Genomic DNA, 107,458 nt, shown 5'->3' with positions numbered 1-107,458 from the left:
ACCAAGCCTGGACCCAGTGCTGGAGTAGGGAGGATGGGACCGTGGACCAATGCCGGGTTCCTGCATAAGGACCTTCCAGAGAGATAATATAGGGAAAACAGTGAGCTGCAGAGTGGACTGGTGGAGGGAACATGGAGCAGGAAGGATCCTGACCCAGCCTGGCAAGGGGCAACAGGAAAGTGCTTCCAGACTTTCTAGGAGGAGGGGACGCTCTGCAAAGGACCGGAAGTGAATCAGGAGCAAGATGTGGCGGGATATTGATGCTGAGTGCAAGGGAAGCGAAGGGCCAGGGCTGCTCTAAAGAGCCTGAACTTACGTTGGAGGCAACGAGAAGCCAATGAAAATTTTTTGTCAGGATGGAAAACACATAGAGCTCTGCTTAAAGCAGGTTGTTTCGAGGGAGGCACACCGCTATAAAAAGAATGAAGCTCTGACCCATGCTACAACATGGATGAACTATAAAAGCATGACACTGACCCAGCAGAAGGAGCCAGTCACAAAAGGCACTTATTATATGAGTCCATTCATATAAAATATCCAGAATAGGCAAATCCACAGAGACAGAAGGGGGTCAGTGGGTACCGGGGCCAGGGAGGTGGGAAATGGAGAATGACAGCTAATGGGTACAAGATTTCCCTCGGGGGTGATGAAAATGTTCTGGAACGATAGAAGTCATGGTTGCACAATGTTGTGAATGTACTAAATGCCACTGAATTGTGTACTTTAACATGGTTAATTTTGTGTTATGTGAATTTCACCTCAAAAAATAGATGATGATAAATTGTTTGCCTGAAAATAAAGGATAGATTGATAGTTAATAGAGGAAAGAGAGAGAGGCGTAGATAAGTGAACACACCGCCTAAAGCAGCCCAAACAAGACTTGCTGAGAGGTAGGAAATCCCGGAAAAATTAGAGAGATTAGAAAAAAAGTCAACAGGCATGGAGGGTGGTCAGACACTGGGGAGAGGGAGGAGACAAAGTCAAGATGACCCCTGGGTTTTGGCTTGGATGGCCTGGTGGGTGATGGCACCCTTCACTGAAGGACGGTCAGGTTGCAGAGAAACTGTCGCCCAGTTAGCATTTGCTGGGCCTGGGCCTGCAGGCCCCTGGGAAATGATGAGTAGGCAGTGACCAGAGGAGTTTGCCGCTCAGATGAGCTCTTGCCTGGAGATCCTCCAAGGAGTCATCAGTTGCTAGCCGAAGGGCAGGTGGTAGTTGAAGATCTGCATAGACAGCCTGGGAAAAAGGACTCAGTCTCAGAGAGGAGGGGGGCAGACTGTATTTTATCCAGATTTTTAGGTTAGGATTAGTTCCTGACTCCAGGAAAGGTGGTGAATCGAAAGGTGCGGAGTTGTTGAGTTCTTCCATCTCTTCCCAATGTTGTATGAGTCATCCCTACCTGATCATAATTCCTTTAAAAAAAAAACAAATACAGTACGTAGAATGGTTTCTGTGGTCTGCCACCAAATCCTAATTGATATGGATGGAAAGAGACAAAATGGCAAATACCATCTAAAAGGAAGTTAGTGAAGCCTGACCAGGAGGTGGCACAGTGGATAGAGCATTGAACTGGGATGCGGAGGACCCAGGTTTGATACCCCAAGGTTGACGGCTTGAGCATGGGCTCACCAGCTTAAGCCCAAAGTTCGCTCGCTTGAAGCCCAAGGTTGCTGGCTTGAGCCCAAGATCGCTGGCTTGAGCCCAAGATCGCTGGCTTGAACCCAAGGTTGCTGGCTTGTGCAAGTAGTCACTCACTCTGCTGTAGCCCTCAGGTCAAGGCACATACAAAAAAGCAGTCAACGAACAACTAAGGTGCCACAACGAAGAATTGATGCTTCTCCTCTCTCTCCCTGTCTGTCTGTCCTTGTCTGTCCCTCTCTCTGACTCTCTCTCTCTGTCTCTGTCAAAAAATAAAAATAAATAAAAGGAAGTAAGTTAAGAGAAACTAATATTAGGCAAATTAGACCTCAGGGTACAAATCCTCTTTAGGAATTAAAGAGGTTGCTACATAATGATAAAAGAAATAATTCATTTGCAGCATTAACCATTCTGAACGTGTGTGCAACTGTCTAATGACAAAGCCTCAGATGGATATCAAACAAAACAAGCAATAAAAGGAAAAATTTTAAAATCAGTAAGTTCACCACAATAAATTATACCACCTTTCACTACAATTGGCAGCTCAAGCAAACAAAACTAGTAAGAGTATAGGGAAAAAATAAACAAGCTTGATTAATGGGCATTCCAAAACTAGCAACTACACATTCTTATCGAGTTCATCTCGAACATATTCTATAACTTATATCCTAAGCCAGAAAACAAATCTCAACAAATACTAAAAGAATTGCTATTGTACAGATCATTTTTCCAAGCTGTGATAGAATAAAATCATAAATTGATAATAGAACTAACATTAATTTCTCCCAAAGTTTGAAAATTTAAATTTACAAATTTAAATTTTTATGGTAATTTTTTTTTTTTGGAAATTAAATTTAATAGGGTGACACTGATCTATAAGAGTACATAGGTTTCAGGTAAACATCTCTATAGCATTTGAACTGTTGATTGTGTTGTCTGCCCATCACCCAAAGTCAAATCATTTTCTGTCACCATATATTTGTCACAAATTCAACTTTTAAAATACACTTCCAAATGATTGTTCCAAGAAGATTTATAATAGAAATCTAGAGAGAGAACTGAACAACAATGAAAGAAACTGCATATGAAAACATGGGATGTAGCTCAAGCAGTACTTAGAAGGAAATGTATAGCCTTATAACGAATAAGATGAGTGCCAACTCAGGAAGTTAGAAAAATCACAATAGAAAAAACCTAAAGAAAGTAGAGGGAAGAATATCAGAAATAGAGCAGAGCCTGACTAGGCAGTGGCACAGTGGATAGAACATCAGCCTGGGACACTGAGGACCCAGGTTTGAAACAGGTCGCTGATTTGAGCACGGGCTCATTTGCCTTGAGTGTGGAATCACCACCTTAAGCATGGAATCATAGACATGACCCCATGGTCGCTGACTTGAGCCCAAAGGTCACTGACTTGAGCAAGGGGTCACTGGCTCAGCTGGAGCCCCCCAGACAAGGTACGTAAAAGAAGTACTGTACCTAATCAGTGAACAACTGAGGTGCTGTATCTCTGAGTTGATGCTTCTCATCTCTCCCCCTTTCTGTTTAGCTGTCCCTGTCTGTCCCACCATCTCTCTCTCTCTCTCTCTCTCTCTCTCAAAGAAAGTAGAAGAGTAGGTGCCAGAGAATGGCATGAAGGAGAAAGAAGAGTTGTTTAATGGGTATAGTTTCAGTTTTGTAAGATTTATTTTTAGGCTTAATTTACTTTATTTTTCTTAAATATAATTATGTGGTGGCCACAGCTGGAGCCTGGGTCATCTGCACAGAAACTATGGTGTGGGTCTTTACAAGATGAGCAGTGAATTCTTGATGAGGGGACTTACTGAATACAGTCTATTTTCAGAAGTCAGGGGTGAGAGAACTGTTGGTCTTAGAGATGGCATCAAAGGTAGCCTTGGCGAAGTTGCCAACATGGCAGTGCAGCCCTTGGCTGAGGTGCAGAAGTTGTTGATCCCAGCCATCCCAGCCAGCAGCAGCAGCTTCTGGGCACAGGGACTGGGAGGACGCCAGTGGCCCTGGGGCAGGGGTGAGGCGCACCAGCACAGAGCTACGAAGGCTGGTCACCTTGCAGAGGGTGGTGTGGAGCTACTGGGGGACCAGTAGCCTCACCGCAGAGGGACAACAGAGAGCTTGGCCAGGATGATGGCCCCATGGATGGCAGTGGCTACTTCCTTTGAGCACTTAACACCAAGACCAATACGTCAGTGGGGTGACAAATGTCATGAACCTGGTCCTCTGGCCAGTGTGCATCTGCTTTTACATGAGTATAATCTTCAAACCCTCATCCTTGAGGGATGCCCCCAGGAAAAAGTCAATGATCTCAAAGTCCTTGATGGGCAGGGAAAAGAGATAGATCTCCTTGGGGACTTGATTTCCATGTCCTCGACCAGGCGGCCCAGCTTGGTGGTGAGGATCGACTCCTTGTCCTTGGCTTTGCCTCCACGAGCTCCTTGGCCTTAGCCCTGACCCTGACTCCAGCCATGACCTTGGCCCCAGATGTCACTGCCAAATCCTCCACCGAAGCTGCCGTGGCCTCCCACTCCAGGACCCCGGGGCCTCTGGGCCCTCCTGCAGCACTAGCATCATTCTCCATTTGGTGTTTCCTCAGAAAAGAAGATCAGCTTTGCAAGATGTTGAAAAACTTTTGGAGACCAATAATGGAAGTGTACTTAACACAATTGAACTGTAGACTTAAAATGGTTAAGGTCATAAACTTTATGTTATGTATATTATACCACAATAAAAAATTGACTCGAGAAGAAAAATAAAACCAGAACAGTCCCATGATTTATTAAATAAATTGGATCAGTAGTTTAAAATGTATGAATAGATGCCTGACCTGTGGTGGCACAGTGGATAAAGTGTCAACCTGGAAACGCTGATGTTGCCGGTTCAAAACTCTGGGCTTGTCTGGTCAAGGCACATATGGGAGTTGATGCTTCCTGCTCCTCCCCTCTTCTCTCTCTCTCTCTCTCTCTCCCTCTCTATAATGAATAAACAAAATCTTTAAAGTAAAATGTATGAATAGAAGGGTAGGAAGCTGCATAATAAAGGAAGGCCTAGATAGTTCTCCAGATGAAGTCTATTAAACCTTCAAGGAACTGATAACTCCTCTCTTAAATTGTTCTGGGGAGCCTGACCAGGTGGTGGCGCAATGGGTAGAGCGTTGGACCGGGTTGCGGAGGACCCAGGTTCGAGACCCCAAGGTCACCAGCTTGAGCGCAGGCTCATCTGGTTTGAGCAAGGTTCACCAGCTTGGACCCAAGGTCGCTGGCTCAAGCAAGGGTTTACTCGGTCTGCTGAAGACCCGCGGTCAAGGCACATATGAGAGGGCAATCAATGAACAACTAAGGTGTCGCAACAAAAAACTAATGATTGATGCTTCTCATCTCTCTCCATTCCTGTCTGTCTGTCCCTATCTATCCCTCTCTCTGACTCTCTCTCTGTCTCTGAAAAAAAAAAAAAATTGTTCCGTGGAATGGAAAAATGAAATGCTTCCCCAGTGCATTTTATGATGTCTTTTTTTTTTTTTTTTTTTTTTTTTTTTTTACAGAGGCAGAGATAGACAGGGACAGACAGACAGGAACGGAGAGAGATGAGAAGCATCAATCATCAGTTTTTCGTTGCGCGTTGCGACTTCTTAGTTGTTCATTGATTGCTTTCTCACATGTGCCTTGACCGTGGGCCTTCAGCAGACCGAGTAACCCCCTGCTGGAGCCAGCGACCTTGTGTCTAAGCTGGTGAGCTCTTTGCTCAAACCAGATGAGCCCGCGCTCAAGCTGGTGACCTCGGGGTCTCGAACCTGGGTCCTTCCACATTCCAATCCGACGCTCTATCCACTGCGCCACCACCTGGTCAGGCTATGATGTCTTGATACCAAAACCCAACAAGGTTCATACAAGGCTAAAAAATCCCCCCCAAACTGTATATAAATAAAATACACCATGACAAAGTTGAGTTTAGCCCAGAAAATGCCAGGGTGGTTTCACATTAGAAAATCAATTAATGTATTTTATCACATTAACAGATGAGAGAAGGAAAATCTTGTCATCATCTCAATAATGCATTCAGGAAAAGCATTTGATAAAATTCAGTATATAGCAAACTAGGACTAGAAGGGAATTTCCTTAATGTCATAAAAGGTACCTACCGAACACCCCCTACAAACATTGTATTTAATAATGAAACATTGAAAACATTGTCTTTGCTTCCATTCAGTGGTGTACCGTCCAGGGAAGTAAATCGAGAAAAAGAAACTGTATTCAAAAGGGCTGGAAAAAAAACCAAAATAGTCATTACTGGCAGGTGGCATGATGATATAAGTAGAAAACCAAAAAAAAATCCACAAAGGAAATCCAGGAAGCCTGACCAGGTGGTGGCAAAGTGGATAGAGCATCAGACTAGGATGCAGAGGACTCAGGTTTGAAACCCCAAGGTTGCTGGGTTGAACACAGGCTCACCAGCTTGAGCACAGGATCACTGGCTTGAGCATGGGATCATAGACATGACCCCATGGTTACTGGCTTGAGCCCAAAGGTCACTGGCTTGAGCAAGGGGTCACTCTCTCTGCTGGAGCCCCCCGGTCAAGGCACATATGAGAAAGCAATCAATGAACATCTAACGTGCCACAATGAAGAATTGATGCTTCTCATCTCTCTCCCTTCCTGTCTGTCTGTCCCTATCTGTCCCTCTCTCTCTCTCTCTCTCTCTCTCTGTCTCTGTCACAAAAAAAGGAACTTCAAAAAGACTTATTAGACTTAATACAAGAGTTTACAAGGTTGTTTGATACAAAATCCATACACAAGTCAATTGTGTTTCTGTATACCAGCAACACAACCAGAATATGAATTTATAATGGCAGAAAAAAGCAAGCCTCTAGTAATAAATCTAACAAATGATGTGCAAGCTAATCACTCTGAGTCTAAATATTAAAGACATATCTATAAAAAAAAAGAAAGGATTTTCTTTCTTCTTTTTTTTGTGGCAGAGGTAGAGAGCATCAGAGAGAGGGACAGACAGACAGGAAGGGAGAGAGATGAGAAACATCAATTCTTCATTGCGGTTCCTTAGTTGTTCATTGATTGATTTCTCATATGTGCCTTGACCGTGCGGCTACAGCAGACCGAGTGACCCCTTGCTCGAGCCAGCGACTTTGGGCTCAAGCTGGTGAGCCTTGCTCAAACCAGATGAACCTGCGCTCAAACCAGATAAGCCTGCGCTCAAGCTGGCGACCTTGGGGTCTCAAACCTGGGTCCTCTGCATCCCAGTCCGACACTCTATCCACTGCGCCACCGCCTGGTCAGGCCCTTCCCTTCCCTTCCCTTCCCTTCCCTTCCCTTCCCTTCCCTTCCCTTCCCTTCCCTTCCCTTCCCTTCCCTTCCCTTTCCTTTCCTCTTTCCTTTCCTTTCCTCTCTTTTTTAAGTGAGAAGAGGGTAGATAGACTCCCTCCTGCATGTGCCCCCGATCGGTATCCACCGGCAACTCTTGTCTGCTCAAACCAGTTGAGCCATTGGCTGCGAGAAGGGAAGAGAGAAAGAAAAGGGAGAGGGGGAAGGGTGGAGAAGCAGATGGTCATTCCTCATGTGTGTCCTGACCGGGGATCAAACCCAGGACGTCCACACGCCGGCCCAACACTCTTTCCACTGAGCAAACCAACCAGAGCAGAAAACATCTTAATAAATAGAGAAATATGCTGTGCTCATACATGGAGAAACTCAATATTTTAGAGATGGCTGGTCTCCAAAATGAGTCAAAATAAAAAAAAAAAAAATTCCACCAGACTTTTTCCTGAAACTTGATAATCTGTTTCCTAAACTTCTAAAGAAAACTAAAGGTCCTAGAACAAGTGGGATAACTGAAAGATGAGGAGGATAAAAAGTAGCAACAAATGAAGGGGGAGTGCAAGGAGGAGGAAAAGGAGAAAGAGAAGAAAAAAGAAGAAACTCCCAAATATGAAGACTTGCTTTAAAGCTCTAGTAAGTGCAACATGGTAGGTAAATAAACCCAACAGACAGAAGAGACAGCCATGTCACATAGCCATGCAACGTGGCATATGACCAAGGCTTCACCAGACATCTGTGAGGGGCTGACTAATAGGATGGGGACAATAGACACCCACGTGGAAAAATATCAAACATTATCCGTACCACACACCATACATAAACAAACCCATTCTAGATGGATTAAGGACCTGAATATGAAAACTTATAAACATATTTAGAAAAAAGTCACATGAGGCGATCTCTATGCTCTTGGATAAGGGAGGATTTCTTAAACAAGTAAAAAAATGACAAACCATAAAAGAGAAGATCAATAAATGTAATTATATTCAGATTAAGATGTGTTCATCTAATGATGCTATAAACAAACTGAGAAGACAAGTAATGAACAGGGAGAAGGCATAACAGACCAAGGACTGGTGTCTAGAGTATATAAAGAATCCCTCCAACCCTGACTGGATAGATAGCTCAGTTCGTTAGAGCATCGTCCCAATACACAAAGGTTGCGGGTTCAATCCCTGGTCAGGGCATATACAGGAGCAGATGGATGTGTCTGTCTGTCTCTCTCTCCCTTCCTCTCTCTCTAAAATTAATAAGTAAATTAAAAGCCCTGGCCAAACAGCTCAGTTTGTTGAAACATCGTCCCACAGCACACAGGCTGCCAGTTCAATCCTCAGTCAGTGCACACACAGGAGCAGCTGGATGTTCCTGTCTCTCTGTCTCTCTCCCTCCATTCCTCTCTCGCTAAATCAATAAATACAAAAATTTTAATTAATTAATTTTTTTTAAAAGAATGCCAGACCTGTGGTGGCGCAGTGGATAAAGCGTTGACCTGGAATGCTGAGGTTCTAGGTCGCCAGTTTGAAACCCCAGGCTTGCCAGGTCAAGGCACACATAAGAAGCAACTACTATGAGTTGCTGCTTCCCTCTTCTCTCTCTCTAAAGTCAATTTTTTAAAAAATCCTTTACCCTGGCTGGGATGCTCACTTGGTTAGAGCATTGTCTTGATATGGCAAGGTTTCAGGTTCGATCCTCATTCAGGGCACATACAAGAATCAATGCATAAATAAGTGGAACAACGAACTGATGTTTCTCTCTCTCTCTCTCTCTCTCTCAACTCAATTTTTTAAAATTTATTCATTATAGAGAGGGGAGGGAGAGAGGGGGGGGGGAAGGAGCAGGAAGCATCAACTCCCATATGTGCCTTGACCACGCAAGCCCAGGGTTTTGAACCAGCAACCTCAGTATTTCCAGGTTGACGCTTTATCCACTGTGCCACCACAGGTCAGGCCTCTAAACTCAATTTTAAAAAAATATAAAGAATCTCTTGGCCCTGGCCGGTTGGCTCAGTGGTAGAGCATCGACCTGGCGTGCAGGAATCCTGGGTTTGATTCCCATCCAGGGCACACAGGAGAAGCACCTATCTGCTTCTCCACCCCTCCCCCTCTCCTTCCTCTCTGTCTCTCTCTTCCCCTCCCACAGCCAAGGCTCCATTGGAGCAAAGTTGGCCCGGGCGCTGAGGATGGCTCCATGGCCTCTGCCTCAGGCGCTAGAATGGCTCTGGTTGCAACAGAGCGTCGCCCCAGATGATGGGCAGAGCATCGCCCCCTGGTGGGCATGCTGGGTGGATCCCAGTCGGGTGCATGCGGGAGTCTGTCTGACTGCCTCCCCATTTCCAACTTCAGAAAAATCAAAAAAAAAAAAAAAAAAAGAATCCTTCAAATAGTAAGGAAAAGACAACTTACATAACAAAATTGGCAAAGCCCTGATCAGACATTCACAGGAGAGGAAACACAAAGAAGCTCAATATTATCAGTACTTGGAGAATGCCACTTAAAAGCCCAGCAAAGCATAACAACTTCACACCCCTCATATTGACAGAAAATACTAAGTGCTAGGAAAAAGTACTAAATACAAGTGTTGGCAAAGATGTGGAGAAACAGAAATGAATGTCTATAGCAGGGGTCCCCAAACTTTTTACACAGGGGACCAGTTCACCGTCCCTCAGACCATTGGAGGGCCGGACTATAAAAAAAACTATGAACAAATCCCTATGCACACTGCACATATCTTATTTTAAAGTAAAAAAACAAAACAGGAACAAATATAACATTTAAAATAAAGAACAAGTAAATTTAAATCAACAAACTGACCAGTATTTCAATGGGAACTATGCTCCTCTCACTGACCACCAATGAAAGAGGTGCCCCTTCCGGAAGTGCGGTGGGGGCCGGATAAATGGCCTCAGGGGGCCGCATGTGGCCCACGGGCCGTAGGTTGGGGACCCCTGGTCTATAGAGTGGCAGTAGGAGTATCATATGGGACAGCAGCTTGGAAAGTGATTCCCCCATGCCCGGAACCTGGGGTGCACATGTGCTCCCACCTGGTGAGTCCCCTTCTAGCATCTAGAGAACTGGCACTCTGCAAGAAGGCAAGTTGCTCAGAACGAAGGGGGCTGCCTTCCTGCCCCTCAGGGACACTGATGACCGGCCTCCCGTGCGGCTGGCAGCCTGGCCAATGCGTGTGGCTCAGCACCGAATACATCTCCAAGGACAGTGCGGAAGGGAAAGAGCCATGTGCAGAAGGAAACATAGAGCCTTTCTCAAGAAGCTCCCTTTCCTAAGATGTGAAAGCTCGCAAAACCAGCAAAGGTCCTTCATGGGTGCTACCAACCTCAGACCAAGGGCTACCTGTCATCTGCTTAGGGGGAATGGAAGAGGAGGGGCCGTTGCAGGCCATATAACATAGACTTAATCAAAAATTATGTTGTCTGGGGACAGATTTATTTTCTTCTGTAGAAAGGTAGGGAAAAGTTCCCAATGCAGGACTGAAAATATCTGTCTTTCCTGAGGCCACATAGGACATATGTGTGTGTGTTAGGAGTGGGGCAGGAAAGCACGGGGTTGGAGAGAGGCCCAGGTGACGATAGGGGCGCTGAGGGACAGTCATTCCAGTTCTATTGCTCAAAGCCAGTGGTGGGATTCAGCCTGTTTATACCAGTTTGGCAGAAATGCTACCTAATTTTTTTGTTGAGTTCAGGGAACCGGTTGTTAAAATGGCACTTGTAATCAAGGGTTCTTTCTAAGGTGGGCACCTGGGCAGCTGCCCAATGTGGAAATCACAAATTTACATTCCTTACTCTTTATTAACGTCCATCTGCGCAACAGCGTATTCTAAGCGCCCGTAGTCATGTTCACTCTGTCCATAGGTGGAAAACCTTGCAAGTGAGGACACCAATCAAGAAGCAATATGGAAATATCTTAAATAACAGTTTTATTGGGTTTTTTGTTTGTTTGTTTGTTTTATTCTTTTTTGGGTTATTTTTATTTTTATTTTATTTATTCATTTAGAAAGGAGAGAGAGAGAGAGAGAGAGAGAGAGAGAGAGAGAGAAGGGGGGAGAAGCTGGAAGCATCAACTCCTTATGTGCCTTGACCAGGCAAGCCCAGGTTTTCGAACCGGCGACCTCAGCATTACCAGGTCAACGCTTTATCCACTGCGCCACCACAGGTCAGGCTCTTTTTGGGGGTTTTTTTTTTGTTTTCTTTTCTTTTTTTTTTTCTTTTTGTTTGTGGTTTTTTTTATTTAGTTTTATTGTTTTTTGGTCAGGTATTATTTAGTATGTTTTATTAATAATTTAAAACTCTTTCTTATAACATAATCTAGTTTTGTGTACCTCTTTTATTGTTTTTATTTAAGTATTAAATACATGAAATAATAAACTATCTTTTGGTATATCTTTTGGTCATTAGGGCAGAGAACCGGTTGTTAAATTATTTGAATCCCACCACTGCTCAAAGCCCCCCACCACATCACCTCCCCTCCATACACACATCTCCTGGAGCTTCTAGATCTCTCCCTGGCTCCATCTTGGCCACCTGGCCTCCCCCCATGTCCCTGTTCTTTTTTCCAAGTTCCCACACCCAGCCGCCAGTGCTCCAGTCACCCCGAGCTGAATTTCTCACACCAAGACTCCAACAGCTTCATCGACCATCTCCTCCAGCCTGTGGGCTTCTCAGTCCTCCCGTCCTTCCTTCCACTGGTTCCCCTGCCCCACAGAGAGCAGCATCCCAGCAGAAAGGCCTCAGAGGCCTCCTGGATTCCGCTGCCTTCACTGCCTGCACCTCATCCAATACCGACGCTCCAGGATTCTGCTCGCCCAGAGCATATCTGGAACGCAACCACCTTTCTCTTTGCCCACCTGTCCCAGGCTCCCCCACCTTCTGCACCCCAAGGTCACCAGTTTCCACTTGTTCAAAAGTGCAAAGCTGTTTTCAAGGCCATGGCCAGGTAAGTCCAACTTCTTCCTGCGCCCTCAAAGCCTACCTTGACCAACCTTGTGCTCTAGATAAGGGGAACCCTCATGGGCGTGTCACCTGCAGTCTCAGCCTCAGCGGTCTCCACCTCCCCTCCTGCCTGATGCCTGCCGTGTTCATGGTGCAGGGCCACGTGGCCTGATGGTTAAGTGTGGAGGCCCTGTAGTTGACTCTTAGCCGTGCCATTTACTAGCTGTGTAAACTTGTGTAAGTTTCCTAACCTCTCGTGCCTCAATTTCCTCTCCTGTGAACTGGAAGAAATAGTTATACAGTACTTCCTTCAGGGGCCATTGGAAGGACTGAATAACTTAATATACCCAGAACACTTAGCCCAACCCCGTACCTCAGGAGGAAGGCCATAGAAGTAGCACTGGTTTAGGGTTAGCTTAAACCTCACTTTCTCTCCCTAATTCCCTGAGTGCCCCGAGACTTGGGGCCTCCTCCTTGTGCCTCGTGGTGCTCTCCACAGATGGGCTTTTCTGGCAGTGGGGCCTTATCTGTTGGCAAATAGTTCTGCCCAAGACCCAGAAGACTCTTGAGGCAGGCAGAAGTGGGCTTTGTCCCTGAATGGTGCCAGTGCCAGGCTCAAGCCAGCAAGCACTTCGTGAAAAGCTATGGAATGCTTCCCTGAACAGCCTATGGGAGGGCGCTGCTCTGTTCTCACCTGCTCCAACTGGGTACCTTCAGCCTGCCCTCCGCCATGCCCACCAAGGCCAGCAGAGGGCAGCAGCGCCCTGCCCTGTGCTGTTGGGCAAAGGCGTGGGCGGGGAGGGGTTGGGCTGCCCAGCTCGCCAGGATGAGTCGGGTTGGGCACGATTGCATTGTGGGGAGGGAGGCCAGGGCTCCACAGGGACATACTTCTGGCACTGCCAGCTGCTCCTCAGTCACTGCCGGTGGCCCACCCAGGTAAGCCAGAACCAGGACTGGTGAAGGCCAGAGGGGTGCAGGGGCCTACGGATTGGAAGGCACGACCTCAGGGTGTGCTGAGACCTGGGAGAAGCCAGAGATCCCCAGGACCAACTAGCTCTGATCCGGCAAAATGTTTCAGGGGCCAGCCCCAGCCCTGTGAAGATACCTCCTGATGGCTAAGGGCACAATGACCCCCCCCCCAGGGGTGGCCCTGGAGCTGGGAGGTAAGGCCCAGAACTTTTGCCCCCAAATGGGAGAGCTGGTGCTGCCAAGGGCAGGGCACAGGGTAAAGAGGTGGCCCTCCTGGCTCCCTGCCCCCACAGCCACCCAACTGGCCCAGCCAGGTGGCAGCAAGCCCTGCTGCTGCTATGCACCGTGGAGAAGGCAGGAACTCCGACTTGAGCGCACCTGCCCCAGCGCCATGGACCAGGACCCTAGCTCTGCTGGCTTAAAGTGCAGGCGGTGCCCTGTGACCGTGGCAAGGGAGCCAGCCTTCTGCCATCGGACACTCCTTTCCCCAACCTATGAGTGGCAGGGTGTTTTGGCCCTTCCTGGGATGGTGTTTCCCTGGGGTGTGGAGCACAGCCAGTGACCAGCTGCCATGCCTGAAGCTCAGGGTTGCGTTCCTGCAGGCCATGCCCCCCACCCCTCCTGTGCATCCTCTGCTGACTCTGCCCACTACCATCATGATGTGCCTGGCATGGCTTTACCAGTCCCCGGAACGGGGGCTGGATGGGGATAGCCCAATCGCTTATTCTTTGGCCAGTCTTATTCTGGGCCAAAGGGGTGGGAGGTGTTGGGGGAGAAAGTCTCCTGGACGGGGTGCCTTTGTCAGCGTCTCCCCTGCCCCCAGTCTGGACAAAGGCAGGCATTGAGGGCCAGCACTGGAACTTCAGCCAAGCACCGAGACTACTAAGGCTGAGTCTGGCATTGCAGGGACTCAGCCTTCTGACCCTCCCGTGGGGGCTTCATGGCCCTCCTTGTGCAGTTCACAAGGAGGAGCTCACTGGCTGACACCAGAGGGGTGGGGCTGGCTATGTGGGTCTCATTTTTTTCTGCCTGGAGGAAACCCTGTCCCTTTGTCCCCAGATCCCAGGGGGTATCTCTGAGGGTGGGGAGTGGCAGGGAGCCCCCTGGCCAGAACAGACTGAGTGGGGGAGAGAGTACCAGATAGTGGGTCCCTGGCCTCTGGACAGAGGGGACATTGTTAAGGTGGAGGCAGGGCTGCCTTGGCCTGGCCACTATTGACAAAGCTGCCAGCTGTGGTGGAGCTCGGCCACTAAGCCCTAGCCCTCCCCTGCCCCCTCCCTCCCTCCTCCCCCAGGGCGAGTGTGAATGGGGCCAAGCCTCAACTGTCTCCTTCCCACTCTGGGCAATGCCCCCCACAGCAGTCTTTTGCCTGTCGCCACTGCCCTGGGGCAGCTGAAGTGAGGAGATGTACTTCCTTCTGCTCCCTTTCTCAACGGTGAGTGCCTGGGTCCCAAGTCGCCAGAGATGTCCTTGGGGAGGGGGACAGGGCAGGTAAAATGGTATAAAGGAGCCTGGCTGTGGGGCTCCAATGTGCCACAGTCTCTCCACCTCACCACCCACATGCCACAGACACTGCCACTGATATCTCAGATCTAGAGGAAATGGCCCTATCTCCGAGCCAGGCCTGACCTTCCTGTCTGTGTTGCCAAGATAAGGGGGTCTGCCCCACCAGCGAGCCTGGGAGCCCAGGCGTGCATCTCTGTTGGCAGGCTGGCCATAGGGCACTGAGTGACCATGGGCTGCTCCTTCCATGCCCACACGCCCAGTTATGCAAGATCCTACCTCAACTTAGGACCCAGCTCCTGTCCCCTTCTCTGTGGCTCAGGGCTTAGGGGCAGGAGGAGTGAGATGCAAGAGTCCTCCAAGGCGCAGGGGCTCTGCCCTTTTGGCATCTCTCTCTCTCTCTCTGTCTCTCTTGCCTGGTCACCAAGACACCCATCTAGGGCTGTTGGGCAGAGGCTGCAGCTAATGACTCCCTGCTAGAAGGCAGGGTTCAGACTCAGGCCCCCACCAGGCCGATGGGAGCTACCTCCAGTCTGGGCTCCAAATGGGTGGGGAGCCGTGCCTCTGCCTTTACTGGATACAGCTCCCTTCAACCTCTCTGCCCTTCCTCTCTGACTGCCTGCTCCTCACTTAAGCTCTCTTCCTGGCTGTCTTCTCCTTACTCCCCTCTTTTTTCTCTCCCTGAATGGACCTTGGCCACTGGGACCCATGGAACACGGGTCTGTCTCTGGGTTGTCCCTTGGTGCCCTCCCCTCACCTCCCACAGACCCCACTCAGGCTGGCTCTCAGGTCTCCCCTAACCCCTGCTCTGACCACCCCCAGCTCAATCTGCGGTGCTCCCAGTCCTCTGTGGCATGACTGTTCTCCTCGGCCTTGGCTTCCCCATCGCCCTGCCACCTTTGGGACAAGTTGGGGCAGTGTCTGGATATATCTCAACCTGTATTCCTCTAACTGCTCAGTTTCTCCGTGGCTCTTTCTCTACTCTCCAGTACTTCCTCTTCCCACTGGTGAGAGTCTCTCTTTGCTGCTAGCCCTTACGGAGAGTAAGCTGGCCCTGGGCATTCTCCCTGATGGGGTCTCCCTGCTCTTGCTGACCCTCGTGCCTCTTGCCCCCATGCCATCTCTCTTGTCTGGATGACGGGCACAGGATCCACCACAATGTGGCTTCCACCAGACTTCCTTCTCCCATGTCCTTCGGTCTCGGGGCTGCTGCTCCCTTTCCCCCTCATCTGGGTACTCCCCACCCCTCTGCTTTCCTTCCTCTCTCCCCATCACCACATCCTCTGCCCTGACTTCCTCTCCTCCTCTCCATGGTCTCTTCTCACTCTGTCACTGCCCCTCTGGCACTGTGTCCTTCTGTTTGTGTTCTTGTGGGTTTTCAGGGTCTGCCTTCCTTCAACAACCTTCCATACAAAGTAAAAGGTGACGGAGATTCTTTCCTTGTGCACACACGTGCACACCCCCTGTACCTTGGATATTCTTTGTCCCTCTTTCTGTCCTCCTCTCTTTCTGCCCACCTTCTTACTCCCTCTCTCTCTGTCTCCCTGTCTCATTCTCTCTGTTCTCTCTGTTCCTCTCTTTACTTCTCTCTGCCTGCTATCTTTCACTGTCCCTGCTTTCTGCCTCCCTGTCTCTGCCTCTCTATCCTTCTCTCCCTCCCTTTTTATCTCTGTGTTCTCAATTCTCTTCCTCTGGTGTTCTCTCTCTCTGCCTCCTCTTCCTCTGTTTCCCTTGCTATGCGGACTCATGCTGGTCAGGGATGGGGAGGCAGTGCTCCCTCCCACTGGGCCTCAGGTGCCTGGCTCCCCCCTCCCCAGGCCCCTGCGATGGCTCCTTGGTCTTCCCTCGGCCCCCACTTCCTGCTCTTGCTGTTGCTGCTGTGCCCACTGCTGCCACTGACTCAAGCCCATCACTTCTCCGCACTCAACACTACCTTCAACCACTTGGCACTGGCACCGGGCCGGGGAACACTCTACGTGGGTGCAGTGAACCACCTCTTCCAACTCAGCCCTGAACTGCAGCTCGAGGCCATGGCTGTCACTGGCCCTGTCTTCGACAGTCCTGACTGTGTGCCTTTTCACGACCCGGCTGAGTGCCCGCAGGCCCGGCTCACCGACAATGCCAACCAGCTGCTGCTTGTGAGCAGCCGGGCCCAGGAACTGGTGGCCTGCGGGCAGGTGCGGCAGGGTGTATGCGAGAAACGGCTCCTTGATGATGTGTCCAAGCTGCTGTACCAGGCTGAGGACCCCGGCGATGGGCAGTTTGTGGCCGCCAACACCCCAGGAGTGGCCACAGTGGGCCTGGTGGTGCCTGCGCCAGGCCGGGACCTCCTGTTGGTGGCCAGAGGCCTGGCGGGCAAGCTGTCAGGAGGAGTGCCGCCTCTGACTGTGCGCCAACTGGCTGGGCCGCAGCCCTTCTCCAGCGAGGGCCTGGGCCGCCTCGTGGTGGGAGACTTCTCTGACTACAACAACAGCTATGTGGCAGCCTTTGCCAACGCCCACTCGGCCTACTTTGTCTTCCGCCGCCGTGGCGCCCGGGCACAGGCCGAGTACCGCTCCTACGTTGCCCGAGTCTGTCTGGGGGATGCCAATCTCTACTCTTACGTGGAGGTGCCCCTCAACTGCCATGGCCAAGGCCTCATCCAGGCTGCCTTCCTTGCCCCGGGCACCTTGCTGGGAGCGTTTGCTGCGGGCTCAAGGGGGGCACAGGCAGCCCTCTGTGCCTTTCCGTTGGCAGAGCTGGATGGGAGTATAGAGCAGGCCCGGCGCCTCTGCTACACAACAGGCGGCCGGGGCCCCAGCGGCACAGAGGAAGCCACCGTGGAATATGGCGTCACTTCACACTGCGTCACCCTGCCTGCTGTGAGTGGCCGGGCTTAGGCCCACACTGCCCTCTCACCTCAGGCTTTGCCCACCGTCTTTTGGTGGCAACTCTGGCCTTCTCTCGCTGTCTCTTCTGGCCTTGCCTGCCTCTCTGTCCCTGTCCTTTGTGGTCCTATGGCATCTTTCAGCCCAGGGCTGGGGCTGCCACAAGTAGTCTCATGTGACACTCTCCTGTGACAATTACCCATGACCTCTTTGTTAGAGGATGTCAAAAAGGGGCCGGGTTGGGCTCCAAGTGTCCGAGCTGCTTTTTTTTTTTTTTTTTTTTTTTTGTATTTTTCTGAAGCTGGAAACGGGGAGAGACAGTCAGACAGACTCCCGCATGCGCCCAACCGGGATCCACCCAGCACGCCCTCCAGGGGGCGACGCTCTGCCCACCAGGAGGCGATGCTCTGCCCCTCCGGGGCGTCGCTCTGTTGCGACCAGAGCCACTCTAGCGCCTGGGGCAGAGGCCAAGGAGCCATCCCCAGCGCCCGGGCCATCTTTGCTCCAATGGAGCCTTGGCTGCGGGAGGGGAAGAGAGAGACAGAGAGAAAGGAGGGGGGAGGGGTGGAGAAGCAGATGGGCGCTTCTCCTATGTGCCCTGGCTGGGAATCGAACCTGGGACTTCTGCACGCCAGGCGGACGCTCTACCACTGAGCCAACCGGCCAGGGCTCGAGCTGCTTTGTCTTTCTCCCTCTCCACAGCGTGAGCTTGTGTTGCCACAAGGCTTCCTGAAGCTGACCTTCAGCTTGCTTTGCTCTCTTCTCATTTGCTACCTGGCTGTCCTCCTCTGACTAGCACTAGGCCTGGGGAAGGTACCTCCTGCTTTCTCTGAGAATGGATTCTCCCTTCCCTGCCTGTCCAGGACTCCCCTGAGTCGTACCCCTGTGGTGATGAGCACACCCCCAGCCCCATTGCTGGCCGCCAGCCCCTGGAGACCAGACCTCTGCTGCAGCTCGGGCAGCCCATCAGCGCCATCGCAGCCCTCCACACAGATGGGCACATGATAGCCTTCCTGGGGGATACCCAGGGCCGGCTGCATAAGGTGAGGGCCTGACAGAGCGAAGGGCTGCCATGGTGCCAGCCTCCCAGCAGCCCCGCGGTCTCAACACTGCCTGCCTAGGCCCTGCCGCAGCTCAGGGGAGCCCCGGGTACCTTCTGCCTCTCAGGTGTGTCCTGGCTAGCTGGGCGCCTCCTGCTTGCTGTCTGGCTATGAGAGGCATGGCTTAGAATGACACCCCAGGAGCCTCCCAGGCAGACCCAACTTCTCCAGACAATAGTGGGAGCTGAAAGCCAAGGTGGATTAGGCCATCAGCAAGGTGGGATGGGCAGTGCCTGGTCTTCAGAGAGAACCTGGCTCCAGAAGACTCTCGGAAGCAAAATCTTGCCTTCTCGTGATCTGCTTGTCTTCCCACAACTGCCTTTCCACCCCTGGTGCCCGAGGACCTCACCCAGGGTGACCTTGCCACCCCAGCTGCGTGATGCTGAATGGAGGAGGCAGCATGGGCAGGCTGGACGCCCACGGGCCTTCCCCACTCTCCATGGCCTGGGGTCCCCAGCCAGGCAGCATGGGCAGGCTGGACGCCCACGGGCCTTCCCCACTCTCCATGGCCTGGGGTCCCCAGCCAGGCAGCATGGGCAGGCTGGACGCCCATGGGCCTTCCCCACTCTCCATGGCCTGGGGTCCCCAGCCAGGCAGCATGGGCAGGCTGGACGCCCATGGGCCTTCCCCACTCTCCATGGCCTGGGGTCCCCAGCCAGGAAGAGAACACATGCCCTGAGCAGTAGACCTGTGGCCATCTGGAAAGCAGAGCAAACCTTAGCTCAGAGGGCTGGCCCAGCCCTGTCTTTGTCATTTTCCCAGGTCTTTCTCAATGGCTCCCAAAGCCAGGTGTACCACTCCCAGCAAATGGGGCTTCCAGGATCAGCCATCAGCCCGGACCTGCTGGTGGATAGCAGTGGTAGCTACCTCTACGTCCTGACTGCCCAGCAGGTGAGGGCTGTCCCAGGGGGCTGGGTACACGAGGCCTGAATCTCCAGGGGGCTGGGTACGCGAGGCCTGAACCTCGGTACCCACTTCCTCTGCCCCTACTGTCCATCCAGGTGGACCGAGTACCCGTGGCAGCCTGCCCCCAGTTCCCTGACTGTGCCAGCTGCCTTCAGGCTCAGGACCCACTGTGTGGCTGGTGCGTCCTCCAGGGCAGGTGGGTGCAGGGCCTATGCCCAGGTTTTGACTGACAGGTGGTATATGCCAGGAGGCCCCATCTGGAAGCAGCTCTAAGCATGCCGGGAGGCCAGTTCGGCTCCCTGTGGTAAAGACTCAGGGCCAATGTCCTGGCCAGATAGCTCAGTTGGTTAGAGGTTGCCGGTTCCATCCCCAGTCAGAACACATACAAGAGCAGATCAATGTTTCTGTCTCATTCTCTCTCTCTCTTTCTCTCCCTCCTCCTTCCTCTGTCTCTAAAATAAATAAATAAATTTTTTTTCACAGTTTTTGTTTTGTTTTTTTTTAATTTTTCACTTCATTTTTTTATATATTTTTTTTATTTTATTTTATTCATTTTAGAGAGGAGAGAGAGACAGAGAGAGAAGGTGGGGAGGAGCTAGAAGCATCAACTCCCATATGTGCCTTGACCAGGCAAGCCCAGGGTTTCGAACCGGCGACCTCAGCATTTCCAGGTCGCCGCTTTATCCACTGAGCCACCACAGGTCAGGCTAAATAAATAAATTTTTTAAAAAGGACTTAAAGTCTGACTAGGTGGTGGCACAGTGGATAGAGCATTGACTTGGGATGCCGAGGACCCAGGTTCAAAACCCCATGGTTGTTAGCTTGAAGCTCAAGGTTGCTGGTTTGAGCCCAAGGTCACCGGCTTGAGCAAGGGGTCACTGGCTCAGCTGGAGCCCCCTGATCAAGGCACCTATGAGAAGCAATCAATGAACAACTAAAGTGCCACCACTATGAGTTGATGCTTCTCATCTCTCTCCCTTCCTGTCTGTCTCTCTAAAAAAATAAAATAAAATAAACTCGGGACCACTGCTGAGCCCCCCCAACCCTGTCTCATCTCATCAAACCAGGAATCTGCTCGGCAGCCCCTTCCCACCGATGCCAAACCTGTTTATTTCTCATTCTCCCAACTCAACCCTGGGCCAGGTCTCTCACCTTTCCCAGGTATCCCCTCCAACCCACGCTCCACATGTCAGCCTCAGGAGTCCCTGTGGCACCTCTGAGTCACATGTGTGTGACTTCCTTCTGCAGCACAGCCCGCGCTAACTCACTGCCAAGGCCAGGCCCCATGCATTGGCCACCAAGCCCTTTGTATTTGGCCCCTTCCTCTATGAGCACAGTCCTTTTCATTTCCCCTGCTATTGCACTCCAGCTGGGCCATCTTTCCAACCCCTTTGCCACGAGTTATCCAAGAGGTTTGAGATCCACACAGTGACCCAGTGGGCCTCTGCCCACAGGTGTACCCGCAAGGGCCAATGTGGGAGGGCAGGCCAGTCCGACCAGTGGCTGTGGAGCTATGAGGAGGACAGCCGCTGCCTGCATGTCCAGAGCTTGCTGCCAGCTCACTATCCCCGTCAGGAGCAGGGCCAGGTGAGACTGAGACTCCTGCCACCACCTGCCTGTCGGGGACGACCTCATAGGCATCCTCTCCTCTCCTGCTGCCTCTGCTCTCATTCTGTTTACTCTGGCTTCATCTCCCTTAGCAACTTGGTCCCTTGAGAAGCCATTGTCTGCTCTGTTTTCCTTGCACATGCCCCAGGTCACCTTGTCTGTCCCCCGGTTGCCCAACCTGGCTATGGATGAATACTTCCATTGCGCCTTTGGAGACTACGACAGCTTGGCCCATGTGGAAGGGCCCCACGTGGCCTGTTTCACCCCTCCTCAAGACCAGCTGCCACTTAACCCTCCAGGCACAGGTGAGGGGTCCCTGAGGAGGGTGGCCAGGGCAGGAGATGGAGGGGCAGAAGTCACATGACCTATTGTGTCATCACTATCCCCTCTTAGACCACATCACCTTGTCCTTGACCTTGATGTTTGAGGACGTGGCCATAGCTGCCACCAACTTCTCCTTCTACGACTGCAGTGCTGTCCAGGCCTTGGAGGTGGCTGCCCCGTGAGTGCTGAGTCTGGCTGCTGCGTAAGGGGGGGAAGCTCGGATAGTGCTTAGCCTGAGCGGCTGCTGCCCTTCCAGGTGCCGAGCCTGTGTGAGCAGTCTCTGGAGATGCCACTGGTGCCCCCAGAGCAGCCGCTGTGTGTATGGAGAGCACTGCCCGGAAGGCGAGCGGACCATCTATAGCACCCAGGAGGTGGGTGGGCCTTGCCTGCTGGGCTTCCTTCACCGCTCAACCTCCCTCAGCTGTAGGACTGTGTCTGTGGCCCTCTGTTCGCCCAGCAGCCAGCCTGGCGACTGCAGACCTATCCCACCCTACACCCTACCCAGGCCACTTGACTTCTTTTTTTTTTTTTTTCTTTTTTTTTCTTTTTTTTGTATTTTTCTGAAACTGGAAACGGGGAGAGACAGTCAGACAGACTCCCGCATGTGCCCGACCGGGATCCACCCGGCACGCCCACCAGGGGCGACGCTCTGCCCACCAGGGGGCTATGCTCTGCCCCTCCGGGGCGTCGCTCTGCCGTGACCAGAGCCACTCTAGCGCCTGGGGCAGAGGCCAAGGAGCCATCCCCAGCGCCCGGGCCATCTTTGCTCCAATGGAGCCTTGGCTGCGGGAGGGGAAGAGAGAGACAGAGAGGAAGGAGGGGGGGTGTGGAGAAGCAAATGGGCGCTTCTCCTATGTGCCCTGGCTGGGAATCAAACCTGGGTCCCCTGCACGAGAGGCCGACGCTCTACCGCTGAGCCAACCGGCCAGGGCCCAGGCCGCTTGACTTCTGAGAGGCTAATGGATCTTCTTTCCCCAGGTGGATGTCCAAGTGCGTGGGCCAGAGGTTTGCCCTCAGGTTGAGGGGCTGGCAGGTCCCCATTTGGTGCCTGTGGGCTGGGAGAACCGTTTGGCCATGCGAGTTCGGAACCTTCAGCATTTCCGAGTGAGCAATCCGGTGGGCAGGAATGGGGTGAAGGGTGGCTGATAATGTCCAGGGTCCTGACAATGTCTTGCCCCAGGGCCTACCTGCCTCCTACCACTGCTGGCTGGAGCTGCCCGGAGAGCTACGGAGGCTGTCAGCCTCCCTGGAAGAGATGGCCGGGGACACGGGCCTCATCTACTGCCAGGCCCAACAGGTGAGCAGCTGTCCCCCAGCCTCACCAGCCACTGGATGCCTTCTACAGCCTTCAGATGCCCCCAGATCCTTTGCCTCTAACTTGTCTCAGGCCTTCAGAGACTCACCCTCTACATACCGTTGTCACGAGGCCTGCTCTGTGTAGCAGGAACACAGTGGGCTTGCAGTATGGTGGGAGATGTGGGCACTGAACAATGGCAGCCATTCTGGGAGGAATGTCCTGGAGAAGTCAGGGGTCAGGGTGTCCTGACTTGGGCTAGGCCTGACCCATCCTCCACCCACAGTTTCACCCCTCCATGGCTCAGTGGGAGCTCCCGGTGCCCATCTACGTCACCCGGGGCGAGGGCCAGCGGCTGGACAATGCCCATACTCTTCATGGTGAGCTTGGGGGCGGCGGGGCAGGCAGGGAAGGGTGTGCAGCAAGAAGGAAGTGCCTCAGAGTGCTGCGTGACCTCCCCTAGTGACCCTGTATGACTGTGCCGTGGGCCACCCCGACTGCAGTCACTGCCAGGCAGCCAACGGGAGCCTGGGCTGCCTGTGGTGCAGCCACGGCCAGCCTGCCTGTCTCTATGGGCCGCTGTGCCCACCTGGGGCCGTGGAGCTGCTATGTCCAACACCCAGAATTGACATGGTGAGCTCCTCAGCCCCCCACTCTGGCTTCCACCCCCCACACTCCTCCCCAATGGCCTGGTCTCTCACCTCCTCCCCCGCCCCCAGCCCCATCTGCCTCGCCCTGACCCTCACTGAGCTAGCCTCTCTCAGATCAGGGGATCCCCGCCTCAGGCTGGTCAGCTGGCCAGGCATTCCCCACTGCAGAGCAGGTTTGGCTTTGGGGATCCCATAGCCATCTTTTCCTGCTGCAGATTGAGCCCCTGACTGGCCCCCCTGAGGGTGGCTTGGCCCTCACCATCTTGGGCTCTAACCTGGGCCGGGACTTTACCGACGTGCAGGATGCCGTGAGCGTGGCTGGCCAGCCCTGCAGCCCTGACCCCTCTCTCTACCGCACTTCTGCCCGGTGAGGCCCTCACGGATTGGTCACCCAGAGTAAGGGAGGCTTGCAACCAAGAAATGTTGGCCCAGATCAGATGTGCCAAGGGAGGAAAGGGGAAACGAGCTGACAGTGAGAGGGGTGGATGGGGCAGGTCACGCAGTGGCTGGTGGGTAGCCCACAACTCCCGCCAGAGAAAGGCCCAGTCTTAGGGGCCCTGAGCAACTACAGAGCCTCTGCTCCCCAGGATTGTGTGTGTGACATCTCCTGCCCCCAACGGCACCACGGGGCCAATCCAAGTGGCTATTAAGAGTCGGCCACCAGGCATCTCAACCCAGCACTTCACCTACCAGGTCAGTGCCTTCCCTGGGATGATCCCCATACAGGGGATAGCAGGAAGGAGGGACGTAAAGGCATGGCGCCTAGATGAGGATTTCAAAGTTGTCCTCAGGGTAGCTGGAAATGTCACCGCATGTCCAGTAAGGAAGCTACATGATCTGAGTGGAGGACGGGCTGGGAGCTGTGGCAGCCCCGTGAGGGCAGTGCTGGGAGCAGCTGTCCAGGTTGGAGACAGGCAGCAGAAGCAACAAGTGCGGAGGGTGGTCGGACCAGTCTGGGACTCAGAGCTGTTAGGATTTGCTGCAGACTTGTTTGTCTGCAGGCTTGGAAATAGGGAGGAAAACAAGGATACCTTCAGGTGCTAGCCTGAGCCTTAGGCACTGCTGGGGTCATTCTTGGGACAAAGAAGTGCAGGGCAGGAACAGTAGAGGTGAGGGGCAGGTTAGCATTGGTTAGTATCTGCTTGGTGCATGCAGAACTCCAAGGAGGAAACTAGATCTCAGGGTTTAGCACCTGGGGGGGCTTGGGAGATACAAGTGATGGCAGAGGAGACCCTCCAGGGGTGGGGCAGACACAGTAAGAAAAGAACAGCCCCACCCTGGTGGGCCAGGGCAGCTGAGAGAAGAGCTGTGGGGCTACAGAAGCTGAGCATAGGACTTCCGGAAGGTGAGTGCGGTTGGCTGCAGCTCAGGAGACAGAGCTGAGAACGTCAGTACCTTATAGCCTTATAGCCCAAGGGCCTTGGGAGCCAGAGCTGAGGTGAGGAAGCTTCAGGCCGGGCTGGTATGCCTGCCAGACTGCCATGCCTGCCCCAGCCTGCTCTGTCCACCAGGATCCCATCCTGCTGGGCTTGACTCCCCAGTGGGGTCCCCAGGCAGGGGGCACCCAGCTCACCATCCATGGGCAGCACCTCCAGACAGGAGGCAACATCAGTGCCTTTGTGGGCAGCCAATCCTGTCCTATGTGAGTATCTCTCTCTTCCCCATTCTAGCCTGGCTGCTGTCAGTTAGGGACACTTCTTGTGGGCCTCTGTCCTATCATGTATAGCAGAGGAGGTAGACTCAGGGCTCCCCAAGTTCCCCATGAAAGTCCAAGAGAAACAGCCACTGTGACCACCCTTGGTGGATTCTGCCTTAGAGGAAGGCAAAGCAGGGTTCTTGTGGGTGGCCAGGCTGAGGCTAGAGCCCAAGATGAGCCCTGCCCCCCCCCACCTACAGCCAGGAGCCAGTGTGTCCTGAAGTCATTGTGTGCCACACCATGCCCCAGGCCAGGCCAGGAGAAGCCGTGGTACATGTGGTCTTTGGCCATGCCCACCGTACACTGCTGTCCAGCCCTTTCCACTACACCGCCAACCCCCAGCTCATGGCAGCAGAGCCCAGCGTCAGCTTCCGAGGGTGAGGACCTGTTCCAGCGGGACAACCCGCGTGCTCTGCCTGGGGCGCCCAGAGGTGGGGCAGCAAGGCCGAGCCAGGCTGCCCACTGCCCCCACCCTTGCTGACTACTATCCTGGCACAGGGGCGGACGGCAGATCCGAGTCAGGGGCAAGAACCTGGACGTGGTGCGGTGGCCCTTGCTGTCTGTGTGGCTGGAGGCCACGGCTGAGATGCAGGTTGCAGAAGCCCAGCCCCAAGACCTGAGGAGGAGCTGTGGGGCGCCTGCTGCAGCCCCTCAGGCTTGTGTCCAGCTTGAGGGGGGGTTGCTGCAGGTAAGCCCCAACAGCAGTCATCGGGGCTGCCATGGCACCATGCCCAGTGAAAGCGGCAAGGAAGGCCACCGTGTTCCAGGGAGTGAACAGGGAAGCCTCAGCTCACCCCACCTTGTCCTGGCCCCAATTTCCTCACAGTGCTCCACCGTCTGCTCCATCAACTCCTCCAGCCTCCTCCTATGCCAGAGCCCCGCTGTGCCAGATGGGGCGCGACCCCAGCGGGTCTTCTTCTCTCTAGACAACGTGCACGTGGACTTTGCCAGCGCCAGCGGGGGCCAGGACTTCCTGTACCAACCCAATCCCCGGCTGTCCCCACTCAGCCGCAAGGGGCCTGCCCGCCTCAAGCCGGGCAACGTCCTGGATGTGGAGGTGAAGGCTTCTGCCACCACTGCTACACAGGGGCTGTGGGCACAGGCTGGGTAGCCTGGCTCAGGCGCCCGGTCTGTCTCCCAGGGTGAGGGCCTGAACCTGGGGATCAGCAAGGAGGAGGTGCGTGTGCACATCGGAGACGGCGAGTGCTTGGTAAAGACGCTCACGCTCACCCACCTGTACTGTGAGCCACCCCCACAGGTCCCACAGCCTGCCAATGGCTCCAGCACACTGCCGCAGTTTGTGGTAAGGCTGGGCCCTGTGTGCAGGCGGAGACGGCCAGTGAAGTCCTGAAGGCCCACGCTCAGGAGCCCTACCCCCACAGGTGCAGATGGGCAACCTGCGGCTCATCCTGGGCCCAGTCCAGTATGAGGCCGAGCCTGCGCCACCTGCCTTCCCCATGGAGGCCCAGGTAGGCCTGGGCATGGGCGCTGCTGTGCTGACGGCCGCCGTGCTCCTCCTCACTCTCATGTACAGGTGAGGGGCCCTCCCCGCATGCACGCACCTGCACAAACTTTCCTCTTCTTTTGGAAAGGGCACCCCACGGCACGCCTCCAAGCAGGCAGCCACCTTGGCTTGGTGGCCTGCTAATACGTGGTCCCTGGGCTGCAGGCACAAGAGCAAGCAGGCCTTGCGGGACTATCAGAAGGTTCTGATGCAACTGGAGAACTTGGAGATTGGCGTGGGCGACCAGTGTCGCAAGGAGTTCACAGGTAAGAAGGGCGTGTGGGGAGAGGGGAGAGGGCCAGTTTGGACCTGAGCCCACACTTTGGTGACTCCCGGTCTGCAGACCTGATGACCGAAATGACTGACCTCAGCAGCGACCTGGAGGCCAGTGGGATCCCCTTCCTGGACTACCGCACGTACACTGAGCGCGTCTTCTTCCCAGGGCACGGTGGCTGCCCACTGCAGCCTGTGTTCGAAGGGCCTGGGGAAGAGGGCGACCGCGCCCCTGTGCGCCAGGGCCTCACGCAGCTCTCCAATCTGCTCAACAGCAAGCTTTTTCTCCTCACAGTGAGGGCCACACGGGTGGGGAGGGCGTCTGGGGGGCAAGGAGGTGAGGCTGGGCATAGGCTGGGCTGGGTGGCAAGTATAGGCACAAAGGTGGGAGGATGCATGGGGTGTGGGGCTCCGCAGAGTGAGCACCAGCTCCCCACCACCACCTAGCTCATCCACACGCTAGAGGAGCAACCCAGTTTCTCCCAGCGGGACCGCTGCCACGTGGCTTCACTGCTGTCCCTGGCATTGCACAGCAAGCTCGAGTACTTGACTGACATCATGAAGACACTGCTTGGTGACTTGGCGGCCCATTACGTGCACAAGAACCCCAAGCTCATGCTTCGAAGGTTGGCTTTGGCCTGACCTCGGTCCTGGCAGCAGGGGTGGTGGCTCCCGCCTGAGGTCTCCCCTACCTTGCTCTGTCCTGGGGAGAATGGGGCCATACTCCCTAGGAGGTGAGCTAGGACAGAAGCCATTGATAGGGAAATAGACAAGCATCGTCACCAGGGACCCAGGCACAAAGGGCTGACAGGTGGAAAATCTCTGCTTGGCCTCCGTTGCCCACCTCGGCCCAGGGACAGGGTGGCCCTGCAGTACCCATCTCTAACCTGGGGCCTGCTGCCTACAGGACGGAAACCATGGTGGAAAAGCTGCTCACTAACTGGCTGTCCATCTGTCTCTACACCTTCCTGAGGGTGAGGGGCGCCCTGGATGGCACCTTCTCCCCTTGCATTATTGAGGGACTGCTGCCTGTGGCCTCATTAACCTGCACCCAAATTCCCCCAGGGGCCTCAGGGCATGAGGGCTCGGCAGTGGGAGGTGGGTGGGAAGGGAAGGGCTTTGAACTGTTTTCCGGGCTGGATCTGAAGCAGAGACCGGCTGCCATTGCCTGCCCTCACTCTGTGCCGCTGGCTGCCCCTCCCACCCCCACCAAGCCCTTTGAGCCTTGCACAGCCTGCTAATCCCCTGGCCAATGCTGCTCTGTCCTAATGGTTGCAGGATGTGGCTGGTGAGCCACTGTACATGCTACTCCGGGCCATCCAGTACCAGGTGGATAAGGGTCCTGTGGACGCCGTGACAGGCAAGGCAAAAAGGACCCTGAATGACAGTCGCCTGCTTCGGGAGGACGTGGAGTTCCAGCCCCTAACCTTGATGGTGCTGGTGGGCCCTGGGGCTGGTGGGGCCGCAGGGAGCAGCGCAGCGCAGCACGTGCCTGCCCGGGTGCTCGACACAGACACCATCACCCAGGTCAAGGAGAAGGTGTTGGACCAAGTCTACAAGGGTACCCCCTTCTCCCAGAGGCCCTCTGTGCACGCCCTAGACCTTGGTGAGGAAGCCTGTCTGCCCTTCCTTCCTGAGTCTGTTCCGCCTGTAGAGGCTCAGTTCTGCCTTGCTCCAAATGGCAGACTTGGAAAGCAGGCTGCAGGCTAATTGGCTTCCCTGGGTCCCCCCAGAGTGGCGCTCGGGCTTGGCTGGTCACCTAACCTTGTCAGATGAGGACCTGACCTCAGTGACCAATAATCACTGGAAAAGACTCAACACCCTGCAGCACTACAAGGTTCGGGGTGGGTACAGGCTGGGGAGCAGGACTCCTGCCTCCGGATCAGCCAGAGAAGGAGCCCAGCCTCTGCTCACCTCCCCTCCAGGTCCCAGATGGGGCCACAGTGGGGCTCATCCCCCAGCTGCACAATGGACGCACCATCTCCCAGAGCCTGGCCCAGAGCTGTCCCTCCGGGGAGAGTGAGTCCCGAAACCCAGACATGCCCATCTGCCCCCGGGAGCTTGATGCAGCAGGCAGCCATCACCGGGGTTGCTCCATAACTTGCCACTGGGCCAGCCAAAGCTCCAGGCTGAGCCAAGGGCCTGGGGCAGATGAGGGCAACAGTGTGTTCTGGTCAGGGGGCTCCAGTACCATGGGGTGTTAGGCTGAGCAAACCCCTGGGCTGCCACTCTCCTTTCCACATTGCTGCCCTCTGCTTTCCTGGGCTCCTTCCACCACCCTGCCCAGTGGGGTGGGATGGGCAGCAGGGGCATAGGACTGAGGCCAGTGCATGTGTCCTCAGACATCCCCATGCTGGAGGATGGTGAGGAGGGCGGGGTCCGCCTCTGGCACCTGGTGAAAGGCACTGAGGAGCCAGAAGGGGCCAAGATATGGCGCAACAGCCTGCGGGAGCAGGAGCAGGAGCAGGAGCGCGCACGGGCCAAGGCCATTCCGGAAATATACCTCACCCGCCTGCTCTCCATGAAGGTTGGTGCCACTGGGGAGCTGGGCCCTGGGGGAGCCAGGTGACAGAAGGGCTCTCCAAGGGGCATCTATCTGAGCTGGGGAGAGAGCATGGTCCTGAGAAGCCAAGGAGAGGCCCCGTATCCCCTGATGGAGCCCACTCCCCTTCCTTCCAGGGCACACTGCAGAAGTTTGTGGATGATACCTTCCAAGCCATTCTCAGCGTGAACCGGCCTGTGCCCATTGCTGTCAAGTATCTGTTTGACTTCTTGGACGAGCTGGCAGAGAAGCATGGCATCGAGGACCCAGAGACCTTGCACATCTGGAAGACTAACAGGTACTTTGCTTGGTGCCCTCAGTCCCATGCAGATGGGGCATGAAGTCCCAGGAAGACAAGGACATTGCTGTGGTGAGGGCAGCAGGATCTAAACAGGAACCCAGGCCTGGAAGCATCCAGCTGGATTTCTGGCCACCTCCAGCATGGACTTGCAGGATAGGTCCCGTAAAACTCAGGGCTAGGGCCCAGGCTTATGATGTGTGCTAGACTAGCCACTCCTCACACCCATGGCCGGCCTGTGTCTCCAGCCTGCTCTTGCGGTTCTGGGTGAACACCCTGAAGAACCCACAGCTCATCTTTGACATCCGGGTGTCAGACAACGTGGATGCAATCCTTGCCGTCATTGCCCAGACCTTCATCGACTCCTGTACTGTCTCAGAGCACAAAGTGGGCCGGGTGAGAGCGGCGCTGGCTGCGGTGGCAGCCAGGGGGTTCAGGAGAAAAGCCTTTTGGGTGCAGAGCCCTGGGTGGGGCTGGGGGGATGGCACATAGTGGGGGTACGGTGGAGAGGGCATTGGTGTCACGGTCAGGGTGACAGCTCGTCCACCTTCCCACTCACCCCACCCTCACCCGGAGCAGGACTCCCCGGTGAACAAACTGCTCTACGCCCGGGAGATCCCCCGCTACAAGCAGATGGTGGAGAGGTAGGTGTCAGGGTGTCACGGCTGGGGGTGGAGGCTGCCTACGCCTAACTGTGTCTCCCCCTCCAGATACTACTCTGACATTCGCCAGAGCTCTTCTGCAAGCTACCAGGAGATGAACTCAGCTCTGGCTGAGCTCTCAGGGGTGAGGCCTGGCCCGGGGGAATACCACTCCACATTTGGGGGCAGGGCAAATAGGGAAGACCTGGGACTTGAAACCCGAGCTGGGCCTCATCCCCTGCCGCAATGTGCTGTCCCCAGAACTACACCTCTGCTCCCCACTGTCTGGAAGCTCTGCAAGAACTCTACAACCACATCCACAGGTATTACGACCAGGTGAGACCAGGGCTCTCCAGGGGGCAGGGCATCTCCCTGGGCGGGCAGGAGGTGTCCAGGTCTACCCCTGCAGGCAGAGGGGAAGAAGGGCCCAGTTTGGGAAGGGGCTTGGGTTCTGTCTAGATTCCCCAGGGAGGCCCTGGGCAGCCGCTGCCGGGATAGAAGCAGAGCTGGGTAGCACTGGGTCAGTGGACAGAAGGCTAGGGGCTCATGCAGTGTGCCCTCCTCTGCCCTGACAGATCATCAACGCCCTGGAGGAGGACCCTGTGGGCCAGAAGATGCAGCTGGCCTGCCGCCTGCAGCAGATCGCTGCCCTGGTGGAGAACAAGGTGACTGACCTGTGAGCTCAGGCCACAGTGGGTGCCTGAGGCCCACCAGCTTGAAGAGCAGCAACAGGACCCACCAGCACAGTGCCTTGTGAACCCTGGATGAAGCCAGCGACAGAAAAGGAGCTAGCAGAGAGTGCGGGGAGGCTCCCTGCAACCTCTCCCTGCTACCCTTTCTCCTCACTCCGGGCTTTTTTCTAATTTATAGCAATCCTTCCATCTCCCCTTAATTATATTTATTTGCTTGCTAGAGAATTGCATCTGGAAATAAAATCTGTCTTTTTAGAAAAAGCCCAATCATCAGCCCCTTCTTTCCCCTGGAGTCTACACAAACCTCCTCTCCTCGGCCCGATGGCTGTGACTTCTGCCTGAGGAAAAGAGGGGTCGCCAGGCACCCCCAGGCCTTTCTCTCTTCCCCCCCCCTCATCTCTACTGGTCCTTGCAGGAAACGCACCCTGTCCTCCCACCCCCACCTGGCCCACCCCTCCCTACCAGCTTTCCTGGCATAGGGACATAGGACCAAGTGTCTCCCATCTTGAGCTAACCATCGTTACTGCTAAGCCCCCCTCTTTCAGCTGACTCCCTGAAAGCTCCCAGCTAGCCTCCCAGCTCCACTCTTGCCTCCTCCATTCCCTCCTGGAAGCAGCCAGAGTGATCTTTCTAAAGAGCAAAAAGTGCCTATTCGCCTCTGGCAGAACCCCATACATGGCCACCCAAGGCCTGTCCCCCAGCCCCTGCCACTCTGCAGCTGGGCCAGCCATGGAGGTCGCCAGCCCACCCTTCTGCCTCCTTGCTCCAAGCAGGCCCTTTGCCACCCTGTAGGCTTACCCATCCACACACCCCCTTTCTGGGGACCTGATTCTTCCTGGTCCCTCAGATGCAGCTCCAAGGTCACAAGCTCTGCCTGATCTAAATATCCCTTTGTCACCAGCCCACTAGAGCTGTGGCCTTGTTTGCTCCCCACTAGAAAAGGACCCCTGAGAGTAGGGCCAGTGGAGACAGGTCCCTATGCCTCCCACTCAGACACATGGCACATGTTGGTGAGGACAATGAGCAGGGCAGGGAATGGCAGGCCTGGAACAGAGTCAGAAAGGAGGGCGCACAAGGTCTCAGTGCCAGAGTCCTGGCTGGACAGGTTACCAGGCTTTCTCATTCAGCCGGCACCTCTGGTGGGAAGAATGAGTTCCCTTCGGCTCACGCCCCTGACTCTTGCTACACCGAGGCCCCCAGTGACCCACATTTAGAAAAAGGAAGACACCAGGCTTCCACCTGTCTTAGGGGCCACTGAGGAAGAGTAGAAGAGGGAACCCGGCTGAGAGTGGGCAGGGATGTGTTGCCCATGGGGATATGAGGGGTCACTCTGGGTAGACTCCCACAAGGGCCAAGCGGGAAGCCAGAGAATATCCCCAAAGCCTCAATGGTGCTCTAGGCACGGGGGTAGGGGGTAGCGAGTAGGGAGTGGTCTTGACCTGAGGACCAGGTTGCCATGTCCACAACGTCCTTGCCTGACTCCCCTCAGCTGGCTCTGGAGTTTGAGAACTCAATCCGGGGTCTTGTTGCCATGCCCCACATGGGTGACCCCCTTGGTCCCGGGGTGTCTGTGGGGATGCTCAGCATGGAGGCTGGGTCCCACCCTGTCCCCAAGTTGACCCCTTCTGCCAGTCTGGGGCAGCAGCAGAGGGCTCATCCTGGGGGCTGGGCTTCCCTCCCTCCCCACCCCACTGTCGAGGCACTGCCCCCTCCCCGCTGCATACCTTGCCCACAGCTGAGCAGCTGGGAGGCTATTTATAAAGGCGGGTGAGGTCAGCGGCTGAAGCTATAAATTTGCAGGCTGAGGCCAGGCCCCGTAAGAGCAGCCGTCGGGGGCGCCGGAGGTGCGGGCCTCAAGGCCGCGATGAGTGCCGGCGCTGGCGGCGGCGGCGGCGGGGATAGTGTGGGCAGCAGCAGCAGGTAGGATTTGGCCTGGGCGCCCAGGGCCCCTGCCACTGCACAGGCTCACTTGCCTGCCCACCCTACTTGCAGCTCACAGACCTCCTGCGGGCCTGAGTCCTCAGGCTCTGAACAAGCCCCCACTGTGCCTGCACCACAGAGACTGCAGGGGCTGCTGGGCTCCGATGATGAGGAGCAGGAGGACCCCAAGGACTACTGCAAGGGTGAGGCCTGGCCTGGGGTGCAGGAGGCCAGGTGCTACCATGGGGGGCAGGACAACACAGGAGAAAGAGGGTACTAGCAGGGGCCCACGTGGGACTGGGGAGCAGAAGGGTGACGCCGCCCACGTGGCACTATTGGCTCCCTTCCCCAGGTGGCTACTACCCTGTGAAGATCGGTGACCTGTTCAATGGGCGGTACCATGTAGTGCGCAAGCTGGGCTGGGGCCACTTCTCTACCGTCTGGCTCTGCTGGGACATTCAGTGAGTGTCCCCTTTGCCCCCTGGGTCACAGTGCCAGCTGGGATCCTGCCTCTAGACTTGGTTGAGGCCACCACAATGTCCCCATGGGTTCTGGCTGGGACTGGCAGCCGACGCAGGTCTCGGTGTTTGTAGGCGCAAGCGCTTCGTAGCCCTGAAAGTGGTGAAGAGTGCAGGGCATTACACGGAGACAGCTGTGGATGAGATCAAGCTCCTGAAATGTGTGAGACACCTCCCCGTCTGACTCCCAGCTCCCCAGGAGCTGCCTGGGGCCTGGCAGTGTGGGTGCAAGGCCTGCTGGGGCTCCTGGGGCAGGGTGGGGCTGCCAGAAGGGCAGGCTCCAGCAGGCTCTACCCATGTGGTAGGACCTGAGGAGCCGGCAAGGGAGGGGCCGGTGGCCTTCCTTCCAGCAGCCCAGCCGGAATGGGAGAGGGGACCACTGCTTGCTGGGAGCAACTGGTGAGGGGCAGGTTGGAGCCAACCACGGCCCCTTGCCTTTTGCTTTAGGTCCGAGACAGTGACCCCCATGACCCCAAAAGAGAGAACATTGTCCAGCTCATCGATGACTTCAGGATCTCAGGGGTTAATGGAGTCCGTATCCTTTGTAGGCTGAGCAAAGCACTGTGGCAGTACAGAAGCCAGATTGTGTCTTCCCAGCTACTAGGGCCTCAGTTTGCAAATCTGCATGATGGGGGTTCACGCCTTCCAGTGACATGTCTTCAAAACACCCTATTTTTTTGTGGGGGAGAGGGTACCCAGGTCACCCCCAAATAGCAGGGGCTGACTCTGCACACCTGGGCATAGCAGTGGGGCTGGTCTGAGAAGCCTCTGTATCTGCTCAAATGCTCTCTCCCTAGAATGACCACAAATGTACCATACCAACTAGCACAGCTAAGTATGACAGGGACACTATGACACTGGGATGGTGATGATCACTAAGACTGCCCAGGCCCAGCTCCGCACTGCCTGAGCCTCATTGCTCCCCCATGCCAGCTGAGGGAGAGCGGGGCCTGTGCCCCAGCTGTGTGTCCACCAGCTACCCTTCACTCCCAGTCCCAGATGTGTGCATGGTGCTGGAGGTCCTGGGCCACCAGCTCCTCAAGTGGATCATCAAGTCCAACTACCAGGGCCTGCCTGTGCCCTGCGTGAAGAGCATTGTGAGACAGGTGAGCGTCCCGGGCTGTGCGAGCAGCACTGGAGGCAGCCTGGGCCGGGCTGACTGAGCTGAGGAGTGGCTCTTCCCAGGTGCTACACGGCCTGGACTACCTCCACACCAAGTGCAAGATCATCCACACAGACATCAAGCCCGAGAACATCCTGCTGTGTGTGGGTGACCCCTACATCAGGCGCCTGGCCGCTGAGGCCACCGAGTGGCAGCAATCAGGGGCAGTGCCCCCCTCCCGTTCCACAGGTATAAGAGCCTGTGTGGGGCTGGGGCCGGGCCTGTGGGCCTCAGCCCCTGCCTGAGTCTGTTCCTCTCTCCCACCCGTGCCCCTGTTGCTCCCCAGTCAGCACTGCCCCCCAGGAGGTCTGGGTAAGTTGGGACACCCCTCTTTTCCTGTGCCTCATCTCCCCATGTCCTCGAAGCTTACCTCCTCAGCCTCCCTGCCCTCCCCAGCACACTTGCAGTGGCATTTCCAAAAAGCTGAGTGGCCTGATACACAGGGTGGGTCACATGCCCCAAACTGCCCACCACTGGGCTCACCATTGCCTCTGTGGAAATATACCACATCTTGGGCAAGGAGGGGCCAAGGCTGCCCCCAGAGGGGGTAGGGGCCCAGTCAGAGGCAGGTCCACCAGCTCATCTCTATCCTTGAGCTTCGAAGAGTGAAGGCAGGAGGGAAGGCAGAAGGTGGGCAAGAGGCTGGTGACAAGGGGTGGGCTGGAACGGGGTTGTGCCACATTCTGATGTCCCAGGGAGCCATGGGGCCTAGAGATATTGCCCCTGTAGGGTGTATGGGCCACAGGCAGAGGCCAGGGCAGATCAAGGGATGGGTGACAAGAACCTTGGGGTGATCCCGCCTCTAATGGCAGCTGGGTAAGTTGTCAAAAAACAAGAGGAAGAAGATGAGGCGCAAAAGAAAACAGCAGAAGTTGTTGCTGGAGGAGCGGCTGCGTGACCTGCAGAGGCTAGAGGCCTTGGAGGCGGCAGCCCAAGCTGAGGGTGAGGGGCTGGAGGGGCTGGAAGGGCTCCGGGCTGCCAAGCGCAGCTGCCAGGGCATCATCCGCTCACACACTACCTCTGCCCATCTCCCCAGACTCTGGCTTAAGACTAGAGGGGGGCAGCGGCTCTACCTCTTCTTCTGGCTGCCACCCTGGGGGGGCCAAGGCTGGCCCCTCCCCAGCTTCCTCCTCCCCTGCCCCAGGGGGCAACCGCAGCCTCAGCCCAGGCTCCCAGACCTCCGGTTTCTCCGGCTCCCTTTTCTCTCCTGCCTCCTGCTCCATCTTCTCAGGCTCATCCAACCAGCGGGAGACCGGGGGCCTCCTGTCACCCAGCAGTAAGCCGGGCAAGGCTAGTGGGTGGCGGGCAGGCGGAGTGGGAGGGGCCAGGTCAGCTCAGTCTCTCCCTTCTCTCCCCAGCACCATGTGGCGCCTCGAATCTTCTGGTGAATCCCCTAGAACCCCAAAATGCAGACAAGATCAAGATCAAGATCGCAGACCTGGGCAACGCCTGCTGGGTGGTATGAGTGCCTTGGAGAGGAGAGCTGGCCGCCGGGCCATGAGGGCAGAGGCTCAGGCCCACTCCTGGGAGGCCCGACTTGGGCCTGTGGGGAACCTGATCATCTTTTCAGCAAGAGTTCACCCAGAAATAGACTTTGCCAGACCCAGGGCTGAGCCCACAATGTCCCCCTCAGGAGGCAGAACTAGGCCCATGGCAAGGGGTGGGAGCCACTGGGTAAGGGCCAGCTTCTGCCTCAGATCACCTGGCCAGTTTCTCCTGGGACTTCAGGAGACCTTGAAGCACACAGCAAGCCCCACTGAGCTCCTTGGGTTCCTGGCCCAGAAGAGGTGGGAGACGAGTGGGAGACTGGTGGGGGCAGGCCAGCTGTGGCCCCAGCTCCTCCCCAGGACTCCCCTTGCCTCCAGCACAAGCACTTCACTGAGGACATACAGACGCGGCAGTACCGGGCTGTGGAGGTGCTGATTGGTGCCGAGTATGGGCCCCCAGCAGACATCTGGAGCACGGCGTGCATGGTAGGCCTGGGCTGCCCCCACCAGGGGCCAGCCTGCTGGCCAGCAGCCTCAACCTCTCCCCCTTCCAGGCCTTTGAGCTAGCCACTGGTGACTACCTGTTTGAGCCCCACTCTGGAGAAGACTACAGTCGTGACGAGGGTAAGGGGGGCACGCCCTGGACTTGGCTCTGCGGCCTCGGGGCATCCTGGCTGCCTCTCAGCTTTCCCTCTGCCCACAGACCACATCGCCCACATCGTGGAGCTGCTGGGAGACATCCCCCCAGCGTTCGCCCTCTCAGGCCGCTACTCCCGGGAGTTCTTCAACCGCAGAGGTGGGGCCAAACAGCCTCAGGCCACCTGAGAGCAGAGGGTGGGGCATGGACCTTGGGTTCTGAAAGGGGAGAATGGACCCCAGAGCCGAAGGCCATGCTGGCAAAGCCTAACCCGAGTCCTGCTGCCCACCCCAGGAGAACTGCGACACATCCACAACCTCAAGCGCTGGGGCCTGTACGAGGTGCTCATAGAGAAGTACGAGTGGCCCCTGGAGCAGGCCACGCAGTTCAGCGCCTTCCTGTTGCCCATGATGGAGTACATCCCCGAAAAGAGGGCCAGCGCAGCCGACTGTCTGCAGCACCCTTGGCTCAACCCCTAGGCCCTGCTGCCTCCTGCCCCAACCCACACTCCTCAGTGTCTTCAGGGAAAGTGAGACAGCTCCTGCCACCCTACTGGAGCTGCCCCTCCTACCCTGTGGGTGCAAGCTGTCACACCTACCCCACAGCAGATTAGACAGATGCTGGGGCCAAGCTCACCTTTGAGAATCTGTTCTGGCCCTGACCCTCAGAGAGGGCCCTGTAAGAAGTGTGCGTGTTTCTTTTCTTAATAAAGTGTGGACTGAAACGCCAGCGTCCTGGAGTGACATAAGTACGAGGCCGAGGGCTAGGGCAGAAACCAGTTTATTCTAGGTCTGTGCAGCAAGACAGCTGGGCTGCTGGGGCTAGAGGGGGGACAGCCTAGGCCTCCACAGCCCAGCCGCTGCTGAGGCGGATATGGCGGATGATGTCCTGGATGGCTTCTGATGTAGTGCCCTGGCCCCCAATGTCCGGGGTGTGTATCTGCAGGAGATGGGCAAGCTTGGGCACACAGCAGAGCCCCACCAACACCCGATCCCTACCCTGCAGGTGACCAGGGGCTGGAACTGCCGCCAGGAAGGTAGTGGTACCAGCTAAGGCCCAGGAGCCCTAACCTACCTGGTACCACCCTCCCCTTGGGGGCAGCAGGAAACGCCGGGTCACCATCTCCAGCCCCTCAGGCATCACACTGACTCAACCCAAGCTAGAGGAGAGCTTTGCGGGGGAAGGCAGGGGAGGGGAGAAGAGGAGCCTCACGTTTTCATTGTCCATGGACGCCAAGACAGCCTTGCGGATGGAGGTGGCGTAGGAGTGTAGCCTAAGAAAAAAAGGAGAGCAGCCTTCAGTCCTTGGGGCCTAGGGGACTGGTTTGGGGGGCTGACGGCCGGGTATCGGGAAGCCACTTACTTGAGGTGGTCGAGCATCATGCAACTTGCCAGTAGCGTAGCTGTAGGGTTGGCAATATTCTTATTGGCGATGCTCTTGCCTGTGTTCCTTGTAGCCTGGAAGAGGGAAGACAATGAAGGGGACAGTGAGTGTAAGAATGTAGGGAGTATGATCCCATTCATGTGAAGTGTCCAGACAGGCAAATCCAGAGACAAAAAGCAGATCAGTGGGTGCCAGGATCTACAGGAAGGGGAATAGAGAGTGACTGCTAATGGGGACAAGGTCTCCTTTTGGAGCAATGGAAATGTTCTAGAATTAGACAGAAGTAATGTACGACACTGTGGATATACTTAATACCCTATGTTGTTCATTTTTGAAATGGCTTTACTCTATGTTATGTGAATTTTACATCAGTTTTGTTTTTTGGTTGTTTTTCTTTTAATTGATTTTAGAGAGGAAGGGAGAGACAGGAACACATCAACCTGTTCCTGTATGTGCCCTGACTGGGGATCGAACCCGGCAACCTCTGTGCTTCCGGACAATGCTCTAACCAACTAAGCTATCTGACTAGGGCTTACCTCAGTTTAAAAAAAAAAACAAAACCTTAAAAGGCCATGTATTGCATGATTCCACTTACACAAAATGTCTAAGAACAGGTAAATCCATACAACAGAAATCACATCAGTGGTTGCCAGGAGCAGGGATTTGGGGGAGGGGGAGTGACAACTGACAAGTACAAGGTTTTTTTGGGGTATAAAAACATTCTGGTGCCTGACCAGGCAGTGGCACAGTGGATAGACCATCGGACTGGGATGCGGAAGGACCCAGGTTCAAGACCTAGAGGTCACCAGCTTAAGCGCAGGCTCATCTGGTTTGAGCAAAGCTCACCAGCTTGGACCCAAGGTCGCTGGCTCAAGCAAGGGATCACTCGGTCTGCTGTAGCCCCACGGTCAAGGCACATATGAGAAAGCAATCAATGAACAACTAAGGTGTCACAATGAAAAACTGATGACTGATGCTTCTCATCTCTCTCCGTTCCTGTCTGTCTGTCCCTATCTATCCTTCTCTCTGACTCTCTGTCTCTGTAAAAAAAAAACCACAAAAAAACATTCTGGTGATGGTTACACAACTCCAAATATTCTAAAAAACACTAAGTTGTACACTTTCAGTGGGTAAAGTGGATGGTGTGTGAGCTACAGTTCGAAAACGGCAGCAGCCCTGGCGCCGCCAGCAGCACTCACCGTCTCAAACACAGCGTACACGTGGCCATAGTTGGCCCCAGCCACCAGGCCAGGGCCCCCGACCAGCCCTGCGCAGACATTGTTGACAATGTTCCCATAGAGATTGGGCATCACCATGACATCAAACTGCTGGGGCCGGGACACCAGCTGCAGGGCAAGGAGGGAGCAGACAGAAGCTTGAGCGTGAGAAGCCAGGGTATCCAGGGCGGGCAGCCAGAGCCCTGTGGGTTCACTACCTGCATGGTGGTGTTATCCACAATCATATTCTCAAAGGTGATCTGGGGATAGCGAGCTGCCACCTCCTTGCAGCACTGGAGGAAAAGTCCATCGCCTAGTTTCCTATAGGGTACACAGGACACCAGCTTGGCCACTGCAATGGTCAGCTGAAAGGATGCAGTACGCAGATGGCCACAGAAAGCTGGATTCTAACCTCTAGCCAGTCCCTCATCTACAAAACGGGCAGAATTCTGCTCCACCTCCCCCAAGTGTGCACTGGGGCAAGGTCACGGCTGGACATAGGCCACAGGGCACAACCCTGAGTGTAGCCCCTTGGTAGACAGCCAGGGTCCTGGGCCCCAAGTCCCTAAGAGCAGGCCAAGTGGGCTGCTCAATCCAGCTGCTTCAGGGCTAGTGGCAGGGGCGGGAGCGTACATAATGTTGGCCTTGTGCACGGCCGTCACTTTCTTGCGCCCGCTCTCGTGCGCCAGCTGGAAGGCGTACTCAGCGATGCGCAGGGACTTGGCCTTGGTGATGATCTTCAGGCTCTCCACCACTCCCGCCACGCTCTGAGGAGGGGACAGGAGAGAGACCGTGTCCGATTTGATCCTGCTCTCTCACAGACTTCTCTGTGGGCACAGCCTTCCTTCCTGCTGCCCTCACTGGGCTCCTTCCTGGCCCCCACAGCCTGAGACGGGGCGGCCCGGACTCGCTCACCTCATGCTCCAGGCTGCTGTACTCGCCCTCCGTGTTCTCCCGGACAATGAGGATGTCGATGTCCCTGTGTCGGGTCACCACTCCTGGCAAACTCTTACAGTGGATGACATTGGCATAGAGGTCTAGGCTGGTACTGGGCACACAGAGAAACAGAGAGAGGCACTAGCCAGTGCCACCACTCTACTGGCATGGCCTATCCTACCCGAGTGCCCACCCCTGCTGAGCCCCCAACTGTGCACTTGGCTCTCACCGAAGGATGTTGTTGCGGGATTTGTGGGATGGTGGTAAGTTATGGTTTGTTTCGATATTTCCTGCAGGACAGAAACAAGAAAGGCAGTCTGAAGGAGTCCCCAGGCTCAGCTGTACAACCATATTCCCCTTCCTGACCCAGGGAACGCACACCAAAGGCGGCTCCAACCACAGAAGATGGCTTCCAGCAGTAGAAATACTTCTCAGAACACTAGAGTGTAACTTCCAACATAAGCCCCATGAGGGGAGAAGGGTGTGTGTGTGTTCACTTTACTGATGGGTTCTCTAGAAGAGCACCTGGCACATATCAGACACTCAGTAAATACTGAATGAATAAATGAAGGAGGCTTAACAGCTACCCCGGAGGTACTGCCAGGCCCTGGGAGAACGGCAAGACCAGGGTCTAGCTGCATAGAAAGTGACCACCCCTGCTTATTGACAGGCCAGCCGGCCAGGCTGCTGCCAGCAAGGTGACCTTGGCCAGGGTTACTGCCAGGCTCTACAACAAGGTGCCAAACAAGCCCCACCTCAGGGGCAGGAAGGGGCTGCCTCAAAAAAGACCAGAGCGCCTGACCAGGCGGTGGTGCAGTGGATAGAGCGTCGGACTGGGATGCGGAAGGACCCAGGTTCGAGACCCCAAGGTTGCCAGCCTGAGCACTGGCTCATCTGGCTTGAGCAAAAAAAAAGCTCACCAGCTTGGACCCAAGGTCGCTGGCTCGAGCAAGGGGTTACTCAAGGTCTGCTGTAGCCCCATGGTCAGGGTACATATGAGAAAGCAATCAATGAACTAAGGTGTCGCAACAAAAAACTGATGATTGATGCTTCTCATCTCTCTCCGTTCCTGTCTGTCTGTCCTTATCTATCCTTCTCTCTGACTCTCTCTCTGTCCCTGTAAAAAAAAATAAAAATAAAATATGCTATAAAAAAAAAAACCCAGAGCTTGGCCTTGGTTGGACTGAGGGCAGCAGAGCAAGTCCAGCAGGGAGACAGCAGCCACTGGGAAAAGGCAGCCAGAGGGGCCGAGTAAAAGGGCTCTTCTCAGGGCCACCAGAGCCACCGGCCCCTCCAGGTCATGCCCTGCCTGGACTGCTTTCACGCAGAGTGCCCCAGGCACACTGTGGTTGGCATGTTAGCCCCCCACTTGACTGCCACAATCTAGGGCTCTACTTCGGTTCACCTTCGCTCACACACTCCTCACACCAAGCGGTGACTGGAACAATTTAAAAACCTTGATCAAACCAAGGCAAACTCAGGAGTGGCTAGAATTCTTGCCTGTAACATCTGTAGCTGTGCCGCCTAGAGCCAAGGCAACAGGCAGAGGTTGAGAACTGCCTCTCTGTGACACTTGGTTTGTGAAGACAGACTCTGAGCGTCAAAGCTGACCCCAACAGAAAGAGTTGCCTTAAGAGGGATGGGGGGGGGGAGGCAGCCCATTACTGGACAGGCTCCTGCACAGCCTACTACCACCAAGATCTCAGAATCACAGCACGGACAGACCCCCAGAAGCTTCCACCCACCTTCCTGGAAAAGGGTCCTCCCTAGCCAGAAAAGCTCTGAAGTCAGAGCTATGGGGCCCCAGGGAACAAGTACCAGCTCAGAAGTGAATTCATTGTGCACACTGTCCTATCCTGGCCCTCAAGCTCACCCTTCAAAGCCACGCGGTTCCGGCGGATGGCCATGACGGCATTGCGGATGTCCTCTTCATCGGCATTGGAGCTCACGTGCACCTCTTCAAAGTCCACGGGCACACACGCATGCCTGGGGCAAAAGTGAATCAGGGCGGCTGGCCGTGGGCCTCCCCCACACCTCTTCTAAGAAGCCTGCCTGGACCACTGGCTACAGAAGCCTCTTTCCTGCTGCTGCCCACCCTGACTTGGCGCTGTCTGACAGGAGACTGGGCCCACCTACAGCAACTGATGGGGACTTGCTTGAACTTCACAACACGGTAAGACTGGTGCAACCCTGTCTGACTGGTGGTGGCACAGTGGACAGAGGGTCAACCTGGGATGCTAAGGTCCCAGGCCTGAAACCCCAAAGTTGCCGCCTTGAGCGCAGGCTCACCTGGCTTAAGGGCAGGGTTGCAGGCTTGAGCACAGGATCATCAACATGATCCCAAGGTCACTGGCTTGAGCCCTGCCACCACACCCCCGCCATTAAGGCACACATGAGAAGAATCAATGAACAACTAAAGTGACACAACTACAGGTTGATGCTCCCCATCTCTCCCTCTTCCTGTCTAGCTCTCTAAATGCATACATACATACATACATAAATAAAGGCTGGTGCCGCTTTCCCCATGCCCAGGCCACCTGGTGGGATTGCCAGCACCGTAATGAAAGGCCTGGCCTTATAACCCTCCTGCCACTGGCTCTCTGAGTGCTTGGGCAAAGTCCCAGCCAATGGGCTTCTGGGCTTACTGTTTCTCTGGCACAAAGTTCTCAGGGTACCCCCTGGCTGGTCCTGGGGCACAACCTTCTCAAGGGGAACAGTCAAGAGCAGGTGGGCCCAGGGGCTCCATACCTGAACACAGACTTGACGTGCAACATGAGCTCCGGCCCAATGCCATCCCCCGGGATCATGGTCACAGTGTGCCGCCCACCATACTTTGCTGAGGGAGGCTGGACGGAGGGGAAGAGTGAAGGCAGGCTTTTAGTTCCCTTCCTTGCACCAGCACTGACCCCGTAGGCCAGCCGACCGTGAAGTGTCAACTTGGGGTGCCCTAGCCCTGAGCCCCCCCTATCCCAGACGTTGCTCACAGAGCGTCCCTGGTCACAAGGACAGCAGCAGAAACAGTCTTCGCCCCCACCCAGACTCGGGCCAATCCCAAAGCACCTAAAAGCCCCAAACCTAGTAAGTAAAACCAATACTCACAATCGTTTGTTGCTAGAGCAGGAACAGGAAAGAAGACTCAGATCAGCCAACGTCGGAGGAACAAGCTGTGGCTTTTCCCTGGGGATACTGTCTAGCACAGCTCAGGTAAGGAGGGGGGGGTGACCTCTGGAGACCATGCCTCAGAGGGAAGGACCCAGAGGACCAGGGAGCAAAGAGGCACAGCACACACATGAGCATATGCACACATGCAGGAACACAAATACACGCAAGTGCAAGCACGCACACACACACCCTCATACAGGCAAGTACTCACTGAGAAGCTCCTCCGGGTGGCCTCATGGGCGCCTAGAATCTGGCAAAGAGAAATCTGATGCTAGTGGCTGTTGTCCATACCAGAAAGTCAATTTGGCAAGACAAAGTGACTGTCCCCACAACGCCCAGACAGGCCTGCATCCCCTCCACATCACCTCTTCCACTTTGCCCATGCACACTGTCTGGAGAACAACAGCATACCGTGCATGCCCAGACAGATGGCTCCAGGGCCGTTTTCCAGGGACCAGCCTGCTGAAGCGCCACGGAGGATATCATAATCCTCTATACCTCCTTCAGGTCCATGTCAGTTTTTTAAAAAATGTTTGTGTCGCCCTCTCTCCCCTTAAGTTGTTTCTGATTTTTTTTTAAAGAGAGAGACAGACAGGAAGGGAGAGTGATAAGAAGCATCAACTTATAGCTGAGGCACTTTAGTTGTTCACTGATTGCTTCTCATACGTGCCTTGACCAGGTGGTTCCAGCTGAGCCAGTGACCCCTTGCTCAAGCCTGTGACCTTGGACTCAAGCCAGTGTCCGTGGGATCATGTTGATGATCCCACACTCAAGCAGCAACTCTGCGCTCAAGCTGGTGAGCCTGTGCCCAAGATGGATGAGCCGGCAACCTCGGGGTTTCATACCCAGGACCTCAGCATCCCTGGTCAATGCTCTATCCGCTGCACCACCACTGGTCAGGCCTGATTATTTTTTGGTCATGTACTCTGTTCAGTGATGTCTGTAACATGGAAAAATTAGTCCACTAAACATGGTACAAAAAGGAAACCATTGTAACAAACCAGAAAGCCACCAAGACAATCATTTTATCATTTTAAATCATTTTTCCTTATTACAAAAACAGCATATAGTCAGAACATGGAGATCGGAAGAATAAGACAGCACCCAGCTCCTCCTCCAGAGATAAGCACTGTTGGGAATCACCCTCCAGAATCAGAAATCCAAAGCATACATGCAGGAAAAAAACCAACCATTTCCAGAATAACAGACGCCAATCTTTTGGAAGACTTTCATAAAGGACTATAAAACTGATTCACAACCTATATGTACAACAAATGTCCTCAATTCTGACTCAGAACATCCGTGTTTGGCCACATCGTTGCCATGCTTGACAGCTTCAGAGCAAAAGCCACCAAACCAAATAGGACAGGTGTTGAGAAGTGATGTATCTGGAGTCCCCACATTGTCCTGGAGGGAGAAGCCCTCATCCAAGGTCCCACTGCGAGGGGGCAACACCTTCCTCCCTGCTGTGTCCAACCTCATGTCCCTAGAGCCAAAGAGGCAGCGCCAAGGTCCCCCTTGTCACTTGGGGATGCCTTGCCACTTGCCTGTGTGGAGCTGCGGTAGAGCCTTCTAGCCAACAGCAGGGTTGCTGTGGCCCTTTCTTTCTTTCTCTTTTTGATTGATTGATTTTAGAAGAGACAAAGAGAGAAAGTGGAGGGGGGTAGAGAGGGAGGGAGAGTGATAGAGAGAAGCATTCACTTGTTGTTCCACTTAATTGTGCATTCATTGGCTGCTTCTTATATGTGCCCTGACTGGGGATCAAAGCCACACCTTGGTGTTTGGGGATGATACTCTAATGGACTTAGCTAACTGGCCAGGGCCTGTGGCCATTTCTCAAAGAGCCATGTCTTCCTACTAGAAGTCTAGAAAGCTCAAGCAGAAACGAACCACCCCCATCTGAGTCTCCTGACCAGTATTCACAAGGCATCCACTTACAAGAGCTCTGGAGCACAGGTGTGCCACTCACTCACTACAGCCAGGGGCTAGGACGGAGGTGACTGCTAGGTCGAGATGCTCCATGGGTATCTGCTGATCCATGTGACCCCTGGAGCTGTAGGCACAGGCACCCTCCAGGCTTTTGTTTTCCTCCTAGCACCTGTCAATATTTGGATTCATTTTATTTATAGGCTCCTGATACAAACTTGTAGAAGAAGGCTTAGACTGCTCTTCCTCCAGGGAAGCCTTCCCAGGTTCCCTAAGGATGCTGAGCTATTGGTACCAGCTCCCCACCACACCCTGGGCCTCCTAAAGCCCTACTTCAATTCCTCCCTCTCCACAATCTCCCTAGGTTGTTGCCCCTAAAGTGGAGGTCAAGTCTGTCCAGTCCCCCACTGTCACCCCAAGACGCAGAAGAATGCCTGACCCAGAGCTAGGATTCAAAAAACATTTCCTGAATGAATGAACACATCAGAAAATGAAGGAAGAGCCTGGCCTGTGGTGGCACAGTGGATAAAGTGTCAACCTAGAATGCTGAGGTCACCGGTTTGAAATTCTGGGCTTGCCTGGTCAAGGCACATACAACAAGCAATCAGTAAACAACTAAAGTGCCCTGGCTGGATAAGCTCAAATGGTTAGAGCATCCTCCCAAAGCGCAGAAGTTGCTGGTTTAATTCCCGGTCAGGGCACATACAGGAACAGAGTGATGTTTCTGTCTCTCTCTCTCTCTCTCTCTCTCTCTCTCCCTCCCTTTCTCTCTCTAAAATCAATAAATAATTTTTTTTTTAGCAAGAGAGACAGGAAGGGAGAGAGATGAGAAGCATCGATTCTTCACTGCGGCATCATAATTGTTCACTGATTGCTATTTCATATGTGCCTTGATGGGGGGGCTTTCAGCAGAACGAGTGACCTCTTGCTCAAGCCAGCGACCTTGGGTTTCAAGCCAGCAACCATGGTATGATTCCACGCTCAAGTTAGCGGACCCGCGCTCAAGCTGGTGAGCCTGCACTCAAGCGGCAACCTTGGGGTTTCAAACCTGGTTCCTCGGCATCCCAGTCTATCCACTACGCCATTGCCTGGTCAGGCAATAAATAAACTTTTTAAAAATGAACACCTAAAGTGAAGGAGCTATAAGTTGCTACTTCTTACTCCCCCACTCCTCTCTCTCCTTTCTCTGTAAAATCAATAAATAAAGTATCTTAAAAAAAAATTTTTTTTTTTAAAAGAAAAGTGAAGGAAGAGATGGAGGGCTTCTGGGGCTAGGAAAACCATGGTCCAAATCCACACCCACTACTTTGGTAGCTCAGCTTCCTGTCCTCACCTGAAATCCATGGCACAGAGGCACTTACATTACATGACTGCAGAAGAATTAAGCAAGAAGAGATGTGCAAGCTGTTCAGTCCATAACAAGGCACCAGAACTGTGCAAAGGCATACCTGCCCCTTCAACTCAACAACCTCTCAGGCCAGTATTTAAGGCTGGTGTCCAATGGCGAGTATGCTGGGCTGACCTCTGCAGCTCCTGGTAGTAATTCTTCCTGGGCATCAGCCCCCTTAAGTCCACTAGCACTGGACAGGTAACTCGGGTGTGGTGGTGAGCCAGACCTTGCACGCTGGCTCTGCTTCCGGGCAACTCCTCTCCCTCATCTTGGATTATATCACCACCACCAGGGCTGAACCTCTTCCTCACCTGGTCCCTATCCTGGATGTTCCTTCCAGCTTTGACCAAAGACCCCGAAAGCTCTCACGATAGAGACTTTCCTGACTGTGCTCTGGACAGATGCAGACACCATCCTTCAGGGTTAGAGATTCTGCTTCACATCCAGGCCCAGTGAAGCTACCCATCAAAGGAGCTTGGTATGCGGCAGGATGGGATAGATGGCTTCCTGCTCATTCCTCAAGCAGGAGGGTAGACTGTCAGCCCTTGTTCTTTGATGGTGCTAAGGAAAGAAAGGAGTCCACAGCGGAATGTGTTCCTGCCAAAAGGCTCCCACACTCCACAGCAGGGGTCCCCAAACTACGGCCCGCGGGCCACATGCGGCCCCCTGAGGCCATTTATCCAGCTCCCTCCGCACTTCCAGAAGGGGCACCTCTTTCATTGGTGGTCAGTGAGAGGAGCATAGTTCCCATTGAAATATTGGTCAGTTTGTTGATTTAAATTTACTTGTTCTTTATTTTAAATATTGTATTTGTTCCCTTTTTTTTTTTTTTACTTTAAAATAAGATATGTGCAGTGTGCATAGGAATTTGTTCATAGTTTTTTTTTATAGTCCGGCCCTCCAACGGTCTGAGGGACAGTGAACTGGCCCCCTGTGTAAAAAGTTTGGGGACCCCTGCTCCACAGCTTAGTGAGGCTTTTCTCTTCGCATGTTTTTGTTGGATAAAGTCTCAATGGTGCATGTTTTCCCACAAGGTCTCAGTTAATGGGAGCAAAGATCTGGGGTTCACTTCTAAAGGTTCCCATACCCAGGACAACTGGTCTCAGAACAAGGCACTGCCCAGATTATTCACAACCCCCCACACCCACCCCAACATGGACACAAGCAAACACACAAGGGAGATCAGAGAGTAGACAAATGTCTTCACCAAGACCCTGTGGGAGCCTAGCTGCCAGAGTGAGTAGTCAGGGCCTCTGGAATGTCTCTCATCAACAAGGTGGGAGAAATGAGCATTCTAAACAAAACTTCACAAAGCATAAACTCGCCCTGGCCGGTTGGCTCAGCGGTAGAGCGTTGGCCTGGCGTGCGGGGGACCCGCGTTCGATTCCGGCCAGGGCACACAGGAGAAGCGCCCATTTGCTTCTCCACCCCCCCCCTCCTTCCTCTCTGTCTCTCTCTTCCCCTCCCGCAGCCAAGGCTCCATTGCAGCAAAGATGGCCTGGGCGCTGGGGATGGCTCCTTGGCCTCTGCCCCAGGCACTAGAGTGGCTCTGGTTGTGGCAGAGCGATGCCCCGGAGGAGCAGAGCATCGCCCCCTGGTGGGCAGAGCGTCGCCCCCTGGTGGGCGTGCCGGGTGGATCATGGTCGGGCGCATGCGGGAGTCTGTCTGACTGTCTCTCTCCGTTTCCAGCTTCAGAAAAATACAAAAAACAAAAACAAAACAAAGCATAAACTCTTACAGGGCTGTCTTCCCCAGGGGTCAGAGAGGGAAGCATGGCAAGAGTTCTCCACAAGGAGTGTCAGCAAAGTTGCAGAGTTCTGGAAGGTCAGAGTTGGCTGTGTCCTTTGAATTCCTTTGAGACAGAGGGGAAACTGAAGCCCAGATAGAGGAGGGGCCAGGTCTAAGGCCACTCAGTGGGCCAGTAGGGTTGCCAGGCCTGGAGATCATTATCTCTTGTCCCCCCCAGGCCAGTCCTGTCTGCCAATGCTTCAGATGGCTTCCAACCCACCCAGGGACTAAATGATCCTCATGTAAGTGTGTAAAGAGAGAGGGAATCAGACCCGAATAACCACGATCCTAAACAAAGAACTCTGGAACCAAAGTCCCAGGGACCTCCCACTCTGCCAATCTCAGAAACCCTAGCTTCCTCCTATTCTGAGCACCTGTGGTAGGGAAGAAAATGGACTGTAAGAATGTCGAGGGGGAAGGCTGAGGGTATTGGCAAAGTCCAATTCTCCCTCTCCACTGGGACGTGTGGCGAAACAGCCGTCCACAAGAGACACCCGGGGAACGTCGGCAGGGAACGGGATTCCCAAGGCGGCAAGAACAAGGCCGGCCAAGATACGTGACTGCCTCGAGAGGGGTCCCACAAAGGCAGTAGGAAGGAGACTATTGGGCCGCCAGGACCCACTCTCTCCATCTGTTCAGAGATCACCCAACACAAGATGCAGACCCCGGCGGAAGCCCAACCAACTCCAACTGTGGCCAATCCCCTCACTGACAACGGAGGCAGCTAATCAACTCCGGCGCACAACTCCCTCCCCGCCCCTCACTGAGCCTGTAACCAATCGGACTCCAGGGCTCTCTGGGAGCGGAGGCCCCAGTTCAGACCCACAAGAGGCAACGACCCCCAGCCAGCGCGGCTGTCCTTACGGCTCACTACCCCGTCTCACCTCCCACGGACGGCAGAGGAGGGCCGGCCTCACCGCTACCTTCACAGCGCCGCCGAAAGCCATTGCCACCTTCAGCGCCATGACGGAGAGTGGGAATCACGGCACGTACAGACACGCAGACACCGCCCTCGCGAGAGTTCGGAGGACCGCAAAGTTTGCGGTGTAGACGCACGTCTAGCAGTGCGCATGCGCATGGCTTGCCGGTTCTCACGCCTTTTTCCGGCGCCGGGAGTACAGCTGCCGCCATCTTAGGGGGCGCCCAGCTGGGCCCCTGGTCCGGTAAGGGGACACGTCAGTGCCGCTAGCGACGTCACAGACCCGCCCGGCCTGCCGGCGCCTGATTGGCTGTCGTGTCTTCTTACGCGTCGCGCTTCCTTGTCTGGCCCTCGTGCTCAGTGTAGACGCTCCCTTTTTACCTCGGCATAGAAGAGGCGATGGTGGCGCTGGCATCTCTCGGCGCCCTGGCGCTACTCCTGCTGTCGGGCCTCTCCTGCTGCTCAGGTAGCGGCATGGCAGGAGCTCGCTTCTGGCGAGCTTCTCTCCCACGAGTGGTGGTGCGTAGCGGGGTGGAGGGGTGCGGGCGAAACGAGGTTCTGGGCCTTCTTTTCTCCAAGAGACAGGTGGTCTTGGGGCGCGACGACCAAGGCCACCATATGGTCCTGCACCACACACGTTTATCCAGCAGCCAGGCTGCAGGGAGAAACAGTAAAATCTTTCCCCTGTCTGCTCCTGAGAGGAAGAGTTCCAGAGCTTCTCACATGCACCCGGCCCCCATCACCAGCAGGGAAAGTGACACATGTCTCTGCTCCCTCACCCAAAGCTCCTGGTCTCGGAGGAGGGTCGTGTAGAAGCAAAGCTCTACAGCGCAGGGTTGTCTGGGCGAGAAACTGGGCTGGTGGAGAGGAGCCACCTGACCGGGTGTGGTGGGGCCAGGCCTCCCAGGGAAGGGAGCTCTAAGTGAAGAGGGAGCAGGGACCGCCCTTGGCAGAGTGACCATGTGCATGGGCGAGTTATATCGGAGCTGAAGAGGTTAAGGTAAGCGGGAGCCCTGAGTGTCAGGCCAGTCTGTTGTCTTTTGACATTTTACCTGAGGCCCTGATGTGTAACCTTAAAGGGCTTTTCAGCAGAGCAGAGCACAGTCAGATCAATGGACATTCTTGAGAGATTCTTAAGACCTAGTGGCAGGATTGAGCTCAGACTGGAGTCCAGAAGTGTGCTGAGGAGGACGTCCTCGCAGAAGCCAGAGCCATCTGGGGGATGGACTGGGGAGGGGGTGCTTTCTGCCCGTTCACTTTCCTGCACTACTTCAGGCCAGCTCCCTTGGTGCCTGAAGTGTTTCACCAGCCCAACTGGCTTCCTGCCTGTACACTTCTTACTTACCCGTCAGCAATTCCCTCTGCGGTAGCCAGGGATGTCTGGAAAGGACGAACCTGGCTGTAAAACCCTTTGGTGCTCCACAGTATCCATAGGAAAAAGGCTAAGTTTAGCAGGGCACAGAAGGATCTGTGATATGTGGCTCCTGGAACCCCCCTCCCCCCCACACCACCACCACCAGTGTTCCAATGTGTTACAAAAGCTCCTCTGATTGCCTCAACCTAAGGCATGGCTCTGCTGGGTCACCACATTCAGAGAGCAGTGGACTGAGAACATTACCATTGGTAGCTTTTACTTGGCTTCCTGTGAATTAGGTGGCACCCTTCTTTCTCTGTAACCTTTAGCAGTGCAAAGATGGTTAAGGCAGTACTCTCTGTCAGTGCAGCCCTGTTCAAGGAGACAAGTTGTACTTCTGGATCCAGAACCTCTCCCATTTCCTTCCCTCGAGAAACACTGGGGCTACTTGGCCTTCTGTCCGCTGTGGCTGGGGACAGAGACCCCTCCCTTCATCTTGAAGTCCACATGCTTTGCCAGCAGCACCATGGTTGGTGTCTGCAGAAAATGTCTTCAGTAAAATGTCCAGGGCTCTTCATGGCTCTGAAATGAGGTCAGCTTAGCCCCCTGGGCTTCTGGGATACTATAGGCCAGGGCAGGCTCTAGTCCCAAACCATTGCATGGCTTCCCTGTCCATAGGTCCAGGGCCGGATCCAAACTGCAATGAATCCATCCAGCCCTCTACACACAGACTCACCTGTTCTATTGCCCTTGCCTTGAGCTATTACCTGTACAAAGCCTTCCCATTCCCCAGCCGCTTTGCCACTGCATTTCTGACATCATTTATATCTGTCTCCCACGTCCCACCTGGAAGAGTCCAAAAGGTCCCATGTGTCCATCCTCAGCTGATAGAGGTGTGAGAGTTGGGGTCAGGGTGGTCCCTTCTGTCCCCCCAGCCCAGCACGTACAAGCTAGGCCTTACCCAGGCATGTCTCTGCCTCCTCCCCACAGCAGAGGCCTGCGTGGAGCCCCAGATCACCCCTTCTTACTACACAACCTCTGATGCCGTTATTTCTACTGAGACTGTCTTCATCGTGGAGATTTCTCTGACATGCAAGAACAGGGTCCAGGTGAGGCAGTGGGGGGTTCAGCTAGGAGGGTGTTGGGGTGAGAGGTGGGTAGTGAGCTTGGGACCTTGGGCATCAGCTACTCAACTAGCAATTGATGAGGTCAGACACAGGGACCCATGTGGATTTCGATTCACAGGTGTAGGAAAGATCAGGGCATACCAAGATCAGATTCTAGCAGGTGTTTAAAGAACATTCTCGTAAACTGCTTGGTTTACTTTGCTTAAGTGTAGTACCGTATGTAGAGGTAGACACTTTGCTATGTCTTGAAAGGATGTACATGGAAGGAAGAGATAGCCAGGTGGCAGTTCCCAGCTCCTGCATCCCTTTTCTGGTTGCTCTTTGCAAAGATAGATGTCAACATGGGTATTTGGTAGTTTCAACACTGAGCAGACCTGGCCTTGGCCCCTGACCTTAACCTGCATCCCAAAGGCTCAAAGAAGGAAGTTAAGCTTTATTTGGGTATAGCACTTCTTGGGCAGCTCATTGTGTAGTGCTTGACCCCAGTACCCCCTTATAGAATCATAAATAATGAGGACACTTCAATCATCCCACCTTTTCCCAGTTACCAGACTTGCTGAGGGTTAGGGAGACCAGGCCGTAAGAGGAATGTGTACCCCCTTCCCCACCTCCATTGAGGAGACAGAGGTTGTGACAGCATCTGTGGGTGTTGGCTTCCTGGCAGCACTCTGGGTTGTACCAGGCCTACCTCCATGGTTCTCAGATGGTGCCCCTGCCAGACACACTGTAGTCCCCAGTCCACAAATGTGCCCAGCTTCCCTGCCCACATGCCATGGGTGCTGCTGTGGGCAGCATAGTGGGGCCTCTGCCAACAGCCAGATAGGGGAGAAAGTGACTCTCCCTTTGCCCCTCCCCAGAACATGGCTCTTTATGCTGATGTCAGTGGAAAACAATTTCCTGTCACCCGGGGCCAGGATGTGGGGCGTTATCAGGTAAGGGATGCTTTGGTTGTCATTTTGGAGGGAGGCTAACCACTCAGTGGGTATGATTCGAAGCCCCAGAGGTGGCCTGGTCAAGCAGGGTCAGGGGTCTTTGTCTTGGGCTGCTGGTAGTGGTGCTGTGTTATACTGGCAGGGGGGCCCTGGGTGTCCATTGTGCCCACCTTGTGCCAAACACCCAACCCAGGTGTCCTGGAGCCTAGACCACAAGAGTGCCCATGCAGGCACCTATGAGGTCAGATTCTTCGATGAGGAGTCCTACAGCCTCCTGAGGAAGGTGAGTAGCACCTTTAGCTCCTCCCAGCCTGCAGGAGGGAGGGCACACCCTGCTTTCACAGCCACCTCCCCCTGTAGCCCCTTCTTCCTAGAGCTCTGGGCCGCTAGGGGGCTTGCTTGCAGGGAGCAGGATGGCTGGGTGGGTGCCTTCCTGTCTTCCTGCCCCACCTGTGCTCATACCTTCTTTGTTTCTCCTTCTCCCTTACACATTTCTCTCCTCTCCTGACTCAAGCCAGTGTTCCTGACTCTCCTGCCCCACCCAACCTGGCAGCGCCCCTAACCTCAGTACCTCCCTTGCAGGCTCAGAGAAATAACGAAGACATTTCTATCATCCCACCCCTGTTCACAGTCAGTGTAGACCATCGGGTGAGTGGGCTGAAGAGGCTGGCCCGGTCTTGGGAAGCAGCAAGCACACAGCAAGCTTCATCCTTTCTGGGGGCTGGGGGATGGAGGCTGGCCACTAGTTGGCCAGTGTGACTTTGTGCCCCAGAAGGAGGGTAGCCACGGCTGGCTGGGCCCCGTGCCCATCCCTCCCCTGAGTTTGCTTTGGTCTCCTTTCTTGCAGGGCACCTGGAATGGGCCCTGGGTTTCCAGCGAGGTGTTGGCCGCAGTCATCGGCCTAGTGATCTACTACCTGGCCTTCAACGCCAAGAGCCATATCCAGGCCTGAGGGCAGTGCCCTCAGCCCCCCTTGCTTCTTTCAATAAAGTGACACAGCTCCTTACTCGCATCGCTGCACCTTACCTTCCACACAGGTCACAGCTGGGCAGCCATTAGCCCCTGGGCCACCCCAGACTGCAGCACTGGGCAGGGACAGGGCTGAAGCTTCTGTCTCATGGGTTCGCTTTGCTCTTTGCCGTCACAGGCTCTCCTTCCTCAGCCCCCAGCTAAGCTTCCCCTGCCTGGTGCCCCTAGTGCCCAGTGTCTGCCTTTTGTCTCCTGGTTGCCGGCCTGGGTTTGCGTGGGGCATGGAGTTGCCCCTCGCCCCAGCACATGCTGTCTTCTGGCAGCAGACTGCCTTGTTCTCTCCCGCCCTCCCCCAGCCTCTCTGGCCTCCTACCATTAGGAGAGCACCTGCCTAGCTTTCCCAAAATCCAGCAGTCAGTGACACATGTAGACACAGCCCTGCCTGGCCTCGAGTGGCCCCGGCATTGGGAGCCCTGGGCAGGAGCCGCACGCTGAAGTACTTTGCGTGCGTTCCTGGCGCGCTTGAGGTGGATACACCTGGCAGCTGTCTGGGGTGTGGTCAGTCTGAGCAAAGTACCCTATCCCCTCCACTTGCCTCCCAGTGTGCTCCACTTCATGTTGTCAGGCGAGGTACATAGAAGGCACAGGAAGATAAGACCCAGACCCCTGTGTCTCTGAGGAGCCCATTGCTAGCCCCTTCCAGTTTGGCCTTGCACTTTCCCCTCCTAGTGACCCTGCTTCACTGTCCCAGTGCTCTTAGGACACCAGGCAGACATGCCTGTACTGCTCCGTGCTCCGGGTCGACTTTCAGCCCTCCTGCCCAGCCCATTTCATTGGTGCCACTCATGGATGCAGAGGTGCTGAGAGCCCTGGGGTCCAAAGGAGCTAGATGGCAAGTCCCAGGAGAGTCTTTTTCACATGCATGGCCCAGTCCGTTTGCTCAGCTCTAATGTGACTGCCTCCTATAGGGTCTTGGTGAGGGGTCACTGGACCCATCTGGCAAAGCCCCTAGCACCCGGTGCTTGATCACCATTGGCTGTGACAAGACAAACAGGGTTGTGTAACACAGTAGAAGCCTCTAGAGCAGGCGTCCCCAAACTATGGCCCGCGGGCTGCATGCGGTCCCCTGAGGCCATTTATCTGGACCCCGCCGCACTTCCGAAAGGGGCACCTCTTTCACTGGTGGTCAGTGAGAGGAGCACTGTATGTGGCGGCCCTCCAACGGTCCGAGGGACAGTGAACTGGCCCCCTGTGTAAAAAGTTTGGGGACCCCTGCTCTAGAGGGTAGGCCTAAAACCTACCTGGGAGAGCCAGCAGCTCCTGAGCGCCTGGGCTGTCTTCCATAGCAGTAGGGAGGGCTGGGAGTGTGGACACAAGTGGCTTGGCTTGGGACTGCCTGGGAAACTCCTCCAGATAGGGGACACCAGCCTCTCCCTGCTCGTTGGGATGGGGCTTACTGGCAGTAATGGGAAACCTCTGGGGAAGACCTGGGTCCTCACCCCCAAAAGCAGTAAAGCAGGAAAGTTAGGGCTAAGTCCCCTGAGGACCAAAACAGGCTACAGCTGCTAGGGTTTCTGGATTATCTAGAAAGACCAGCAGAGGGAGCTCAAGGGGCGCTGCTGGCTGTAATCAGTGCTCACTTGGCAAATACCCTGTGCAGCAGGTTTCTGAGGCAGACAGTGTACTGACAGCTGTGCGCTGCCAAATGGCTCTTAAAAAAACCCAAAAGACAAACCAAAAAAACTTGATTTTAGAGGGGGGGGGGAGGACGCATCAACTTGCAGTAGTTGCTTCTCATCTGTGCCTTGACCGGGCAGGCCTGGGGTTTCAAACCGGCGACTTCAGCCTTCCAGGTTGATGCTTTATTCACTGCGCCACCACAGGCCAGGCTAAGTGCCTCTTTTTGATCCTGTCTCTACCAGCCAGCTGGGTGGCAGTGGGACTCAAATGGGAAGTCACTGTTACAGTGTATCAGTAGCCAAGGGCTGCCAACCCTCCCGGTGCTACCATTCTAAGAACCTGTGAGCACCAAGCCCCAGCACTGGTTTTCATATGGCCATGGGATTCCCAGGCCTGTCTTGGCCCACATTCCCAGAGCAGTAGGCCTCCAAGCATCTCCTCACTGGAGCGAGAACGGGGTACTTCTAGAGCCATCGAAGTGAGCTTCCCAGCAGTTGGAGGGATGCCCAGGGAACACTTGGTTTGTCTCTAACTCCAGGGAACAGTTGGCTTCTGTCTCTTAACTCTCCGTTTTCTGTGGTAGGCAGGGAGCTCCATCCTCCAAAGGGCCATGTTCCCTCCAAAGGAACAGGGTCACAAAGGTCTGCGTACCTAGTCCTCAGCAACAGGTCTCTGAGAAGGGGGAATCTCCTGCCCCCACCCCTCTGCTCCCATTCATCCCTTTTTACCAACAAAGCTCTTTACTCCCTTCCCACTTGGTGGTCCAGCCTGCATGTGAAACACTGGGACTTCCTCCTAGCTGCCCAGACAGTAGCCTGACAGGCGTAGCCCACTTGGGAACCAGCCTTCCCAGTAGAGCACTGGGCCTCTGGGAACACAAGACTCCCTTTCCTTACTCAGGCCCACCTCAGCTAATTAGCGGAATTAACTAACGAGAAGTCTACATTGTGTTCAGAGGATTTTAATGCATCCTTGCCCTCTTCAGCTGCTGGCAGTGGCCACCCAGGTGTACATCCATCTGGCTAAGACATTTACTCAGCATCTTCTACATGTTAGGCACTGTGGGGTCCCCAAACAGGGACAGTAGTTTGTGCCTTTGAGAAGCTCCCAGCTCCTTGCCCCTGCTAGCTCTTCTGAAGCAGGCAGAATGGGTGGGTGTAACCCACTTCTTGGGCTTCATCAGGAAGGGGCATTGGCTTCATTCAGTGGCAGGCCCCATCACCAGTACTGAGCCAGGCCTCTGCCACCCTTCCTGCATCTGGGCACCACCCCAGCAGTAGCCATGTCACACCCCTGAAATGATTCAAGTGACCCTGTCATACCTCCTCCCAGAGTACAAGGCACCCACATCAGACACCCTTGCTGTTCCTATGATGTGCCAGGAAAGCTGAGACACAGCTTTCAACTGGCCCGTCTCCGCCTGCCCTGCCTTTTGCCGCCCACCACGTCCGTCACGCCCCAAACTGACATCCTTTCTCCTAGCACAATGAGAACAAACACAGGGAGGCCAGAAGTCACCATAAAAAGACAGCTTGCTTTATTGTCAGCATCCCAATGGGGGACAGGGATGGGCAGCCTGTCTGCCTCCAATCTGAGGCTAGGGCCCCAGGGAGCTTGATGTATCAGTCCCTGAGGGCTTCCTGGTCCACACCTGTAAAGTGGGGTGCAGGCCATCCCCATCAGCCCAGCTGGCCAGGCACGCCTCTCACGGGTCCAGGCCACTCCTCCACGTGGGTCTTGTCACAAAGGCCTTTTATTATTACTCATGGGCCTTGGCTTCTGGATCCCTCACATCTAAGCTTGACCCTCAGAAAAGAAGCCACACTCCACATGGAGTCAGGCACAGGTCTCTCTGGGCTCAGTTATTTCCTAGAATGGATACTGCCCCATCAGTCCCCCCAGTCTCGGCTCTCCCTCAGTCACAGAGGAGGTAGCCCCCAAGGTGAGCCTCGCAAGCTGTGTCAGAGGCTCCTTGTCCCCCCACCTTAGAGTGGAGGCCAACAGGAAAGCTGCTTCCCAATCTTCCCTTCCTTCCCATCCCTTCCCTCCCACCCTCCCCCTCCCTCTCTCACTCCCCCCCACCTCCTTCCCAGCCCGCACTAGGGGGAGGTTCCACTTTTGTCAGGCTGCCTGAAGGAGCTGCCAGCCCCCAGGGCAGGTGCACAAAACAAAAACAACTGGCAAGCACAGAAAGGGAGAAAAACCACAAAAATCAGGGTCGTGTTTGTCTACAAATAATGGAGGCTCCCAGCAGGGGGAAGAAACTGCCCAGCTCAGAAGCTGGACATTCATTCTCTTGTGCTTAGGACAGTCCTCTTCACCTTCTTTTCAGCTCAACTTCTTGGTCCCGTTACCCACTGAGAGCTCGGGAGGGGTGTACGTGACTGTGTGCCCGTGCGTGTGCCTGGGCTCGTGTTACACACAACCGAAGGGGTGCCCTGCTCCTCGGGGGCTTCTCTCTTGTAACAGAGTCCTGTGCACACACAGACACACTAGATTCTAAGGGAGGGTGAGGGATGGGGTCCCTGGAGGCTCACTGGGCCTTGACTGGAATGGAGGGCCTGCCCTGGAGTGCAGCTGGCTCCCACCCGGGCAGCTCAGACGGTGGTAACAGAGAGCAAAGGGTTGTAGACCCGCTTGCCATCAGCTGAGCGAGTGCCATGGGCGAGCATCTCCTGGATGGTGATCCAGTTGTCTAGAATCTTCTTGTTCCGCTTCTTCATGGTTTTGCGGTGGCTCAGGGCAATGATGTTGAGCTCAGCCTTGCTGTCGCCATTCTGCTGTTCCCTCAGGCACTCCAGCCGGCTCTGCATCATGAACTCCCGCCGTTTCCGCTGCTCCCGGGCCCGGATCAGGTGCTGCTTCCGCTCCTCCTTGCTCCAGTAGCGGCCCATCTTCATCTCGCTTACTGCATCGTCGTCTGTGGTCATGCCACTGCGCTCCTCCCGGATCTTCAGGGCCCGGGCTTTTAGGAGGCGATCACGCACAGGTCGCTTGGCCACATAGCGGGTTCCATCGCTGCGTACCTTGACCTTCCACTCCATGCGGGGTGCTTCAGTGGCCCCTGCCACCGCGCCACCCACCCGAGGGCCACCGGCCAAACTCAAGGGGCCATGGCCCAGATCCTCTAGACTATGTGGGGGGGCCAGCTGCACACAGCTATGGTAGTGCTCACTCTCCTGGCCCTGGCCTCGGTGGCGCCTAGAGAGGTAGGGGCTGCCTTCGGGGCCCACCCGCTCCAGGGTCACCCCCATCTTGGGGCTGCGGCGGACACGCTCCTCTGAGTGCTGTCTCCGGCCCACCTCGGGATCCCGGGAGAGGGATCGGAACTTGGCAGGGCTCCCCTGTGGAGGAGCTACCTTAAGGTGGGTGGCGACAGAGGGGCCAGAGGGGGTTCGGTTCAAATTGGTGTTGCCAGCAGCAGCCCGCCTCAGCGGGCTCTCTGGCAGGGGCTCAGTGAGCAGCGGGGTGCTGCGGCAGCTCTCTCCTGTGTTGTAGGCACTGGTGCTGTCCTTGTCAGACTTCTCGGGCAGCTCGGAGATGTCAGACAGCTCGTGCTTCTTGGGCTCACTGGCCCCTAGCTCATAGAGGTTCTCCTCCTCCAGCAGCCAGGCCTTCATGCAGCGCTCCCGCAGCTGCTGCATCTTCTGCACCCGCAAGATGTTGCGGCACTTGAATTCCAGGTGCCGGAGCTCCTCCTCCAGCATGGCCATCTCATGGCCAAGGCTCTCATTGCGGTTGACATCCAGGGCGCTGTTACCACCAGAGGCCCGGGGGAAGAGGAGGCCCAACTGGTTGCCATTCTCCAGGTGGCACTTGATCTCCAGCAGCTCCCGGTAGCGCTCGTACTCCTCATCAGTGAGGCCAGGGACCTCGCCACCCCCTAGCCCTGCCCCCTCAGCCAGCAGGGAGTCCATGCTGAAGTGAAAGTCCCGGCTCTGCAGGGCATCCCCTTGCACACCAAACTTGCGCAGGGTCCCAGGCGTGTTGGTGGTGCTCAGGGGCTCGTCCCCCAGCAGGTCGTGCTCAGAGCTCTCCTCATTGCGGGTGCTCTCATCGGTCCGGCCCACCCCACTGTCCAGCTCCTGGCTGTTGCTCAGGCCTGGGCCCACATTGGGGGCCCCTTGCTCCTCTTCATTTCCAAGCTGGAGTAGAAAGATGAACTCCACTCAGTCTGGGTCCCACTAGCGGGGGCACCACAGGAGGATCGGGATTTGAAGCACTTTTAGGTCTGGTCCACCTCCCACACACCCCCAGTCCCTCCTCCCCCTGCCCACCAACTGCCCTTCCTCCTTCCTCACCTGCTGGGCAGCGGGGGATTTCAACTTCCGAACACGCAGGTCCCCCTCATTCTCTGAGCCCAAGTCATCCAGTAAGTCATCCCGATCGCTGTCCTTCCATTGCTTTGCCAACTGCAGGGATAGGCCCATGATGTCCCCACTGTCTTAAGGACTTCCCTAGACACCCCTCCAGTTGCCTCAAGGTTCCATACCAAGCCTCCTGGTCTCAATCAAGTTAACAACCCAAGAGAGGAGATGGTCCTAGCCCACTCAGCCATCGTAGGGCAAAAGGGAAAACAGGCTCTGGGACACTGCCAGCCCTTCATCAGCGTCAGGTTGTCAGCATATCCCCAGACAAGCCGATGGGAGGGGACCCGGACCACCCTGCCAAACACACATACCTGGCTCTCAGGCCGGGCCACCAACAGGGAGATGTTGGTGTTCTCCTCCTGGCTCAGGATGGCCACCGCCTCTTCCCGGTTCTGGACATCCACACCATTTATCTGTGGCAGGCCGAGGAGCAGTCAACAAGGGTACCAGAGCTGACTCGGGTGGACCCTGGTTGAGCACCCTGGGCGAGCTCTGGTAGGACAGAGAGGGCAAAGTGCCTTGAGAGAAGACAGCTTGGCCTGTGCAAAAGCACATGTGCTCTGAGGACAGTGTGGAGTGGGAGATGTGCTCACCTGGGAGGTAGAGGGAGAGGCTGGCAAGGTGCCAAAGCAAATCCCATGGGGATTCAGGAGTCACCCGGGCAGGTGTACAGGAGAGATGAGACCCAGCCCCGGTTTCAGGCATGGCAGAATGCCTGGCACCAAGCTAAGATCTTAGCAGCACAGAGCCAGGGTCAGCTAAGAAGAGGTGGTATGACAGCTGGCACAGCAAGAATGTGGGTCAGGCCTGTCTGCCTGCCCTGCTTACCTGGATTATTCGGTCTCCCTCTCGGATCCTGCCATCTTTGGCTGCAATGCTGTTAGGATTCACCTGCAAGGCACACACATCCTGGGGACTTTAAATATAGGAAGGTGCCCACTAAGGTGCCCTTTCAGTATAGGAAGGGTCAGTAACCCAAGGCTCCTTGCTTACTCCCTTCTTCAGCTCAGACCAGCAGCTTCCAAGCAGCAGGAAGTAGGAACAGAACAGTGGGCCTGGGCCTAGCACCTCTCCCCAGCACAAGCTGCCAACTTGCTGACCAAAACCTTCCAGCCGCTGCCTGCTTCCCGCACTCCCATGCCCGGCTGGCACTCCTATACTCTTTTGCATGGGAGCCTGTTCTTTTTTGTGTCAGAGGCTAGGCAAATGCAGGAAGCCAGATACTTTGCCATACTCAAAACACATCAGTAGTAGGGTATTCACGTGAAGGTTAACTTGATTAGGATACTGCTACAGTGTGGAGGGCAACAGGGGAGCCATGCTCCCTCCTTGCGAACACAGACAACTGCCACAGCCAGGGGGGGAGAATGAGCCCCCTGAGGACCAGGAGGCCTGGCTGCAAGAAGCAGAAGGAAGAACAAAGCCTGGCTGGGACCTCAGCCTTGCCCACTGTCCCACCCTGGCCATGTATGCTGGGCAGGGCTGTCAGGCTGGATATTCACCGAGGTCATCAGCTGTCCTGGACTCACTGACTGGCAAGCCCTGTCTCTAGCAGTTTGGTCATTGTGGGCAGCCTTAGAGTCCTGGGCAGTGTGGAGAGGCCAAGGGATTGGATGGTATGGGGCTTGTTAATGTGCCAAACCCTGCCTCAGCCCCCATCGTCATGGCGCCTGTTCCCCTCCCTGGTGCACAAGAGATGAACATCATCAAAGTCCAGCTTTGAAGCCTGAGCACACAAGAAGATGGCACAGGGCTCTGCTGCCTTCTAGAAGACTCTACCCCCACATCCCTACTTCCATACCTCTCCAACGTAGATGCCCAGGTCCTCCTCATCATCGGTGCGGTAGCAAACCATCAGGCCCAGCTTGTCCTGGTGGCTGGCTTTATACAGCTCCACCTCCTGCCACAAGAGGGAGTGGGGGAAACAGGAAGAAAGCCGGGATACTGAGCGAGGCCCCCATGCTGCAAGGCAGCCACAGCTCAGCCCTGACTCCCAGCAGCACTTCACCTGAGCTGAGTTTCCAGCCCCAAGTTTGGAGATCTCTCACCATCCCAAAATAGCGCACATGTTCAGTGGTCTTCCCTACCAGGAAATGCCCAAGACATACGAGATACACAGGACACAGACGTGTGGGATGCAGACTCACCAACATAAACTGACCATAGGACCTTACCCGTGCCCTCCCCGACTCAGCCAGACTTGGTTGGGTGAGCCTGAGTAACAAGCCACACACTGGGAAAGACCACAAGGCCCACCTGCCGGGGAGCAGCAGGAGCCAGGCCTAGGCTGGGCTGTAGACAGCCATCCAGGGCCTGGCTCCTGAGGCTGGCTGCGGGCCCTGCCCTGGCCACCAGGCTCACCTCATACTCCAGCTCGTCCATACGGTCTGCCTCCTGTGGGCCGCCCTCCATGAACTCCGCTGGGTCATAATACTCATGGCTGATGGGGGGGCTGCCCAGGAGAAGGGGGGATCAGCCTGGCATCTGCTCCCCTCATACCCTTGCCCCGGCTGCCAGGCTGGCCAGTCCCACTGCACTCAGGTGCCCTGCTCTGGGTACACCCTCAGGGAAGGCAGCCAGGCTACTTCTCCCAGTGCCCCCTCCCTTCTGAGCTACATGCATCCATGCACAAACTAAGAATGGTCACATAATGGGAGTGTGCAAGGGTCCGCACTGAGGACGCAGGCATGCCTAGCTCACCCACCTTCCCATACCGCCCCCCCAGTTCAGATTCTTCAAACCATGCCAGCTGGCAGGGACCAACTTCTCCAAACTGTGGGTGCCCCACCCGCCCAGCACTAACCCCACTCATGCAATGCCCCCAGGAGTTATCCAGGCCCCAGAGGACTGCTAGGGGGCAGAAAAGGACCCACTCTACCTCCAATGGTGGACCCCCATTTGCCCCAAAGCTAAGCTTGATTGCTGGCGGCCCTAGGCCTACCTCTCTGAGGAGGGGATCCCAGGACCACCTCCCTGCAGCCAGGGTTTAGACTAGCAGAATGAGTCAGCGCTCACACAGTCATGAGCCACCAGGCCTGGATGAGGCCTTCTTCTGAGCGGGCCAAAGAAAGAAGCCGAAGAGATGGAAGAAGTTCAGAGCAGGGAGAGGAATGGGACAGACAAGGATGCAAGAAGATTCAAGGTGTGATGCTTGTGAGGCAGAAGACGATGGGCAGCAGAGAGAGGATGGAGGAGAAGCTGAGGACCTCAACCTTCCAGCAGCAAGGTCCCAGGATGGTGCTCCCTTGGCCCTGGGGGTAGATACAATGGGGAGCCTGTGTGTCAGCCTCCCCTGACCCCTTCCCCAGCTGGTGTCCATCCTGAGGCTAGAAGCCTGGAGGTTTCTGAGCCCTTGGGTGTCACAGTCAACTCTAGGCCAAGGAGCCTGCTTCCTCCCTGAGAGGGCAAGCCAGTCAGGGTCTCCCCGACATGCCCAGAACTGCAGCAATGCAGCCTCTGAGTGGTGTGGGGATGGCTGCCCCTGGTGGCATGCCTTCTCTGGAGGCAGGGCCCGGGGCCCTCCTGAGGGCGACTCACAGCTCAGACAGGACGTACGGCTCCAGGATGACCATGGGCGGGGTGGGCGGGCGCAGCTTGCCCAGTGCCATGATATGCTCGAAGGTGATGTCAGTCTGAGTGCCACTGTCCACCAGCTGCAGGTCGTGACAGGAGCTGTCCCCCCGGAGGCGGGGGCTGCGTCTCAGCACCTGGATCACCAGGGGCTCCTTGGAGGAGCGCAGGGCCTCCAGGGTTTGCTCCTGAGACAGCTTGGAGAGCTCCTTCCCATTCACCTGCGGCAGAGACATGCTCCCATGAAAACCCACTGACCAGTGCCCCAATCTGCTCATCCAAGAAATCTCTCTCTACTCTTGGCCCTTGCTTGCTCTTAGCGCCCCCATTCCCATGCGAACCCCACTTCTCAGCCCTGTCCCCATGCAGTGCTGTTTGAGGGGTTGCTGAGCCATGCCCCCAAAGCCAGGGAGCCCCAGTGACTATGCACTGGGTCTGGGGTCTCTGCTCTCACATTAGAGCATCCTCCAGCCCTCCCCTCCTCTAGGAGCCATCCACCCTTCTGTCCCCCTCACTCCAACACTGCTTCTCCTTCAGAAGTCCTGGCAGAACTGAGGGCAGAGATAGCACCTTAAAGATTGAGGTGCCCTGGTTGAGTAGCTCAGTTGGCTAGAGCATCGCCCCGAAGCAGAGGTTGCTGGTTTGATCCCTGGTCAGGGCACATACAAGAACAGATCAATGTTCCTGTCTTCTCTATCTCCCTTCCTCTCTCTAAAATCAATTTTAAAGGATTGAGGAGTCCCCCTTTGGCAATAACTGAGCATCTGTTGTATGACGAATACCTTGACTCCTCTCCCAATGGGTGTCAGTCAACAAATGAGTTCAGATGGGATGGTTGGGAAGAATAAGAAGATGAGAAGAAAAGGACCTCTGTCAAGGTAGTGACAGACTCATCATAGAGAAAAGGCCAACATGCACAGAGCCTTCTGGCATTGCTAGGCAGTGTAAGGCCAAGGAAATAGCCCTTTTACAAACACCACTGTTTCTTGGGTGCCTGATGTGCCCAATTCTGATCCCGACAATCTATTTGGCAGATGAAGAAACCAAGGCTCAGTAAGATGAAGGGAGTGAGTAAAGGTTATGAGCCAGGCCAAGATATGCAAGGGGGTAGGGGAGGCCATAGCAGGCTGGGGGCCAAGGAGAAGGTGGGACTGCAGTAGGCTGAAGGGAAAAACAGGCTGATGCTGGCTGGAGGATGGGAGCCTTCCAGGCAGATAGAGATCCAGGGCGAGGTCTCAGCTGGGTGGAGCAAGTTACTTTCAAGGCAGCTAGGGGCAGAAGGCTGGCCCCAGCTCAGCCCCTAATTTCTGTAGCGGCCCAAGTGGCTTGGGCTTTGGGATGGTCATTTTCGAGCTAGTGAACCCCACAGTACACATTACAACCTCAAGGCCCTCCTTGGCAGGGAAGCAAGAAGATTAATTTAGACCGAACAAACACAAAGCCACGGGGTCAGTGAGGGAGAATTAGGAAGCAGTTCCCAGAGGAGGGGATGGCAGGGTCTTCAACTCACTCAGCTTGTGGAAGAGGTGTTCTGGGCCTAGGGAGGCTACACACTAGCAATGACATACCAAATGGCTACACCTTGCAGGTAAGCACTAAAACAGACCTTCAGGGACTGCTACAGAAGCACCAGGCCAGCCTAGGAAGGGGGGTGAGGGGAGGCTCCCTGAGCAGGTGCCACCTGCCCTGCATCAGAGAAGGGAAAGCGGGTCACAAAGAGACAGGGAGGCTGGTTTGCAGGTGGAAGCAAAGTACCTGACAGTCAGCATGGAGAGGGTAGGCCCCGGGAATGCGCTATGTACCCACGGACAGAGCTTCTGCAGGGTGAGAGGGTGAAGGGCCCCACTCAGGCAAAGCGCAGGGCACAGGCGGCTGTGGCAAATGAGAGCCCTTTTCTGTTTGGCTGTACTGTCTGTCCTGTCTTCTCACACACAGTGGCACCTTCCTCCCTGGATGGCTCAGAGGGATGGGGTTCTTCATAAAGCATAAAGATACCCGATCCAACTGCAATATCATGTCTTCCAGGATGTCACTCCAGGAAGGCAGGCTGTCTTAGGAAAGCACAGGAAATCCAGGGACCCCTGGCTGGCAGTGGCTACTCTGGAGTAATTCCCTTTCTGCTACCTGATTATGTCCTTACAGATAATTTCAGGGTTTTTTTGTTTTTGTTTTTGTTTTCTGTATTTTTCTGAAGCCGGAAACAGGGAGAGACAGACAGACTCCAGCATGCGCCTGACTGGGATCCACCCGGCACGCCCACCAGGGGGTGACGCTCTGCCCACCAGGGGGCAATGCTCTGCCCCTCTGGGGCGTCACTCTGTTGCGACCAGAGCCACTCTAGCGCCTGGGGCAGAGGCCAAGGAGCCATCCCCAGCGCCTGGGGCCATCTTTGCTCCAGTGGAGCCTCGGCTGGGCTGTGGGAGGGGAAGAGAGAGAGGAAGGAGATGGGGAGGGGTGGAGAAGCAGATGGGCGCTTCTCCTGTGTGCCCTGGCCCGGAATCGAACCCGGGACTTCTGCACGCCAGGCCGATGCTCTACCACTGAGCCAACCGGCCAGGCCGATAATTTCAGTTTTTATGTCTCTCCTCTCTCCAAACATTCCATGGTCAAAAAAGATATGTTTGTTTGTTTCTTTTTTTTTTTTTAAATGAGAGGAGGGGAGATAGAGAGACAGACTCCCACATGCACCCAGACCGGGATCCACCCAGCAACCCCATCTGATGGCCGATGCTCGAACCAATCGAACCACTGGCTGCAAGAGAGTGAGAGAGAAAGAAGGGGGAGAGAGGGGAAGAGAAGCAGATGGGTCGCTTCTCACGTGTGCCTGACTGGGGATCGAACCTGGGACTTCTGCACGTTGGGCCGATGCTCTAGCCACTGAGCAAATCTGCCAGGGCCAGAAAAGATGTTTCAATCTATTTTATCTAATTATGAAAGAAACAGGTTCATTGCAGAACATTTGAAAAATACAGAAAACTGTCATGTGCTTTCAGAGTTCCTGAGCTTCCACAGACAGTTGGAGGAACCCTGAGGAGCCACAGCACTGCAGGCCTGGTGGAGGCTAGCATGGGACTGGGGGTCGAGGGAACAGGGAGTGGGCTCTGTCAGGGACCTGGGAAGAAGGGGCAGGGGGGGGTATGGGAGGGAGGTGGCTACCCATGTGCGGTATGGATGGGAGTAGGGCACAGGGTATGTGAGTGGTGGTGGGTATGGGTGGGAATAGGGGTGTCAGGAGGCAGTGAGAAGTCGGTGGGGTGGGTGTGTGCAAAGGCAGATTTAATGGCACATGCCCTGAGCCGCGACTTCTAAACGGCCCCGCAAGACCCAACTTTACACTTTTTTCTAATGAAACCAAGTTAGGTTTCATATGTGCAGTTTTAACATTAATAGTACAGAATAATTTTTTATTTATTTAAAAATATGGTTAACATGTATTTTTATTTTCCCTGTCTCTTTTTTTTTAAGGGACCCAATATTTTCTTCTACGCCCGGGGCCTCAACCAACCTTAATCCGCCTCTGGGTGTGTGGGTCCAGCCTATGCAAGGGTGGTGTCTATGAACTGGCTGGATGTGGTGGTCTGGGTGCGAATGGATTGTGTGGGTGACGGGTAGGGCTTGGTGCCTCTGGGGGTGGATATATGATCCTGTGTTGAACTTTTCCAGGTCTTCCCTTCACTTCACCCCCACGCCCCACTCAGCACTGTCCTCCTTAGTCTCCATCTTAAGCTTTTGGTAAATTACTCATTTCCTGTGGGGTGAGGGGTATGGGGGTTACATCACCTTTTACCCTAGCTTTCACAGCTGCCACTCTTTCCTGCTCCCTCACACATACTTCTCTCTGTGAACCAGAGCAATAGGAGCTGGTGTCCTCAGCACCTGCTCATTACATCCTGCACCTCTCCTGTCACGTACACCCACTCAAGGCTAGGTGCCCAAGCGTGTCCTTCCCAACCAAAGAACCACACTTGCTGGTAAGCAGACACATTCTAAGACCTGGCCTAAGCACCTGTGCATCGAGAGCCATGAAAGGCCCAGCAAACATCCAAGGAGCGTGCTAAGCATGCTGGGCGTGTGACACAGGCTGGACCTTGGTAGACACATGGGGAAGGTTTCACAGTCATCAGGCTCTGAGGGACGCACCGAATATACTCACACACATCGTGATTACTGATCTGAGGGGGCCCACCAGAAGTGGAAGGCCGAGGCTGGGCCCGGACAGACAAGGGGTCCTCAGCTCACCCTCAGGTCAGAAAGGAAGCCACCAGCCAGCCTTCCCAGGAGCTCCTGGGCAAGGTGGCCCTCAGCTCCGCTTCCATGTCTGTTCTGCTGCTAGGCCAGGATGCCCAAGGGCAGGAGCCTGGCTACTTATATCCAGAAAGACTACACAACTAGGATCATGTTCCATGCGGACCCGGAGTGGGCAGCTTCGCCAGAAGCCCTTCCAGTTCAGGAAGTGCGATACTTGCTGGATGAGCCCACTGTCAGAAAACTCACAACCTAGTGCAAACCTGCCTATCTGGGAACAACCCAGAAGAAATCCACTTTATCTTCCACTGCCTCGCATACCTGAAAGCCCACTTGAACATCCCGCGTACCCCCTGCATCGCAGTTCCCAATGGCTCTCATCTTCTCTAGCACCCTAGGCGGGCTGTGCCAGCCTTGCCGTGCGCCAGGCATTATTTCTTGCCTTAGCTAGAACCTACCCTTTGGCAGCCAGTCTTGCTGGTTTCACAGTGCACTTGCCTTGCCTGAGACTGCATGCTCTCTACTCCGGGCCTCCTCCCCACACAAGGTTCTTTCCTGCTGTCCCGTGGACCACAACCCCAACCCAGACTGAGCTGGAAGTCACTTCCACTAAGAAGAGGGGACTCGAAGGCCCTGGCCGGTTGGCTCAGCGGTAGAGCGTCGGCCTGGCGTGCAGGGGACCCGGGTTCGATTCCCGGCCAGGACACATAGGAGAAGCCCCCATTTGTTTCTCCACCCCCCCTCCTTCCTCTCTGTCTCTCTCTTGTCTCTCTCTGCTTCGGAAAAATAAAAAAAAAGAAAAAGAGGGGACTCGAACCTTAGAGGTACCCCATTGCCTAAATGTGGCCCAGGTGGCCCTCACATTCTGCTTTCGGACAGCCTGGCTCCCGTTTACACACCGAGAGCACTCACTGTCCAGTCTCCACAGGCCCCAAGAGCCGCAGCCGCCTCCGGGCTCCATGGCACCGGGTCCTTTGCCCTGGCTGACCCGTCACCCAATCACACACTCCCTCTGCATCTTACCCCAGGGTGTAAATGGTTATTCTTCTGAAGGAATTTGTCAGTAATTATAAAGTTTGAAAATATTCATCAGCCTCTTTGATCTGACCAATTTGCTCTAAATAATAAATCTGAAAATAATGACAGATATTATGCAAATCACAAGGACATTAAAAGCATTATTTTTATTGTGGTAAAATACACCTAACAAAATTATACATTTTAACCACTTGAAAGTGTACAATTCAGTGGCATTTAGTGTATTCACACTGTACAACCTTTACCTCTAATTATAAAACGTTTTCATCTACCCCAAAAAGAAACACCCTAACCCATTCTCTTCACATTCACTCCAGCCCCCACCGATCTCATTGCTGTCCACCTCGACGTTTCAGATAAATGGGATCCTACAGTATGTACCAAGTGTCTGGCATCTTCCCTTAGCCAGTTTTCTAGGTTCATTCACATTGCAGCAAGCATGAGTACTTCATTACTGAATAAATATTCCATTGTATAGCTAGTCTGCATTGTTTCTCCATTAAACTATGGGTAGACATTTGAATAGTTTCTACCTTTTGGATACTGTGAATCATGCTGCTAGGAGCATTCCTGCACAAGTCCCTGGCTTCATGTTTGAGTTCCTGTTTTCAAATATTTTGGGGGTACAGTATACCTAGAAGTGGAATCACTGAGCCATATGGTCATTCTATATTAAATTCATTGAGGTACCAGCATTCTTTTTTGCGAGACAGACAGATAGGAAGGGAGAGATTAGAAGAATCGACTCATAGCCTGACCAGGCAGTAGCTCAGTGGATAGAGTGTTTGTTGGACTGGGACACGACACAGAGGACCCAGGTTCAAGCTCCAAGGTCGCCGGCTTGAGCGTGGGCTCATCAGCTTGAGCCAGGGTTGCTGGCTTGAGCTCAAGGTTGCTGGCCGCTGCCTTGAGCAAAGGTTCCCTCGCTCTGCTGGAAAGCAATCAATGAACAACGAAGAAGCCTCAATGAAGAATTGATGCTTCTCATCTCTCTCCCTTCCTGCCTGTCTGTCCCTATCTGTTCCTCTCTCTGTCTCTCTCGCAAAAAAAAAAAAAAAAAAAAGAACTCGTAGTTGTGGCACTTTAGTTGTTCATTGATTGTTTTTCACATGTGCCTTGACCAGAAGGAGGTGCACTCCAGCCAAGCCAGTGACCCCTTGCTCAAACCAGCATTTCTATGATCCCACACTCAAGCCAGTGACCCCACGGCTCAAGCTGAATGAGCCCGCACTCAAGCCAGCAACCTCAGGGTTTCAAACCTGGGACCTCAGCATCCTAGGTTGATGCTCTATCCACTGTGGCACCATCTGGTCAGGCTCAGCATTCTTTTTAATGCTAAAAAACTTTACAACAACCTAAGTGTCTACCACAGTCTTCTAATAACAAGCCTTTGTTTCTTAAAGATGTAAAATGACACATAAACTATTGATATGATGATTACCATATAAAAATATGTTTATGGGGGGAAAGTTGGAAAGGATAAATAGAAATATTGTGTGAGAGGCCCTGGCCGGTTGGCTCAGTGGTAGAGCGTCAGCCTGGCGTGCAGAAGTCCCGGGTTCGATTCCGGGCCAGGGCACACAGGAGAAGCGCCCATCTGCTTCTCCTCCGCTCCCCCTCTCCTTCCTCTCTGTCTCTCTCTTCCCCTCCCGCAAGGCTCCATTGGAGCAAAGATGGCCCAGGTGCTGGGGATGGCTCCTTGGCCTCTGCCCCAGGCGCTAGAGTGGCTCTGGTCACAGCAGAGCGATGCCCCTGGTGGGCAGAGCGTCGCCCCCTGGTGGGCGTGCCGGGTGGATCCCAGTCGGGCGCATGTGGGAGTCTGTCTGACTATCCCCGTTTCTAGCTTCGGAAAAATACAAAAAAAAAGAAATATTGTGTGAGAGAAGTGGAAATCTGGGGTTCCTGGGAGTATGGATCTCAGCAGGTGCAGGCAGCCTAGGCCAGGTGGAAACAGTATTTATGTGTTTTCTCTTTTGTTCTTCACAGCATTTTCTCCAATGAACATTACTTTTATAATCAGAGAGAACACATACAAAAAGAATCTAGCCTGTGATCTGTTCTGAGTTTTTCTGTTTCCCCGTAGACTGTGAAAGTTGGACGATTTTGCACCTGGCTCCTGGGCAGCCAGGTTCAGACCGCAGCCTCTGGGCTCCAGACTGGTGAATGCCAGTTAAAGGAGAGCAGTGGCACTGAAGTCACATTGACTTCACATCCAGACCTGATCTAAGGAGGCTTAGGAGGCCCTACTGTCTCCCTCCACAGCCTTCAACTTCCTGCCCCAAAAGAAGGGAGCCTAGAGATCCAGGGGAGTGAAGTAGTGTGGTGGGAATCCCTTGAACCATGGACTCCAGGTGGGAGAAGGGCCTTTATCCCAGACCTCCTGCATTGAATTCAGGGGGCTGAGTCACAGCCACGCAACCCTTAAGGGCCAAGAGCACTAGGAAGCTGGTTCTAGAAAACTGGGAAAGCTGGTTTAAACCAGCCCTGTGGCCAGGTAGCCTCAGTGACCCTCAGGACAAGGGCAGGACTGGGCATCCTCCCATCTTCCCCACCCCCATCCTCCCGCTTCACCCCAACCCTCACCCCACTCCCACTGGCTCCCTCTAGTATTGCATTTGCAGAAATGACCCTGCAGATGGCCAAGGTGGGGGCCGTGATCTCCCCAGCTCAGGGTCTAAGCAGAAGTCATGAGATTTGTCAGGGTGATCATTACACAAATGTCTAATTACTATGTTGTACATCTAAAGCTAATATAACAATGTATGTCAACTGTCTTTGAAATTTTAATTATTTTTTTAAAAGATGAGGACAGCCTGACCAGGCAGTGGCACAGTGAATAGAGTGTTGGACTGCGACACAAAGGACCCAGGTTCAAAACCCCGAGGTCACCGGCTTGAGCGCAGGCTCATCTGGCTTGAGCAAGCTCAGCAGCTTGAGCATGGGATCACCAGCTTGAGCACGGGACCATTGGCTTGAGGCCAAAGGTCACTGGCTTGAGCAAGGGGTCACCCGCTCTGCTGTAGCCCTTCCCCCCCATCAAGGCACATGAGAAAGCAATCAATGAACAACTAAGGAGCTGCAACAAAGAATTGATGCCTCTCATCTCGCTCCCTTTCTGTCTGTCTGTTTCTATCTGTCCCTCTCTCTGACTCTGTTATTGTCAAAAAAAAAAAAAAAAAAAAGAAGAAGAAGGAGAAGAAGAAGAGAACAGGAAGTGGGGAGGAGGGACACTGACCCTCTAGGTGCAGGTCTGCCTTCAGAGGGAGACTACCCAAAAAAGCTGGTGGGGATGATTGGGGGTGGCGACAAGGCACAGCTGGGACAGGTGCCTAGCTCAAAAAGAGTATCTGGAGGGAGTCGTGGTGGGTGTGAAAAGAACTTTTTAACAATTAAGGGTGTTGGAGGTGAGCAAGAAAGGTGAGGGGCCTCAGCAGGGGGACCGACAGAGGCTGTACCGGAAACAGGGAGTCTGGGCACTTGAGCCACTGCCTGCTGCTCTGCGCTCTTTGAGAATGGCCCCGGGGACCTAGCTCTCTCATCATCAAGGAGCTAAGGACAAGAGTCACCTGAGTTCACCTGAATGCTGATGGGACAGGTTCAGAAGAGGAAAAATTCATAATGCTAGAGGAATGAGGAAAAGAGAAAGCCTTAGGGACATTGGAGGTAGACGAGGGGAACACAGGGGTAAGACGGGACACCAGTAGCAGGTGAAGGAGACATGAAAGTAAGGAGGGGACACGGAGACAGATGAAAGCAACGCAGGAAGCTCGGGACTGTCGCGATTGGGCAGGGGCCAGGTACAAGCGAGAACCGCCGCCCCTGCTGCTGCTGCTGCTGCTGCTGCTGCCGCCGCCGTTGCTGCTGCTGCTGCTGCTACCCTCCACCCCCACCCCTCCCTGCCCAGCCGAGGAGGGGCGGAGGCCACTGGCGATTGGAGGAGGGCGGGGCCCTAGGCACGCTCGCCCCGCCCCCCTCCCAGCCCAGAGCCTCAGACAAAGAGCCCGTCTCTCTGCCATACTTCCCAAATGCTCTGCTGCGGAGTCTGGGGAATCTGGGCAGGCGAGGAGGAGGGAGGAGGAGACTGAGAAAAAGAGCTCAGGCCTGGTTTTCTGGGGGTCCGGTAGGTACTCCTTGGGAAGCGTGGGTACTCCTTGGGAAACCCCGGGAAGTCCCTTTCAGTCACGGTAAAGCCTCACGGAGGTGGATAACTACATAATTGCCACGGACGCCCACGGCTTGCTACATTATGACTCAACTAATCCCACTGAGGATTAGGAAAGTGAGGCTAGGAGAGAACAGGAATCAGAAGTCAACCTCTGCCCAGCCACAGGGAGTTCTGATCGACCAGCTGGCTCTCAGGTCCGCAGTGAGGAGTTCCAGGGAACACTTCGGCTCCAGCTGTGTCTCTGGCTTCCCCAGTACCTCCAAGCTGAGGGAGCATTGGTGAAAAAAGAAGCCCAGAGAAGGGCAGCTAGAGCCAACAGCATGTTCCCTACACAGCAGGCTTTTCAGTGGCCCAATAGAAATGTCTTCATTCCTGTCTTCCCAACTCTGGATTTTGAAAATTGTTAATCTAGCCCTGGCTAGGTGTCTCAATGCATCAAGTGTTGACCCAGAGCCCCAGGGGTTGCGAGTTCAACCCCTGGTCAGGACATGTTTGAGAAGCAATCAAACAGTACACAACTGCCTGACCTGTGGTGGCACTGTGGACAAAGCATTGACATCGTTGATTTCATTCGAAAGCCCGGGCTTGTCCAGGCAAGTCAAGGCCCATACAAGAAGCAACTACTGTGAGTTCTGCTCCTGCTCCTACCTCCTCCCCTTTCTCTTTCTCTAAAAATCAATAAACTTTTTTTTTTTTTTTTTTGGCAACAGAGAGAGACAGACAGGGACACACAGGCAGGAAGGGAGAGAGATAAGAAGCATCAATTCTTCTTTTCTTTTTTAAATTATTATTAAGTAAGAGGCAGAGAGACAGACTCCTGTATGCGCTCCAACCAGGATCCACCCAGCAAGCCTCCTATGGGGGAGGCTCTGCCCAACTGGGGCCATTGCTCTGTTGCTGGCAACCAAGCTATTTTAGCACCTGAGGGGAGGGCATGGAGCCATCCTCAGGACCTGGGGCCAACTTGCTCAAATGAGCCATGGCTTTGGGAAAAGGGGAAAGAGAGAGAGCGAGAGAGAGAGAAAGGGAGGGGGGGGTGCAGAAGCAGATGGTTGCCTCTCCTGTGCTCTGACTGGGAATCAAACCTGGGACTTCCACATGCCAGGCCAACGCTCTACCGCTGAGACAACTGGCCAGGGCCAAGCATCAACTCTTTGTTGCTGCACCTTAGTTGTTTATTGATTGCATGCCTGACTAGTGGTGGCACAGTGGACAGAGCGTCGGCCTGGGACGTTAAGGCCCCAGGTTCGAAACCCCAAGGCCAGCTTAAGCAAAGGCTCATCAGCTTGAGCGTGGGACCATTAACATGATTTCATGATCACTGACTTGAGTCCAAAGACACTGACTTGAGCAAGGTGTCGCTGGATCTGCTGTAGCCCCTGGTCAAGGCATGTATGAAAAGCAATCAATGAACAACTAAAGTGCTGCAATGAGTTGATGCTTCTCATCTCTCTCCCTCCCTGCCTCTCTCTCTCTAAAAGAAAAAAAAAAAAAGTACACAAATAAATGGAACTAAGTGAAGCGAGTGGATGATTCTCTCTCCCTTCCCCTATCTCTCTCTCTTTTTGTCTCTCTCAAATCAATGGGAAAACAAATTTTTTAAATTGCTAATCCACAGGAACATTGGAGCATCTGACAGTGGACACCTGCATTACCTGCATTTCCTTCATCGAGATCTCCCGGAATGCACATTCTGCCACCTTGATTCCTCCTTTCCACACATACCCTTTCAAAAGCAAGATGCTCACATGAACACCGCCGTTCCCCAGGGAAACCATAACACCCTTAATACGGACTTAGCACTATACAGTCACCTCCACATCTCTCCAATCGTACCACTAAATGTCCTTAGAACTTTTTTTTTGAATCTAGGATCCAATCAAGGACCACACACATTACATTTGATTGTTATGTCTCTAGTCTCCTCTAATATGAACAGTTTATTCACTTTTTCAACTTTCAGGACATTGACCTCTTAGAAGAGTCCACAGCAGCTAGCTGCCTTGTAGAATGTCCCAGTGTCTGGAATGCCCTCATTAGGTTCAGCTTAAGCACTTTGACAAGTTGCTATATCCTTATATCCTCTCCCCTCCTCACTAACATCAGGAGACCCTGAGGTCAGGCCACTACTGGGGAAGCTTGGTTGGTTTGATCATGTCGTCAAGGTGGAGGATGCCAGGTCTCTCAATGGCAAAGTTGCATTTTCCCTTCCTAATTCGCAAGAAATTTGGGGTTAATACCTTGAGAGCCTGAATATCCTGTTCCCCAACAACCTTTGCCTAATGGTTGTACCACCCAAGGATGATTCTTGCCTGAATAAATTGCATTGGTGGCTACAAAATGCGGTAATTGCCTGACCTGTGGTGGCGCAGTGGATAAAGCGTCGACCTGGAATGCTGAGGTTGCCGGTTCGAAACCCTGGGCTTGCCTGGTCAAGGCACATATGGGAGTTGATGCTTCCTGCTCCTCCCCCTGTTCTCTCTCTATCTCTCCCTCTCTCTCTCTCTCTCCCCTCTCTCTCTAATAAAAATGAATAGATAAAATCTAAAAAAGTAAATTAAAAAAAAAAAATTAAAAAAAAAAAAAAAAGAAAATCTCTTTAAAAAAAAAAAAAAAAATGCGGTAATTTGTAAGAATTGTAGCAGGGACGCAGCAGTAAACTCCATCACTATGTGACTAGCCCAGGGAATGGTGTGCCTGAACAAGCCGTATTGTCTGCCCCGTAACAATCCCAAGACCTTTCTGCCCCAGGGCAACAGCAGGAAAAGGAAGCAGGAAAGGCCTTCAACTCCAAGGTCTTTATAGTAGTCTTGAGGGTGTCATGTGTGTCTGAGTATCCCTGTGAGCTGCCTGTACGTTGCTACGGCTGTGGGTGAAGGGGAAAGGTGGTCAGTTAGCACATGTGGCATGGAAGAACAGATTATGCCCTTTGGGATCCACCTTGGGCAATGACCCCTGAAAATTGATTCAATAGGTCTCAGATGAGGCCTCACTTCTTATTTGTAACAAACTCACATCCTAAGTGATGTTGATGTGATTTGGGGCTTCAGTGATTTAATCCAAGTTTCTACCTGAAGTTCTTGCTACTCAGCATGTGGTCCAAGGACCAGCAGCATGAACACTGCCTCAGAGCTTGTGAGAAATGCAGAATCCCAGGCCCCACCCTGGACCCGCTCAATCAGATCCTGTGTTGTTTTTTTTTTCATTTTTCCGAAGCTGGAAATGGGGAGGCAGTCAGACAGACTCCCACATGCGCCCGACCGGGATCCACCCAGCATGCCCACCAGGGGGTGATGCCCTGCTCCTCTGGGGCGTCACTCTGTTGCGTCGTCCAGAGCCATTCTAGCGCCTGAGGCAGAGGCCACAGAGCCATCCCCAGCGCCCGGGCCATCTTTGCTCCAATGGAGCCTCGCTGCTGGAGGGGAAGAGAGAGACAGAGAGGAAGGAGAGGGGGAGGGGTGGAGAAGCAAATGGGCGCTTCTCCTGTGTGCCCTGGCCGGGAATCGAACCCGGGACTCCTGCACGCCAGGCCGACGCTCTACCGCTGAGCCAACCGGCCAGGGCAGATCCTGTATTTTAACAAGGGTCCCAGGGTGGAGGTCAGCTGTCTCAGAGCGCCCCTCAAGGAACCATGGGAGACTTGCACACACCTAAACAAGGTTCAGACACCAAGCATTTCAAAGGGTCTGTCTCCTCTCTCCGCTTCCCCCTTCGCCCCTCGCCCCCCCAAAGCTGCTGAGTGGTGAGCTGAAATCTGACCCAGCAGCCCTGTCCTCTGCCTTTCCCAGGAAGAGCAGGCCTCTCAGGAACCTCTGAAGTCCTGCTTGGAAAGAGCAGCAGGGAAGCAGGGACAGCCTGGGTGAAACAGCAAAGCAGTTCCTGAAGTCAACACTGAGATCAACCTTCAGGTGCGCGCTCACTTCCCAGGCCCTGTGGACAACTGAAAACCCCTCGCACCCCCCACCTACCTCTGGGCTAACCTGGCTGGTCTAAGGGCACGATCCACGTAGAGCAGTAATCAAAGTGATATCCTTTATGGAGTGCTTTTCACTTCTCAAAGCAAGCATGAGGAAGAGGCAGGTTGCACTACGAAGAGGGGAGAAGCCTGGGACACCCTAAAGTCAACCCAAGCCCCAGTTTCTCAGCCCTCCTCTGGCCTGACTCCTAAGCAAAACAACCAAATAATCTGTCTATTTCCTTTACATCAGAGAAACCTGACAATCAGACGTTTCTCTGTCAATAGACATTACTGTGATACAACCATGAGGAAGGCCTTCTCCATCCAATTTCAACATCTTTTATTTTTTTGAAAGAACTTTTTTTCTTTAATTTTTTTCTTTATGATTTTTAGAGGAGAGAGAGACAGAGAGGAAAGATAACTGTATGCCTTGACCGGACAAGCCTGGGGTTTCGGTGTTCCAGGTGGACGCTTTATCCACTGAGCCATCACAGGTCAGGCAAATTCCAACATCGTAACAACCAACCTAAAGGCTTGATGGCAGTAACTCCACCTCCACCCCCACCCCCACCCAAATAAGATCCCAAGGGACTTGGTGCTAAAGATACTGACTTAGCCAAGGCAATGACCCTGGGAGGCAGGCGCTTGTTATTCCCATTCAGCAGGCGAGAAAACAGGCACCGAGCAAGTGAACCCTCAGTATCAGCACACCGCACTGTATTGCCTGGCAGGGACATGAGGGAGAAGGAAGGAAAGACCCATTCAACCCCACTAGAAGCTGTGATGCGCTAAGTGCTCTCACCTGCTTTTTATACTTTGGTATGTGTGCATGGATGGATTTTTTTTGTTTGTTTTTAAAGCTTTACTGAGATATAATTGCCATACAATCAACAGCACATAGAGCATACAATTTAAAAAGTTTTTTATTTTTATTTTTTATTTTTTTTTATTTTTTTTTTTTTTTCATTTTTCTGAAGCTGGAAACAGGGAGAGACAGTCAGACTCCCGCATGCGCCCGACCGGGATCCACCCGGCACGCCCACCAGGGGGCGACGCTCTGCCCACCAGGGGGCGATGCTCTGCCCATCCTGGGTGTCGCCATATTGCGACCAGAGCCACTCTAGCGCCTGGGGCAGAGGCCACAGAGCCATCCCCAGCGCCCGGGCCATCTTTTGCTCCAATGGAGCCTTGGCTGCGGGAGGGGAAGAGAGAGACAGAGAGGAAGGCGCGGCGGAGGGGTGGAGATGCAAATGGGCTCTTCTCCTATGTGCCCTGGCCGGGAATCGAACCCGGGTCCTCCGCACGCTAGGCCGACGCTCTACCGCTGAGCCAACCGGCCAGGGCCAATTTAAAAAGTTTTGATATATCATACATATACACCCGTGAAACCATCACCACAATCAAAATAGTAGCCATCTTGGCTTAGTAGTAGAGCGTCGGCCTGGCGTGCAGGAGTTCCGGATTCGATTCCCGGCTAGGGCACACAGGAGAAGCGCTCATCTGCTTCTCCACCCCTCCCCCTCTCCTTCCTCTCTGTCTCTCTCTTCCCCTCCCGCAGCCAAGGCTCCATTGGAGCAAAGTTGGCTGGGGCGCTGAGGATGGCTCTATGGCCTCTGCCTCAGGCACTAGAATGGCTCTGGTTGCAACAGAGCAACGCCCCAGATGGGCAGAGCATCGCCCCCTGGTGGGCATGCCGGGTGGATCCCAGTCGGGCACATGCGGGAGTCTGTCTGACTCCCCATTTCCAGCTTCAGAAAAATACAAAAAAAAAATAGTACTCATCTCCATCATCGCCAAGTGTTCTCATGCCCCTCTGTCATCCCTCCCTTACAACCATCCCTGCAAATGCTGCTCCTTTCTGTCCCTATAGATTAATTTGCATTTTCCAAACTTTTTCTATCAATGGCTCAGACAGTACTTGGAAATGGGGGAAGGAAGGAAGGAAGGGCATTTTAAAATCTTAGGTCACTGCACAGAGCGTCGGCCTGGCATATGGACATCCTGGGTTCAACTCCTGGCTAGGGCACACAGGAGAAGTGACCATCTGACCATCTGCTTCTCTCCCCTCATCCCTCTCTCTTTCCCTTCCCCTCCTGCAGCAGCCAGTGGCTCGATTGGTCTGAGCTCTAAGTGTGGCCTTGGGCACTGAGGACGGCTAGGTTGGTCCCAGTGCATTAACCTCAGGCACTGAAAATAGCAAGGTATTCGCTCATCAGAGCATCGGCCCAAGACGGGGGTTGCCAGGTGGATCTTAGTTAGGGAGCATGCAGGAGTCTGTCCCACTATCTCCCCTCCTCGCACTTAAAAATTAAATAATTAAATAAATAAAAATCATACTAATAAAATCTTGAGTCAGTAGTTAAGCATGGTGAGTCTGTGCACATGATGGTTATCGGATTCCGTGCCCCGTTCGTGTACTCCACAGTGATTTCCAGAGGACCTACTTCATGCACAATGACAGAACCAAAGCCCTGTTCACAGAAGGCTCCCATTCAAGCGCAGGGGGGAGGGGGAGCATCTTGGGTGGGGAGAGGTGCCATGAAAGACAGAGAAAGATGTCTCAAAGAAAGGAGACAGGCAGGTGCCCACTACCCTCCATCCCGCTCTCAGCAGCAGACTGGCCCTTCTCTTCCTCACCGTTGTGCCTCTTTGTTCATGGTCAGTAACCTCCCCATTGTAGAAAGGTCCAAGGAGAGGGGGTTTGTGGTGTTCCAAGCTGAGCCCTAGCACACGGGATGGCGGCTAAGACAGTGAGGGCTCATGAAGTAGGTGCTGGATAAAGAATGCCTCGGAGGCCCTGGCCGGTTGGCTCAGAGGTAGAGCGTCGGCCTGGCGTGCGGGGGGCCCGGGTTCAATTCCCAGCCAGGGCACATAGGAGAAGCGCCCATTTGCTTCTCCACCCCCGCCCCCCTTCCTCTCTGTCTCTCTCTTCCCCTCCCGCAGCCAAGGCTCCATTGGAGCAAAGATGGCCCGGGCACTGGGGATGGCTCCTTGGCCTCTGCCCCGGGCGCTAGAGTGGCTCTGGTTGTGACAGAGCGACGCCCCAGAGGGGCAGAGCATTGCCCCCTGGTGGGCAGAGCGTCGCCCCTGGTGGGCGTGCCGGGTGGATCCCAGTCGGGCGCATGCGGGAATCTGTCTGACTGTCTCTCCCTGTTTCCAGCTTCAGAAAAATAAATAAATAAATAAACAAACAAACAAATAAATAAAAGAATGCCTCGAAGACCACCAGAAGGACTGGAGAGGTGTCCTTTGGCTTCTCCTGATGTGGCCAGAGGAGAGGAGACAGTTGGTAGACTCACTCATCCTAGAGGCTGAGAGAAGGGTAGAGATAGCTGGACCCTGCAGGGAATGTGGAGCGGGCTAGAGTTCCCTTTGTCACACAGGCCTCATATGTGTCAGGCCTGCCAGCCAGCCAGCCAGCACATGATGGTGTCAGAGAAGGGGTACCAAAATCAGGAAGACTGCAGTGGCAAGGCGGAAAGACACAGAGGCAAAGAGACAAGCTCAGCCCCGGCCAGATGGCTCGGTTGGTTGGAGCCTCGTCCTGAAGCACAGAGGTTGCCGGTTCGATCCCCGGTCAGGGCACAGACAGGAACAGATCTGCATTCCTTTGTCTCTCTCTCTCCTCCCTCTGTAAAATCAATAAGTTAAAAAATTATTTGCCTGACCTGTGGTGGCACAGTGGATAAAGTGCCGACCTGAAATGCTGAGGTCGCCAGTTCAAAACCCCGGGCTTGCCTGGTCAAGACACATATGGGAGTTGATGCTTCCTCTTCCTCCCCCCATTCTCTCTTTCTCTCTCTCTCCTCTCCTAAAATGAATAAATAAAAATCTAAATTAAAATTTTTTTTAATTATTAAAAAAAGTGTGATTAGGTCCACCACAGAGAGAAGGACACAGGCCCGGCCAGCAGGGGTACAAGGTAGGCATTTGTAGCCAATGCCTCTGTGCTACACGGTATGTGGTGACGCCACCCCCTCCATTTCCACTCTTTGTAACCTGCCTCCTTCTGATTTTCAACTCAACATGCATTATTCTCTCAACACACACTCAGGGTCCTTTCCAGATTTCTCAAGCTTGCCCCTCAGCGCTGCTGCCCCCAGCAAGCACCCTTGGAGGACATGAGTGGATTAATAGAAATAGGGCTAGAGCTCTGACACGCTGCATTGAAAACACTATGATGGACCGTATCAGCAGAATGAAGGGCCAAAGTCATGTGAACATTTCAACAGCCACAGAAAAAGCATTTGACAAAATCTAACAATGCTTCATGATAAGAACACTTAAACTAAGAATAGAAGGGAATTTAACCTGATAAGGAGCATCTATGAAAAACCACTAACTTCAAACTCATTTGTGAAAAGACTTGAAACTAGCCTGACCAGGCGGTGGCGCAGTGGATAGGGCGTCGGTCTGGGATGCGGAAGACCCAGGTTCGAGACCCCAAGGTTACCAGCTTGAGCGCAGGCTCATCTGGTTTGAGCAAAGCTCACCAGCTTGGACCCAAGGTCTCTGACTTGAGCAAGGGGTTACTTGGTCTGCTGTAGCCCCCCAGTCAAGGCACATATGAGAAAGCAATCAATGAACAACTAAGGTGTCACAACGAAAAACTAATGATTGATGCTTCACATCTCTCTCCGTTCCTGTCTGTCAAAAAAAAAAAAAAAAAAAGCCTGACCTGTGGTGGCGCAGTGGATAAAGCGTCGACCTGGAAATGCTGAGGTCGCCGGTTCGAAACCCTGGGCTTGCCTGGTCAAGGCACATATGGGAGTTGATGCTTCCAGCTTCTCCCCCGTCTCTCTCTCCTCTCTCTCTGTCTCTGTCTCTCCCTCTCTCTCTCCTCTCTAAAATGAATAAATAAAAATAAAAATAAAAATAACATAAAAAAGACTTGAAACTTCCCCTTAGATCAGAAACAAAGCAAGAATGCCTACTTCTTTTAAAAAAAAAAGCTCGCTTCTTTTCAATATTGTACTGGGGTTCTAACCAAAGCACATTGGCAAGAAAAAGAAATAAAAGGCATCCAGAGTGGGAAAAAAGTAAAACTATCTCTATTTGCCCATGACATGATCCCATATATAGAAAATCCTGAAGAATCCACTAAAACTATTAAAGTGCCCTGGCCAGGTCTGTGGATAGAGTGTGGCTCAGTAGATAGTGTCGGACAGTGCACCAAGGTCACCAGCTCAGTCACCGGATTGGTTGCTGGTCTGGGCACATACGAGAAGCAACCAATGAATGAGTGCACAACTAAATGGAACAACCAAGTAGAACAATGCGATGCTTCTCTCTCTCTCTCTCTCTCTCTCTCTCTCTCCCCCCCCTCTCCCCTTTCCTCTCTATCTCTCAAATCAATGGGAAATTTAGAAAACATAAAATAGAAACTATTAAAGCTAAAGATGAAGTTCAGTAAGGTTGTACGATGCAGGGTCAATAAAAATCATTGTATTTCTATACAATGGCAATGAGAAAGGTGAAAAAGAAATTAAGAAAATAATTCCACTTATAATAGCATCATGAATAATAAAATATGCAGAAAAATATTTAGGAAAAGTGCGTAACATCAGTGAAGAAAATTGAAGACCCAGATGTAAACACAGCCCATGTTCATGGTTAATAAATACTCCCCCAAACTAATCTACAAATTCAATGGGATTCCTACAAAACTGCAGCTGGCTCCTTTCCAGGAACTGCCTAGCTCATCCTGAAATTCATATGGAAACTCAAAGGACCTAGAAAAGCCAAAATAACCTTGAAGAGTGAAAAGTTGGAGGACCCACACTTGCTGATTTCAGAAATTACTTGCAAAGCTACAGTAAAAGCAGTGTGGTGCTGACATAATGATAGAAATTTCTCCAAACAAGATATGCAAATTACCAATAGCACATAAAAATATGCTCAACATCATATGCCATCAGGAAATGAAAATCAAAACGACAATGAGCCCTGGCCTGACGCTGTTCCACTGCGCCAAGGTTGCAGGTTCCATCCTGGGTCAGGGCACATACAAGAATCAACCAATAAATGCATAAATAAGTGAAACAACAGCCTGACGAGGTGGTGGCGCAGAGGACAGAGTGTCAACCTGGGACACTGAGGACCCAGGTTCGAAACCTTGAGGTCACTGGCTTGAGCACTGGTTCATCCGGCCTGAGCACAAGGTCGCTGGCTTGAGCGTGGGATCATAGACATGATCCCATGGTCACTGGCTTGAGCCCAAAGGTCACTGGTTTGAAGCTCAAAGTCTCTGGCTTGAGCAAGGAGGTCACTGGCTCACCTATAGCCACATGGTCAAGGCACATATGAGAAAGTATCAACTAAGGTGCTGCAACTACAGATTGATGTTTCTCATCTCTCTCCCTTCCTGTCTGTCTCTGTCTCTTACTAAATATATATATATATATATATATATATATATATATATATATATATTGCCTGACCAGGCGGTGGCGCAGTGGATAGAGCATCGGACTGGGATGTAGAGGACCCAGGTTCGAGACCCTGAGGTTTCCAGCTTGAGCGCGGGCTCGTCTGGTTTGAGCAAGGCTCACCAGCCTGGACCCAAGGTCGCTGGCTTGAGCAAGCGGTTACTTGGTGCTGTAGCCCCACGGTCAAAGGCACATATGAGAAAGCAATCAATGAACAACTAAGGTGTCGCAAGGAAAAACTAATAATTGATGCTTCTCATCTCTCTCCGTTCCTGTCTGTCTGTCCCTATCTATCCCTCTCTCTGACTCTCTCTCTGTCTCTGAAAAAATAAAATAAAATAAAATTGAAAAAAAAATAAAAAAAAATATATATATATATATTGGGACTTGACCTTGGCGCTATTAGATCATTGACTCAGGATGCTGAGGTCCCTGGTTCAAAACCCCAAGGACACATAGCCAGTTCAAAACCCTGGGCTTGCCCAGTCAAGGCACATGACAAGCAATCAATGAACAACTAAAGTGAAACAACTATGAGCTGATGCTTCTCTCTCCTCTCTCTCTCTCTCTCTCTCTCTCTCTCAACAACCACAACAACAAAAAATATGTTGGGGAGGATGTGAAGAAATTGGAACACTCTTGCCTGACCAGGTGGTGGTGCAATGAATAAAGCATTGGCCTGGGACGCTGAGGACCCAAGTTTAAAACTCCAAGATCCCTGGCTTGAGCACCGGTTCACTAGCTCAGCTGGGGTGCTCAGCCCCACACCCCCAACAAGGCACATATGAAGAATAAATCACTGAACAACTAAGGTGCCACAAGGAAGAATTGATGCTTCTCATCTCTCTCCCCTCGATCTGTGCCGCGCCCTCACCCCGCTTAAAAGAAAAATGAAACTGGAACACTCTTACATTGCTAATGGGAATGTAAATGGTTAAGCCCTGGTGGAAAAGAGTTCAGCAGCTCCTCAAAGAAAACCAAACAATTACCGTATGTTCCAGCAGTTCCATTTTTGAGTATATATCTACTAAGACGGAAAGTAGGGAATCAAACAGATATTTATTTGTACATTCACAGCAGCATGATTCACAATAGTTATAAAGTGGAAGAACCAAATGACCATCAACAGATGGATGGATCAATATTATGTGGTATAGCCATACAAGGGAATATTACTCAGCAATAACAAAAATTTATCACTAATACATTTTACAATATAGATAAACCTTGAAAACATGATAAATGAAGGAAGCCAGACACAAGGGGTCATATTTATCATATGGTTCCATTTAGAAATGTCTGGAAAAGGGAAATTCACAAAGACAGAAAGTAGATTAGTGGGCGCCAGGGACTGGGAGTATAGAGGGGAAATGGTATGGGGGTTCTTTTTTTTTTAATATTTTATTTATTGATTTTTAGAGAGAGAGGAGTGAGAGAGAGAGAGAGAGAGAGAGAGAGAAGGGGGAGGAGCAGGAAGCATCAACTCCCATATGTGCCTTGACCAGGCAAGCCCAAGGTTTCAAACCAGCAACCTCAGTGTTCCAGGTCGACACTTTATCCCATTGTGCCACCACAGGTCAGGCCTGGAGGTTCTTTTTAAGGTGATGAAAATGTTCTGGAATTAGATAGTGGTGATAGTTGTACAACTCTGAATATACTAAAAAAAACAACCTCTGACTTTGTACACTTTTAGGGTATGCAAATTATATCTCAGTCAAGCTGTAGCATTTTTCTGAAGTGCCCGTGAGTCATCAGGAAAAAAGGGCCTGGACTGCAAGGCTAGAATAGAGACTTGGGGTTCCTTGACCTGGGGGTCGGAAACCTCTGGAGATCTAGGAAGAGGCTGCAGGGAGCCCTTGTACAAGGATTCACATGCCAAGTGATGTAGGTGTACATGCGCATTCCCCTGGACTGCATTGTGTCTCACTGAGGTCCCTTACTCTGGTAAGGCGCAGGGTCACAGGCAGGTACGGAGGAGACAGGGAGAAGTGCCACCAAAGCTGGGGGAACAGCAGTGTTTAAGGAACACTGCAGCCAGGCGAGGGTTCCTGGAAGCTGGCTGGTCTTTTGGGACAAAAACTTCCTTGTTTGGGAAGAGGCTTTGGGCAAAAGTTCTCCCTTCTAAGCTTGAGACGCTAGCCCCCAGAAACGGAGTAATCTGAGACATCTAATGGTTTTCCCTACTTTCCATATTTTAAAATTCAATTCTCTTTTTTTATCCCCTTAATTTTAAAGAATGGCTCCTCTTTTATTTTTTTAATTTTTTTTTTTTTCTTTTCCATTTTTCTGAAGCTGGAAACAGGGAGAGACAGTCAGACAGACTCCCGCATGCGCCCGACCGGGATCCACCCGGCACGCCCACCAGGGGCGATGCTCTGCCCACCAGGGGGCGATGCTCTGCCCATCCTGGGTGTCGCCATGTTGCAACCAGAGCCACTCTAGCGCCTGGGGCAGAGGCCACAGAGCCATCCCCAGCGCCCGGGCCATCTTTGCTCCAATGGAGCCTTGGCTGCGGGAGGGGAAGAGAGAGACAGAGAGGAAAGCGTGGCGGAGGGATGGAGAAGCAAATGGGCGCTTCTCCTGTGTGCCCTGGCCGGGAATCGAACCCGGGTCCTCCGCACGCTAGGCCGACGCTCTACCGCTGAGCCAACCGGCCAGGGCCGAATGGTTCCTCTTTTAAAGCTGCACACCAGAATTTAAATGGCAAGATCTATATCACAGTGGATTTCTTCTCAGACTGACAATGTTTAGATTTTAAGCAAATAAAGTACCAGTTGGTGTGAAACTCAAAAAACAGCTGTATCCACAGTCTCCCCTTCTGTCCAAGCTTCTGCTTCTGTAGGAGCTTTAAAAGGGAACAGCGTCCCTCAGACTGGTCCAGGATGGCTGCAGCCCAGACCAGGAAACAGCAGGGAGTGGCTGCGCCCCTGGCTCCGCTGGCTGCCGTGGGGGTGGGGGGCTACTTACCCAGGCCTTGGGGCTTTCTCTCAAGGAGGAAAGTCTGGCCCCAGGAATTTTGATTCAAGTCCTCTTCAGACATGGAAGCCCCTGAAAGCAGTCCCAGCCCAACCTGTGGCGCCTCCTCCCACTGCAATGGGGAGTCCCACCAAGGCTCCCAACCACAGCTTGTTTCAGGCCTGTAGTACAGTGCTGGTTGCCCTCCGCTTTTCACACATCCCCATGAGGCTGGCCTGAAATAAAGTACATCAGTGCCTCCTCCGCAAAGTCCAGAGCCCACGCTTTGGAACCGCTTGTTTTTTTAAAAAAAAATTTAATGTTTGTTATTGATTTTAGAGAGGTAGGGAGAGTGAGACAGTTACATCAATCTGTTCCTGTATATGCCTTGACCAAGGATTGAACCAGCAACGTCTGTGCTTTGGGATGATGTTCTCCCCAACTGAGCTATCTGGTCAGGGCCTGCTTGCTTTTTAAAAAATTTATTTTTCATTGAATTTATTGGGGCGGCATTGGTTCGCAAAACCATACAGGTGTGAAGTGTAAAACTCAGTAAAACATCACCTGCACACTACATCACCCCAAGCGTAGTCTCTTTCCTCCCCCTTTGGAACCCACTGTCTTTTGATAAAATGATTGCAAGAAAGGAAGCAGTGAGCACGGTTTCCACCGCCTCACTGACCAACCAGAGCAACCCAGGTGCCCATCACGTGGCTTCCACGGGACTGCATCTCGGTCCCAACCTGGGGCATTCCGGAACCGATCCCACCAGGAGGCAAAGGCAATGGCTAAGAATGGGAGGAAGTAGCAGGGGGTGTGAAAAGCGGAGGGTTCCGGCGCCCGGGAAACCTGCTGGGAGAAAGTAGAGGAGTGCCGCCAGACTAGGGCAAGATTCCTCCTCCAGCCTCTCGCCCCCGCCTCACGGTGGCCAGAGGAACTAGGCTCCCAGCACAGATGCTGGGCTTCCCCGTTCTCCCCAATCCCTTGATGCACTGATTCTTCCCCCTTTCTGTGGCTCCGCTGATGCCTGCAGGGCTTCCCCCTATTCTTCTAGTAAGACCATATTCCCCAGGCAACACCGCTCCAGCCTGAACTAGGTACCCAGTCCTGACTAATGAACACGGAGTTGAAGCGCACATCTGTCTAAACCAGGTCTGTCCCTAGGTCTCGACTCTCTCTCACCTTGAACTCTCTCCACTTAGCCTTGGAGGTATCTCAGGCCACATCATTTGGGACATTCTCTAGACAGTTCTTAGAACGCACACAGAAAAGTACACACACGCGGGGCCGCAGGAGCCTCCGCGTACAGACAGATGGGGCACAGGCACGCACTCACGAAATAACGCCACGCACAAGCAAGAAAACCCTGCTCCCAGCCTCGGTGCGGGAGTCCGGGACGGAGTGCGGAGCCCGGTGTCTCCTCTTCCTCCCAGCCACGCAACGGCCGGTTCACACCCCCTAAAGCCCAGCGGGAGAGAGCAGGCCAGGCACCGCCGTCCGCGGACGGCCCTCCCGGCTGAACCCGGCGGCGGTCACTCACTCAAGGTACCCAAGGCCTGAGAGCCCATCATTAAGGGCAGGGTCGCAATGGAGAATGGTTGTCGGGGTAGGCATCCCGGCCCGGGCCGGGCGTCGGCTGGGCCCCGGGTTGCCGCGCGCTTCTGCGCCCCTGTCCCACGGGGACCTGAATTTAGCTGTCCCCCACGCCGCGGGCGCCCGCCTCCCAGCCCTGCCCTGCCCTGGGTGCAGCAGGGCAAGCGTGTGCAGGATACTGAGGCCGTTGCTATGCAACCTCCACCCCGCGCGGGCGCCCGCAACATCGGGCCTCCCAGCTCCCAAGCGCGCCAGACTCAGACAGAGAGCCCAACTTCCCGACCCGGTCCCATCTGAACCCAAGGCTCGCGTTTCAATCTACTTGTGCCGCCCAAAGGATGCCCCCTGCACCCCGTTCCCCATGTAGCTTCCCCCATCTATAACTGCTTCCCACGGAGCGCCAACACCCAGCAGCTGCAGAAATTGAGGGCGAGGATGGCTCCCTATCTCTCCCTCTAGGACCCGCCAACCCTCCCACATCTGTGGCCCCGGCTCCACCAGGCCTTATCCCCGGGCCAGCTTCCTCCCCAGGTGGCGCCCACGCCCCCCACCCCCAACCCCAGCGGCTCAGCCGCCCTACCTGAAGCATTACTTTGTACTGCTCCTCCGGTTTCTGGACCACGCACATATTACATCCCATGGTGCTGGCGGGCGAGGAAAGAGAGCAGAACGGGGAAATGCCTTTCACTGGCCTTTGCGCGGGACCTCGGGTCCCGGGTCAGGGCCGGGAGCCATACCCTAGAGCGGGAGGCGGGCCGCCTAGCGGGAGAGAGGGGCACGCCCCCGAGGTGGGGGCAGCTCCACGCCCCTCGGGTTAACTCTTAGCTGGCTGAGGCCACGCGCGGGCATGCTCCTTCGCACCCAGCCAGGAAAAAAAAGGAAGCGGGGGATGGGCGGGCGCGCTCGGCGTTGCTTGGCTACGTCCCCCCAAGAGGCGCAGGGGCGCGCCGGGCCGCGGTGGGCGTCAGGGGCCGTGGGCCGCGTGCCACCCCGCCCGCGGGGCCCGCTGTTGTCGCTGCCGCTGCCGCCTCCGGCTCCCACCCATGGCCTCCAGCCCTGGGAGCCCGGCCCTCCTGCTATGCGCCGCGGCCTGGCCCTCCGAGTGAGGGGCGGCAGGGCGGCGGCGGCCCCTGCTCGCGGCCAGACCCGTGCCCGCGTTCCCGCCTCTCCCGCCTGCGCTCCGGGGGCTACCAGCGACCGTTCTCCAGCCCCCTAGCTAGCCCCGCTGTCTCCAGCTCCCGCCCGGGACGACGGACACGCGCGCAAGCCCGCGGCGGCAGCGGGGGAGGGGCGCGGGGATGGGGCGCAAGCGCGCTGGGGAGGGGAGCAGGGCTAGGTGGGAGCTGGAACCGCGGGAGGCTGCGGGAGCGGGCGCGGGAAGGCGGGGGCAGGGCCTGGACGCGGGCGTTGATGGGGCCGGGAGGTCCTTGGCTCCGCGCCATCCCCGATGTCGGGCCCCCGGGCGCCCAGCTCAGGACGTGCAGCCTGTGCGGAGCTGGCCCAGGAGACTGGGATCCTGTTTGGAGGAGCGCCTCCCGGGATCCCTCAGAGAACTCAGGGCCTAGGAGAGGGACGCGATTTCAGCCTTTGCCAGGTCCTTTTAAGCAGCAGCCTGAATGCCCTCCAGTTTCCCTTCAATGACGGCTTCTATCCTTTAACTCAGCTGTTCCTTCGCTGTCGTTGAAATGGACACCTTTGTTAATTTTTTTTAAGAATTAAAAAAAGAAGCTTGGAGGTGGCATGGGTCGTGGGGAGATCCTGCCAAATGCCTTGGGATGCCCTGGGGCCCTCGCGTAAACACAGGACTGGTTTGCCTGGGTCTGCTGTCTACCTACCTGTAACTCCAATTCTCAGCGCGCGCTCAGGCACAGCGTCTTAACGTTTCCTCCATCGCTTCATTTTCTCTCCCACAACCTGTCCTCTCTTCTTGGATAAACCTAGAGAGAGATGGCCTGAGGACCACGTTCCCATGGGGTTCCAGGGAGTGCTTCTGAGTCCAAACTCCCTGACTGCAAGCCTTATTTCCAGGCTTTGGCAAGTCACAAAATCATTAACCACACAGACCTGTTCAATTAGACTGTAGTGGTGGGGGAAGGCCCTTCCAAAACCCTTCTTGACTCTTGGTTTCTAGGAATATGGGAAGGGATGTGAATGTCCCCAAAAGCAGACCTTGAGACAAGGGCTGGTGGGCAGATTGCTTGTGTTGAAAAGTGATCTCAAGATGAAAGCCAGGTGCACTCAAGTTGGTGCTCACTCAGAGCTGCTGGGACTTGACCTCCCTAGGAGCTGGAATAGAGTGCATCGCAGAAAGGGCTGTTCTAGACCTAAAGAGACTACCATACCACAAAGGATCACAAACCCCGTGGCCTAAAACAGCAGAAATGTATTCTTACAGTTCTGGAGACTCCAGGTCCAAAATGAAAGTGCTGGCAGGGTTAGGCTCACTCTTTATAGACTCTAAGGGAGGGTCCTTTGACTCTTCCTAGCTTCCTGGGGCCTCTCTGCAATCTTTGTTGTTCCTTGGCTTGTAGCTGCGTCACTAATTTGCACCTCTGTCCTCACAGGACCTCTTCCCTGAGTGAGACTATAGTGAGGTGTTGGGGACCAAAATACAACATGGTCTATGTAGTTTAGATTTTGGGGGGACAGAGTTGTGGGGAACTGGCAATAAACTGACAGTCTGCCCAACCCCCCACCTCACTTGTTCTCTGAAGTTATTAAAGGCTGTTAAACTGTGGTGCTGGATTGTTTATACTCATCTTACCCCCATGTCCCCCGGAAAGACTGGAGGCAAGTTTCTTTTATCCTTTGTTTTGTGAAGTTAAGATGTTTTGTATGGTGGGGGTTTTCTGCACTTGGTAGAATTCTTGGGTTGCCTTGGAAATGTGATCAGAGATCTTTTTGATTTGCTAATGGCCCACTTTACCCTATAAATAAAGCAAGAAGCAGGTGTAAAGTGTGCTCTGTTCTTGCCATCAGCTTTGCAGAGGCCTCCTGAGCCCATCCTTTTACTTTAAGCCTATTTTCTTAATTCCAGGCCGTTCCCACTCAGGACCTGGAATTACTAGCCCCGCTAGTTCGCGGCAGTGAGGCAGCAGTCTGTTTTTTACCAACAGAACAAGGTGACTATCTAAGAACCAGGTCTGAATGTTTCCCTCTCATCAGTCAGTCATAGGAAACCTGCCATGAGTCCATAGGTGTGAGCTGAGGGGGAGTACCAGTGTGATAGAGGCAAGGGACCTGGGATCTGGACCACCTGTCCATGTACCTGACTTGAGCATCTGGCCCCACTTAGGCCTGGTCCTGAACGTGGTATCTCTACTGGATTGCTTCTCTGCCCACCTGGCCGCATGACTCGGGTCTGCCATAGACAGATCCCTCTCTTGCACCTTTGGTCTGTTGTGGTTGCATCATGACTTTAGCGGTACAGCAGCTTGCAGTGCAGCCTAGCTGTTAACAGGTCCTACCTGTGTATCACAAGACCTGCTTGATCAGACATTCCACTAATTTGGTGACCTATCCAGCATCATGCCAGATTAATCCCTTCTCTTGCTTAAGTTAGAGTCAGTTTCTTCCTTTGATCATTAAGCTCTAACAAATATGAAGCCCTCAGAGAGTATGGGAAGGAAGGAGATCAGCAACAGTTACTCCAGGGACAGCTACTTTGATCTGAGCTCAGCAATGAAGAAGAAGGTGGAGGGACATCCCAGCATGGCAAGAGGGTAACAGGTATGGTGGGCAGCCTGTCTGGAGCAGAACAGGGTGTGCAAGAGACAGACATAGTGAGGGCTGTCACCACCATGATCGCTGTGACCATTGCAGTGTTGTGTGTGTGTGTGTGTGTGACAAACAGAAAGAGGGACAGACAGGAAGGGAGAGAGATGAGAAGCATCAATTCTTTGTTGCGCCACCTTAGTTGTTGATTGCATACGTGCCTTGACCCGGGGGATTACAGCAGAGCGAGTGACCCCTTGCTCAAGCCAGTGACCTTTGGGCTCAAGCTGTATGAGCCCACACTCAAGCCAGCAACTTCAGAGCTTCGAACCTGGGTCCTCTGAGTACCAGTCCAGCGCTCTATCAACTGTGCCACCGCCTGGTCAGACCCACCGTCGTGTTCTTTAATCTGAACCCTAAATGCCAAGGTGAGGCTGGCCCAGGTTCTTTCCTGAACTGGTCCTGTCATGACTACGCTGCTCTCCCTCTGTGCCTTGAAGCTTGGATCTGCTGAGGGCATCAGGTCACCCCACAGAAGGGTCTGTTCCTACCTGCCCTGATTGCTTCAATGAGGCCAGGAGACCATTCTTTTTTTCCACTACATGTGAGGTTTCTGGTCTCCATTCCAGCCCTGCCTGATGCCCGACTGGGAAGCCGTGTTTCCCAGTACTTGCTTGGGACTGCCCACTGGCTGCCCCACAAGAGAACTGACAGACACTGAGGCCAGACCACGACCCAAAAATTCTGTTCCACTTCTCTTCTCTGGGGAGACTTGACTCTTTGTCTTCTGTCATCCTAGAGTGACAAGGCTCCCTTCTCCTGATGTGGCTATAAGCTTTGTGTGTGCTATTCCATCTTCCACGGGTGGTGCCTTTGGCATTATATCAAAGTAAGTCATCACCAAACCCAAGGTCACCTAGATTATCCCCTAGGTCATCATGTTCTAGACCAGGGGTCCCCAAACTTTTTACACAGGGGGCCAGTTCACTGTCCCTCAGACCGTTGGAGGGCCGTACTATAAAAAAAACTATGAACAAATCCCTATGCACACTGCACATATCTTATTTTAAAGTAAAAAAACAAAACGGGAACAAATACAATATTTAAAATAAAGAACAAGTAAATTTAAATCAACAAACTGACCAGTATTTCAATGGGAACTATGCTCCTCTCACTGACCACCAATGAAAGAGGTGCCCCTTCCAGAAGTGCAGCGGGGGGCGGATAAATGGCCTCAGGGGGCCGCATGTGGCCCGCGGGCCATAGTTTGGGGACCCCTGTTCTAGACTTTTATAGTTTAGCATTTTGCATTTAAGTCTATGATCCATTTTGAGTTAATTTTTTGTAAAGGATATAAGGTCTGTTTAGAATCATTTTTTTACATATAGCTGTCCAGTTGTTCCAGCACCATTTGTTGAAAAAATTATCCTTTCACCTGGCCTGTGGTGGCGCAGTGGGTAAAGCATTGACCTGGGATACCGAGGTCACTGGTTCAAAACCCTGGGCTTGCCTGGTCAAGGCACACATGGGAAGCAGCTACTAAGAGTTGAGCCTGACCTGTGGTGGCGCAGTGGATAAAAGCGTCGACCTGGAAATGCTGAGGTCACTGGTTCGAAACCCTGGGCTTGCCTGGTCAAGGCACATAGGGGAGTTGATGCTTCCAGCTCCTCCCCCCTTCTCTCTCTCTGTCTGTCTCTCCCTCTCTGTCTCTCTCTCTCTCCTCTCTAAAAATGAATTAAAAAAAAAAAAAGTTGATGCTTTCTGCTCCTCCCCACCCCCTTGCTCTCTCTCCCCTCATCTAAAAATCAATAAAGAATTTTTTTTAAAAAAAAGGAAGAAAAGATTATCCTTTTTCCATTGAACTGCCTTTGCTGACCTTGTCAAGGATCAGTTGACAGTATTATAAGGGTCTGTTTCTGCTATTCCATTTTGCAAAACTGAAAAGAAACCCTGTTGATGGCAGGGAAAAAGCAAGTGGGAGGCCCAGGGGGCTTCTCATGTTCTATATGAGAACATGTCCTGACTCATGGGAACATGGGTATTTGCTTTCCTGTTTTGTTTTTTTTCTTAATGTGGATGCACAGGATCAAATTACTCACTATCCATCAAATTAGTCCACTCATGGCCTGCTTTCATTTATTTTGTTTATTTTAAAATAAGTTCATTAACACCTACACAGCCACCACCCAACCCTGGCATGAGACCATTACCAGTAATTTACATACACTATCCCCCCTCCCTTTATTTTTTTGCTTGAATTTAGAGGGACAGAGAGGAAAGGAGAGAGAAAATCATTCATTTGTTGTTCCTCTTAGTTGTGCACTCACTGTGCCTTGCTTCTCATACGTGCCTTGGCCAGAGATTGAACTTGCAACCTTACTATTTTGGAACGATGCTATTGCCTGACTGGGCTAGCCGGCCAGGGCCTAATACTATCCTGACCCTCCACTGCCCCCACATCCCACGTGACCGATAGTCTACATTTGGGTTTATCATTCTCTTTTAAAATTTGTGATAGAGGCCTGACCTGTGGTGGCGCAGTGGATAAAGCGTCGACCTGGAACACTGAGGTCTCCGGTTCGAAACCCTGGGCTTGCCTGGTCAAGGCACATATGGGAGTTGATGCTTCCTGCTCCTCCCCCTGTTCTCTATCTCTCCCTCTCTCTCTTCCCCCTCTCTCTCTAATAAAAATGAATAAATAAAACCTAAAAAAGTAAATAAATAAAATTTGTGATAGAATATGTAAAACATAAAATCTGCCATTTTTACCATTTTTAAGTATAATGTAGAGACGTTAGTTATATTCACAATATTTAACTATCTCCACTATTTCCAAAACTCTTTAATCACTCCAAACAAAAACTCTGTACCCATTAAGCATAGCTCCCCATTGTCCCTTGGGCCCTGATAACCCCTATCTACTTTTTATCTATGAATTTCCTCATTCTAAATATTTAAGTGAAGCTGTATTATAGTTGTCATTTTATGACTGACTTAATGTCACTCAGCGTAATATTTTGAAAGTTCATCCACACTGTAACGTGTGTCAGGATTTTATTCATTTTTATGGCTGAATAAAAACAAATAGGCTATATTTGTTTTTTGTTTTTTATTGATTTTAGAGAGATAGGAAGGGAGAGAGAGAGAGAGAGAGAGAGAGAGAGGGAGGGAGGGAAACATCCATCTGTTTCTGTATGTGCCCTGACTGGGTATCAAACTGGCAACCTCTGAGCGTCCAGATGATACTTCAACCAACTGAGCTATCAGGCTAGTTAGTGCTAGGCCATATCTGTTTATTCAGTCATCTGTCAATAGACATTTGGGTTGTTTTCTCCTTTTTTTATTTTTTTATTTTTCTGAAGTTAGAAGCCGAGAGGCAATCAGACAGACTCTCGCATGTGCCCAATCAGGATGCACCCGGCATGCCCACCAGGGGGCAATGCTCTGCCCATCTGGGGCGTTGCTCCGCTGCTGCTGGAGCCATTCTAGCACCTGAGGCAGAGGCCATGGAGCCATTCTCAGTGCCCGGGCCAACTTTGCTCCAATGGAGTCTTGGCTGCAGGAAGGGAAGAGAGAGACAGAGAGAAAGGAGAGGGGGAAGGGTGGAGAAACAGATGGGTGCTTCTCCTGTGTGCCCTGACCAGGAATCGAACTCAGAACTTCCACATGCTGGGCCAACGCTCTACCGCTGAGCCAACTGGCCAGGGTGGTTGTTTTCTCCTTTTTTATATAACTTTTTATATATTTATGTGTGCCTAAAATTATGTTTTCAGTTTAGCATATTTTTTATTTTATGCAAAAAGTATCCTGTCTGTAGTCTTCTGGGACTTGATTTTCTTTCTTTTCTTTCTTTTTTTTAAGGGGGTAAGAGGAGGGGAGATAGTGGGGAGATTACCACGTGCATCCCCATCAGTATCCACCCGGCAACCCCACCTGGGGCTAATGCTCCAGTACCTAGCTATTTTTAGTGTCTGAGGCTGTTACGCTCCAATGAAGCTATCATCAGCGCCCAGGCCATGCTCAAACAATCAAGCCTCTGGCTACAGGAGAGGAACATGGAGAGAAGGGGGAGAGGAGTTGGGGAGAACATGGTGGCTTCTCCTGTGCCCTGAACGGGAATCAAACCCAGGACGTCCGAATGCCGGGCCGACGCTATTCACTGAGCCACCAGCCAGGGCCTGGGACTTGGTTTTTTAACCTAAACATTATATAACTAAGATATTTTTCCTCCATGATATTGTTTGCATGAAGGGCATTTCAGTTGTTTCCAGTTTGTTGCTATGAACTTTTGTGTACATGCCTCCTAGTGCACCATATGGAAGTTCCGCTTGCATATGTGCCCAAGAGTGGAAGATATGCACGTGTTCAACTTGACAGGTGAAGCCTAATTTTTTTCCAAAGTGGTCCTACCAATCTACACTCCCACTAACAAGATATAAAAGACCCTTTGGTACCATCTGTCACTAGAGAAGACCTGAGTCCCTGGGGCTTCTCCCTCCTCGGTTCTTATCACGCTCCCGAGAAAGAATTGAGGGAGAGACAGGGTGCAGTGTTCAAGCAAAGCAAGCAGCTTATTAAGCAAAGCTATACACTTAGCATAAAGCACAAGCAGGCAAACTCAGCTAGTCTGAGCGCCCTGCCTATTAGGGTCTTAGGAGTTATATACTCAGCTTTAAGGCTTTGTTTCCCTGTTATCAGGGCTAATAGATAGGGTTTCAAGATTCCCCTTTGTGTTTTTCTTTAACTGTTGGGACACCTGGTTATCTTGTTTTGTCTGGTCTCAGGACCCCCTCATTTAGTAGGTGAGATAAACCCCCTTTGTTCCCTCCTGTCCTAGTAATCTTCTGTATCTGCTTCCTGCTGAGTGAGGACATATTGCTGGTTCTGGGATGGCATCACTTGTTCTGTCTGGGCAGGTAAGGGTCAGGGGGTTCCGTATAGAATTTGTCAGCAGCCTGATCTAGAGGGTTGAAAAGAGTGCTTAAATATCCTGGTCAGACGGTCATTTATAGGTGAATTATTTCTAGCTTGGAAGATGCAAAATGGACAAGGGCATTGAGAATACTAAGTTTGGCCTGACCTGTAGTGGCACAGTGGGTAAAGCATCGACCTGGAACACTGAGGTCGCCGGTTCGGAATCCTGGGCTTGCCCTGTCAAAGTACATATAGGAAGCAACTACTATGAGTTGATGCTTCCTGCCTGACCTGTGGTGGCGCAGTGGATAAAGCGTCAACCTGGAAACGCTAAGGTTGCCGGTTCAAAAAAAAACCCCTGGGCTTGCCTGGTCAAGGCACATATGGGAGTTGATGCTTTCTGCTCCTCCCCCCTTCTCTCTCTCTCTCCCCTCTCTATAATAAATAAATAAAATCTTAAAAAAAAAAAGAAAAAAAAGATGGAGTTGATGCTTCCTGCTTCTCCATCCATTTTCTCTTTCTCTTTCTCCTCAAGTCAGTAAAATTAAAATAAAATAAAATGAAAGGAATATAAGGTCTGAGCCTGACTAGTGGTGGCACAGTGATGGAGTATCAACCTGGGACTCTGAGGTCCCAGGTTCAAAACCCAGAGATCGCCAGCTTGAGCGTGGGCTCATCCGTCTTGACCACAGGCTTGCCAACATGAGCGTGGGTTAATCAACATGATTCCAAGGTTTCTGGCTTGAGCCCAGAAGTCACTGGTTTGAAGCTCAAGGTCGTTGGCTTGAACAAAGGGTCACTGGCTTGGCTAGAGCCCCTGGTCAAGGCACATATGAGAAGCAATCAATGAATGACTGAAGTGATGGAGCTATGAGTTGATGCTTCTCATCTCTCCCTTCCTGTCTGTCTCTCTGTCCTTATGGGTGAGATAAACCCACAAAAGAAGGCATCTTTTAAGTCTAGTACTGAGAACCATTGGGTTTGGGGAAGAATTTGTTCCAAGATAGCATAAGGGTTTGGTACTACAAGATGTATAGGGATAAGGCCTTTTCGAATGCCCTTAAATCCTGAGCTAATGTCTAAGTTCTATCCTTTTTTTTAATAGGTAAGAGAGGAGTAGTATTACATGAAGAACTGCGAACTCTGAGTAACCCATTACAAAGGAACATAGTAATGACTTTCTGTAGCCTTTCCCTAGCCTCTAAATGTATGGGGTATTGTCTTCTATCAGGAAAATTGTTTGTCATATGATTCAGTTTGATCATAACTGGTTTGACTCTGTGAACTTGTCCAGGAATTCCTGTTGCTGAAACTTGAGAGTCAAATTCTTATTCCTTATCTGTATTAGTTTTAGTTGATCTTCTTTTAAAGAATAATGCCGTAATAGGGACAGATTTCTCAGTATCTATGGAAAAAACATATACTTCAGTCCTAACTTTACTTAAAATATTTCTGCCCAACAATGGACTAGGGCAGTGATCCCCAACCCCCGGGCCGCAGACCAGTACCAGTCTGTGGGCTATTTGGTACTGGTCCACAGAGAAAGAATAAATAACTTAAATTATTTCCGTTTTATTTACATTTAAGTCTGAATGATATTTTATTTTTTAAAAATGACCATATTCCCTCTGTTACATCTGCCTAAGACTCACTCTTGATGCTTGTCTCGTAAGTTCGACAATTATTTAAAAATACCACAGTTTTAAGTGACGGAAGACAATTTGACTTTGGGTGAGGGGTATGCAACATAATCAAATGTCAAAATAATCTGGAGATGTTTTCTCTGAACATATGTACCCTGATTTATCAATGTCACTGCATTAAAATTAATAAAAAATAAATAAAAATTAAAATACCACAGTTTTTACACCGGTCGCATAATTTTATTTTGTGCATTTATCCGTCCCACCTTAAAGGCCGGTCCGTGACAATATTTTCTGACATTAAACCGGTTCGTGGCCCAAAAAAGGTTGGGGATTACTGGACTAGGGCACTCTGCGTAACTAAAAATTGATATGCAAAGGTGGCTCCCCCCCAGAGGCAGTTTAGGAGTGGAGTAAGATGCTTTGCCCGGGGTGTGCCACCTGCTCCTTGTATAACAGTGCGATCGGAAGAGAGGAGTCTCCGAAGGAGGATAACACAGAGAAGGCGGCTTCCGTGTCTAAAAGGAAATTAATAATCCTTCCAGTCACTTCAAAGGTTACCCTTGACTCTGTCCCTTCTATAAAGATGTTTCTAGCAGGAGACGACTGGCGCATAGGGCCCCACTAGTTCAAGGCTATGGCACCTGAGGGAACCGGCCCAGGGTCCCTTCAGTCCTCAGGGCAGTCCCTCCTCTAATGTCTGACCTTCTGGCATAGGGGCAAGGTTTTCTGGGAGCCCCCTTCTCGGGGCATTCCCACTTCTATTATACAGACTTTCTGCAGTTATGACAATTGCCGGGGGAGTGCCCTTGGGTTTTTCCTTTTGTAGATTTTGAGGCCATTGCCCTTGTAGGGTGGTTATTAATTGAGCCAGCCTCTTTTCCTTGTGTTTCTCCTTTTCTAGGGCCCTCTACCTTCCTTTTTTTTTTTTTTTTTTTCTTTTTTCTGAAGCTGGAAACAGGGAGAGACAGTCAGACAGACTCCCGCATGCGCCCGACGGGATCCACCCGGCACGCCCACCAGGGGCGATGCTCTGCCCCCCAGGGGGCGATGCTCTGCCCATCCTGGGCGTCGCCATATTGCGACCAGAGCCACTCTAGCGCCTGAGGCAGAGGCCACAGAGCCATGCCCAGCGCCCGGGCCATCTTTGCTCCAATGGAGCCTTGGCTGCGGGAGAGGAAGAGAGAGACAGAGAGGAAAGCGCGGCGGAGGGGTGGAGAAGCAAATGGGCGCTTCTCCTATGTGCCCTGGCCGGGAATCGAACCCGGGTCCTCCGCACGCTAGGCCGACGCTCTACCACTGAGCCAACCGGCCAGGGCCTACCTTCCTTTTTGATCTCTATTATAGAACACCGAGGAAGCCGCCCTTAGCATAGCCACCATGGGGTAAGTGGTTTATTATAATTAACTGGTTTCTTTTGAGAATGTTTTCATTCCCTGTAAGACACAAAAAAGTATGTGATCCTTTGACTGTTTTCCATCTTCTATGTTATTCTAATGAGAGTCTGTATAGGGTACTTACTGCCTCTGTTCCCAGTAGGTAATAATCATTTTGTAGCTGTAACTTATTGGCTAAACTATTGCCTTAACCTATTTATGCTGGAGGTTGAATTTTTTTAATTGATTTTAATTTGTTATGTTTACATACTTAGAAATGTTCCCCATTATATCTCCCTCCCTCCCCCTTCCCGTGTTCTCCTTTATACCCCTTTTGCCCTCTCCCCCCACCTTCCTCTCTTCCCTCCATGATTTACTATCCTGCCCTCTATCTCTCTGCATTATGTGTATATATTTTCACTAATGTTTTTCCTTTCTTTGATCCCGTCCTCTCATCCTTTTTCCCTCTGACCACTTTCCCTCTGGACTCTTTGATCCCTTCTCTGCCTCTCTTCCGTTCCTCAGTTCACATTGTACATTGGATTCCTCATGTGAGTGAGGTCATATGATATTTTTCTTTCTCTGCTTGGCTTATTTCGCTTAGCATAATAGTTTCCAGGTCCATCCATGTAGTTGCAAAGGGTAACATTTCCTTCTTTTTCATGGCTGCGTAGTATTCCATTGTGTATATGTACCATAGCTTTTTAATCCACTCGTCCACTGATGGACACTTGGGCTGTTTCCAGATGTTGGCTATTGTGAACAATCCTGCAGTAAACATGGGGGTGCATATCTTCTTTTGAATCAGTGATTTGGTATTCATAGGATATATTCCTAAAAGTGGGATAGTTGGGTCAAAAGGCAGTTCCATTTTTAATTTTTTGAGGGATCTCCATACTGTTTTCTACAGTGGCTGTACCAGTCTGCATTCCCACCAGCAGTGCAGGAGGGTTCCATTTCTCCACATCCTCGCCAGCACTTGTTATGTGTTGTTTTGTTAATGAGTGCCATTCTGACAGGTGTGAAGTGGTATCTCATTGTGGTTTTAATTTGCATTTCTCTAATGATTAGTTGATATTGAACATTTTTTCATATGCCTATTGGCCATCTGTATGTCCTCTTTGGAGAAGTGTCTATTCAGTTCTTTTGCCCAATTTTTGATTGGATTGTTTGCTTTCCTGGTGTTGAGTTTTATAAGTTATTTATAGATTTTGGTTATTAACTACTCTTATTGGATGTGTTGGCGAATATGTTCTCCCATTGTGTAGTTTGTCTTTTTATTTTGTTCATGGTGTCTTTTGCTGTGCAAAAGCTTTTTAGTTTGGTATAGTCCCATTTGTTCATCCTGTCCTTTATTTCACTTGCCCGTGGAGATAAATCAGCAACTATATTGCTGCGAGAGATGTTGGAGAGCTTACTGCCTATGTTTTCTTCGAAGATGATCGTGGTTTCATGACTTACATTCAAGTCTTTTATCCAATTTGAGTTTATTTTTGTGAATGGTGTAAGTTGGTGGTCTAGTTTCATTTTTTTGCATGTACCTGTCCAATTTTCCCAGCACCATTTGTTAAAGAGACTGTCTTTACTCCATTGTATGCCCTTACCTCCTTTGTCAAATATCAATTGCCGGACCTGGCCGGTTGGCTCAGCGGTAGAGCGTCGGCCTGGCGTGTGGGGGACCCGGGTTCGATTCCCGGCCAGGGCACATAGGAGAAGCGCCCGTTTGCTTCTCCACCCCCCCCTCCTTCCTCTCTGTCTCTCTTCCCCTCCCACAGCCAAGGCTCCATTGGAGCAAAGGTGGCCCGGGCGCTGGGGATGGCTCCTTAGCCTCTGCCCCAGGCGCTAGAGTGGCTCTGGTCGTGACAGAGCGACGCCCCGGAGGGGCAGAGCATCGCCCCCTGGTAGGCAGAGCGTCGCCCCTGGTGGGCGTGCCGGGTGGATCCTGGTCATGCGCATGCGGGAGTCTGTCTGTCTGACTGTCTCTCCCCGTTTCCAGCTTCAGAAAAAAAAAAAAAAAAAAAAAAAAAAATATATATATATATATATATATATCAATTGCCCATAAAGGTGTGGGTTTATTTCTGGGTTCTCTGTTCTGTTCCATTGATCTATATGTCTGTTCTTATGCGAGTACCAGGCTGTTTTGAGTACAATGGGCTTGTAGTATAACTTGATATCAGGAAATGTGATACTCCCCCTTTTTTTCCCCAAGATTGCTGAGGCTATTCATATTCTTTTTTGGTTCCATATAAATTTTTGGAATATTTGTTCTTTATCTTTGAAGTATAATGTTGGTATTTTAATAGGAATTTCTTTGAATTTATAGATTGCTTTGGGTAATATAGACATTTTAATGATGTTTATTCTTCCTATCTATAAACACGGTATATGCTTCCACTTGTTTGTATCTTCTTTGATTTCTTTTTTTCTTTTTTCTTTTTTTTTATATGTGTGTTTTTATTGAGGTATAATTGACATACATTATATCAATTTCAGGCATGCAGCATGATCTGATACTTGTGTACACTATGAAATGATTACAGTAAGGCTAGTCACCCTCTGCCACCATAAAGCTATAAATTTATTTATTTATTTATTATTTTTACAGGGACAGAGAGAGAGAGTCAGAGGGATAGATAGGGACAGACAGACAGGAACGGAGAGAGAGATAAGAAGCATCAATCATCAGTTTTTCGTTGCGACACCTTAGTTGTTCATTGATTGCTTTCTCACATGTGCCTTGACCGTGGGCCTTCAGCAGACCGAGTGACCCCTTACTCGAGCCAGCGACCTTGGGTCCAAGCTGGTGAGCTTTTTGCTCAAACCAGATGAGCCCGCGCTCAAGCTGGCAACCTCAAGGTCTTGAACCTGGGTCCTCCGCATTCCAGTCCTATGCTCTAGCCACTGTGCCACCGCCTGGTTAGGCCTCTTTGATTTCTTTTATCAATGTTTTATAATTTTCTGAGTACAAGTCCTTAACCTCCTTGGTTAAATTTACTCCTACGTACTTTATTTTTTTGTTGTTGCAATAGTAAAGGGGATTGTTTTCTTAATTTTTCTTTCAGACAGTTCATTGTTAGTGTATATAAATACCACTGATTTCTGAATATTGATTTTATATACTGCCACTTTGCTGAATTTATTTATCAGTTTCAATAGTTTTTTTACTAGACTTTAGGGTTTTCTATGTACAGTATCAAGTCATCAGCAAATAATGATAGTTTTACTTCTTCTTTTCCAATTTGGATGCCTTTTATTTCTTCTTCTTGTCTGATTGCTATAGCTAGAACTTTCAGAACTTTGTTGAATAAGAGTGGTGAAAGGGGGCACCCTTGCCTTATTCCTGTTCTTAAAGGGACTGCTTTTAATTTTTGCCCATTGAGTATGATGTTGGCTGTGGGTTTGTCATAGATGGCCTTTATCATGTTGAGCTATGATCCCTGTATCCCCACTTTGCTGAGAGTTTTGATCATAAATGGGTGCTGGATTTTATCAAATGCCTTTTCTGTATCTATTGAAATTATCATGTGGTTTTTCTCCTTCCTTTTGTTTATGTGATGAATCACGTTGACCAATTTGCGAATATTATACCAGCCTTGCCTCCCCAGAATAAATCCCACTTGATCATGATGTATGATTTTTTTTTCATGTATTGCTAGATCCGAATTGCTAATATTTTGTTGAGAATTTTAGCATCTAAGTTCATCAGGGATATAGGCCTATAGTTTTCTTTCTTTGTAGTGTCTTTGCCTGGTTTTGGAATGAGGATTATGTTTGCCTCATAAAAGGAGTTTGGCAGTTTTCCCTCCTTTTTAATTTTTTGAAATAGCTTGAGAAGGATAAGAGTTAGTTCTTCTTTGAATATTTGGTAAAATTTGCCTGTGAAGCCATCAGGCCCAGGACTTTTGTTTGTTGGGAGTTTTTTGATAACTGTTTCAATCTCATTTGTTGTAATCGGTCTATTTAGGTTTTCTGATTCTTCCAGGTTGATTTTTGAATGATTATATCAATATGTTTCAAGGAATTTATCCATTTCATCTAGGTTGTCCAATTTTTTGGCATATGGTTCTTCATAGCATTTTCTTACACTCCTTTGAATTTCTGCTGTGTCAGTTGTTACTTCTCCACTCTCGTTTCTAATTTTATTTGAGCCCTCTCTCTTTCTTTCTTGATGAGTCTGTTTAAAGGTTCATCACTTTTGTTTACCTTTTCAAAGAACCAGCTCTTGGTTTCATTGATCTTCTGTATTGTTTTTGTTGTTGTTGTTGTTTTGTTTTGCCTCTATGTCATTTATTTCTGCTCTGATCTTTATTATTTCCTTTTTTCTACTTCCTCTGGGCTTTACTTGCTGTTTTTTTTCTAGTTCTTTTAGATGCAGGGTTAAGTTATTCATTTGAGCTTTTTCTTGCTTCTTAAGGTATGCCTGTAGTGCTATGAACTTACCTCTCAGGACTGCTTTTGCTGTGTCCCATAAATTTTGAGTTATTATATGTTCATTTTCATTGTTTCAAGGAAGTTTTTTATTTCTTCCTTGATCTCATTGTTAACCCATTCATTATTTAATAACATGCTATTTAGTCTCCAAGTGTTTGAATGTTTTTCAGTTTTTCTATTGTAGCTGATTTCTAGTTTCATGCCGTTGTGATCAGAGAAGATGCTTGATATGATTTTAATCTTCGTAAATTTATTGAGACTCATTTTGTGTCCTAACATGTGATTTTCCTAGAGAATGTACTGTAAGCACTTGAAATGAATGTATATTCTGCTGCTTTGGGGTGATAGGTTCTGAAGATATCTATTAAATCCAGTTGATCTAGTGTGTCATTTAAGGCCGCTGTTTTTTTGTTAATTTTCTGTCTGGAAGTTCTATTCATTGATATTAGTGGGGTATTAAAATCCTCTACTATTATAGTATTTCTGTTGACCTTTCCCTTTTTGCCTAGCAAAATCGGTTTTATATATTTAGGCGCTCCTATATTAGGCACATATATATTTATAATAGTTATATCTTCCTGTTGTAATGCTCCTTTTATCATTATGTAGTGACCTTCTTTATCTCTTACTATAGCCTTTGTTTTAAAGTTTATTTTGTCAGATATTAGTATTGTTACCCCAGCTTTTTCTTTCCTTTTCATTTGTGTGAAAAATTTTTTTCCATCCCTTTACTCTCAGTCTATGTGTATCTTTTGTTCTGAGGTGAGTCTCTTGTAGACAGCATATGTACTGATCCTGTTTTCTTATCCATGCAACTACCCTATGTCTTTTGATTAGTGCATTTAATCTATTTACATTTAAGGTTATTATTGATATGTAATTGTTTATTGCCATTTTATTCTTTAAATCAATAATCCTCTTTTTCTTGATTTCTTTTTTCTTTTGCTCTTTTTACAGCAAGTCCCTTAACATTTCTTGCAGTACTAGTTTGGTTGTAATAAATTCCTTGATTTTTTTTTTTTTTTTTGGTCTGGGAAGCTTTTTATTTCTTCTTCAATTTTAAGCAATAATCTTGCTGGATAAAGAAGTCTTGGCCCTGGCCGGTTGGCTCAGTGGTAGAGCATCGGCCTGGCATGCAGGAGTCCCAGGCTCGATTCCCGGCCAGGGCACACAGGAGAAGTGCCCATCTGCTTCTCCACCCCTCCCCCTCTCCTTCCTCTCTGTCTATCTTTTCCCCTCCCGCAGCCAAGGCTCCATTGAAGCAAAGTTAGCCTGGGCACTGAGGATGGCTCTATGTCCTCTGCCTCAGGCACTAGAATGGCTCTGGTTGCAACAAAGCAACGCCCCAGATGGGCAGAGCATCGCCCCCTAGTGGGCATGCTGGGTGGATCCCAGTCGGGCACATGCGGGAGTCTGACTGCCTCCCCATTTCCAACTTCAGAAAAATACAAAAAAAAAAAATAGAAGAAGAAGTCTTGGTTGTAGGCTCTTTTTTTATAATTTTTTTAAAATTTTTTTATTCATTTTAGAGAGGAGAGGGAGAGAGAGAGAGAGAGAGAGAGAGAGAGAGAGAGGGAGGGAAGAGAGACAGAGGAGAGAGAAGGGGGGAGGAGCTGGAAGCATCAACTCCCATATGTGCCTTGACCAGGCAAGCCCAGGGTTTTGAACTGGCAACCTCAGCATTTCTAGGTCGATGCTTTATCCACTGTGCCACCACAGGTCAGGCTGTAGGCTCTTGTTTTGCATTACTTTGAATATTTCTTGCCATTCCCTTCTGGCCTCAAGTGTTTCTATTGAAAAGTTGGATGTCGTCCTTATGGGGGCTCCTTTGTAGGTTATAGTCTTTTTTTCTCTAGCAGCTTTTAATATTTTCTCTTTATCTCTTAGCTTTGCTATTTTAATTATGTGTCTTGGTGTGGATTTCTTTAGGTTTCTCTTTAATGGAGTTCTCTATACTTCCTGAACTTGTGTGACTTTTTTCTGCATCAATTTAGGGAAGCTTTCAGCTATTATTTCTTTAAACAGTTTCTCTATGCCTTGATCTTTCTCTTCTCCTTCAGGAACCCCTATGATGCAGATGTTATTTCTCTTCATGTTGTCACAGAGTTCTCTTATAGTTTCCTGACTTTTTGAGCCTCTTTTCTTTTTGCTGCTCTGTTTCTGTGTTTCATTTATCTTGTCCTTCAAGTCGCTGATTTGATCCTTTGCTTCATCCAGCCTGCTGTTGATTCCTTCTAGTGTAGTCTTCATTTCTGATATAGTGATTGCAATTTCTGACTGGTTCTTTTTTATAAATTCAATGTCATTTTTGATGCTTGCTATTTCTTTATTTAAGTGCTCATTAGGTCCATTCATTGTAGCTCTAAGATCCTTAAGCATCCTAACAATCATTATTTTAAACTCTGCATCCAGTAATTTGGTTACTTTCATCTCATTCAGTTCTTTTTCTGGGAATTTCTCTTGTTGATTCATTTGGATTACATTTCTCTGTCTTCCCATTTTTTGTGTGTGTGGTTTGAAAGCTTGTTAGGTTAGGGCAGTTGAGGTTGGCACAGGGAAGTTGGCCCCTCCTCCAGGATTTAATCCCTTAGCCTCTCTGGAGGTTGAAATTCTTGTACTCAATTCTTCAAAAATTTTTCGAAAATTCACATCACTTTTTGACTAGCTCCCAGCATGCCAGTATCTACAGCAGTGACTAACTCTGTGCACCACGTGATAGCATGTATCCTCAGGAGGTAGATGTGTGTGAAAAATCAGACCTCAGCAATGACCTTGAGCAGTAGGATATAAATAATTCCCACATCACTACCATTCCGATAATGGAACATGAGGCATAAATGGGTTAATGATTTCACTTTCAGAATTTGTTAAAGCCTCTTGGAGGACTAGGTGAACATTCTTCCAAGACTGATCAAAGGTTGAGGTTGTTTTTTTTTCTATTCATATATAAATTTACTACGATCATCTGTGAAGCTACTTAATCTGTCTTTACTACTTATCAAATCCTACACAGTGAGTGGGACCTGGACCCTTACTATCTCAAATGACTCTGGGGCTTCCTGTAGGGAAAAGAGCCAAGAGGGTATTGTTCTGGGTGGTAGTCTATATTCATTGTTAGGCTTAGTTGACTAAGATCTGTAGACTTTGTATATGGTGGTGTTGGTTGTGGGTGTGAGCTGGCTTCTATGGTACTATATAGTTAGGGGCACAGAATTTTTTCTATGTTACCCAGGGTCAGGCTCCTTTGTACTCATAATTGCAAAGAAGGCAAGATCTAGTTTACAATGTTTATATAACCCAGGAATTTTTCTTTAAGTAGGAGAGATAGATTGGAACAGACAGGGATGGAGAGAGATGAAAAGCATCAGCTCTTGCCTGACCAAGGCGTGGCACAGTGGATGGAGCATCGGACTGGGATGTGGAGGACCCAGGTTCGAGACCCCAAGGTCGCCAGCTTGAGCACGGGCTCATCTGGTGTGAGCGAAGGGCTCACCAGCTTGGATCCAAGGTCTCTGGCTTGAGCAAGCGACCTGCTGGAGGCCCACGGTCAAGGCACGTGTGAGAAGGCAATCAATGAACAACTAAGGTGTTGCAACGAAAAGCTGATGATTGATGCTTCTCATCTCTCTCTGTTCCTGTCTGTCCCTATCTGTCCCTCTCTCTGACTTTCGCTCTGTCTCTGAAAAAAAAAAAAGCATCAGCTCTTAGTTGTGGTACCTTAGTTGTTCATTGATTGTTTTCTCATATGTGCCTTGACTA

The 107,458-nt window shown here is 52.3% G+C and overlaps 5 protein-coding genes across 15 annotated transcripts; 3 read left to right on the top strand and 2 right to left on the bottom strand.

The window, feature by feature from the left end:
* The first annotated feature begins 12,723 nt into the window (after positions 1 to 12,723).
* PLXNB3 (plexin B3) lies at positions 12,724 to 31,034 on the top strand. Of its 5 annotated transcripts, none has more exons than XM_066249050.1 (36): positions 12,724 to 12,858; positions 14,250 to 14,326; positions 16,212 to 17,255; positions 18,125 to 18,304; positions 19,124 to 19,252; positions 19,363 to 19,463; positions 20,722 to 20,854; positions 21,024 to 21,180; positions 21,269 to 21,377; positions 21,456 to 21,570; positions 22,178 to 22,303; positions 22,380 to 22,496; positions 22,780 to 22,873; positions 22,957 to 23,126; positions 23,359 to 23,510; positions 23,731 to 23,836; positions 24,655 to 24,785; positions 25,040 to 25,216; positions 25,338 to 25,527; positions 25,666 to 25,896; positions 25,981 to 26,142; positions 26,222 to 26,373; positions 26,509 to 26,609; positions 26,687 to 26,910; positions 27,064 to 27,242; positions 27,524 to 27,590; positions 27,895 to 28,222; positions 28,350 to 28,453; positions 28,542 to 28,635; positions 28,959 to 29,143; positions 29,296 to 29,456; positions 29,705 to 29,852; positions 30,036 to 30,100; positions 30,167 to 30,242; positions 30,359 to 30,433; positions 30,673 to 31,034. In XM_066249050.1, the coding sequence occupies exons 2-36, from the start codon at positions 14,297 to 14,299 to the stop codon at positions 30,775 to 30,777; spliced, it is 5,718 nt and encodes a 1,905-aa protein (XP_066105147.1). In that variant the 5' UTR covers positions 12,724 to 12,858; positions 14,250 to 14,296; the 3' UTR covers positions 30,778 to 31,034. The 5 variants fall into 5 exon arrangements, with proteins under 5 accessions (XP_066105147.1, XP_066105148.1, XP_066105145.1 ...); XM_066249051.1 differs by having other exon boundaries at positions 12,776 to 12,858; positions 14,186 to 14,326; positions 30,359 to 30,420; XM_066249048.1 differs by having other exon boundaries at positions 12,776 to 12,858; positions 14,186 to 14,326.
* A 1,562-nt stretch (positions 31,035 to 32,596) lies between these two features.
* Positions 32,597 to 37,224, top strand: SRPK3 (SRSF protein kinase 3). Of its 2 annotated transcripts, none has more exons than XM_066248943.1 (15): positions 32,597 to 32,709; positions 32,782 to 32,912; positions 33,062 to 33,170; positions 33,303 to 33,390; positions 33,675 to 33,762; positions 34,227 to 34,333; positions 34,413 to 34,578; positions 34,676 to 34,701; positions 35,226 to 35,331; positions 35,426 to 35,665; positions 35,748 to 35,848; positions 36,255 to 36,362; positions 36,431 to 36,500; positions 36,580 to 36,672; positions 36,808 to 37,224. In XM_066248943.1, exons 1-15 carry the CDS (start codon positions 32,654 to 32,656, stop codon positions 36,990 to 36,992), a joined length of 1,674 nt encoding a protein of 557 aa, XP_066105040.1. In that variant the 5' UTR covers positions 32,597 to 32,653; the 3' UTR covers positions 36,993 to 37,224. The 2 variants fall into 2 exon arrangements, with proteins under 2 accessions (XP_066105040.1, XP_066105039.1); XM_066248942.1 differs by having other exon boundaries at positions 35,202 to 35,331.
* A 53-nt stretch (positions 37,225 to 37,277) lies between these two features.
* IDH3G (isocitrate dehydrogenase (NAD(+)) 3 non-catalytic subunit gamma) lies at positions 37,278 to 49,356 on the bottom strand. Of its 2 annotated transcripts, XM_066249435.1 has the most exons (13): positions 49,200 to 49,356; positions 43,423 to 43,461; positions 43,149 to 43,160; positions 42,798 to 42,895; positions 41,923 to 42,035; positions 40,279 to 40,339; positions 40,029 to 40,161; positions 39,747 to 39,880; positions 39,332 to 39,434; positions 39,096 to 39,242; positions 37,876 to 37,970; positions 37,726 to 37,786; positions 37,278 to 37,452 (listed from the first exon to the last, which is right to left on the bottom strand). In XM_066249435.1, exons 1-13 carry the CDS (start codon positions 49,278 to 49,280, stop codon positions 37,351 to 37,353), a joined length of 1,179 nt encoding a protein of 392 aa, XP_066105532.1. In that variant the 5' UTR covers positions 49,281 to 49,356; the 3' UTR covers positions 37,278 to 37,350. The 2 variants fall into 2 exon arrangements, with proteins under 2 accessions (XP_066105532.1, XP_066105533.1); XM_066249436.1 differs by lacking the exon at positions 43,149 to 43,160.
* A 100-nt stretch (positions 49,357 to 49,456) lies between these two features.
* Positions 49,457 to 53,653, top strand: SSR4 (signal sequence receptor subunit 4). Of its 2 annotated transcripts, none has more exons than XM_066249439.1 (6): positions 49,457 to 49,700; positions 51,582 to 51,697; positions 52,573 to 52,647; positions 52,841 to 52,930; positions 53,230 to 53,295; positions 53,495 to 53,653. In XM_066249439.1, the coding sequence occupies exons 1-6, from the start codon at positions 49,634 to 49,636 to the stop codon at positions 53,597 to 53,599; spliced, it is 519 nt and encodes a 172-aa protein (XP_066105536.1). In that variant the 5' UTR covers positions 49,457 to 49,633; the 3' UTR covers positions 53,600 to 53,653. The 2 variants fall into 2 exon arrangements, with proteins under 2 accessions (XP_066105536.1, XP_066105535.1); XM_066249438.1 differs by having other exon boundaries at positions 49,465 to 49,700; positions 51,579 to 51,697.
* A 3,728-nt stretch (positions 53,654 to 57,381) lies between these two features.
* Positions 57,382 to 88,872, bottom strand: PDZD4 (PDZ domain containing 4). 4 transcript variants are annotated; one of them, XM_066249179.1, is made up of 8 exons: positions 88,199 to 88,872; positions 63,222 to 63,457; positions 62,028 to 62,118; positions 61,468 to 61,566; positions 60,495 to 60,557; positions 59,978 to 60,079; positions 59,598 to 59,708; positions 57,382 to 59,441 (listed from the first exon to the last, which is right to left on the bottom strand). In XM_066249179.1, the coding sequence occupies exons 1-8, from the start codon at positions 88,256 to 88,258 to the stop codon at positions 57,894 to 57,896; spliced, it is 2,310 nt and encodes a 769-aa protein (XP_066105276.1). In that variant the 5' UTR covers positions 88,259 to 88,872; the 3' UTR covers positions 57,382 to 57,893. The 4 variants fall into 4 exon arrangements, with proteins under 4 accessions (XP_066105276.1, XP_066105279.1, XP_066105278.1 ...); XM_066249182.1 differs by lacking the exon at positions 63,222 to 63,457 and adding an exon at positions 62,682 to 62,917 and having other exon boundaries at positions 88,199 to 88,246; XM_066249181.1 differs by lacking the exon at positions 88,199 to 88,872 and adding an exon at positions 87,566 to 87,600.
* Between the last annotated feature and the right edge of the window lie 18,586 nt (positions 88,873 to 107,458).

This window comes from Saccopteryx bilineata, chromosome X (assembly GCF_036850765.1).
Source record: "Saccopteryx bilineata isolate mSacBil1 chromosome X, mSacBil1_pri_phased_curated, whole genome shotgun sequence".
Taxonomy (NCBI): Eukaryota; Metazoa; Chordata; class Mammalia; order Chiroptera; family Emballonuridae; genus Saccopteryx; species Saccopteryx bilineata.
The sequence above is the reverse complement of the archived record's forward strand: the minus strand, read 5'-3'. Positions and strand labels throughout refer to the sequence as shown.

Coding starts and splice junctions, on each gene's coding strand:
- PLXNB3 (XM_066249050.1), top strand. CDS start 14,297: ATGTACTTCCTTCTGCTCCCTTTCTCAACG. Junction 21,571..22,177: donor CCATCTATAGCACCCAGGAG/GTGGGTGGGCCT, acceptor TTCTTTCCCCAG/GTGGATGTCCAAGTGCGTGG. Junction 29,457..29,704: donor CACATCTGGAAGACTAACAG/GTACTTTGCTTG, acceptor CTGTGTCTCCAG/CCTGCTCTTGCGGTTCTGGG.
- SRPK3 (XM_066248942.1), top strand. CDS start 32,654: ATGAGTGCCGGCGCTGGCGGCGGCGGCGGCGGGGATAGTGTGGGCAGC. Junction 33,171..33,302: donor TGGCTCTGCTGGGACATTCA/GTGAGTGTCCCC, acceptor CGGTGTTTGTAG/GCGCAAGCGCTTCGTAGCCC. Junction 35,849..36,254: donor TGGGCAACGCCTGCTGGGTG/GTATGAGTGCCT, acceptor CCTTGCCTCCAG/CACAAGCACTTCACTGAGGA.
- IDH3G (XM_066249435.1), bottom strand. CDS start 49,280: ATGGCGCTGAAGGTGGCAATGGCTTTCGGCGGCGCTGTGAAGGTAGCG. Junction 40,340..41,922: donor GAACCGCGTGGCTTTGAAGG/GTGAGCTTGAGG, acceptor TCTGTCCTGCAG/GAAATATCGAAACAAACCAT. Junction 39,881..40,028: donor ACAGCAGCCTGGAGCATGAG/GTGAGCGAGTCC, acceptor TCCCCTCCTCAG/AGCGTGGCGGGAGTGGTGGA.
- SSR4 (XM_066249438.1), top strand. CDS start 49,634: ATGGTGGCGCTGGCATCTCTCGGCGCCCTGGCGCTACTCCTGCTGTCG. Junction 49,701..51,578: donor GGGCCTCTCCTGCTGCTCAG/GTAGCGGCATGG, acceptor TCCTCCCCACAG/CAGAGGCCTGCGTGGAGCCC. Junction 52,648..52,840: donor AGGATGTGGGGCGTTATCAG/GTAAGGGATGCT, acceptor CACCCAACCCAG/GTGTCCTGGAGCCTAGACCA.
- PDZD4 (XM_066249179.1), bottom strand. CDS start 88,258: ATGGGATGTAATATGTGCGTGGTCCAGAAACCGGAGGAGCAGTACAAA. Junction 60,558..61,467: donor TGGGCATCTACGTTGGAGAG/GTATGGAAGTAG, acceptor TGTGCCTTGCAG/GTGAATCCTAACAGCATTGC. Junction 59,709..59,977: donor TGGCCCGGCCTGAGAGCCAG/GTATGTGTGTTT, acceptor CTATCCCTGCAG/TTGGCAAAGCAATGGAAGGA.